At 43.4% G+C, this 144,179-nt stretch overlaps 1 protein-coding gene across 2 annotated transcripts; it reads right to left on the minus strand.

The window, feature by feature from the left end:
• Positions 1–34,282: 34,282 nt before the first annotated feature.
• PLPP3 (phospholipid phosphatase 3) lies at positions 34,283–117,780 on the minus strand. Of its 2 annotated transcripts, none has more exons than XM_063427643.1 (6): positions 117,428–117,780; positions 84,049–84,206; positions 73,954–74,234; positions 73,303–73,360; positions 53,594–53,770; positions 34,283–36,201 (listed from the first exon to the last, which is right to left on the minus strand). In XM_063427643.1, exons 1-6 carry the CDS (start codon positions 117,567–117,569, stop codon positions 36,079–36,081), a joined length of 939 nt encoding a protein of 312 aa, XP_063283713.1. In that variant the 5' UTR covers positions 117,570–117,780; the 3' UTR covers positions 34,283–36,078. The 2 variants fall into 2 exon arrangements, with proteins under 2 accessions (XP_063283713.1, XP_063283714.1); XM_063427644.1 differs by lacking the exon at positions 84,049–84,206 and adding an exon at positions 84,903–85,057.
• Positions 117,781–144,179: the final 26,399 nt, after the last annotated feature.

A 144,179-nucleotide genomic window follows, 5' to 3' on the forward strand; every position in this document is an offset into this window, starting at 1 on the left:
GGCACTGAGGCTAGTGGTGTTGTGCAGAGAGGCACTGAGGCTAGTGGTGTTGTGCAGAGAGGCACTGAGGCTAGTGGTGTTGTGCAGAGAGGCACTGAGGCTAGTGGTGTTGTGCAGAGAGGCACTGAGGCTAGTGGTGTTGTGCAGAGAGGCACTGAGGCTAGTGGTGTTGTGCAGAGAAGCACTGAGGCTAGTGGTGTTGTGCAGAGAGGAACTGAGGCTAGTGGTGTTGTGCAGAGAGGCACTGAGGCTAGAGGTGTTGTGGAGAGAGGCACTGAGGCTAGAGGTGTTGTGGAGAGAGGCACTGAGGCTAGAGGTGTTGTGGAGAGAGGCACTGAGGCTAGTGCTGTTGTGGAGAGAGGCACTGAGGCTAGTGGTGTTGTGAAGAGAGGCAGTGATGCTAGTGGTGTTGTGCAGAGAGGCACTGAGGCTAGTGGTGTTGTGCAGAGAGGCATTGAGGCCAGTGGTGTTGTGCAGAGAGGCTTGAAGACTATGATGAGGCCTAATAGAAAGCAGTTGTTGTTGGGGGATTCCATCTTAAGAGGTGTGGAGATGGACAATGGTGGTCTTGTGAGGTGTCTTCCCGGAGCTACTGCTCACAGAGACAGGAGACGTATCTGTAATATTGTTAAGCAAGCAAAGCAGGTAGGGGAATTGGATGTACTTGTCCATTTAGGGACAAATGACTTGGCTTGCAATGAGGTTTCAGAGGTTAAGGAAGTTTTTAGTGTTTTTGCCAATGATATACGGCAGGTTGCTTCCACACTGTCATTCTCTGAAGTTCTGCCTGTGCATAACTCTCAGAACGACAGGCAGATGCGTATTAGGGACTTTAACTTGTGGCTTGGTGAATGGTGTCGGGAGCAAGGATTTGGCTTTATTGCTCATGGTAGCTCTGTTTGGAATGGAAATAAACTGTACAAAAAAGATGGTTTGCATCTTTCTCAAAAGGGAACAAATGTTCTTAGTGAGCAGTTCAGAGGTTTTGCTAAGATGTATTTAAACTAGGAGGGGGGGCAAAAGGGTGATAAAACATCAATCCAATTGTCCCCCAAAACAAGGACAGAAGGTGCCTGTAGCAAGTGTGTTAAAAAATGACAAGCTTAGAGTCATGTCTACAAATGCTCGCAGTTTAGGGAATAAGATCCATGAACTTGTGGCAATAATGGCAACTGATAGTGTAGATTTAGTCGCTGTTACTGAGACATGGTATAATGAAAAAAATGACTGGGACATAGTAATACCAGGGTACTCTTTATATAGGAAAAGACAGGGAAGGCAAGAAAGGGGAGGGGTGGCCCTGTATGTGAAGGATAGCATAAAATCTAGCCTAATAAAGGTTAGTGAGACGAACATAGAGTCCATTTGGGTTACGTTAGAATTTGGTAATCACACAGTAGTTCGTGTAGGTGTGATTTATAGGCCCCCAGGACAAATTGAAGAGTTAGATAATCTACTAGTTGAAGAAATAGCTAAAATGACAATGAAGGGGGAAGTTATCATCATGGGTGACTTTAATCTTCCTGATGTGAATTGGAAAACAAAAATAGCTACTTGTGCCAGAAGCACACATATTCTAAACTCCCTACTGGGATTGTCTCTAAAACAAGTCGTTGAGGAGCCAACTCGTAAAGAGGCCATACTAGATTTAGTGTTAACAAATGGAGATTTGGTATCAGATATTACTGTAGGTGAAAGTTTAGGATCCAGTGATCATCAGTCAGTGTGGTTTAATATAAGAACAGTGACTGAGTCACACCACACAAAAACAAAAGTTTTAGACTTTAGAAAAACAGACTTTTCTAAAATTAGAATATGTGTAAAGGAGTCATTATCAGACTGGAGCAACTTAAATGGAGTCCAAAATAAATGGGATTATTTAAAAGCTGCACTACTGAAGCCAACAGAAAATTGCATTAGGCTTGTCAGTAAAAGCAAAAAATTCAAGAAACCACTGTGGTACTCCGCAGATGTGGCCAAAATAGTAAAAAACAAAAAGTTAGCATTTAGTAATTATAAAAAAACCCAGAGTGAGGAAGACAGAATGACCTATAAGATTAGGCAGAAAGAGGCTAAGCAAGTTATAAGAGCTTCCAAATCACACACAGAATAGAAAATAGCACAGTCAGTAAAAAAGGGGGACAAAACTTTTTTTAGATACATAAATGAGAAAAGAAAAGTAAAACAAGGATTAGTTAGATTAAAAACAAAAGAAGGAAGGTATGTAGATGAGGATGAAGGTCTAGCTGACTGCCTCAATGAATATTTTTGTTCGGTATTTACAGCTGAAAATGAAGGAAAGGGACCTCTGTTTAAAAAAAGGATAAATGAGTCATTTATTACACGTGAGTTTACAGAGGAAGAGGTTCTATTTCAACTGTCAAAAGTAAAGACAAATAAGTCATTGGGACCTGATGGAATACACCCAAAGCTATTAAAAGAGCTTAGTGGTGTACTAGCAAAACCATTAACAGATTTATTTAACCAATCATTGTTAACAGGAGTAGTCCCAGAAGATTGGAAGTTAGCGAATGTTGTGCCCATTCACAAGAAAGGTAATAAGGAGGAGTCGGGCAACTATAGGCCAGTAAGCCTTACTTCAGTAGTGGGGAAAGTGATGGAAACCATGTTAAAGGATAGGATTGTTGAACATCTAAAAACACATGGATTTCAAGATCAGAGACAACATGGGTTTACTTCAAGGAGATCATGCCAAACTAATCTTATTGATTTTTTTGATTGGGTAACTAAAATTATAGATCAGGGTGGTGCAGTAGACATTGCTTACCTAGATTTCAGTAAGGCTTTTGACACTGTTGCACATAGAAGGCTTATCAATAAACTGCAATCTTTGAGTTTGGATTCCAATATTGTTGAATGGGTAAGGCAGTGGCTGAGTGACAGGCAACAGAGGGTTGTAGTCAATGGAGTATATTCGAAGCTTGGGCTTGTCACCAGTGGGGTACCTCAGGGATCTGTACTTGGACCCATTCTCTTTAATATTTTTATTAGTGGTATTGCAGAAGGTCTTGATGGTAAGGTGTGTCTTTTTGCGGATGATACTAAGATATGTAACAGGGTTGATGTTCCAGGAGGGATAAGCCAAATGGCAAATGATTTAGGTAAACTAGAAAAATGGTCAGAGTTGTGGCAACTGACATTTAATGTGGATAAGTGCAAGATAATGCATCTTGGACGTAAAAACCCAAGGGCAGAGTACAGAATATTTGATAGAGTCCTAACCTCAACATCTGAGGAAAGGGATTTAGGGGTGATTATTTCTGAGGACTTAAAGGTAGGCAGACAATGTAATAGAGCAGCAGGAAATGCTAGCAGAATGCTTGGTTGTATAGGGAGAGGTATTAGCAGTAGAAAGAGGGAAGTGCTCATGCCATTGTACAGAACACTGGTGAGACCTCACTTGGAGTATTGTACGCAGTACTGGAGACCCTATCTTCAGAAGGATATTGATACCTTAGAGAGAATTCAAAGAAGGGCTACTAAACTGGTTCATGGATTGCAGGATAAAACTTACCAGGAAAGGTTAAAGGATCTTAACATGTATAGCTTGGAGGAAAGACGAGACAGGGGGGATATGATAGAAACATTTAAATACATAAAGGGAATCAACACAGTAAAGGAGGAGACTATATTTAAAAGAATAAAAACTACCACAACAAGAGGACATAGTCTTAAATTAGAGGGACAAAGGTTTAAAAATAATATCAGGAAGTATTACTTTACTGAGAGGGAAGTGGATGCATGGAATAGCCTCCCAGCTGAAGTGGTAGAGGTTAACACAGTAAAGGAGTTTAAGCATGCGTGGGATAGGCATAAGGCTATCCTAACTATAAGATAATGCCAGGGACTAATGAAAGTATTTAGAAAACTGGGCAGACTAGATGGGCCGAATGGTTCTTATCTGCCGTCACATTCTATGTTTCTATGTTTCTATGTGTGTATCACTCAGTGCTGTCCTATGATATACAGTGTGTATCACTCAGTGCTGTCCTATGATATACAGTGTGTGTCACTCAGTGCTGTCCTATGATATACAGTGTGTCACTCAGTGCTGTCCTATGATATACAGTGTGTATCACTCAGTGCTGTCCTATGATATACAGTGTGTATCACTCAGTGCTGTCCTATGATATACAGTGTGTGTCACTCAGTGCTGTCCTATGATATACAGTGTGTATCACTCAGTGCTGTCCTATGATATACAGTGTGTCACTCAGTGCTGTCCTATGATATACAGTGTGTATCACTCAGTGCTGTCCTATGATATACAGTGTGTGTCACTCAGTGCTGTCCTATGATATACAGTGTGTATCACTCAGTGCTGCCCTATGATATACAGTGTGTGTCACTCAGTGCTGTCCTATGATATACAGTGTGTCACTCAGTGCTGTCCTATGATATACAGTGTGTATCACTCAGTGCTGTCCTATGATATACAGTGTGTGTCACTCAGTGCTGTCCTATGATATACAGTGTGTATCACTCAGTGCTGTCCTATGATATACAGTGTGTCACTCAGTGCTGTCCTATGATATACAGTGTGTATCACTCAGTGCTGTCCTATGATATACAGTGTGTATCACTCAGTGCTGTCCTATGATATACAGTGTGTATCACTCAGTGCTGTCCTATGATATACAGTGTGTGTCACTCAGTGCTGTCCTATGATATACAGTGTGTATCACTCAGTGCTGCCCTATGATATACAGTGTGTATCACTCAGTGCTGCCCTATGATATACAGTGTGTATCACTCAGTGCTATCCTATGATATACAGTGTGTATCACTCAGTGCTGTCCTATGATATACAGTGTGTATCACTCAGTGCTGCCCTATGATATACAGTGTGTATCACTCAGTGCTGTCCTATGATATACAGTGTGTATCACTCAGTGCTGTCCTATGATATACAGTGTGTGTCACTCAGTGCTGTCCTATGATATACAGTGTGTATCACTCAGTGCTGTCCTATGATATACAGTGTGTATCACTCAGTGCTGTCCTATGATATACAGTGTGTATCACTCAGTGCTGTCCTATGATATACAGTGTGTATCACTCAGTGCTGTCCTATGATATACAGTGTGTGTCACTCAGTGCTGTCCTATGATATACAGTGTGTATCACTCAGTGCTGCCCTATGATATACAGTGTGTATCACTCAGTGCTGTCCTATGATATACAGTGTGTCACTCAGTGCTGTCCTATGATATACAGTGTGTATCACTCAGTGCTGTCCTATGATATACAGTGTGTATCACTCAGTGCTGTCCTATGATATACAGTGTGTATCACTCAGTGCTGTCCTATGATATACAGTGTGTGTCACTCAGTGCTGTCCTATGATATACAGTGTGTATCACTCAGTGCTGCCCTATGATATACAGTGTGTATCACTCAGTGCTGCCCTATGATATACAGTGTGTATCACTCAGTGCTATCCTATGATATACAGTGTGTATCACTCAGTGCTGTCCTATGATATACAGTGTGTATCACTCAGTGCTGCCCTATGATATACAGTGTGTATCACTCAGTGCTGCCCTATGATATACAGTGTGTATCACTCAGTGCTGTCCTATGATATACAGTGTGTGTCACTCAGTGCTGTCCTATGATATACAGTGTGTCACTCAGTGCTGTCCTATGATATACAGTGTGTATCACTCAGTGCTGTCCTATGATATACAGTGTATCACTCAGTGCTGTCCTATGATATACAGTGTGTCACTCAGTGCTGCCCTATGATATACAGTGTGTATCACTCAGTGCTGTCCTATGATATACAGTGTGTCACTCAGTGCTGTCCTATGATATACAGTGTGTATCACTCAGTGCTGTCCTATGATGTACAGTGTGTCACTCAGTGCTATCCTATGATATACAGCGTGTATCACTCAGTGCTGTCCTATGATATAAGGTAAAACAGAATATATCTAGACCTATAGAAAAATAAAAGAAAGCGCTCATAGGGGATTAACGTTAGACCATAAGTGTCCCCTTGGATTTATGTCACACTTACAGAATATCTGTATTTTTCAAGCTCATCAAATTGGTGGATCTCCCCAGATTCCTCGAAATTAGGATAGTAGATTAAGCATGCAAAAGATAAAAAATATCATAGTGCAACACTGTTTGAAAAGTAAAATCACAGCTTTTAATGGTTACACTTACAACATAGTAGTAGTAAAAAGGCTCATCAAAATGATTCTGTTTTCTTCCATCAATGTGGGGCCAAAACGTCCTTATAAAGAGGTCAGGCAGGCAAAACAGATATACAGTTATAAAATAATAAAATGCCAATCAAATAAAAAGTCTCAAGTCTCTACGCGTTTCGTCTGGGTCACCAGACTTCCTCAGGAGTAGTGCTTCAATCCCTCTGGGGGCTTCAACTTCCTTATATAGGTCTCCCCGCCGGTATTTCAATCCAATTTTCGAAAAACCGATCAGCTGTGTGTCGGTTTGTTCATTCGCTCCATATATGGAGTTCCGGATCCTGCTTGTGGAACGCACGTGCGTTCCATAGACCCGGAAGCATCCACTTCCTCCTCATCTGAGCGGACGTGCGTCACTGGAACGCACGTGCGTTCCACTTCATCCGGTTTACATATCGGCATCAGAAGGTCCCCATAATGCAAACAGAAAAGAATAAAATGGAATTGAGTAAAATAGAATTACATCATATTAATGTTAGTGTACAATCATTGTAGATAAGTTTGTTTCGTTCTTTGTATATACAGTGTTATTTCTAGCCCATATCTGATTTGGTCTAAGACATAATAGAATCAGGGTTTTGTATTCCCACAGTTAATATTGGTCTATCAGGACCTGAATGCTATCCATTAGTATGTTAAAATCTCCTGCTCTATAACATTACTGAGCAATTCATACTATATATAGGGTTGTGTGTTTTAATCACACTTCTCTTATTTACATACTAAAAGTATATAATGTTGTTTAAATGTATAAGAAAAACAAGCTTATTACGGGGGCAACAGAAAAAAGGGGGGGAGGTTTGTGCAAGAGGTGATGGTGGCAAAGGGAGAGATTCTGGAGTCACTGGTCAAAAATATGCATATTAAATATATATATTTAGAATAAAATATACAAAATAAATAAATAAATAAATAAAAAATATAAATACAAATCAAGATAAAAATAAAATAAAAATAAAAATAAAAATAAAAAATAAAAATAAAAAATAAAAATAAAAATAAAAATAAAAATAAATAAAAATAAAAATAAAAATAAAAATAAAAATAAAAATAAAAATAAAAATAAAAATAAAAATAAAAATAAAAATAAAAATAAAAATAAAAATAAAAATAAAAAATAAATAAAGATAAAAATAAAAATAAAAATAAAAATAAAAATAAAAATAAAAATAAAAATAAAAATAAAAATAAAAATAAAAAAGTTAAAGTATATGGATAGAATTAATAAAAATTGATGTTATAGAAAAAATTATTATAGAAAAAATTATAAATTATATATTATAAAAAACAAATCAAATCAAAATCATTTTGGATTAAATGTGGATTTTGATTTGATTTGTTTTTTATAATATATAATTTATAATTTTTTCTATAATAATTTTTTCTATAACATCAATTTTTATTAATTCTATCCATATACTTTAACTTTTTTATTTTTATTTTTATTTTTATTTTTATTTTTATTTTTATTTTTATTTTTATTTTTATTTTTATTTTTATTTTTATCTTTATTTATTTTTTATTTTTATTTTTATTTTTATTTTTATTTTTATTTTTATTTTTATTTTTATTTTTATTTTTATTTTTATTTTTATTTTTATTTATTTTTATTTTTATTTTTATTTTTATTTTTTATTTTTATTTTTTATTTTTATTTTTATTTTTATTTTTATTTTATTTTTATCTTGATTTGTATTTATATTTTTTATTTATTTATTTATTTATTTTGTATATTTTATTCTAAATATATATATTTAATATGCATATTTTTGACCAGTGACTCCAGAATCTCTCCCTTTGCCACCATCACCTCTTGCACAAACCTCCCCCCCTTTTTTCTGTTGCCCCCGTAATAAGCTTGTTTTTCTTATACATTTAAACAACATTATATACTTTTAGTATGTAAATAAGAGAAGTGTGATTAAAACACACAACCCTATATATAGTATGAATTGCTCAGTAATGTTATAGAGCAGGAGATTTTAACATACTAATGGATAGCATTCAGGTCCTGATAGACCAATATTAACTGTGGGAATACAAAACCCTGATTCTATTATGTCTTAGACCAAATCAGATATGGGCTAGAAATAACACTGTATATACAAAGAACGAAACAAACTTATCTACAATGATTGTACACTAACATTAATATGATGTAATTCTATTTTACTCAATTCCATTTTATTCTTTTCTGTTTGCATTATGGGGACCTTCTGATGCCGATATGTAAACCGGATGAAGTGGAACGCACGTGCGTTCCAGTGACGCACGTCCGCTCAGATGAGGAGGAAGTGGATGCTTCCGGGTCTATGGAACGCACGTGCGTTCCACAAGCAGGATCCGGAACTCCATATATGGAGCGAATGAACAAACCGACACACAGCTGATCGGTTTTTCGAAAATTGGATTGAAATACCGGCGGGGAGACCTATATAAGGAAGTTGAAGCCCCCAGAGGGATTGAAGCACTACTCCTGAGGAAGTCTGGTGACCCAGACGAAACGCGTAGAGACTTGAGACTTTTTATTTGATTGGCATTTTATTATTTTATAACTGTATATCTGTTTTGCCTGCCTGACCTCTTTATAAGGACGTTTTGGCCCCACATTGATGGAAGAAAACAGAATCATTTTGATGAGCCTTTTTACTACTACTATGTTGTAAGTGTAACCATTAAAAGCTGTGATTTTACTTTTCAAACAGTGCTGCACTATGATATTTTTTATCTTTTGCATGCTTAATCTACTATCCTAATTTCGAGGAATCTGGGGAGATCCACCAATTTGATGAGCTTGAAAAATACAGATATTCTGTAAGTGTGATATAAATCCAAGGGGACACTTATGGTCTAACGTTAATCCCCTATGAGCGCTTTCTTTTATTTTTCTATAGGTCTAGATATATTCTGTTTTACCTTATATGTACTGTGAGGATTGAGAGGAATCCTTTTGTTATATCTGACCATAAAGGGAAGTAACTATTCTTTTTATTCTTATTTTACACTGCACCTGGGTGGTCTTATTTTGTATTTGTGTATTATATCTATCCTATGATATACAGTGTGTATCACTCAGTGCTGTCCTATGATATACAGTGTGTATCACTCAGTGCTGTCCTATGATATACAGTGTGTATCGCTCAGTGCTGTCCTATGATATACAGTGTGTATCACTCAGTGCTGTCCTATGATATACAGTGTGTATCACTCAGTGCTGTCCTATGATATACAGTGTGTATCACTCAGTGCTGTCCTATGATATACAGTGTGTATCACTCAGTGCTGTCCTATGATATACAGCGTATCACTCAGTGCTGTCCTATGATATACAGTGTGTATCACTCAGTGCTGTCCTATGATATACAGTGTGTATCACTCAGTGCTGTCCTATGATATACAGTGTGTATCACTCAGTGCTGTCCTATGATATACAGTGTGTATCACTCAGTGCTGTCCTATGATATACAGTGTGTCACTCAGTGCTGTCCTATGATATACAGCGTGTATCACTCAGTGCTGTCCTATGATATACAGTGTGTGTCACTCAGTGCTGTCCTATGATATACAGTGTGTATCACTCAGTGCTGTCCTATGATATACAGTGTGTATCGCTCAGTGCTGTCCTATGATATACAGTGTGTATCACTCAGTGCTGTCCTATGATATACAGTGTGTATCACTCAGTGCTGTCCTATGATATACAGTGTGTATCGCTCAGTGCTGTCCTATGATATACAGTGTGTATCACTCAGTGCTATCCTATGATATACAGTGTGTATCACTCAGTGCTGTCCTATGATATACAGTGTGTGTCACTCAGTGCTGCCCTATGATATACAGTGTGTATCACTCAGTGCTGTCCTATGATATACAGTGTGTATCGCTCAGTGCTGTCCTATGATATACAGTGTGTATCACTCAGTGCTGTCCTATGATATACAGTGTGTATCGCTCAGTGCTGTCCTATGATATACAGTGTGTATCACTCAGTGCTGTCCTATGATATACAGTGTGTATCACTCAGTGCTGTCCTATGATATACAGTGTGTATCGCTCAGTGCTGTCCTATGATATACAGTGTGTCACTCAGTGCTGTCCTATGATATACAGTGTGTGTCACTCAGTGCTGTCCTATGATATACAGTGTGTGTCACTCAGTGCTGTCCTATGATATACAGTGTGTGTCACTCAGTGCTGTCCTATGATATACAGTGTGTATCACTCAGTGCTGTCCTATGATATACAGTGTATCACTCAGTGCTGTCCTATGATATACAGTGTGTATCACTCAGTGCTGCCCTATGATATACAGCGTGTATCGCTCAGTGCTGTCCTATGATATACAGTGTGTATCACTCAGTACTGTCCTATGATATACAGTGTGTATCACTCAATGCTGCCCTATGATATACAGCGTGTATCGCTCAGTGCTGTCCTATGATATACAGTGTGTATCACTCAGTGCTGTCCTATGATATACAGTGTGTATCACTCAGTGCTGTCCTATGATATACAGTGTGTATCGCTCAGTGCTGTCCTATGATATACAGTGTGTATCACTCAGTGCTGCCCTATGATATACAGTGTGTATCACTCAGTGCTGTCCTATGATATACAGTGTGTATCACTCAGTGCTGTCCTATGATATACAGTGTGTATCGCTCAGTGCTGTCCTATGATATACAGTGTGTATCACTCAGTGCTATCCTATGATATACAGTGTGTGTCACTCAGTGCTGTCCTATGATATACAGTGTGTATCGCTCAGTGCTGTCCTATGATATACAGTGTGTGTCACTCAGTGCTGTCCTATGATATACAGTGTGTATCACTCAGTGCTGTCCTACGATATACAGTGTGTATCACTCAGTGCTGTCCTATGATATACAGTGTGTGTCACTCAGTGCTGTCCTATGATATACAGTGTGTATCACTCAGTGCTGTCCTATGATATACAGTGTGTATCACTCAGTGCTGTCCTATGATATACAGTGTGTGTCACTCAGTGCTGTCCTATGATATACAGTGTGTATCACTCAGTGCTGTCCTATGATATACAGTGTGTGTCACTCAGTGCTGTCCTATGATATACAGTGTGTATCGCTCAGTGCTGTCCTATGATATACAGCGTGTATCACTTAGTGCTGTCCTATGATATACAATGTGTATCACTCAGTGCTGTCCTATGATATACAGTGTGTATCGCTCAGTGCTGTCCTATGATATACAGTGTGTATCACTCAGTGCTGTCCTATGATATACAGTGTGTATCACTCAGTGCTGTCCTATGATATACAGTGTGTATCGCTCAGTGCTGTCCTATGATATACAGTGTGTATCACTCAGTGCTGTCCTATGATATACAGTGTGTATCACTCAGTGCTGTCCTATGATATACAGTGTGTATTACTGAGCGCTGTCCTATGATATACAGTGTGTATCACTCAGTGCTGTCCTATGATATACAGTGTGTCACTCAGTGCTGTCCTATGATATACAGTGTGTATCACTCAGTGCTGTCCTATGATATACAGTGTATCACTCAGTGCTGCCCTATGATATACAGTGTGTCACTCAGTGCTGTCCTATGATATACAGTGTGTATCACTCAGTGCTGTCCTATGATATACAGTGTGTATCACTCAGTGCTGTCCTATGATATACAGTGTGTATTACTGAGCGCTGTCCTATGATATACAGTGTGTATCACTCAGTGCTGCCCTATGATATACAGTGTGTATCACTCAGTGCTGTCCTATGATATACAGTGTGTATCACTCAGTGCTGCCCTATGATATACAGTGTGTCACTCAGTGCTGTCCTATGATATACAGTGTGTATCACTCAGTGCTGTCCTATGATATACAGTGTGTATCACTCAGTGCTGTCCTATGATATACAGTGTGTATCACTCAGTGCTGTCCTATGATATACAGTGTGTATCGCTCAGTACTGTCCTATGATATACAGTGTGTATCACTCAGTGCTGTCCTATGATATACAGTGTGTATCACTCAGTGCTGCCCTATGATATACAGTGTGTATCACTCAGTGCTGTCCTATGATATACAGTGTGTATCACTCAGTGCTGCCCTATGATATACAGTGTGTATCACTCAGTGCTGTCCTATGATATACAGTGTGTATCGCTCAGTGCTGTCCTATGATATACAGTGTGTATCGCTCAGTGCTGTCCTATGATATACAGTGTGTGTCACTCAGTGCTGTCCTATGATATACAGTGTGTATCACTCAGTGCTGTCCTATGATATACAGTGTGTATCACTCAGTGCTGTCCTATGATATACAGTGTGTATCACTCAGTGCTGTCCTATGATATACAGTGTGTATCACTCAGTGCTGCCCTATGATATACAGTGTGTATCACTCAGTGCTGTCCTATGATATACAGTGTGTATCACTCAGTGCTGTCCTATGATATACAGTGTGTATCGCTCAGTGCTGTCCTATGATATACAGTGTGTATCACTCAGTGCTGTCCTATGATATACAGTGTGTATCACTCAGTGCTGTCCTATGATATACAGTGTGTATCACTCAGTGCTGTCCTATAATATACAGTGTGTATCACTCAGTGCTGTCCTATAATATACAGTGTGTATCACTCAGTGCTGCCCTATGATATACAGTGTGTATCGCTCAGTGCTGTCCTATGATATACAGCGTGTATCGCTCGGTGCTGTCCTATGATATATGTAACGGAATGCAGTATATTAGTCCACGATATCCGTTGGTATCTTCAGGAATTCCACAGTCAGAGTAGAAAGCAAGGCAATATCCCCAATCCTCCCAATAACCGGACGAAACACAGTTTGGGAGTCAACTAACTCGGTTTATTCACAAGCAGCGTATTTATGCAGTTCCCCATGCAAGGGGTTTCCATACAGATATTCCAGGGGATTTCTCCCAACATGCATTGTGACTTTCCCAACAGGCATCGCTGCACGAGAAGGATACTCCCACTAAAATGGACGATTAAGTGGATTATCCCCTCGTGCAGCAAAACCGACAATTGACATTAAAATACATAATTCCCGTATGTAGCGGAATGCAGTAAGCCTGTCCTGCAAAATGCCTGTGTGACTGTGTTCGTATAATTTTTCCCTATGTTGAAATTGCTGTTCGCCTGTTTATTATGTGAATTATATGTTATTCGGTAGTTTCCATCCGTACTATATACTTATGGAAACTACCGAACGGAGGGGCCACCCCGGAGAGAAGTGTGCCAGCAATTAAGGTTCACATTCTTTCCAAACCGCAAGTTAACCGGCTCATTAACATTGTATCTGGGTGGCCGCCATTCGGCATGCGTACACGTGGCGGCGGCCATCTTACGCATGAAAATCCCAGCGGTGTTTGGTCGTCGAGTGTCTGGAACTCAAATCGGACCCTCAGACAATCAAACACCGCTGAGACCTCCAGAGCTCCGTAACTGCCGAACGGAGAGACATAACGAATCCCCATTCGGTAGTAATAAAGTACCGAATGAGGGAATCACTATCTAGGTGAATGCAAATGTGGATGGCAATTGTAAATGTCTATTTTAACTACCGAACGGAGACCGACCGCAGGGCCCATTCTCATGGAACCCTTTTCGGATACCAACCCGTGTGCGGTCGGTCAAACTTCACTTGCCTGTAACTGCCGAACCCCTGGTCCGATCTGGGTGAATTTTGGATATTATATTCACCCAGATCAGGGCTACCCAGCGGTACCCTGATATTAAAGATATATGATGGTTTAGGGGTACATCCAAGTTTGGGGTAAACTACTGTACAACTTAAGGGGATTATGACTCACTCTGAGGGGAGGAGATGTGTGGGAGGTAACAAGAATGGTATTGGTTACTGTCCTAATTACTGTAGTTCCCTCCCTTGCATGGGAGCAGGCTTTATAAGAAACCTTGGAATAAACGATTGTCAGTTCTACTCCTGAAACTGTGTGTCGTCCAGTTATTGGGAGTGCTGTGGGGATACTGCTGTACCGTTTTACCTGCTGGAAACTCTGCTGTGGATTTACTAATGACTTGTTCCTGAGCCTTCCTTGGATCTAAAGTGGAGAATAGCTGCGAGAAAACAGCTCTCCGCTACATTGGTTGGCAGCGGTGGGATCCAGACTCACAGAGGAACAAGGATTAATGGAGATTGACCTTTCTACGCTAAAAAGAACCACCTTGAAAGACCTTCTGGAAGCAAAAGGTGTCTCTGCCAGCAGCAAATCCAAAGCAACGCTTATCACCGAAGTAATGGCAGAATACAGAGCAGAGGAGGTCCAGGCCACGGAACAAAGACCTGAAACAGAACAGGAGGAGTTCCAAAGGCAATTACAATACAGACTGGCCTTCTATGGGGAAAACCCACCCACAGAGATCATCTCTAAAACCATGACAGAGGTGCAGGAATTTGTAAAGAGAAACAGGAGACCACAAACACCAGAAAGAGGCACCGCAGGAGCTATAACACAAGAGGGTAAGCCCAAAATTCCCTACCAAGCTTTTAAAACGTATGTGGAAGCAGAGGAGGATATAGATGCCTTCCTACAGGACTTTGAGAGACTATGTACACTGCATAACATACCAAGGGAAGAATGGGTACCCATATTAGCGGGACGGCTGTCAGGAAGGGCAGCGGAAGCCTACCGCACTGTACCAGATGTGGAAATTAGGAACTATAACCGGGTGAAAGAGATTATCTTGGCCCGGTATGCAATAACACCAGAGGCATACCGGAGACGTTTCAGGGAATTGAAAAAGGTGGACAAAGATTCACATGCGGAGTGGGCTTGCCGACTAGAAAGGGCAGCCCTTGGGTGGATGCAGTCGAGTAAAGCGAGGTCCATGGAGGACTTATTACAAATGCTGCTGTTGGAGCAGTTTTATGAGGGGATATCCTCAGAACTGCAGGAATGGGTGAGGGACCGTAACCCCACCACCCTCACCGAGGCTGCCAAAAAGGCAGATGACTTTATGGATGCTCGCAGACAAACCAAGACAGTGGGTAACAAACCGGCCATGCGGCCACTGGGGGTAAATTCATTTTCTCCTAACCCTCAACCCCCACCAAGATCCCTTCCTCCACCAGCACCAGCAGCAGCGCAGCCGAGATACCGCACACCTGCTTCTGTGCAATGCCACCGATGCCAGAGGTGGGGACATTACCAACGAGATTGTCCGCAGTCCAGGGAACGCAACACCTGGATCCGACCAGGGCCCCCACCACCACCACCGAGAGCAGCAGCACATCATTACCAGGATGAGGTACCACTTCCCTACAGCTCTGCCGTTCCAGTCACGACTGTGGAACAGTGGGAAGTGCTGCATGAGGCCAACCCCTTACAGGCACAGGCGGATAACCGCCAGCACCATAGGCAAACCGTATATCTGGAAGGGAAGCCTATGCAGGGGCTCAGAGACTCAGGAGCCACCATCACCCTGGTGCAAAGCCATTTGGTTCCAGATAAGGCCAAACTTAATAAGACTGTGGCTGTCAGGGTTGCAGGGGGAGCCGTGTATCGGCTAGACACAGCCAGGGTACATTTGCATTGGGGTGCGGGGTACGGGAATGTGGAAGTGGGACTAATGCCGCAATTACCTGCTGAGGTGGTCCTGGGGAATGACCTGGGCAAACTCACCTCCGCATTTGAAGCACAACCTACTGAAGAAGCACACCCAGTAGTCACCAGGCAACAGGCCCGCACCCAACAAAACAACGCACTGCCGGAGGTCCAGGTAAGAGATTCCTCCCCTTCCTTAGACTGTATCCCTTGGGCCCCTCCTGACGAGTTTGTAGCCGAGGTAGTCACTGACCCCACCTTACAGGTATACCGAGACAAGGTCACCTCTATCCAACCGGGGGCGGAGGGGGAAAGATTTGTATGGGACCGACAGTTATTATACCGGGAATCAAGTAAACAGATAGATGGGTCAGACCCCATTACCACAAGACAGCTGGTGGTACCTCAGAGGTACCGAACCGAATTACTCCGGATAGCGCACGATATTCCGCTATCCGGACATTTGGGGGTCAGCCGTACCAGATATCGATTGACCCAGAGTTTCTTTTGGCCAGGGATTAGCCAGGAGGTACGCAGGTACTGTAGTACCTGCGACACGTGCCAGAGGGTGGGAAAGAGGGGGGATAAGCATAAGGCGAAGCTGCACCCCCTACCCATAATTGAGGAACCCTTTCATAGGGTTGCCGTAGATATTGTAGGTCCCTTCCGGAAACCCAGCCCCTCGGGCAAACGATACATCCTGACTGTAGTGGACTATGCCACGCGCTACCCCGAGGCGGTAGCTTTAACTAATATACATGCAGAGACGGTGGCTGAGGCGCTGATGCAGGTTTTCTCCCGGATGGGGCTACCCAGGGAGATCATCTCGGATCAGGGCACTCAGTTCACGGCAGAGGTTACCCAACAACTCTGGAAGTTCTGTAAAATTAAGCCTATAATTAGTGCTCCGTACCACCCCCAGACTAATGGGCTCTGCGAACGGTTCAATGGCACCTTAAAGCAGATGCTCCGAACCTTCGCAGAGACTCACCGAGACTGGGAAAAATTCCTGCCGCACTTACTGTTTGCTTACAGGGAAGTGCCGCAGGAATCTACAGGATTTTCCCCTTTTGAGCTGCTATTCGGGAGGAGAGTAAGGGGACCCCTAGACTTGATTAGAGAACACTGGGAAGGAGACCGTAGCGTGGACGGTACCCCTATTGTACCATATGTGTTGGCCCTTCGAGATCGCCTGGAAGCACTCACCAAGACGGTAAAGGAAAACCTACAGGCAGCTCAGACGCGGCAGCGCACCTGGTACGATAGAGGCGCCAGGGACCGCAGCTTTCAGGTCGGACAGAAAGTTTTAATTTTAAAACCTGTTCGACACGATAAGCTACAGGCCGCCTGGCAAGGCCCTTATAGAGTGGTAGAACAACGATGTGACACCACGTATATAATTGGCCACTGCGCAGGGAATGGGGGGCGACGCATGATCCATGTGAACATGCTGAAACCTTACCAGGAACGTTCAGAGGAGGTGACAGCGATCTGCGCCCCCACCTCTGAAGAGAGCGACAGCCTACCCCTCCCCGATCTGTTAGAAGACGGACAGCTGGCTGGGGATTTAGGAGCAGTTGTATTGGGGGATCGGTTGAGCCCACAGGAGCGTATCGAGGTACAACAGCTACTGCAGGAAAAGCAGGAAACCTTTTCTAATGTACCTGGATACACCCCTCTGGCTACCCACCGAGTAGACACCCCAGGTCAACTCCCCATGCGCCAGACCCCGTACCGCATCCCTGAAGCGGTCCGGGAGAATATGCGCAAAGAAATTGAGGAGATGATACAATTAGGAGTGATTGAGCCCTCAGATAGTCCCTGGGCATCTCCAGTGGTCCTCGTACCAAAGCGGGACGGCACGACCCGCTTTTGCGTGGACTACAGGAGACTGAATGAGAAGACCGTATCCGACGCATACCCGATGCCTAGGATCGATGAGTTACTAGACCGGATGGCCAGGGGGCAATACCTTACCACGATTGATTTGTGCAAAGGGTATTGGCAGATTCCCCTGGCCCCGGACGCCATCCCCAAGTCCGCCTTTGTCACCCCATTCGGCCTGTACCAATTTAAGGTCATGCCGTTTGGGATGAAAAACGCGCCGGCTACCTTCCAGCGGATGGTGGACCGTCTCCTAGATGGGTTCCAAGACTATACCTGCGCATATCTCGATGATATTGCCATATTTAGCGATACCTGGCAGGAACACTTGGCCCATATAGGAGCGGTCCTAGACAGGATCAGGGAGGCGGGTTTGACCCTAAAACCAGCTAAATGTAGTATCGGGATGGCCGAGGTACAGTACCTGGGCCACCGAGTGGGCTGTGGTAAGCAGAAGCCGGAACCCGCCAAAGTAGAGGCAGTATCCCAGTGGCCTACCCCGACAACTAAAACCCAGGTGTTAGCCTTTTTAGGGACAGCAGGGTATTATCGGAAGTTTGTCCCCAATTATAGTGCCCTGGCCAAACCCCTCACTGACCTGACCCGTAAAAACCTTCCCCGTCAAGTAACCTGGACCCCGGAGTGTGAGCAGGCATTCCAAAACTTGAAAGACGCACTTGTTAATGCCCCTGTCTTGGCCGCTCCCAATCCAACTAAACGTTTTCTTGTTCACACAGACGCTTCTATGTTTGGATTGGGGGCAGTATTAAGCCAAGTCGGGGCCGATGGCGGAGAACATCCCGTGGCTTACATCAGTCGCAAACTTTTACCCCGGGAAGTAAGCTACGCCGCCATCGAGAAGGAATGCCTGGCTGTGGTGTGGGCCTTGAAGAAATTGCAACCCTATTTGTATGGACAGGCTTTTTCGCTGCTCACGGATCACAACCCGTTAGTCTGGCTGAACCGGGTGGCTGGGGACAATGCCAGGCTGCTGCGCTGGAGTTTGGCGCTACAGCCTTTTGACTTTAACATTCAATACCGCCCGGGTAAGCAAAACGGAAACGCCGACGGGTTGTCGCGACAAACTGATCTGGAGAAATGATCCGTGAGCACCCCGGTCATCCCCAAGCCGATCCGTGTGGGATCAGACTGTGTATGCCGGCTTGTGGGCAAGGGGGAGCAGTGTAGCGGAATGCAGTAAGCCTGTCCTGCAAAATGCCTGTGTGACTGTGTTCGTATAATTTTTCCCTATGTTGAAATTGCTGTTCGCCTGTTTATTATGTGAATTATATGTTATTCGGTAGTTTCCATCCGTACTATATACTTATGGAAACTACCGAACGGAGGGGCCACCCCGGAGAGAAGTGTGCCAGCAATTAAGGTTCACATTCTTTCCAAACCGCAAGTTAACCGGCTCATTAACATTGTATCTGGGTGGCCGCCATTCGGCATGCGTACACGTGGCGGCGGCCATCTTACGCATGAAAATCCCAGCGGTGTTTGGTCGTCGAGTGTCTGGAACTCAAATCGGACCCTCAGACAATCAAACACCGCTGAGACCTCCAGAGCTCCGTAACTGCCGAACGGAGAGACATAACGAATCCCCATTCGGTAGTAATAAAGTACCGAATGAGGGAATCACTATCTAGGTGAATGCAAATGTGGATGGCAATTGTAAATGTCTATTTTAACTACCGAACGGAGACCGACCGCAGGGCCCATTCTCATGGAACCCTTTTCGGATACCAACCCGTGTGCGGTCGGTCAAACTTCACTTGCCTGTAACTGCCGAACCCCTGGTCCGATCTGGGTGAATTTTGGATATTATATTCACCCAGATCAGGGCTACCCAGCGGTACCCTGATATTAAAGATATATGATGGTTTAGGGGTACATCCAAGTTTGGGGTAAACTACTGTACAACTTAAGGGGATTATGACTCACTCTGAGGGGAGGAGATGTGTGGGAGGTAACAAGAATGGTATTGGTTACTGTCCTAATTACTGTAGTTCCCTCCCTTGCATGGGAGCAGGCTTTATAAGAAACCTTGGAATAAACGATTGTCAGTTCTACTCCTGAAACTGTGTGTCGTCCAGTTATTGGGAGTGCTGTGGGGATACTGCTGTACCGTTTTACCTGCTGGAAACTCTGCTGTGGATTTACTAATGACTTGTTCCTGAGCCTTCCTTGGATCTAAAGTGGAGAATAGCTGCGAGAAAACAGCTCTCCGCTACACCGTAATATTCGGTACTTTAGAATAACCGAACGTTCGGTAGATAGCTGGGGTCGGGGCGCACACTTTGTGAGAATACCGCTCCGATCCCAGCTGAATTGACCGAACGCCGCACATAATACATTTAAACATCAAGGTGAGTTTAAAAGTACCGAATAAGTACGGGACACATAATGTACCGAACGCGGTACTCCCGAACGCTCTGGAAGTCCAGCGGTGTTCGGATCACTGAGTAGCCGTTTTCAGTTCCAGGCTCTCGACGACCGAACACCGCTGCAGAGACAAAGGATCCAAGATGGCCGACCGCCGCATGGTCGGTAGTGGATCGACGGCCACCTAGGAGAGCCCTTAATTACCGATTGCAACAATGTTGCAATCGGTTAATTGGTGCCACACGACTTGTGAATGTGTGGTCTACCTGGGGAGTCCACCTTCGTACGGCGAATGGCCAGGATAGCCGTGTTTCGTCGTACGAATGCTTTGTATGCTGGCGGCATACGGCTGCCAGCATGCGAACGGTCACAGTACAATACACATACAGTCAACGGGACACGTTATACATTCAGCCTACGGACAACCTGCAATGAATATAGTTCAGAAGTGGCTAGGTTTGCCACAATGCTCCCCCAGAACCAAGCCGGCATACACAGTCTGATCCCAACGGATCGGCTTGGGGATGTCCGGGAGAGTACTCACAGATCACTTCTCGAGTTCAGTCTGTCTGGATAACCCGTCAGCGTTACCGTTTTGTTTTCCTGGCCGGTAATGGATAGTAAAGTCAAAGGGCTGCAGCGCCAAGCTCCAGCGCAGCAGCCTGGCATTGTCTCCAGACACACGGTTTAGCCACACTAACGGGTTGTGATCTGTGAGTAAGGAAAAAGGTTGTCCGTACAGATATGGCTGCAACTTTTTAAGGGCCCACACCACGGCCAGGCATTCTTTCTCGATGGCGGCGTAGCTCACTTCTCGGGGTAGTAGCTTGCGGCTTAGATAGGCTACGGGGTGTTCTCCGCCATCGGCTCCCACTTGGCTCAGTACTGCCCCCAATCCAAACATGGAAGCGTCTGTGTGAACAAGAAATCTTTTAGTTGGATCAGGAGCAGTTAACACAGGAGCATTAGTGAGAGCAGTCTTGAGTTGTTGGAATGCCTGCTCACACTCTGGGGCCCAGACAACCAGTCGGGGAAGGTTCTTTTTGGTCAGGTCCGTTAGGGGTTTGGCCAGGGTGCTATAGTCGGGGACAAACTTCCTGTAATAGCCTGCCGTCCCTAAGAACGCCAGCACCTGGGTCTTAGTCCTGGGGGTAGGCCACTTTGCTACGGCCTCAATCTTGGCTGGCTCAGGCCTCTGCTGCCCACATCCTACACGGTGGCCCAGATACTGTACCTCGGCCATACCTATGTGGCACTTGCTAGGTTTTAGGGTTAACCCAGCCTCCCCAATGCGATCTAGGATCGCCCCGATGTGGTGTAGGTGGTCTTCCCAGGTCTGGCTAAAGATGGCTATATCATCTAGATAGGCACAGGCATACTCCTGAAAACCGTCCAGTAGCCGATCTACCATCCGCTGAAAGGTAGCCGGAGCGTTTTTCATCCCGAAAGGCATGACCTTGAATTGGTACAGGCCAAACGGGGTGACAAACGCCGACTTGGGGATGGCGTCATCGGCTAGAGGAATCTGCCAGTACCCCTTACACAAATCAATGGTAGTGAGGTACTGGCCCCGTGCCATCTTATCTAACAGCTCGTCTATCCGGGGCATCGGGTAGGCATCAGACACCGTTTTGTCATTTAGCCTCCGGTAGTCGACACAGAATCGGGTGGTGCCATCCTTTTTAGGTACCAGGACTACCGGCGATGCCCAGGGGCTATCGGAGGGTTCGATAACCCCTAGCTGCAGCATTTCGTCTAGTTCGGCTTTCATATGGGTACGGACTGATTCCGGAACCCTATATGGAGCCTGGCGCATCGGTAGCTGTCCTGGGGTCTCTACTCGGTGGGTGGCTAACGGAGTGTACCCAGGTAAATTGGAGAAGGTAGTCCCTTTGGCTACAATCAGCGCCTGTACCTGGGCACGCTCCTGGGGGCTTAGCCGCTCCCCCAGCTGGACTCCCCGGGAAGGCTCTATCTGTTCCTCGGGTTCTAGTAGGTCAGGTAAGGGTAGGTTCTCCTGATCCTCTAAGGAGGAGGCACAGATTGCCGTCACATCCTCGATCCTCTCATGGTAGGGTTTGAGCATGTTCACGTGGAGCATGCGTCTCTTCCCTACCCCTGAGCAGGGGCCGATCACATAGGTAGTGTCGCATCGCTGCTCCACTACCTGGTATGGGCCTTGCCAGATGGCCTGCAGCTTATCGGTGCGGACGGGCTTTAAGATCAAGACCTTCTGTCCCACCTGAAAGCTGCGGTCCCTGGCTCCTCTATCGTACCAGCGTCGCTGGCGTTGCTGGGCCGCCTGGAGGTTGGTGTGTACAGCCTGGGTTAGCGCCTCCAGACGGTCCCTGAACTCCAGGACGTATGATATGATAGGGGTTTCGTTAGTGGGACTCTCCCCCTCCCAGTGTTCCCTAATCAAATTCAAGGGTCCCCGCACCCTCCTCCCAAATAGTAGCTCAAACGGGGAGAATCCTGTTGACTCCTGGGGAACCTCTCTATAAGCAAAGAGTAAGTGAGGCAGAAACCTCTCCCAGTCTTTGTGGGTCTCCCCGAACGTCCGAAGCATCTGCTTCAGCGTCCCGTTGAACCGCTCACATAGCCCATTGGACTGGGGGTGGTAGGCGGAATTAACTATTGGCTTAATGCCACACACCTTCCACAGATGTTGGGTAACTTCGGCCGTAAATTGGGTACCTCGGTCTGAGATGATCTCTTGGGGAAACCCTACTCGGGAAAATACCTTCATTAAGGCTTCCGCTACGGTCTCAGCGTGGATATTAGAGAGAGCTACAGCTTCGGGGTACCTGGTGGCGTAGTCCACTATAGTTAGGATATATCTTTTGCCAGAGGGACTGGGTTTTGGCAAGGGCCCTACGATATCCACCGCTACTCGGCTGAAGGGTTCTGCAATGATGGGTAGGGGACATAGCCTGGCCTTGTGGCGATCCCCTCGTTTACCTACACGCTGGCAGACGTCGCAGGAGGTGCAATACTGGCGCACATCCTGAGAGATCCCGGGCCAGAAGAAGGCATGGGTCAAACGGTATCGGGTACGGGTCATCCCTAGGTGTCCTGACAAGGGAATGTCATGCGCAATTCTCAGCAGCTCCTGTCTATATTTCTGGGGTACCACTAGCTGTTTATTAGTTAAGGTGACAGACCCCCCCACATCTTTTGCCGTGACACGGTATAGTAACTCTTTCTCCCAGATGAACCGCTCCCCCTCTAGCCCTGCTTGGTCTGTTTGTGCCCGGTCCCTATATACTTGGAGGGTGGGATCGGTCTGGACTTCGGTCGCAAAAGTCGTCGGGGTATCCCAGGACATGGGGGTCAGTTGGGGAACAGGGTCTCTTACCTGAGCCTCAGAGTGTATCGTGTAGCCGTGGTGCGAGCCTGTTGTCGGGTGGTTACGGGGTGTGCCTCCTGGTACGGAGCCTGGGGAATAAAAGCGGAAGTCATTTGGCCCAAGTCATTCCCCAGCACAACATCTGCAGGTAAATTCTGCATCAGCCCCACTTCCACAGTTCCCTCTCCCACACCCCAATCCAAATGAACCTTGGCAGTGGGTAGCCGGTATACTGCTCCCCCTGCCACCCGTACTGCCACTGAGCCGCCAGTGTGGGTTGCGCCTGGGACCAAATGTGGTGCAACCAAATATACAGTGTGTATCACTCAGTGCTGTCCTATGAAATACAGTGTGTATCACTCAGTGCTGTCCTATAATATACAGTGTGTATCACTCAGTGCTGTCCTATAATATACAGTGTGTATCACTCAGTGCTGCCCTATGATATACAGTGTGTATCGCTCAGTGCTGTCCTATGATATACAGTGTGTATCACTCAGTGCTGCCCTATGATATACAGTGTGTATCACTCAGTGCTGTCCTATGATATACAGTGTGTATCGCTCAGTGCTGTCCTATGATATACAGTGTGTATCACTCAGTGCTGTCCTATGATATACAGTGTGTATCACTCAGTGCTGTCATATGATATACAGTGTGTATCGCTCAGTGCTGTCCTATGATATACAGTGTGTATCACTCAGTGCTATCCTATGATATTGTAGCGGAATGCAGTAAGCCTGTCCTGCAAAATGCCTGTGTGACTGTGTCCGTATAATTTTTCCCTATGTTAAAATTGCTGTTCGTCTGTTTATTATGTGAATTATATGTTATTCGGTAGTTTCCATCCGTACTATATACTTATGGAAACTACCGAACGGAGGGGCCACCCCGGAGAGAAGTGTGCCAGCAATTAAGGCTCACATTCTTCCCCAAACCACAAGTTAACCGGCATTAACATTGTATCTGGGTGGCCGCCATTCGGCATGCGTACACGTGGCGGCGGCCATCTTACGCATGAAAATCCCAGCGGTGTTTGGTCGTCGAGTGCCTGGAACTCAAATCGGACACTCAGACAACCAAACACCGCTGAGACCTCCAGAGCTCCGTAACTGCCGAACGGAGAGACATAACGAATCCCCATTCGGTAGTAATAAAGTACCGAATGAGGGAATCACTATCTAGGTGAATGTAAATGTGGATGGCAATTGTAAATGTCTATTTTAACTACCGAACGGAGACCGACCGCAGGGCCCATTCTCATGGAACCCTTTTCGGATACCAACTCGTGTGCGGTCGGTCAAACTTCACTTGCCGGTAACTGCCGAACCCCTGGTCCGATCTGGGTGAATTTTGGATATTATATTCACCCAGATCAGGGCTACCCAGCGGTACCCTGATATTAAAGCTATATGATATTTTAGAGGTACATCCAAGTTTGGGGTAAACTACTGTACAACTTAAGGGGATTATGACTCCCTCTGAGGGGAGGAGATGTGTGGGAGGTAACAAGAATGTTATTGGTTACTATCATAATTGCTGTAGTTCCCTCCCTTGCATGGGAGCAGGCTTTATAAGAAACCCTGGAATAAACGATTGCTAGTTCTACTCCTGAAACTGTGTGTCGTCCAGTTATTGGGAGTGCTGTGGGGATATTGCTGTACCGTTTTACCTGCTGGAAACTCTGCTGTGGATTTACTAATGACTTGTTCCTGAGCCTTCCTTGGATCTAAAGTGGAGAATAGCTGCGAGAAATCAGCCCTCCGCTACATTGGTTGGCAGCGCTGGGATCCAGACTCACAGAGGAACAAGGATTAATGGAGATTGACCTTTCTACGCTAAAAAGAACCACCTTGAAAGATCTTCTGGAAGCAAAAGGTGTTTCTGCCAGCAGCAAATCCAAAGCAACGCTCATCACCGAAGTAATGGCAGAATACAGAGCAGAGGAGGTCCAGGCCACGGAACAAAGACCTGAAACAGAACAGGAGGAGTTCCAAAGGCAATTACAATACAGACTGGCCTTCTATGGGGAAAACCCACCCACAGAGATCATCTCTAAAACCATGACAGAGGTGCAGGAATTTGTAAAGAGAAACAGGAGACCACAAACACCAGAAAGAGGTACCGCAGGAGCTATAGCACAAGAGGGTAAGCCCAAAATTCCCTACCAAGCGTTTAAAACGTATGTGGAAGCAGAGGAGGATATAGATGCCTTCCTACAGGACTTTGAGAGACTATGTACACTGCATAACATACCAAGGGAAGAGTGGGTACCCATATTAGCGGGACGGCTGTCAGGAAGGGCAGCGGAAGCCTACCGCACTGTACCAGATGTGGAAATTAGGAACTATAACCGGGTGAAAGAGATTATCTTGGCCCGGTATGCAATAACAGCAGAGGCATACCGGAGACGTTTCAGGGAACTGAAAAAGGTGGACAAAGATTCACATGCGGAGTGGGCTTGCCGACTAGAAAGGGCAGCCCTTGGGTGGATGCAGTCGAGTAAAGCGAGGTCCATGGAGGACTTATTACAAATGATGCTGTTGGAGCAGTTTTATGAGGGGATATCCTCAGAACTGCAGGAATGGGTGAGGGACCGTAACCCCACCACCCTCACCGAGGCTGCCAAAAAGGCAGATGACTTTATGGATGCTCGCAGACAAACCAAGACAGTGGGTAACAAACCGGCCATGCGGCCACTGGGGGTAAATTCATTTTCTCCTAACCCTCAACCCCCACCAAGATCCCTTCCTCCACCAGCACCAGCCGCAGCACAGCCGAGATACCGCACACCTGCTTCTGTGCAATGCCACCGATGCCAGAGGTGGGGACATTACCAACGAGATTGTCCGCAGTCCAGGGAACGCAACACCTGGATCCGACCAGGGCCCCCACCACCACCACCGAGAGCAGCAGCACATCATTACCAGGACGAGGTACCACTTCCCTACAGCTCTGCCGTTCCAGTCACGACTGTGGAACAGTGGGAAGTGCTGCATGAGGCTAACCCCTTGCAGGCACAGGCGGATAACCGCCAGCACCATAGGCAAACCGTATATCTGGAAGGGAAGCCTATGCAGGGGCTCAGAGACTCAGGAGCCACCATCACCCTGGTGCAAAGCCATTTGGTTCCAGATAAGGCTAAACTGAATAAGACTGTGGCTGTCAGGGTTGCAGGGGGAGCCGTGTATCGGCTAGACACAGCCAGGGTACATTTGCATTGGGGTGCGGGGTACGGGAATGTGGAAGTGGGACTAATGCCGCAATTACCTGCTGAGGTGGTCCTGGGGAATGACCTGGGCAAACTCACCTCCGCATTTGAACCACAACCTACTGAAGAAGCACACCCAGTAGTCACCAGGCAACAGGCCCGCACCCAACAAAACAACGCACTGCCGGAGGTCCAGGTAAGAGATTCCTCCCCTTCCCTAGACTGTATCCCTTGGGCCCCTCCTGACGAGTTTGTAGCCGAGGTAGTCACTGACCCCACCTTACAGGTATACCGAGACAAGGTCACCTCTATCCAACCGGGGGCGGAGGGGGAAAGATTTGTATGGGACCGACAGTTATTATACCGGGAATCAAGTAAACAAATAGACGGGTCAGACCCCATTACCACAAGACAGCTGGTGGTACCTCAGAGGTACCGAACCGAATTACTCCGGATAGCGCACGATATTCCGCTATCCGGACATTTGGGGGTCAGCCGTACCAGATATCGATTGACCCAGAGTTTCTTTTGGCCAGGGATTAGCCAGGAGGTACGCAGGTACTGTAATACCTGCGACACGTGCCAGAGGGTGGGAAAGAGGGGGGATAAGCATAAGGCGAAGCTGCACCCCCTACCCATAATTGAGGAACCCTTTCATAGGGTTGCCGTAGATATTGTAGGTCCCTTCCGAAAACCCAGCCCCTCGGGCAAACGATACATCCTGACTGTAGTAGACTATGCCACGCGCTACCCCGAGGCGGTAGCTTTAACTAATATACATGCAGAGACGGTGGCTGAGGCGCTGATGCAGGTTTTCTCCCGGATGGGGCTACCCAGGGAGATCATCTCGGATCAGGGCACTCAGTTCACGGCAGAGGTTACCCAACAACTCTGGAAGTTCTGTAAAATTAAGCCTATAATTAGTGCTCCGTACCACCCCCAGACTAATGGGCTCTGCGAACGATTCAATGGCACCTTAAAACAGATGCTACGAACCTTCGCAGAGACTCACCGAGACTGGGAAAAATTCCTGCCGCACTTACTGTTTGCTTACAGGGAAGTGCCGCAGGAATCTACAGGATTTTCCCCTTTTGAGCTGCTATTCGGGAGGAGAGTAAGGGGACCCCTAGACTTGATTAGAGAGCACTGGGAGGGAGACCGTAGCGTGGACGGTACCCCTATTGTACCATATGTGTTGGCCCTCCGAGATCGCCTGGAAGCACTCACCAAGACGGTAAAGGAAAACCTACAGGCAGCTCAGACGCGGCAGCGCACCTGGTACGATAGAGGCGCCAGGGACCGCAGCTTTCAGGTCGGACAGAAAGTTTTAATTTTAAAACCTGTTCGACACGATAAGCTACAGGCCGCCTGGCAAGGTCCTTATAGAGTGGTAGAACAACGATGTGACACCACGTATATAATTGGCCACTGCGCAGGGAATGGGGGGCGACGCATGATCCATGTGAACATGCTGAAACCTTACCAGGAACGTTCAGAGGAGGTGACAGCGATCTGCGCCCCCACCTCTGAAGAGAGCGACAGCCTACCCCTCCCCGATCTGTTAGAAGACGGACAGCTGGCTGGGGATTTAGGAGCAGTTGTATTGGGGGATCGGTTGAGCCCACAGGAGCGTATCGAGGTACAACAGCTGCTGCAGGAAAAGCAGGAAACCTTTTCTAATGTACCTGGATACACCCCTCTGGCTACCCACCGAGTAGACACCCCAGGTCAACTCCCCATGCGCCAGACCCCGTACCGCATCCCTGAAGCGGTCCGGGAGAATATGCGCAAAGAAATTGAGGAGATGATACAGTTAGGAGTGATTGAGCCCTCAGATAGTCCCTGGGCATCTCCAGTGGTCCTCGTACCAAAGCGGGACGGCACGACCCGCTTTTGCGTGGACTACAGGAGACTGAATGAGAAGACCGTATCCGACGCATACCCGATGCCTAGGATCGATGAGTTACTAGACCGGATGGCCAGGGGGCAATACCTTACCACGATTGATCTGTGCAAAGGGTATTGGCAGATTCCCCTGGCCCCGGACGCCATCCCCAAGTCCGCCTTTGTCACCCCATTCGGCCTGTACCAATTTAAGGTCATGCCGTTTGGGATGAAAAACGCGCCAGCTACCTTCCAGCGGATGGTGGACCGTCTCCTAGATGGGTTCCAAGACTATACCTGCGCATATCTCGATGATATTGCCATATTTAGCGATACCTGGCAGGAACACTTGGCCCATATAGGAGCGGTCCTAGACAGGATCAGGGAGGCTGGTTTGACCCTAAAGCCAGCTAAATGTAGTATCGGGATGGCCGAGGTACAGTACCTGGGCCACCGAGTGGGCTGTGGTAAGCAGAAGCCGGAACCCGCCAAAGTAGAGGCGGTATCCCAGTGGCCTACCCCGACGACCAAAACCCAGGTGTTAGCCTTCTTAGGGACAGCAGGGTATTATCGGAAGTTTGTCCCCAATTATAGTGCCCTGGCCAAACCCCTCACTGACCTGACCCGTAAAAACCTTCCCCGCCAAGTAACCTGGACCCCGGAGTGTGAGCAGGCATTCCAAAACTTGAAAGATGCACTTGTTAATGCCCCTGTCTTGGCCGCTCCCAATCCAACTAAACGTTTTCTTGTCCACACAGACGCTTCTATGTTTGGATTGGGGGCAGTATTAAGCCAAGTCGGGGCCGATGGCGGAGAACATCCCGTGGCTTACATCAGTCGCAAACTTTTACCCCGGGAAGTAAGCTACGCCGCCATCGAGAAGGAATGCCTGGCTGTGGTGTGGGCCTTGAAGAAATTGCAACCCTATTTGTATGGACAGGCTTTTTCGCTGCTCACGGATCACAACCCGTTAGTCTGGCTGAACCGGGTGGCTGGGGACAATGCCAGGCTGCTGCGCTGGAGTTTGGCGCTACAGCCTTTTGACTTTCACATTCAATACCGCCCGGGTAAGCAAAATGGAAACGCCGACGGGTTGTCGCGACAAACTGATCTGGAGAAATGATCCGTGAGCACCCCGGTCATCCCCAAGCCGATCCGTGTGGGATCAGACTGTGTATGCCGGCTTGTGGGCAAGGGGGAGCAGTGTAGCGGAATGCAGTAAGCCTGTCCTGCAAAATGCCTGTGTGACTGTGTCCGTATAATTTTTCCCTATGTTAAAATTGCTGTTCGTCTGTTTATTATGTGAATTATATGTTATTCGGTAGTTTCCATCCGTACTATATACTTATGGAAACTACCGAACGGAGGGGCCACCCCGGAGAGAAGTGTGCCAGCAATTAAGGCTCACATTCTTCCCCAAACCACAAGTTAACCGGCATTAACATTGTATCTGGGTGGCCGCCATTCGGCATGCGTACACGTGGCGGCGGCCATCTTACGCATGAAAATCCCAGCGGTGTTTGGTCGTCGAGTGCCTGGAACTCAAATCGGACACTCAGACAACCAAACACCGCTGAGACCTCCAGAGCTCCGTAACTGCCGAACGGAGAGACATAACGAATCCCCATTCGGTAGTAATAAAGTACCGAATGAGGGAATCACTATCTAGGTGAATGTAAATGTGGATGGCAATTGTAAATGTCTATTTTAACTACCGAACGGAGACCGACCGCAGGGCCCATTCTCATGGAACCCTTTTCGGATACCAACTCGTGTGCGGTCGGTCAAACTTCACTTGCCGGTAACTGCCGAACCCCTGGTCCGATCTGGGTGAATTTTGGATATTATATTCACCCAGATCAGGGCTACCCAGCGGTACCCTGATATTAAAGCTATATGATATTTTAGAGGTACATCCAAGTTTGGGGTAAACTACTGTACAACTTAAGGGGATTATGACTCCCTCTGAGGGGAGGAGATGTGTGGGAGGTAACAAGAATGTTATTGGTTACTATCATAATTGCTGTAGTTCCCTCCCTTGCATGGGAGCAGGCTTTATAAGAAACCCTGGAATAAACGATTGCTAGTTCTACTCCTGAAACTGTGTGTCGTCCAGTTATTGGGAGTGCTGTGGGGATATTGCTGTACCGTTTTACCTGCTGGAAACTCTGCTGTGGATTTACTAATGACTTGTTCCTGAGCCTTCCTTGGATCTAAAGTGGAGAATAGCTGCGAGAAATCAGCCCTCCGCTACAGATATACAGTGTGTATCACTCAGTGCTGCCCTATGATATCCAGCGTGTATCACTCAGTGCTGTCCTATGATATACAGTGTGTCACTCAGTGCTGTCCTATGATATACAGTGTGTATCACTCAGTGCTGTCCTATGATATACAGTGTGTATCACTCAGTGCTATCCTATGATATACAATGTGTATCACTCAGTGCTGCCCTATGATATACAGTGTGTATCACTCAGTGCTGTCCTATGATATACAGTGTGTATCACTCAGTGCTGTCCTATGATATACAGTGTGTGTCACTCAGTGCTATCCTATGATATACACTGTGTATCGCTCAGTGCTGTCCTATGATATACAGTGTGTATCGCTCAGTGCTGCCCTATGATATACAGTGTGTATCACTCAGTGCTGCCCTATGATATACAGTGTGTATCACTCAGTGCTGTCCTATGATATACAGTGTGTATCACTCAGTGCTGTCCTATGATATACAGTGTGTATCACTCAGTGCTGTCCTATGATATACAGTGTGTATCACTCAGTGCTGTCCTATGATATACAGTGTGTATCACTCAGTGCTGTCCTATGATATACAGTGTGTATCACTCAGTGCTGTCCTATGATATACAGCGTGTATCACTCAGTGCTGTCCTATGATATACAGTGTGTATCACTCAGTGCTGTCCTATGATATACAGCGTGTGTCACTCAGTGCTGTCCTATGATATACAGTGTATCACTTAGTGCTGTCCTATGATATACAGCGTGTATCACTCAGTGCTGCCCTATGATATACAGTGTATCACTCAGTGCTGTCCTATGATATACAGTGTGTATCACTCAGTGCTGTCCTATGATATACAGTGTGTCACTCAGTGCTGTCCTATGATATACAGTGTGTATCACTCAGTGCTGCCCTATGATATACAGTGTGTGTCACTCAGTGCTGTCCTATGATATACAGTGTATCACTCAGTGCTGTCCTATGATATACAGTGTGTCACTCAGTGCTGTCCTATGATATACAGTGTGTATCACTCAGTGCTGCCCTATGATATACAGTGTGTGTCACTCAGTGCTGTCCTATGATATACAGTGTGTCACTCAGTGCTGTCCTATGATATACAGTGTATCACTCAGTGCTGTCCTATGATATACAGTGTGTATCGCTCAGTGCTGTCCTATGATATACAGTGTGTATCACTCAGTGCTGCCCTATGATATACAGTGTATCACTCAGTGCTGTCCTATGATATACAGTGTATCACTCAGTGCTGTCCTATGATATACAGTGTGTCACTCAGTGCTGTCCTATGATATACAGTGTGTATCACTCAGTGCTGCCCTATGATATACAGTGTGTGTCACTCAGTGCTGTCCTATGATATACAGTGTGTCACTCAGTGCTGTCCTATGATATACAGTGTGTATCACTCAGTGCTGTCCTATGATATACAGTGTGTATCACTCAGTGCTGTCCTATGATATACAGTGTGTGTCACTCAGTGCTGTCCTATGATATACAGTGTGTCACTCAGTGCTGTCCTATGATATACAGTGTATCACTCAGTGCTGTCCTATGATATACAGTGTGTATCGCTCAGTGCTGTCCTATGATATACAGTGTGTATCACTCAGTGATGTCCTATGATATACAGTGTATCACTCAGTGCTGTCCTATGATATACAGTGTGTATCACTCAGTGCTGCCCTATGATATACAGTGTGTATCACTCAGTGCTGTCCTATGATATACAGTGTGTGTCACTCAGTGCTGTCCTATGATATACAGTGTGTCACTCAGTGCTGTCCTATGATATACAGTGTATCACTCAGTGCTGTCCTATGATATACAGTGTGTATCGCTCAGTGCTGTCCTATGATATACAGTGTGTATCACTCAGTGATGTCCTATGATATACAGTGTGTATCGCTCAGTGCTGTCCTATGATATACAGTGTGTATCACTCAGTGCTGTCCTATGATATACAGTGTGTATCACTCAGTGCTGTCCTATGATATACAGTGTGTATCGCTCAGTGCTGTCCTATGATATACAGTGTGTATCACTCAGTGATGTCCTATGATATACAGTGTATCACTCAGTGCTGTCCTATGATATACAGTGTGTATCACTCAGTGCTGCCCTATGATATACAGTGTGTATCACTCAGTGCTGTCCTATGATATACAGTGTGTATCACTCAGTGCTGTCCTATGATATACAGTGTGTGTCACTCAGTGCTGTCCTATGATATACAGTGTGTCACTCAGTGCTGTCCTATGATATACAGTGTATCACTCAGTGCTGTCCTATGATATACAGTGTGTATCACTCAGTGCTGCCCTATGATATACAGTGTGTGTCACTCAGTGCTGTCCTATGATATACAGTGTGTCACTCAGTGCTGTCCTATGATATACAGTGTATCACTCAGTGCTGTCCTATGATATACAGTGTGTATCACTCAGTGCTGCCCTATGATATACAGTGTGTATCACTCAGTGCTGTCCTATGATATACAGTGTGTGTCACTCAGTGCTGTCCTATGATATACAGTGTGTCACTCAGTGCTGTCCTATGATATACAGTGTATCACTCAGTGCTGTCCTATGATATACAGTGTGTATCGCTCAGTGCTGTCCTATGATATACAGTGTGTATCACTCAGTGATGTCCTATGATATACAGTGTGTATCACTCAGTGCTGTCCTATGATATACAGTGTGTATCACTCAGTGCTGCCCTATGATATACAGTGTGTATCACTCAGTGCTGTCCTATGATATACAGTGTGTGTCACTCAGTGCTGTCCTATGATATACAGTGTGTCACTCAGTGCTGTCCTATGATATACAGTGTGTGTCACTCAGTGATGTCCTATGATATACAGTGTATCACTCAGTGCTGTCCTATGATATACAGTGTGTCACTCAGTGCTGTCCTATGATATACAGTGTGCATCACTCAGTGCTGTCCTATGATATACAGTGTGTATCACTCAGTGCTGTCCTATGATATACAGTGTGTATCACTCAGTGCTGTCCTATGATATACAGCGTGTATCACTCAGTGCTGCCCTATGATATACAGTGTATCACTCAGTGCTGTCCTATGATATACAGTGTGTATCACTCAGTGCTGTCCTATGATATACAGTGTGTATCGCTCAGTGCTGTCCTATGATATACAGTGTGTATCACTCAGTGCTGTCCTATGATATACAGTGTGTGTCACTCAGTGCTGTCCTATGATATACAGTGTGTATCACTCAGTGCTGTCCTATGATATACAGTGTGTATCACTCAGTGCTGTCCTATGATATACAGTGTGTATCACTCAGTGCTATCCTATGATATACAGTGTGTATCACTCAGTGCTGTCCTATGATATACAGTGTGTGTCACTCAGTGCTGTCCTATGATATACAGTGTGTATCACTTGGGGTCTTGCTGTCTAATGAGAAATCCGTCCCTAAGAGTGTATAAATGACACAAAACATTTTAATAGAATAATTAAAAGTTATCAGCTTTTATTTAAAAAGCATCTTTTTACAGCCATTTCTGCAAAAACAACTTTAAGTTTGTGTCCTACAAAAGGTATTCAATTTTTTTTTTACAAAATTAAACATTACAAAAATACAGAGAATTTATTTTTCTTTATACAGTTGCCGTTAGCTGCAGTTTTAATAGTGAAACGACTACCACAGATCTACAATAGTTTAGTTGACTAGACTAACATGAAACGGCTGCTTTTTATTCTTTATTTTTTTTATAAAGCAGCCGGATACACAGGTCGACACGCTTAGTGGATATATCTAAAATTGTTTTCAGAAATAATATACAAAGTTAATTTTTAATGTTTTATACAATATTTATATAATATATATATTTATATATAAAAATCATAGCTTGCTATAGTTGAAATGACAGGACGGATCCTCTTGTAGTAAGGATGTGCAAATGATCATTTTCACGGTTATTGTAATCCCTTTAGATTAAGCCCTTTTAAAGGTTTGATTATAAGATAATCCTTCCCTTGTGTTCGTTAGAAACCTGATATCGGTTCTATTTACTATTTGAAATGATGAGACGTTTTGAAAGAAATTCAACCTGTAGAAGAATCGACAGACTCCAAAGGGTCGGGTCTGTGAATTGTGATGTCCTGCCCCGCAGCACATCGGCAAACTAGTGAATAAGGCTTCATTGGGTGTCAAACCCAAGGTCAAATCGGATCAATAATTTGTCCCATTGAAGGAATCCCTCAGGTTTTTGAAGGAAGAATTCAACGAAGCCATGACTGATTAAAAGGGACGGTAAGGCCAATGGAAAGTGCTCTATTGTATTACAAGATGTTGTGCTATGATATACAGTGCCAGCATCAATGTGTGTCTATAAACATATACCTAACCCTCTGTAGTGGTGATCAGACCCACATGTTAGCGAGCAAATCAGTCGTGTCCCATTAAAGCCCATTCAAAAGACCACAACGGAAGTCTGTGAAGTGCATGAACGTCTTTCATGAAAATCTTACTGGAAGTTTGTCTACTGTAAAGGCACTTAAATATGTACACTCCAGACATCAGTCTGATACCTGCCTGAAGATATCATGTGTGGCTTTACTGTCCCTTTAAGCTTCTAAAAGCCTTCCTTAGTTAATTAGGGGGTTTCTACATCGATTAAGATGTATAGGAAGCGAGTTGCCTACACGATCCGAGATATCTGAATGAGGTGTACACGTGATCGGTTACATCCAAAAATAAGTGTTTTTTTCTTTTTAAAATCTTCGTTTGTATGAAATTCACAAAAACATAGCTTAGATCTTGTCGTCATTCTGAGTCACATGGACGACCCCAAACTACATCAAATAAGAGGTGATTTCATGGGGCCTGAACCCCAACCCTATTCAGTGCTATTCCGATCTAAATGGATAGTGCGGTGGTTAATTCGTGGTTTAGCTTTGCTGTAAGCCACACATCCGGCTCCCTTATCATAAAAACCTTTATTGTTTATAAATATATCAGCGTGTTCACTAGAACATGAACGTTCGTTAGCCAATCACACATCCTGAATTCCAACTCCTCCGTTCTCATTGGCTGCCTGGCTCTCAGCTTTCATTGGGTGATAAGTCCAGACAACGTTGCAATCTGTAAGGCCTCATGACAGACATGTTTTATTTTTGTTTTGTTTTTTTTTTTTTTTTTTTTGGTTGGGTAAAATGTTTTTCCCTACATTCTACTGTCTGATGAGATTTGAAAGCAGCAGGTAGTTGTATTCACGGTCAGAAGTAATTCTGCAGTTGGTTGGAGACTTTACACAATATTGTGATGACTGTTTCTGTCGATCATGTCCACAGGAGCGAGGACATCCCGTCTAACCGAGGGAGGTGGGCAACTCTTCTTTGGCGTCTTAAAGAGATCCGATACGTAGAAAACCTGCAGAGTAAAAGCAAGACACCTTCAGTCATGGAAACGATACTCCACATATACAAATCAATATGTATAATAATTTACACTATAAAGCCAATAACGCCGCTAAATCTAATTTCTGTCCTCTTTTATACAAACCAGGAGAATGATTATTTCACATATTTAGCAAAGGAAAAAGATGAATTTAAAGAATTCTGTATGTTATGACATTTAAATTATAAAGATATTGGGGCAGTTGCCATAGCAATAAATGTTCCAGTCTGGTGACTGCTCATTGAGCCACATTGGAATCAGTCACTATTCTAGCCGAGCACACAATATATGTATATATTTAATGACCCGTAGGTTGACACCAATGGAAGGAAGAGATATTTGACCATCATTTCCTGAATCCTCAATAGCGGAAACTGCCTGCAGGATGTGAAAAAGCCAACATTTAACATATCTGGATAGAAATATAGCTACAACGTCCACCTCGTTTCCTTAATCTGGGCTCTCCCGGCTCAGGATTCAGACAGAGTACTTTCTAACGGTGTCAGCTGGGGACACCATTACCCAAAATAAAAACTGCTTTATTGGCAATTAACCACCCAGAGAAGGTGATCTGCTGTGAGTTTTGGGCAGTCTGGGAGGATCCTGTGTGTAAATTACAATCTCCAAATAAACAGTGCCTTAGTGTAAACGCTGTGTGCTTTTCCCCCATTATTGCTTTGCAGAGAAGGCACACAGCAGTAGCGCAGGTCAGGCAGTAATCGTGTTTCAGAGGAGAGTGGATTGTTCAGTGTTTTCATGTAAATTTCCTGGGTCTCAGAACGACAGGCTTCAGGTTGCTAAGAATCGCTGGCTGGGCCAGGTATGCGCTTACACAAACACTGGCAGGAAAACTGAAACTTAACCCCAGCAGACAGACGGCTGTGCCTGAACCCTGACACACAACAAAGGGCAGGGACCGGGTAATGCTCCTCGTTTGGGTTCATTTCCTGCAGAAAGCGTTCCCCACCCTTAGTATAAACGCAGTGGATACAGGATAGGAATGGAACCTTTCCGATTGTGATCAGACATTCTGGGCCTTTACATCGTGCTTCAAAGAGGGACAACACTCAGATAGGTGTAGGCGCTCAGCTGGGGTTTAATGTGGGAACACCTGACACGTTCATCACAGCGCAGTACCTGAAATCAAGGCGTCCACCACCTCAATATGTTCCTCTATTTTGGACTATATTTTTTTATTCAATTATTAACTTAGATCAAGTCATTAATTAAAAAGGACACAAAGTCTCTTATTTCGGTTACTTTAATAGATTTTGCAGTTCTTATCTGAAGATCTGTGTGCTCAGATGAAGTGCCAAGACACCCCCCTAGAGGGACCCCCACTAAAAGCACCCTGAACATTACCCTAAACGCGCTGCCAACCACTGCCCTTACTGAATGCACATCATTTGTATCGAACATCTTAATTCTTGCCATAAAAAGCAATTCTGATATCGTAATTATTTGCAATGCTTTCCACCCAACACCCAATCGCTGAGAATAACGGGTCCTTCGCACTGCTATTAGCGGACGCAGAGAAGGATTAATGTGGATATTTTCAGACTTTTAATAGATAATAAGCTTTCTGAGCCTTATCCACAGCAGACAGTAGTCATTAGAGGTTTACATTTATCATATCCTGTTAGCAATGTCACATTAACTCAATGTCACCCTCACATCATTATCAGGCGAATGAATGAGCCATTTAGATGGGTCAGATCTTGCGTGTCCTTTTATCTGAATTGTTTTTAATAAGTCTGAGTTGGCATTTAACCACTTCCAGTGACGGCATCGAGCGGGCGGCTAGGCAGCCATTCTAAATAACAATTAGGCTGTGTCTCTCCCAATAAAGGTCAGGGGTAATGTATTAGCCCTCTGTGTGCCTATAGAGCACCCCACGGACATGGAGAAGATCCTGGAGAAAGCTGGGCTCAGATAAAGCTTTCAGAGATTGTCTGTAATTTGTGTGACCTGGCCAGCGGCAGTCATTACAGAATATAGCCTTAAAAGGTGCAATATTTTACAATTGGCCCGGCTGTGGAGAGATCCCTACGGTTACACTGCTGGGTCTAGTGGCATGCAAAATAAATCCAATATAATAACATAGTACTATATTATTTATATATATTAATATAGCGGAGACAGTGCCCACCCCCTTTATTTAAATGTTTTAATTATTAGCAGATTACAGTTCTGTCCATTTATTTCACTTAGTAGAAACTTTAGATGTAAATTGGTTTATTAATGACTCCGTACTGGCTCAGGATTCGCTAGGAATTTGAATTAATTTGAATTCTAATGCACTTCAACTTTTACAAAAAGTCTATTGAAAAATCTAGTAATATTTAAACCTATCAGCCCTCAGAACGTATTCTAAACAGAACGACATGGTGACAGGACAACGACCCATTACATTTAAAAATTGTCCAATTCAGTCAATTCACTGATGTCACTTGACTTATGTCGACTCCCAGTCCTCGGACACCCGCTGGTAAAAATCGATGGAGGCAGTCAGAATAGATAGAAGTCACTTAGAGACAGCATGGTGAATTGTTAGAGAGGTTTGCCTTATTGTAGCCAGTGAGCGGACACGTTAATGGCCATGGCAGTGGGACTACCACCAACTGTTATGTAAATGTGCAGAGGGATGTGGGATGGTGCGCAGGTAACTTTTTATTTCTATTGTTTTTATATTTGGGCTGATGAATACTACAGACGTTGCTGCCGCCCAGGAGTGGTGTGAGTTATTCTAATATTATTGTTACAGTCTGGCTACAGTAGGTCAGAGTAGATTACAGTAAGTCACATTAGGTTACAGTGAGTCACAGTAAGTCACAGTACTGTCCCTGTTAAGATGATACGCACACTTAAGGCGGGAGCCGGTAGAAGGTTTGAGATATAAACACACTGTCGTCGTATCTCGATTTGGAAGGATGACAATAAACGTTCGTTTAGGAGTTTGTCGCCAGCTGTTTCCTAAACTCGACTCGGCATGTGGGGGGAAGGGAGAACTATTAAACTATAGAGACAGGACACTGCACCCAGATAGGTTTACAGAAATGTATCAGAAAACGGGCCATTCTCCTGTCTGTCTGTCTATATAGATCGATGTATATCTGTCTTTCTGTCTAGCTATATAGATCGATATTAAACATCCACCTACGTATAGCACTAAGGACCATGGGCTCTCTAACTCAGGTATAGTATAACACATATTAAACATCCACCTACGTATAGCACTAAGGACCATGGGCTCTCTAACTCAGGTATAGTATAACACATATTAAACATCCACCTACGTATAGCACTAAGGATCATGGGCTCTCTAACTCAGGTATAGTATAACACATATTAAACATCCACCTACGTATAGCACTAAGGGTCATGGGCTCTCTAACTCAGGTATAGTATAACATATATTAAACATCCACCTACGTATAGCACTAAGGACCATGGGCTCTCTAACTCAGGTATAGTATAACATATATTAAACATCCACCTACGTATAGCACTAAGGACCATGGGCTGTCTAACTCAGGTATAGTATAACACATATTAAACATCCACCTACGTATAGCACTAAGGACCATGGGCTCTCTAACTCAGGTATAGTATAACATATATTAAACATCCACCTACGTATAGCACTAAGGACCATGGGCTCTCTAACTCAGGTATAGTATAACACATATTAAACATCCACCTACGTATAGCACTAAGGATCATGGGCTCTCTAACTCAGGTATAGTATAACATATATTAAACATCCACCTACGTATAGCACTAAGGACCATGGGCTCTCTAACTCAGGTATAGTATAACATATATTAAACATCCACCTACGTATAGCACTAAGGACCATGGGCTGTCTAACTCAGGTATAGTATAACACATATTAAACATCCACCTACGTATAGCACTAAGGACCATGGGCTCTCTAACTCAGGTATAGTATAACACATATTAAACATCCACCTACGTATAGCACTAAGGACCATGGGCTCTCTAACTCGGGTATAGTATAACATATATTAAACATCCACCTACGTATAGCACTAAGGACCATGGGCTCTCTAACTCAGGTATAGTATAACACATATTAAACATCCACCTACGTATAGCACTAAGGATCATGGGCTCTCTAACTCAGGTATAGTATAACACATATTAAACATCCACCTACGTATAGCACTAAGGACCATGGGCTCTCTAACTCAGGTATAGTATAACACATATTAAACATCCACCTACGTATAGCACTAAGGATCATGGGCTCTCTAACTCAGGTATAGTATAACATATATTAAACATCCACCTACGTATAACACTAAGGACCATGGGCTCTCTAACTCAGGTATAGTATAACACATATTAAACATCCACCTACGTATAACACTAAGGACCATGGGATCTCTAACTCAGGTATAGTATAACACATATTAAACATCCACCTACGTATAGCACTAAGGACCATGGGCTCTCTAACTCAGGTATAGTATAACACATATTAAACATCCACCTACGTATAGCACTAAGGACCATGGGCTCTCTAACTCAGGTATAGTATAACATATATTAAACATCCACCTACGTATAGCACTAAGGACCATGGGATCTCTAACTCAGGTATAGTATAACACATATTAAACATCCACCTACGTATAGCACTAAGGATCATGGGCTCTCTAACTCAGGTATAGTATAACACATATTAAACATCCACCTACGTATAGCACTAAGGACCATGGGCTCTCTAACTCAGGTATAGTATAACACATATTAAACATCCACCTACGTATAGCACTAAGGACCATGGGCTCTCTAACTCAGGTATAGTATAACACATATTAAACATCCACCTACGTATAGCACTAAGGATCATGGGCTCTCTAACTCAGGTATAGTATAACACATATTAAACATCCACCTACGTATAGCACTAAGGGTCATGGGCTCTCTAACTCAGGTATAGTATAACACATATTAAACATCCACCTACGTATAGCACTAAGGATCATGGGCTCTCTAACTCAGGTATAGTATAACACATATTAAACATCCACCTACGTATAGCACTAAGGACCATGGGCTCTCTAACTCAGGTATAGTATAACACATATTAAACATCCACCTACGTATAGCACTAAGGGTCATGGGCTCTCTAACTCAGGTATAGTATAACATATATTAAACATCCACCTACGTATAGCACTAAGGGTCATGGGCTCTCTAACTCAGGTATAGTATAACACATATTAAACATCCACCTACGTATAGCACTAAGGACCATGGGCTCTCTAACTCAGGTATAGTATAACACATATTAAACATCCACCTACGTATAGCACTAAGGATCATGGGCTCTCTAACTCAGGTATAGTATAACATATATTAAACATCCACCTACGTATAGCACTAAGGACCATGGGCTCTCTAACTCGGGTATAGTATAACACATATTAAACATCCACCTACGTATAGCACTAAGGACCATGGGCTCTCTAACTCAGGTATAGTATAACACATATTAAACATCCACCTACGTATAGCACTAAGGATCATGGGCTCTCTAACTCAGGTATAGTATAACACATATTAAACATCCACCTACGTATAGCACTAAGGACCATGGGCTCTCTAACTCAGGTATAGTATAACACATATTAAACATCCACCTACGTATAGCACTAAGGATCATGGGCTCTCTAACTCAGGTATAGTATAACACATATTAAACATCCACCTACGTATAGCACTAAGGACCATGGGCTCTCTAACTCAGGTATAGTATAACACATATTAAACATCCACCTACGTATAGCACTAAGGATCATGGGCTCTCTAACTCAGGTATAGTATAACATATATTAAACATCCACCTACGTATAACACTAAGGACCATGGGCTCTCTAACTCAGGTATAGTATAACACATATTAAACATCCACCTACGTATAACACTAAGGACCATGGGATCTCTAACTCAGGTATAGTATAACACATATTAAACATCCACCTACGTATAGCACTAAGGACCATGGGCTCTCTAACTCAGGTATAGTATAACACATATTAAACATCCACCTACGTATAGCACTAAGGACCATGGGCTCTCTAACTCAGGTATAGTATAACACATATTAAACATCCACCTACGTATAACACTAAGGACCATGGGATCTCTAACTCAGGTATAGTATAACATATATTAAACATCCACCTACGTATAGCACTAAGGGTCATGGGCTCTCTAACTCAGGTATAGTATAACACATATTAAACATCCACCTACGTATAGCACTAAGGACCATGGGCTCTCTAACTCAGGTATAGTATAACACATATTAAACATTCACCTACGTATAGCACTAAGGACCATGGGCTCTCTAACTCAGGTATAGTATAACACATATTAAACATCCACCTACGTATAGCACTAAGGACTATGGGCTCTCTAACTCAGGTATAGTATAACACATATTAAACATCCACCTACGTATAACACTAAGGACCATGGGCTCTCTAACTCAGGTATAGTATAACACATATTAAACATCCACCTACGTATAGCACTAAGGATCATGGGCTCTCTAACTCAGATATAGTATAACACATATTAAACATCCACCTACGTATAGCACTAAGGACCATGGGCTCTCTAACTCAGGTATAGTATAACACATATTAAACATCCACCTACGTATAGCACTAAGGGTCATGGGCTCTCTAACTCAGGTATAGTATAACACATATTAAACATCCACCTACGTATAGCACTAAGGATCATGGGCTCTCTAACTCAGGTATAGTATAACACATATTAAACATCCACCTACGTATAGCACTAAGGACCATGGGCTCTCTAACTCAGGTATAGTATAACACATATTAAACATCCACCTACGTATAGCACTAAGGATCATGGGCTCTCTAACTCAGGTATAGTATAACATATATTAAACATCCACCTACGTATAGCACTAAGGACCATGGGCTCTCTAACTCGGGTATAGTATAACACATATTAAACATCCACCTACGTATAGCACTAAGGACCATGGGCTCTCTAACTCAGGTATAGTATAACACATATTAAACATCCACCTACGTATAGCACTAAGGACCATGGGCTCTCTAACTCAGGTATAGTATAACACATATTAAACATCCACCTACGTATAGCACTAAGGACCATGGGCTCTCTAACTCAGGTATAGTATAATATATATTAAACATCCACCTACGTATAGCACTAAGGGTCATGGGCTCTCTAACTCAGGTATAGTATAACATATATTAAACATCCACCTACGTATAGCACTAAGGGTCATGGGCTCTCTAACTCAGGTATAGTATAACACATATTAAACATCCACCTACGTATAGCACTAAGGATCATGGGCTCTCTAACTCAGGTATAGTATAACACATATTAAACATCCACCTACGTATAGCACTAAGGATCATGGGCTCTCTAACTCAGGTATAGTATAACACATATTAAACATCCACCTACGTATAGCACTAAGGACCATGGGCTCTCTAACTCAGGTATAGTATAACATATATTAAACATCCACCTACGTATAGCACTAAGGATCATGGGCTCTCTAACTCAGGTATAGTATAACACATATTAAACATCCACCTACGTATAGCACTAAGGACCATGGGCTCTCTAACTCAGGTATAGTATAACACATATTAAACATCCACCTACGTATAGCACTAAGGGTCATGGGCTCTCTAACTCAGGTATAGTATAACACATATTAAACATCCACCTACGTATAGCACTAAGGACCATGGGCTCTCTAACTCAGGTATAGTATAACATATATTAAACATCCACCTACGTATAGCACTAAGGACCATGGGCTCTCTAACTCAGGTATAGTATAACACATATTAAACATCCACCTACGTATAGCACTAAGGATCATGGGCTCTCTAACTCAGGTATAGTATAACACATATTAAACATCCACCTACGTATAGCACTAAGGACCATGGGCTCTCTAACTCAGGTATAGTATAACACATATTAAACATCCACCTACGTATAGCACTAAGGACCATGGGCTCTCTAACTCAGGTATAGTATAACACATATTAAACATCCACCTACGTATAGCACTAAGGATCATGGGCTCTCTAACTCAGGTATAGTATAACACATATTAAACATCCACCTACGTATAGCACTAAGGGTCATGGGCTCTCTAACTCAGGTATAGTATAACACATATTAAACATCCACCTACGTATAGCACTAAGGATCATGGGCTCTCTAACTCAGGTATAGTATAACACATATTAAACATCCACCTACGTATAGCACTAAGGACCATGGGCTCTCTAACTCAGGTATAGTATAACACATATTAAACATCCACCTACGTATAGCACTAAGGGTCATGGGCTCTCTAACTCAGGTATAGTATAACATATATTAAACATCCACCTACGTATAGCACTAAGGGTCATGGGCTCTCTAACTCAGGTATAGTATAACACATATTAAACATCCACCTACGTATAGCACTAAGGACCATGGGCTCTCTAACTCAGGTATAGTATAACACATATTAAACATCCACCTACGTATAGCACTAAGGATCATGGGCTCTCTAACTCAGGTATAGTATAACATATATTAAACATCCACCTACGTATAGCACTAAGGACCATGGGCTCTCTAACTCGGGTATAGTATAACACATATTAAACATCCACCTACGTATAGCACTAAGGACCATGGGCTCTCTAACTCAGGTATAGTATAACACATATTAAACATCCACCTACGTATAGCACTAAGGATCATGGGCTCTCTAACTCAGGTATAGTATAACACATATTAAACATCCACCTACGTATAGCACTAAGGACCATGGGCTCTCTAACTCAGGTATAGTATAACACATATTAAACATCCACCTACGTATAGCACTAAGGACCATGGGCTCTCTAACTCAGGTATAGTATAACACATATTAAACATCCACCTACGTATAGCACTAAGGGTCATGGGCTCTCTAACTCAGGTATAGTATAACATATATTAAACATCCACCTACGTATAGCACTAAGGACCATGGGCTCTCTAACTCAGGTATAGTATAACATATATTAAACATCCACCTACGTATAGCACTAAGGACCATGGGCTGTCTAACTCAGGTATAGTATAACACATATTAAACATCCACCTACGTATAGCACTAAGGACCATGGGCTCTCTAACTCAGGTATAGTATAACATATATTAAACATCCACCTACGTATAGCACTAAGGACCATGGGCTCTCTAACTCAGGTATAGTATAACACATATTAAACATCCACCTACGTATAGCACTAAGGATCATGGGCTCTCTAACTCAGGTATAGTATAACATATATTAAACATCCACCTACGTATAGCACTAAGGACCATGGGCTCTCTAACTCAGGTATAGTATAACATATATTAAACATCCACCTACGTATAGCACTAAGGACCATGGGCTGTCTAACTCAGGTATAGTATAACACATATTAAACATCCACCTACGTATAGCACTAAGGACCATGGGCTCTCTAACTCAGGTATAGTATAACACATATTAAACATCCACCTACGTATAGCACTAAGGACCATGGGCTCTCTAACTCGGGTATAGTATAACATATATTAAACATCCACCTACGTATAGCACTAAGGACCATGGGCTCTCTAACTCAGGTATAGTATAACACATATTAAACATCCACCTACGTATAGCACTAAGGATCATGGGCTCTCTAACTCAGGTATAGTATAACACATATTAAACATCCACCTACGTATAGCACTAAGGACCATGGGCTCTCTAACTCAGGTATAGTATAACACATATTAAACATCCACCTACGTATAGCACTAAGGATCATGGGCTCTCTAACTCAGGTATAGTATAACATATATTAAACATCCACCTACGTATAACACTAAGGACCATGGGCTCTCTAACTCAGGTATAGTATAACACATATTAAACATCCACCTACGTATAACACTAAGGACCATGGGATCTCTAACTCAGGTATAGTATAACACATATTAAACATCCACCTACGTATAGCACTAAGGACCATGGGCTCTCTAACTCAGGTATAGTATAACACATATTAAACATCCACCTACGTATAGCACTAAGGACCATGGGCTCTCTAACTCAGGTATAGTATAACACATATTAAACATCCACCTACGTATAACACTAAGGACCATGGGATCTCTAACTCAGGTATAGTATAACATATATTAAACATCCACCTACGTATAGCACTAAGGGTCATGGGCTCTCTAACTCAGGTATAGTATAACACATATTAAACATCCACCTACGTATAGCACTAAGGACCATGGGCTCTCTAACTCAGGTATAGTATAACACATATTAAACATTCACCTACGTATAGCACTAAGGACCATGGGCTCTCTAACTCAGGTATAGTATAACACATATTAAACATCCACCTACGTATAGCACTAAGGACTATGGGCTCTCTAACTCAGGTATAGTATAACACATATTAAACATCCACCTACGTATAACACTAAGGACCATGGGCTCTCTAACTCAGGTATAGTATAACACATATTAAACATCCACCTACGTATAGCACTAAGGATCATGGGCTCTCTAACTCAGATATAGTATAACACATATTAAACATCCACCTACGTATAGCACTAAGGACCATGGGCTCTCTAACTCAGGTATAGTATAACACATATTAAACATCCACCTACGTATAGCACTAAGGGTCATGGGCTCTCTAACTCAGGTATAGTATAACACATATTAAACATCCACCTACGTATAGCACTAAGGATCATGGGCTCTCTAACTCAGGTATAGTATAACACATATTAAACATCCACCTACGTATAGCACTAAGGACCATGGGCTCTCTAACTCAGGTATAGTATAACACATATTAAACATCCACCTACGTATAGCACTAAGGATCATGGGCTCTCTAACTCAGGTATAGTATAACATATATTAAACATCCACCTACGTATAGCACTAAGGACCATGGGCTCTCTAACTCGGGTATAGTATAACACATATTAAACATCCACCTACGTATAGCACTAAGGACCATGGGCTCTCTAACTCAGGTATAGTATAACACATATTAAACATCCACCTACGTATAGCACTAAGGACCATGGGCTCTCTAACTCAGGTATAGTATAACACATATTAAACATCCACCTACGTATAGCACTAAGGACCATGGGCTCTCTAACTCAGGTATAGTATAATATATATTAAACATCCACCTACGTATAGCACTAAGGGTCATGGGCTCTCTAACTCAGGTATAGTATAACATATATTAAACATCCACCTACGTATAGCACTAAGGGTCATGGGCTCTCTAACTCAGGTATAGTATAACACATATTAAACATCCACCTACGTATAGCACTAAGGATCATGGGCTCTCTAACTCAGGTATAGTATAACACATATTAAACATCCACCTACGTATAGCACTAAGGATCATGGGCTCTCTAACTCAGGTATAGTATAACACATATTAAACATCCACCTACGTATAGCACTAAGGACCATGGGCTCTCTAACTCAGGTATAGTATAACACATATTAAACATCCACCTACGTATAGCACTAAGGACCATGGGCTCTCTAACTCAGGTATAGTATAACACATATTAAACATCCACCTACGTATAGCACTAAGGGTCATGGGCTCTCTAACTCAGGTATAGTATAACATATATTAAACATCCACCTACGTATAGCACTAAGGACCATGGGCTCTCTAACTCAGGTATAGTATAACATATATTAAACATCCACCTACGTATAGCACTAAGGACCATGGGCTGTCTAACTCAGGTATAGTATAACACATATTAAACATCCACCTACGTATAGCACTAAGGACCATGGGCTCTCTAACTCAGGTATAGTATAACATATATTAAACATCCACCTACGTATAGCACTAAGGACCATGGGCTCTCTAACTCAGGTATAGTATAACACATATTAAACATCCACCTACGTATAGCACTAAGGATCATGGGCTCTCTAACTCAGGTATAGTATAACATATATTAAACATCCACCTACGTATAGCACTAAGGACCATGGGCTCTCTAACTCAGGTATAGTACAACATATATTAAACATCCACCTACGTATAGCACTAAGGACCATGGGCTGTCTAACTCAGGTATAGTATAACACATATTAAACATCCACCTACGTATAGCACTAAGGACCATGGGCTCTCTAACTCAGGTATAGTATAACACATATTAAACATCCACCTACGTATAGCACTAAGGACCATGGGCTCTCTAACTCGGGTATAGTATAACATATATTAAACATCCACCTACGTATAGCACTAAGGACCATGGGCTCTCTAACTCAGGTATAGTATAACACATATTAAACATCCACCTACGTATAGCACTAAGGATCATGGGCTCTCTAACTCAGGTATAGTATAACACATATTAAACATCCACCTACGTATAGCACTAAGGACCATGGGCTCTCTAACTCAGGTATAGTATAACACATATTAAACATCCACCTACGTATAGCACTAAGGATCATGGGCTCTCTAACTCAGGTATAGTATAACATATATTAAACATCCACCTACGTATAACACTAAGGACCATGGGCTCTCTAACTCAGGTATAGTATAACACATATTAAACATCCACCTACGTATAACACTAAGGACCATGGGATCTCTAACTCAGGTATAGTATAACACATATTAAACATCCACCTACGTATAGCACTAAGGACCATGGGCTCTCTAACTCAGGTATAGTATAACACATATTAAACATCCACCTACGTATAGCACTAAGGACCATGGGCTCTCTAACTCAGGTATAGTATAACACATATTAAACATCCACCTACGTATAACACTAAGGACCATGGGATCTCTAACTCAGGTATAGTATAACATATATTAAACATCCACCTACGTATAGCACTAAGGGTCATGGGCTCTCTAACTCAGGTATAGTATAACACATATTAAACATCCACCTACGTATAGCACTAAGGACCATGGGCTCTCTAACTCAGGTATAGTATAACACATATTAAACATTCACCTACGTATAGCACTAAGGACCATGGGCTCTCTAACTCAGGTATAGTATAACACATATTAAACATCCACCTACGTATAGCACTAAGGACTATGGGCTCTCTAACTCAGGTATAGTATAACACATATTAAACATCCACCTACGTATAACACTAAGGACCATGGGCTCTCTAACTCAGGTATAGTATAACACATATTAAACATCCACCTACGTATAGCACTAAGGATCATGGGCTCTCTAACTCAGATATAGTATAACACATATTAAACATCCACCTACGTATAGCACTAAGGACCATGGGCTCTCTAACTCAGGTATAGTATAACACATATTAAACATCCACCTACGTATAGCACTAAGGGTCATGGGCTCTCTAACTCAGGTATAGTATAACACATATTAAACATCCACCTACGTATAGCACTAAGGATCATGGGCTCTCTAACTCAGGTATAGTATAACACATATTAAACATCCACCTACGTATAGCACTAAGGACCATGGGCTCTCTAACTCAGGTATAGTATAACACATATTAAACATCCACCTACGTATAGCACTAAGGATCATGGGCTCTCTAACTCAGGTATAGTATAACATATATTAAACATCCACCTACGTATAGCACTAAGGACCATGGGCTCTCTAACTCGGGTATAGTATAACACATATTAAACATCCACCTACGTATAGCACTAAGGACCATGGGCTCTCTAACTCAGGTATAGTATAACACATATTAAACATCCACCTACGTATAGCACTAAGGACCATGGGCTCTCTAACTCAGGTATAGTATAACACATATTAAACATCCACCTACGTATAGCACTAAGGACCATGGGCTCTCTAACTCAGGTATAGTATAATATATATTAAACATCCACCTACGTATAGCACTAACGGTCATGGGCTCTCTAACTCAGGTATAGTATAACATATATTAAACATCCACCTACGTATAGAACTAAGGGTCATGGGCTCTCTAACTCAGGTATAGTATAACACATATTAAACATCCACCTACGTATAGCACTAAGGATCATGGGCTCTCTAACTCAGGTATAGTATAACACATATTAAACATCCACCTACGTATAGCACTAAGGATCATGGGCTCTCTAACTCAGGTATAGTATAACACATATTAAACATCCACCTACGTATAGCACTAAGGACCATGGGCTCTCTAACTCAGGTATAGTATAACATATATTAAACATCCACCTACGTATAGCACTAAGGATCATGGGCTCTCTAACTCAGGTATAGTATAACACATATTAAACATCCACCTACGTATAGCACTAAGGACCATGGGCTCTCTAACTCAGGTATAGTATAACACATATTAAACATCCACCTACGTATAGCACTAAGGGTCATGGGCTCTCTAACTCAGGTATAGTATAACACATATTAAACATCCACCTACGTATAGCACTAAGGACCATGGGCTCTCTAACTCAGGTATAGTATAACATATATTAAACATCCACCTACGTATAGCACTAAGGACCATGGGCTCTCTAACTCAGGTATAGTATAACACATATTAAACATCCACCTACGTATAGCACTAAGGATCATGGGCTCTCTAACTCAGGTATAGTATAACACATATTAAACATCCACCTACGTATAGCACTAAGGACCATGGGCTCTCTAACTCAGGTATAGTATAACACATATTAAACATCCACCTACGTATAGCACTAAGGACCATGGGCTCTCTAACTCAGGTATAGTATAACACATATTAAACATCCACCTACGTATAGCACTAAGGATCATGGGCTCTCTAACTCAGGTATAGTATAACACATATTAAACATCCACCTACGTATAGCACTAAGGGTCATGGGCTCTCTAACTCAGGTATAGTATAACACATATTAAACATCCACCTACGTATAGCACTAAGGATCATGGGCTCTCTAACTCAGGTATAGTATAACACATATTAAACATCCACCTACGTATAGCACTAAGGACCATGGGCTCTCTAACTCAGGTATAGTATAACACATATTAAACATCCACCTACGTATAGCACTAAGGGTCATGGGCTCTCTAACTCAGGTATAGTATAACATATATTAAACATCCACCTACGTATAGCACTAAGGGTCATGGGCTCTCTAACTCAGGTATAGTATAACACATATTAAACATCCACCTACGTATAGCACTAAGGACCATGGGCTCTCTAACTCAGGTATAGTATAACACATATTAAACATCCACCTACGTATAGCACTAAGGATCATGGGCTCTCTAACTCAGGTATAGTATAACATATATTAAACATCCACCTACGTATAGCACTAAGGACCATGGGCTCTCTAACTCGGGTATAGTATAACACATATTAAACATCCACCTACGTATAGCACTAAGGACCATGGGCTCTCTAACTCAGGTATAGTATAACACATATTAAACATCCACCTACGTATAGCACTAAGGATCATGGGCTCTCTAACTCAGGTATAGTATAACACATATTAAACATCCACCTACGTATAGCACTAAGGACCATGGGCTCTCTAACTCAGGTATAGTATAACACATATTAAACATCCACCTACGTATAGCACTAAGGACCATGGGCTCTCTAACTCAGGTATAGTATAACACATATTAAACATCCACCTACGTATAGCACTAAGGACCATGGGCTCTCTAACTCAGGTATAGTATAACACATATTAAACATCCACCTACGTATAACACTAAGGACCATGGGCTCTCTAACTCAGGTATAGTATAACACATATTAAACATCCACCTACGTATAGCACTAAGGACCATGGTCTCTCTAACTCAGGTATAGTATAACATATATTAAACATCCACCTACGTATAGCACTAAGGACCATGGGCTCTCTAACTCAGGTATAGTATAACACATATTAAACATCCACCTACGTATAGCACTAAGGACCATGGGCTCTCTAACTCAGGTATAGTATAACACATATTAAACATCCACCTACGTATAGCACTAAGGACCATGGTCTCTCTAACTCAGGTATAGTATAACATATATTAAACATCCACCTACGTATAGCACTAAGGACCATGGGCTCTCTAACTCAGGTATAGTATAACACATATTAAACATCCACCTACGTATAGCACTAAGGACCATGGGCTCTCTAACTCAGGTATAGTATAACACATATTAAACATCCACCTACGTATAGCACTAAGGGTCATGGGCTCTCTAACTCAGGTATAGTATAACACATATTAAACATCCACCTACGTATAACACTAAGGACCATGGGCTCTCTAACTCAGGTATAGTATAACACATATTAAACATCCACCTACGTATAGCACTAAGGGTCATGGGCTCTCTAACTCAGGTATAGTATAACACATATGAAACATCCACCTACGTATAGCACTAAGGATCATGGGCTCTCTAACTCAGGTATAGTATAACATATATTAAACATCCACCTACGTATAACACTAAGGACCATGGGCTGTCTAACTCAGGTATAGTATAACACATATTAAACATCCACCTACGTATAGCACTAAGGATCATGGGCTCTCTAACTCAGGTATAGTATAACACATATTAAACATCCACCTACGTATAGCACTAAGGGTCATGGGCTCTCTAACTCAGGTATAGTATAACACATATTAAACATCCACCTACGTATAGCACTAAGGATCATGGGCTCTCTAACTCAGGTATAGTATAACACATATTAAACATCCACCTACGTATAGCACTAAGGACCATGGGCTCTCTAACTCAGGTATAGTATAACACATATTAAACATCCACCTACGTATAGCACTAAGGATCATGGGCTCTCTAACTCAGGTATAGTATAACATATATTAAACATCCACCTACGTATAGCACTAAGGACCATGGGCTCTCTAACTCGGGTATAGTATAACACATATTAAACATCCACCTACGTATAGCACTAAGGACCATGGGCTCTCTAACTCAGGGATAGTATAACATATATTAAACATCCACCTACGTATAGCACTAAGGACCATGGGCTCTCTAACTCAGGTATAGTATAACACATATTAAACATCCACCTACGTATAGCACTAAGGACCATGGGCTCTCTAACTCAGGTATAGTATAACACATATTAAACATCCACCTACGTATAGCACTAAGGACCATGGGCTCTCTAACTCAGGGTGCGTGTAACCTTTCCATACTTACTATGCAATAAGCCACCACGGCACCTTGCACAAATCCAGCCAGTACGTCGGAGGGATGGTGCTTGTGATCGGAAACACGGGACAGTCCAGTGTAGAATGACATCATGAGCAGAGTGAACTGTAAGAGGGGACGCAAGAGGCGGGCTCCTCTCCACGTGAACCTTGCCTGTAAGTAAAACTGTGAAGGAAAATGAAAGGTGTGTTAGAGAGAGTGCTGTCAGCTCCCGGATACATCGTCACAACGTGGACGAGATTCACACTGCATCAACGGCAACTTCTGGACAGGAAAGGAACGCTCCAATTAGAATGAATATTTATATATTATTTATCGGAGGGTTCCTATTTGTTTCCTATTTGAAGCTAAAGGAAGCAGGCTGAAGGGTCAGTGTTAGGACCCGCTTAGGGGGGTCTGCCTTGACGTTGGCAGGCGGGCATTCCCTCCAATGGCCATTGGAGCAACTAAATGACCTCCATTTGTCTAAATATACATAGGGATTAAGGAGAGAGCGCAGGTAACGTTTTTCTTTTCTTGGGTTCCTATTTGTGTTTAGATTCCTGCCCGCCAACCCCATATCGACATTGACAGTGAATCACTTCCAGGTCAGAGGTCAGACATAGGAAACCTTCAATGTAAACCCTTCTGTCCATCTGATACCTGGAAGGTAATACAAAGATGGTTTATAAAAGTGATGATTTTATAAAATAAGCTAAAGGGGCCATTAGGTTAACCAATAAAGCACTTCAGCAAGCCGTGTTCCTTTAATAGATTCCTATTAGGAGCGACAGCGCTTTGTTTGGGCCCCAATCCCTCTTTTATCAGTTAACGTCTCTTGGAGCTCCATATTGTTAGTGTGTCGGAGTGTATAACAGAGCTCCACAATCTACTTGTTTATTGAAACAATATAATAATCTCAGGAATACAATGTGCATTTCTGAACCTATATTACTAAAAAAAAAAACTACTTAGCCCCCCTGACCCTCTAAACAGCCGTAAAACTCACTTTATTTCAAGTGCACCCGACCCACTTCGAAAAAGTGATGATCTCAGTCAATTACATACTTTCCCATAGAAAATCATCGAATTGCCTGAGACTGTGAATTCTAATGAATCAGCCAAGGAATCAATACATCTCTATGAGGAGATTCAGTGTCTGCATGCAGAGGGTGGAGGCACTGAATGTCAGTCACACTGTGCAGCACTGCCCCAGGAAGCACTTCTAGCAGCCATCTGAGGAGTGGCCAGTGGAGGTATCACTAGGCTGCAATGTAAACACTGAATGTCAGTCACACTGTGCAGCACTGCCCCAGGAAGCACCTCTAGCAGCCATCTGAGGAGTGGCCAGTGAAGTTATCACTAGGCTGTAATATAAACACTGCATTTTCTCTGTGTGACTAGGGCTACATAAATAAAAACAAAAGTGATTAAACTCCTAAATTACAGAGAATTCAGCAGTGAAACTTCTGGGGCATGATCTATACACCAAAATGGCTTCATTAAGTTAACGTTGTTTTGGTGACTATAGTATCTCTTTAAGAATAACAACGTCAGAGAGAAATGGCTTATATCATAATACATTGTTTTTAAAAATTAAATCATATCAATAAATAGTTATTTTGCGTGTTTATTAATGTCCACATTAAAGGGATGTCGCTACCAAAGATGGAGCGCAGATTTTACTTTGTAGCTTTGGAGTGTTGGAGAACAACTGACTTGAATATGTTCAAATCAAATAACCATTAAGATCTGCTGTGAAAAGACCCAGAACGTTACCGTGCAATCACCAATGGATACAGGGACCCTAAAGCTGTAGCTACAAAGACACTGGGGTTTATTCACCAAATAGGTTTTATTTGGGACATTGTTTAGGCCGATGCTAAGAGAGACCCAGGTTATTGTGGTTGTTCTCAAATTAACCTCCAGCCCTCCCTTCCTGTAGGGTCCTGTGGGAAGCGAGGTAAGCAGGACGACAGGAGGGGCAGTAAAACAGAAAGCAGGCTGGCGGGGAGGAGTGGGGCAGAGACTGACCTCCCTTCCTGAGTACAAGGAAGGAAGTTTAAGGCCAGGTCTGGCCGCTCGCCGCTCCAGGTTGCAGCTATATTTTTAAATTGTTTTATATAGACCAGGAAACGTGCACAATATGCAGAAGCTGGCAGGAAAAGGATTCTCTCGGCCACTTACAGCCGTATATAATAAAATATTCCATTGTTCCCCCCCCCCACACGCCACTGTATTCGAATGATTGACGAGGAATAAGAAATGGATGAAAGTCTACGTAAAGTGGTCTTTTCAGTGATCAACATACCTAATAAGGCAATAAGGCCACATAAAGGAATATTATTACGGTAGCTCTCTGTACAGCGTATAGGGGGCTGTAATATGATTGGAGAAGTTATCTTGGCTCTGCACCCTTTTCACACTCTGAACTTAGCACAGCGAGGTGGTGTATGTCACATACCCAGCACATGGTACTGTCACTCTCTCTGTCAGTGCACATGCAGAGACACACAACTGCACACGCTTACCCACACAGAGACACACAACTGCACACGCTTACCCACACAGAGACACACAACTGCACACGCTTACCCACACAGAGACACACAACTGCACACGCTTACACACAAATGCACACGTACACACGCTTACACACAAATGCACACGTACACACAGAGACACAAAGACGCACACACACACACGACAGACATACAGACAGACAGTTCATTCCCTGCACTTCTCTTTTTTCTCGCTGAGACAGTCTCCTCTATGGGAAGCACTGCCGTCTGTTTTAAACTACAGCTAGGACGCTGGAACGAAAGGATTCATGAATAGCATTTTCTTTTTAATTCAACTCCTTTACACAATAAGACAGAGCAGGTCTTCAGTTAACCCCTAAAGCACTCCAACTTGACAGACAGTTTTATGGGAACGGACATTTCTTTTAATCCTAATCTGCGTTTTAGGTTCAAGGGATGAGAAATAGAAGCCCCTATTAATACGAATTTTATACAGGTGTATTTTATTTATCACGCATTGAGACTGGAAAAGATTAGGAGATTAAATCTAAGGCAAAGAAAGGTTTTTTTTACAGTAAGTGCAATAAGGATATGGAATTATCTGCCTGAAGAGGTGGTTTTATCAGAGTCCATACAGATGTTTAAACTGCAATTGGATAAACATAACATACAGGGATATCATTTCTAATTAGTGGGGTAATAGCTGCTTGGTCCAAGGAGACATCTGACTGCTATTTTGGGGTCAAGAAGGAATTGTTTCCTAGTTTGTTGCAAAATTGGAAGCGCTTCAGACTGGGTGTTTTGCTTTCTTTTGGATCAACAGCAAAAACAAATGTGAGGAAGGCTGAACTTGATGGACGCAAGTCTCTTCAGCTATGTAACTATGTAACTATGGAAAATCGCTTTATTTAAATCAGTAGACACAATTTTACTGTAGAATCGTATCTACACCGTGTATTGTAACAATAAAAACGGTTTCTCCAGATAGAATGTCCCGTTTAAACATCGTCATGCAGGAAAGTCTATAAAAGGACTTATTCAGCTTTTCAATGAAATAGTGATTTCATTCGCTGGCAGCGAATACATTTCGAAATAATGTATATTTTACTGACTGACATCCAGTCAATTCTACAAAAACAAACCGTTTCATTCTAAATGTGGGGAATTCACTGTGAATTGAGTATCATTGATTATATTGGTTACAATATTATCAATTATATAAATTAGAAGACTCACTACAAAACCAATCATATAACCCTCTGACGGCCAGGGGGAAGTAAAGAAGGGTGGCAGCCATCCCATATGGGTTTGAAACAGTTAATTGCATTCTATGATGGACTGAGTTTTCGTTATTAATGAGATAAGATAATTTTATTATGTCTGGTTTCAATGACCACTTGGTTTCCCCAGGATTCACCTCTGACCTGGAAGGGATGTCGTCATCGCTAACTCAAAGGCCATCTGGGTTTGTGCAAGTTATAGAAAACGTAAAGTGACTCAAATACGTCAGAGACAACTACCGAGAACTCCCATCACTGTAAGGATCAAACACAGCAACTACCAAACACAATCTGTAATGTAAGCAAGAAACAAGGCGACTACCAAGAACTACCGTCACTGTAAGGATCAAACACAGCAACTACCAAACACAATCTGTAATGTAAGCAAGAAACAAGGCGACTACCAAGAACTACCGTCACTGTAAGGATCAAACACAGCAACTACCAAACACAATCTGTAATGTAAGCAACAAGGCAACTACCAAGAACTACCGTCACTGTAAGGATCAAACACAGCAACTACCAAACACAATCTGTAATGTAAGCAACAAACAAGGCGACTACCAAGAACTACCGTCACTGTAAGGATCAAACACAGCAACTACCAAACACAATCTGTAATGTAAGCAACAAGGCAACTACCAAGAACTACCGTCACTGTAAGGATCAAACACAGCAACTACCAAACACAATCTGTAATGTAAGCAACAAGGCAACTACCAAGAACTACCGTCACTGTAAGGATCAAACACAGCAACTACCAAACACAATCTGTAATGTAAGCAACAAGGCAACTACCAAGAACTACCGTCACTGTAAGGATCAAACACAGCAACTACCAAACACAATCTGTAATGTAAGCAACAAGGCAACTACCAAGAACTACCGTCACTGTAAGGATCAAACACAGCAACTACCAAACACAATCTGTAATGTAACAAACAAGGCAACTACCAAGAACTACCGTCACTGTAAGGATCAAACACAGCAACTACCAAACACAATCTGTAATGTAAGCAACAAACAAGGCGACTACCAAGAACTACCGTCACTGTAAGGATCAAACACAGCAACTACCAAACACAATCTGTAATGTAAGCAAGAAACAAGGCAACTACCAAGAACTACCGTCACTGTAAGGATCAAACACAGCAACTACCAAACACAATCTGTAATGTAAGCAACAAGGCAACTACCAAGAACTACCGTCACTGTAAGGATCAAACACAGCAACTACCAAACACAATCTGTAATGTAAGCAACAAGGCAACTACCAAGAACTACCGTCACTGTAAGGATCAAACACAGCAACTACCAAACACAATCTGTAATGTAAGCAACAAGGCAACTACCAAGAACTACCGTCACTGTAAGGATCAAACACAGCAACTACCAAACACAATCTGTAATGTAAGCAACAAGGCAACTACCAAGAACTACCGTCACTGTAAGGATCAAACACAGCAACTACCAAACACAATCTGTAATGTAAGCAACAAGGCAACTACCAAGAACTACCGTCACTGTAAGGATCAAACACAGCAACTACCAAACACAATCTGTAATGTAAGCAACAAACAAGGCAACTACCAAGAACTACCGTCACTGTAAGGATCAAACACAGCAACTACCAAACACAATCTGTAATGTAAGCAACAAGGCAACTACCAAGAACTACCGTCACTGTAAGGATCAAACACAGCAACTACCAAACACAATCTGTAATGTAAGCAACAAGGCAACTACCAAGAACTACCGTCACTGTAAGGATCAAACACAGCAACTACCAAACACAATCTGTAATGTAAGCAGCAAGGCAACTACCAAGAACTACCGCCACTGTAAGGATCAAACACAGCAACTACCAAACACAATCTGTAATGTAAGCAACAAGGCAACTACCAAGAACTACCGTCACTGTAAGGATCAAACACAGCAACTACCAAACACAATCTGTAATGTAAGCAACAAGGCAACTACCAAGAACTACCGTCACTGTAAGGATCAAACACAGCAACTACCAAACACAATCTGTAATGTAAGCAAGAAACAAGGCAACTACCAAGAACTACCGTCACTGTAAGGATCAAACACAGCAACTACCAAACACAATCTGTAATGTAAGCAACAAGGCAACTACCAAGAACTACCGCCACTGTAAGGATCAAACACAGCAACTACCAAACACAATCTGTAATGTAAGCAACAAGGCAACTACCAAGAACTACCGTCACTGTAAGGATCAAACACAGCAACTACCAAACACAATCTGTAATGTAAGCAACAAGGCAACTACCAAGAACTACCGTCACTGTAAGGATCAAACACAGCAACTACCAAACACAATCTGTAATGTAAGCAACAAGGCAACTACCAAGAACTACCGTCACTGTAAGGATCAAACACAGCAACTACCAAACACAATCTGTAATGTAAGCAACAAACAAGGCGACTACCAAGAACTACCGTCACTGTAAGGATCAAACACAGCAACTACCAAACACAATCTGTAATGTAAGCAACAAGGCAACTACCAAGAACTACCGTCACTGTAAGGATCAAACACAGCAACTACCAAACACAATCTGTAATGTAAGCAACAAGGCAACTACCAAGAACTACCGTCACTGTAAGGATCAAACACAGCAACTACCAAACACAATCTGTAATGTAAGCAACAAACAAGGCAACTACCAAGAACTACCGTCACTGTAAGGATCAAACACAGCAACTACCAAACACAATCTGTAATGTAAGCAACAAACAAGACAACTACCAAGAACTACCGTCACTGTAAGGATCAAACACAGCAACTACCAAACACAATCTGTAATGTAAGAAACAAGGCAACTACCAAGAACTACCGTCACTGTAAGGATCAAACACAGCAACTACCAAACACAATCTGTAATGTAAGCAAGAAACACGGCAACTACCAAGAACTACCGTCACTGTAAGGATCAAACACAGCAACTACCAAACACAATCTGTAATGTAAGCAACAAGGCAACTACCAAGAACTACCATCACTGTAAGGATCAAACACAGCAACTACCAAACACAATCTGTAATGTAAGCAACAAGGCAACTACCAAGAACTACCGTCACTGTAAGGATCAAACACAGCAACTACCAAACACAATCTGTAATGTAAGCAACAAGGCAACTACCAAGAACTACCGTCACTGTAAGGATCAAACACAGGAACTACCAAACACAATCTGTAATGTAAGCAACAAACAAGGCAACTACCAAGAACTATCGTCACTGTAAGGATCAAACACAGCAACTACCAAACACAATCTGTAATGTAAGCAAAAAACAAGGCAACTACCAAGAACTACCGTCACTGTAAGGATCAAACACAGCAACTACCAAACACAATCTGTAATGTAAGCAAGAAACACGGCAACTACCAAGAACTACCGTCACTGTAAGGATCAAACACAGCAACTACCAAACACAATCTGTAATGTAAGCAAAAAACAAGGCGACTACCAAGAACTACCGTCACTGTAAGGATCAAACACAGGAACTACCAAACACAATCTGTAATGTAAGCAACAAGGCAACTACCAAGAACTACCGTCACTGTAAGGATCAAACACAGCAACTACCAAACACAATCTGTAATGTAGGCAAGAAACAAGGCAACTACCAAGAACTACCGTCACTGTAAGGATCAAACACAGCAACTACCAAACACAATCTGTAATGTAAGCAACAAGGCAACTACCAAGAACTACCGTCACTGTAAGGATCAAACACAGCAACTACCAAACACAATCTGTAATGTAAGCAAGAAACAAGGCAACTACCAAGAACTACCGTCACTGTAAGGATCAAACACAGCAACTACCAAACACAATCTGTAATGTAAGCAAGAAACAAGGCAACTACCAAGAACTACCGTCACTGTAAGGATCAAACACAGCAACTACCAAACACAATCTGTAATGTAAGCAACAAGGCAACTACCAAGAACTACCGTCACTGTAAGGATCAAACACAGCAACTACCAAACACAATCTGTAATGTAAGCAAGAAACAAGGCAACTACCAAGAACTACCGTCACTGTAAGGATCAAACACAGCAACTACCAAACACAATCTGTAATGTAAGCAACAAGGCAACTACCAAGAACTACCGTCACTGTAAGGATCAAACACAGCAACTACCAAACACAATCTGTAATGTAAGCAAGAAACACGGCAACTACCAAGAACTACCGTCACTGTAAGGATCAAACACAGCAACTACCAAACACAATCTGTAATGTAAGCAACAAACAAGGCAACTACCAAGAACTACCGTCACTGTAAGGATCAAACACAGCAACTACCAAACACAATCTGTAATGTAAGCAACAAGGCAACTACCAAGAACTACCGTCACTGTAAGGATCAAACACAGCAACTACCAAACACAATCTGTAATGTAAGCAACAAGGCAACTACCAAGAACTACCGTCACTGTAAGGATCAAACACAGCAACTACCAAACACAATCTGTAATGTAAGCAACAAGGCAACTACCAAGAACTACCGTCACTGTAAGGATCAAACACAGCAACTACCAAACACAATCTGTAATATAAGCAACAAGGCAACTACCAAGAACTACCGTCACTGTAAGGATCAAACACAGCAACTACCAAACACAATCTGTAATGTAAGCAACAAGGCAACTACCAAGAACTACCGTCACTGTAAGGATCAAACACAGCAACTACCAAACACAATCTGTAATGTAAGCAACAAGGCAACTACCAAGAACTACCGTCACTGTAAGGATCAAACACAGCAACTACCAAACACAATCTGTAATGTAAGAAACAAGGCAACTACCAAGAACTACCGTCACTGTAAGGATCAAACACAGCAACTACCAAACACAATCTGTAATGTAAGCAACAAACAAGGCGACTACCAAGAACTACCGTCACTGTAAGGATCAAACACAGCAACTACCAAACACAATCTGTAATGTAAGCAAGAAACAAGGCAACTACCAAGAACTACCGTCACTGTAAGGATCAAACACAGCAACTACCAAACACAATCTGTAATGTAAGCAACAAGGCAACTACCAAGAACTACCGTCACTGTAAGGATCAAACACAGCAACTACCAAACACAATCTGTAATGTAAGCAAGAAACAAGGCAACTACCAAGAACTACCGTCACTGTAAGGATCAAACACAGCAACTACCAAACACAATCTGTAATGTAAGCAAGAAACAAGGCAACTACCAAGAACTACCGTCACTGTAAGGATCAAACACAGCAACTACCAAACACAATCTGTAATGTAAGCAACAAGGCAACTACCAAGAACTACCGTCACTGTAAGGATCAAACACAGCAACTACCAAACACAATCTGTAATGTAAGCAACAAGGCAACTACCAAGAACTACCATCACTGTAAGGATCAAACACAGGAACTACCAAACACAATCTGTGATGTAAGCAAGAAACACGGCAACTACCAAGAACTACCGTCACTGTAAGGATCAAACACAGCAACTACCAAACACAATCTGTAATGTAAGCAACAAGGCAACTACCAAGAACTACCGTCACTGTAAGGATCAAACACAGCAACTACCAAACACAATCTGTAATGTAAGCAACAAACAAGGCAACTACCGAGAACTACCGTCACTGTAAGGATCAAACACAGCAACTACCAAACACAATCTGTAATGTAAGCAACAAACAAGGCGACTACCAAGAACTACCGTCACTGTAAGGATCAAACACAGCAACTACCAAACACAATCTGTAATGTAAGCAAGAAACAAGGCAACTACCAAGAACTACCGTCACTGTAAGGATCAAACACAGCAACTACCAAACACAATCTGTAATGTAAGCAACAAACAAGGTGACTACCAAGAACTTCCGTCACTGTAAGGATCAAACACAGCAACTACCAAACACAATCTGTAATGTAAGCAACAAGGCAACTACCAAGAACTACCGTCACTGTAAGGATCAAACACAGCAACTACCAAACACAATCTGTAATGTAAGCAACAAACAAGGTGACTACCAAGAACTTCCGTCACTGTAAGGATCAAACACAGCAACTACCAAACACAATCTGTAATGTAAGCAAAAAACAAGGCAACTACCAAGAACTACCGTCACTGTAAGGATCAAACACAGCAACTACCAAACACAATCTGTAATGTAAGCAAGAAACACGGCAACTACCAAGAACTACCGTCACTGTAAGGATCAAACACAGCAACTACCAAACACAATCTGTAATGTAAGCAAGAAACAAGGCGACTACCAAGAACTACCGTCACTGTAAGGATCAAACACAGCAACTACCAAACACAATCTGTAATGTAAGCAAAAAACAAGGCAACTACCAAGAACTACCGTCACTGTAAGGATCAAACACAGCAACTACCAAACACAATCTGTAATGTAAGCAAGAAACACGGCAACTACCAAGAACTACCGTCACTGTAAGGATCAAACACAGCAACTACCAAACACAATCTGTAATGTAAGCAACAAGGCAACTACCAAGAACTACCATCACTGTAAGGATCAAACACAGCAACTACCAAACACAATCTGTAATGTAAGCAACAAGGCAACTACCAAGAACTACCGTCACTGTAAGGATCAAACACAGCAACTACCAAACACAATCTGTAATGTAAGCAAGAAACAAGGCAACTACCAAGAACTACCGTCACTGTAAGGATCAAACACAGCAACTACCAAACACAATCTGTAATGTAAGCAACAAGGCAACTACCAAGAACTACCGTCACTGTAAGGATCAAACACAGCAACTACCAAACACAATCTGTAATGTAAGCAAGAAACACGGCAACTACCAAGAACTACCGTCACTGTAAGGATCAAACACAGCAACTACCAAACACAATCTGTAATGTAAGCAACAAACAAGGCAACTACCAAGAACTACCGTCACTGTAAGGATCAAACACAGCAACTACCAAACACAATCTGTAATGTAAGCAACAAGGCAACTACCAAGAACTACCGTCACTGTAAGGATCAAACACAGCAACTACCAAACACAATCTGTAATGTAAGCAACAAGGCAACTACCAAGAACTACCGTCACTGTAAGGATCAAACACAGCAACTACCAAACACAATCTGTAATGTAAGCAACAAGGCAACTACCAAGAACTACCGTCACTGTAAGGATCAAACACAGCAACTACCAAACACAATCTGTAATATAAGCAACAAGGCAACTACCAAGAACTACCGTCACTGTAAGGATCAAACACAGCAACTACCAAACACAATCTGTAATGTAAGCAACAAACAAGGCGACTACCAAGAACTACCGTCACTGTAAGGATCAAACACAGCAACTACCAAACACAATCTGTAATGTAAGCAAGAAACAAGGCAACTACCAAGAACTACCGTCACTGTAAGGATCAAACACAGCAACTACCAAACACAATCTGTAATGTAAGCAACAAGGCAACTACCAAGAACTACCGTCACTGTAAGGATCAAACACAGCAACTACCAAACACAATCTGTAATGTAAGCAACAAGGCAACTACCAAGAACTACCGTCACTGTAAGGATCAAACACAGCAACTACCAAACACAATCTGTAATGTAAGCAGCAAGGCAACTACCAAGAACTACCGTCACTGTAAGGATCAAACACAGGAACTACCAAACACAATCTGTAATGTAAGCAACAAGGCAACTACCAAGAACTACCGTCACTGTAAGGATCAAACACAGCAACTACCAAACACAATCTGTAATGTAAGCAACAAGGCAACTACCAAGAACTACCGTCACTGTAAGGATCAAACACAGGAACTACCAAACACAATCTGTAATGTAAGCAACAAGGCAACTACCAAGAACTACCGTCACTGTAAGGATCAAACACAGCAACTACCAAACACAATCTGTAATGTAAGGATCAACCACTAAGTCAAACCTCCTATAATATTGCAAAGCGCTGCAGTATTTGTTGGCACTATATAAATGCCAATAATAATAAACCAAGATTGCTTTAATATGTTTGATGAAAAATGACAGTGACCCTTTGCATTATACAAACTATACAAACATATCTGAGTATGCACATGAAATAAGCAATGATTGTTTCATCCAACAGCCCCCAAGAGCTGTGTTCACATCAGCAATCTGGATCAATGTTTACTTACTACCAGGGTCTACTGGATGCCTGAATTATCAGCTAACTGTCAACTGTCTCACAGATACAACACAAAACAATGGGCACAGATCGCAATCAGAGTATGTGGCCTCCTGTAATCTGATAGTAACAGTATCCACTCAGACCTTTTATCCCATTCCCAGATACAGATAAATGGAATGAAACCATTGATCTGCTGGGAGATTGGTCTACAAGATACAGAGAGCCTGAGCAGAAACTGTGAGCGGCCAGAGGATTGGAAGAGGCATAATGAGGATGGGAGAGCAAATTCCACAGAGAATGTTGATATCCATCTTGACCTGTATCTAGGAGAATGTTCAGGAGAAGAATTCAGAGAGGAATGCCGTGAGAAAGACGCTTGTTATGGTCTTGTTCACCGAGAGTCATTTTAAATGTTTAAAAACTTCTCAACACAACAAGTTCACTTGTTTGTAGGACAGTCTGCCAAACCACGGGTTATCCAACATGCACAACTCATTCCAGCAATATTCAGTGTCCTGTCTGCAGTAAGATATTTAATCTTATCCTAGTCTGGGTAAACCTAACACGTCTCTATCTCACTGAACTCACCAAAAGAATAGAATTCCTGTAAAGGGTGGTCTCCTGACTAATAATGTTTCATGGAAAATAGACTGAACTTAATAATTAGTAATACGCTTTCCAAATGATTCGAAACTGTCAGAAAAACTTTAAAAGTAACTTATCTACAAAAATTCCAAAAGCCTTCAACGTCGCCTTCTATAGATAAAGCTTTTAGAACGTATTACAGAATCATTTGGAAACATTATTAAAGGGAGGCCAATCAGGAATCAATAGATTTACAGGAAAATTCCCCATTCCACGTGCCCCGTTCTACTCACAGGAATCTTTCATTTTCTTGGGGGCTAATAAAAGGGCCTTGTCACTTAATGTTTACGTGCACGACGGTGAGGTAAATCAGTTGGTCTGAAATAACGTGCGCATATTGTTCACTAGTTTGTTCAAAGCACGTTAACCAGACCAAGCAACATCCGTCCCAGTCGGATAGCGATATGGGGGCGCTGAGGGAACGGGGGAAATGAAACACTTGCAATGTGTCAGAACAATAATGCAGGTCAGCGGATGATGTGGGATGTTAATATAGCATTTTCAGCATTTATTGGGAATGGCGGGTGACTTGATTTGCTACAGTCTGTGTATATGGAAAATAAAGTCTGGACTAGCTACCAAGCAAAGCTCCCTGAGTACAAGGACCAGTCAGTCACAGGCTACAAGATACAATGAAATGAAGGCCAGGGCCGAATTATTACCGTATCTCCGCTCTGCGCTGCGGATTGCCATTGTAGATTCATGGCTGGGTGGCGGGAGCGGTTTTCTCCCAGTGAATTGTGGTGAACAATGAACAAACCTGAGATTATAGAATGTCTCCTAGCTTGGCTATTTCAATGAACATTTTGCAACTCGTTTGACCAGTCTCTGCTTACTTAACTGGCCCCAAAATCTACAAAGCGGTGAATGATTTGAGCTCCTCGGATACATTGCAAAACTTGCCATGTGTCATATGATTAATAAAAGTCAATAGACGTATTTCTGGTGAGGTCGTAAAGATGGCCGTCAGATAAGGCCGTGTTCCTGGTATTCATCAGTCAGGGGTGTGGGGGAAGGGCTGTTTGTTACTGGATTTACTTTGGGAGGAATTTAATCTAGAATACTCCTGGATGGAGAGAAGAGGTAAACGGCCGACATGCTAAAGACCTGCTTTCTATCACATTTCTCTTTTTCCACTTTCTGTTCCATTATAGAAAAGGAGCAGCACTGAGTATACTGTCTACACTGATTAATGACTGTGCAGCCAGCTACGAGGAGCCGAAAACAGAGCACAATCTCCAGAGAACTTGCTTCAAACTCAGCTATTTTGGTTTAATTTGTTTTTCCATCCCCCGTGACCTGCTGTTTAGTAATAAGGCCGTGCCGTCTCTCAGATTATTACATTCAACTAAAAAAAAACACAAATTGTTATTGGGCGTCACACAACAGAACGATAACGGCTTATCTGTCGATTAATCGGCAATTTGTTAATCATTCCAACGCTCCAGACAGATCAATATATTAATAATCACACTCATTCCCTTCTTCCTCACTGAATTAAACGCAGCCAATTCAGTTACGTTATCAATGTGGATGATTTTTTACCATTTCATGAACTGAAGAGGCAGCTGGTCGTTTCCCTCTTTGTAAACACAGTATTCACGCAACAAACGGAATTCCTCTACATTACCACCTCTGCCTGAAAGACGTTCCATGCCTACACCTCCCTACTTGGGATTCTGGGTGATGGGAGTCAAACGTCCTATACTATTGTAAAGCGCTACGGTATTTGTTGGCACTATATAAATTCTGCCTACAATTACCATCACTTGCCCACGCCTCGCACAGATTGCTCCAGATTAACGGATTTTATATTAAATATATATTTATATTTCGCACTCATTTGACATCCAGCTGGAATTTGATTGGCTGAGAGCACCAACCTATCAGAATGCAGCCTGCAGAGGGGATAGAGTGTTTTTCTCACGCCTGTCTCCCTGCAGCATCTATCTATCTATAACTTTATTCTAACCGCTATACATTATATTACAACCTTATTATGTCATATATTAAAACTTAATGCTAACGGTATTACTGGCGTTCTGTAAACTAGATCACAACTTCTTATACTGAAGCTATGTAGGAACACAACTCTCATCATTCTTAGCCAGCCCCAGGTTGTGTGGCCTGCACAGGGATTTGCCATGGGGCAATACGATAGCTTGTCCTCTGTTCTGATAATGTGGGGTAATGACGCTTAGAAAAACACTTAGTTTACATGTGAAATAAATAAATGGAGCCCTCCTGGCAGCTTAGCTTGCACTGAAAGCGTCGCACATAATAATCACTTGTAGACTCGCTGAAGGTAGATTGCGCTACCAGTGAGCAGCGACACCTCGGCCCAGCGTCCGCGGCAGGTAATATTTCAGAAAACACTGGGTTTATTTCATGGCAATTCAGCTCACAGAGCAGCGACCACGTGTCCCCTGCAGGTTTCCAGAACCAAAGCTAAACAAATACTGTGAGTTTCCAGAAAGCCATCACCATAACTCAGTCCCACAGCTGGAATTGCACATGAGACGATTGCCTTCAGCACACGCCGAACTGGGACTGGTGCTATATACCCCCCCTCACTCCCACTCACGTTAAATCAAAGCAGCCCCGGCCACATCCATGAGATTGGAGCAAAGGATGGGAACGAGACGAAAATATGTCATACTCATATTGTACCCTGCTGGGAGAGTCAATGCTATGGAGCTCTGTGATATACTCATATTGTACACTACTGGGAGAGTCAATGCTATGGAGCTCTGTGATATACTCATATTGTATACTGCTGGGAGAGTCAATGCTATGGAGCTCTGTGATATACTCATATTGTATACTGCTGGGAGAGTCAATGCTATGGAGCTCTGTGATATACTCATATTGTACACTACTGGGAGAGTCAATGCTATGGAGCTCTGTGATATACTCATATTGCACACTGCTGGGAGAGTCAATGCTATGGAGCTCTGTGATATACTCATATTGTACACTACTGGGAGAGTCAATGCTATGGAGCTCTGTGATATACTCATATTGCACACTGCTGGGAGAGTCAATGCTATGGAGCTCTGTGATATACTCACATTGTTCACTACTGGGAGAGTCAATGCTATGGAGCTCTGTGATATACTCATATTGTATACTACTGGGAGAGTCAATGCTATGGAGCTCTGTGATATACTCATATTGTACACTGCTGGGAGAGTCAATGCTATGGAGCTCTGTGATGTACTCATATTGTACACTGCTGGGAGAGTCAATGCTATGGAGCTCTGTGATATACTCATATTGTACACTACTGGGAGAGTCAATGCTATGGAGCTCTGTGATATACTCATATTGTACACTGCTGGGAGAGTCAATGCTATGGAGCTCTGTGATATACTCATAGTGTATACTGCTGGGAGAGTCAATGCTATGGAGCTCTGTGATATACTCATATTGTACACTACTGGGAGAGTCAATGCTATGGAGCTCTGTGATATACTCATATTGTACACTGCTGGGAGAGTCAATGCTATGGAGCTCTGTGATATACTCATATTGTACACTGCTGGGAGAGTCAATGCTATGGAGCTCTGTGATGTACTCATATTGTACACTGCTGGGAGAGTCAATGCTATGGAGCTCTGTGATATACTCATATTGTACACTGCTGGGAGAGTCAATGCTATGGAGCTCTGTGATATACTCATATTGCACACTGCTGGGAGAGTCAATGCTATGGAGCTCTGTGATATACTCACATTGTTCACTACTGGGAGAGTCAATGCTATGGAGCTCTGTGATATACTCATATTGTATACTACTGGGAGAGTCAATGCTATGGAGCTCTGTGATATACTCATATTGTACACTGCTGGGAGAGTCAATGCTATGGAGCTCTGTGATATACTCATATTGTACACTACTGGGAGAGTCAATGCTATGGAGCTCTGTGATATACTCATATTGTACACTGCTGGGAGAGTCAATGCTATGGAGCTCTGTGATGTACTCATATTGTACACTGCTGGGAGAGTCAATGCTATGGAGCTCTGTGATATACTCATATTGTACACTGCTGGGAGAGTCAATGCTATGGAGCTCTGTGATATACTCATATTGTACCCTGCTGGGAGAGTCAATGCTATGGAGCTCTGTGATATACTCATATTGTACCCTGCTGGGAGAGTCAATGCTATGGAGCTCTGTGATAATCATATTGTACCCTGCTGGGAGAGTCAATGCTATGGAGCTCTGTGATATACTCATATTGTATACTGCTGGGAGAGTCAATGCTATGGAGCTCTGTGATATACTCATATTGCACACTGCTGGGAGAGTCAATGCTATGGAGCTCTGTGATATACTCACATTGTTCACTACTGGGAGAGTCAATGCTATGGAGCTCTGTGATATACTCATATTGTATACTACTGGGAGAGTCAATGCTATGGAGCTCTGTGATATACTCATATTGTACACTACTGGGAGAGTCAATGCTATGGAGCTCTGTGATATACTCATATTGTACCCTGCTGGGAGAGTCAATGCTATGGAGCTCTGTGATATACTCATATTGTATACTGCTGGGAGAGTCAATGCTATGGAGCTCTGTGATATACTCATATTGTATACTGCTGGGAGAGTCAATGCTATGGAGCTCTGTGATATACTCATATTGTACACTACTGGGAGAGTCAATGCTATGGAGCTCTGTGATATACTCATATTGTATACTGCTGGGAGAGTCAATGCTATGGAGCTCTGTGATATACTCACATTGTTCACTACTGGGAGAGTCAATGCTATGGAGCTCTGTGATATACTCATATTGTATACTGCTGGGAGAGTCAATGCTATGGAGCTCTGTGATATACTCATATTGTACACTGCTGGGAGAGTCAATGCTATGGAGCTCTGTGATACTCATATTGTACCCTGCTGGGAGAGTCAATGCTATGGAGCTCTGTGATATACTCATATTGTACACTGCTGGGAGAGTCAATGCTATGGAGCTCTGTGATATACTCATATTGTACACTACTGGGAGAGTCAATGCTATGGAGCTCTGTGATATACTCATATTGTATACTGCTGGGAGAGTCAATGCTATGGAGCTCTGTGATATACTCATATTGTACACTACTGGGAGAGTCAATGCTATGGAGCTCTGTGATATACTCATATTGTACACTGCTGGGAGAGTCAATGCTATGGAGCTCTGTGATATACTCATATTGTACACTGCTGGGAGAGTCAATGCTATGGAGCTCTGTGATATACTCATATTGTATACTGCTGGGAGAGTCAATGCTATGGAGCTCTGTGATATACTCATATTGTACACTACTGGGAGAGTCAATGCTATGGAGCTCTGTGATATACTCATATTGTATACTGCTGGGAGAGTCAATGCTATGGAGCTCTGTGATATACTCATATTGTATACTGCTGGGAGAGTCAATGCTATGGAGCTCTGTGATATACTCATATTGTACACTGCTGGGAGAGTCAATGCTATGGAGCTCTGTGATACTCATATTGTACACTGCTGGGAGAGTCAATGCTATGGAGCTCTGTGATATACTCACATTGTTCACTACTGGGAGAGTCAATGCTATGGAGCTCTGTGATATACTCATATTGTACACTACTGGGAGAGTCAATGCTATGGAGCTCTGTGATGTACTCATATTGTACACTGCTGGGAGAGTCAATGCTATGGAGCTCTGTGATATACTCATATTGTACACTGCTGGGAGAGTCAATGCTATGAAGCTCTGTGATATACTCACATTGTTCACTACTGGGAGAGTCAATGCTATGGAGCTCTGTGATATACTCATATTGTACACTACTGGGAGAGTCAATGCTATGGAGCTCTGTGATATACTCATATTGTTCACTATTGGGAGAGTCAATGCGATGGAGCTCTGTGATATACTCATATTGTACACTGCTGGGAGAGTCAATGCTATGGAGCTCTGTGATATACTCATATTGTACACTGCTGGGAGAGTCAATGCTATGGAGCTCTGTGATATACTCATATTGTTCACTGCTGGGAGAGTCAATGCTATGGAGCTCTGTGATGTACTCATATTGTACACTGCTGGGAGAGTCAATGCTATGGAGCTCTGTGATATACTCATATTGTACACTGCTGGGAGAGTCAATGCTATGGAGCTCTGTGATATACTCATATTGTACACTACTGGGAGAGTCAATGCTATGGAGCTCTGTGATATACTCATATTGTTCACTATTGGGAGAGTCAATGCGATGGAGCTCTGTGATATACTCATATTGTACACTACTGGGAGAGTCAATGCTATGGAGCTCTGTGATATACTCATATTGTTCACTACTGGGAGAGTCAATGCTATGGAGCTCTGTGATATACTCATATTGTACACTGCTGGGAGAGTCAATGCTATGGAGCTCTGTGATATACTCATATTGTACACTGCTGGGAGAGTCAATGCTATGGAGCTCTGTGATATACTCATATTGTACACTACTGGGAGAGTCAATGCTATGGTGCTCTGTGAAACACACACACATTACTGGGAGTTTTATTTATGTGGAGCTCTGTGAAACACACACACTGCACATTACTGGGAGTTTTATTGATGTGGAGCTCTGTGAAACACACACACTGCATATTACTGGGAGTTTTATTGATGTGGAGCTCTGTGAAACACACACTGCATATTACTGGGAGTTTTATTTATGTGGAGCTCTGTGAAACACACACACTGCATATTACTGGGAGTTTTATTGATGTGGAGCTCTGTGAAACACATGCACTGTGCATTACTGGGAGTTTTATTGCAGGGAGCTCTGTGATTACAATGAATATGCTAAACTCCTGAAACGCTATCATGATCTGCAATCAATATAAGGATTGAGGAGACTCCCAGGAATGGTGTATGTTGTATGGTGTGTATGTTGGCAAAATGTGATTTATAACAGGCCAGTTAATTCCAAGTATTAACATTTACACACTGTGTAATAAGGCACGATGTATTTCCAGACATTGAATAATATTAGAATACATTCTATTAATAAAATACATTTAATGCAGAGGAGGAAACTTACCACCAGATACAGCATTGTGTACATCGAGAAGGAAGCGTGTCCCGAAAAGAAAGATTTCCTGTTAGAGATAAAAAAAGGTCGATGAGCCATTGTGGACTTCGAATCCTACCAATGGGATTTTACGAGGGCTGAATCACCAGTTTATCAAGCTCCCTGTACATCGAACTCTGCCCTGCCCAGAAAGCTGTGTGCCTGGAGATTTATTGATCTCTCGGGATCATGGAAAGATTGAAGCAATAAGATGATAATAATATAAATATATATATAGGTTTTAACAAATTGCTCTTTGTAGCAGCTCCAACAAAGAGTGGATTTGCTTTACATTTGTCATTTAGAGCAGATTTGTCACATTTAACCTCTCACTGAGTGATCCAATGTTTGCTTCCCTTAATAACTGTATCTGGACAGATAAACATTAACAGGACACATCACACACTACATCGGCAGTAGGTACACTGAACTTTAATCACTTATCTTACGTTGTCTGTAACTGCTATCTGTGTCTGCTAATTTATTTGCTGTTGTGAAGTGAAAGCAGACCTACCTCTAGTATACCTTTATACAGAAAGTTCAGTGACTGCATGCTACATAGAATAATAGATAATAAGAACCATTCGGTCCATCTAGTCTGCCGATCGGCTGCGTATTTACCTGGCTTCCCTGACTTTGCTCTCTGAGCCTCTGCATTCATAATCCACGATGTAGTGCAAGGAGCAGTTGGTCGTATTATAGACAGGATCGCAGACCGCCAGGAAATGAGGACGCAGGCGACCGATAGACACCTTGGCAATATCCGTGAAGGACTGGCTTATAGCACAGCCGAATATAAAGCATCCAGCTTGCTTATACAGAGCTGCCACGTACGGGTTCTGAATAAAAGAATGGGACCTCTCCTTTAAGTAATGAATCCGAAAAAATTCTCCAACAATTATCTGCGGACACAATAATAAAAAAAAAAAGACATTTATTTAAGAAGTTAAAACAAAATAAAACATCATAGTTTGTCACCCAGAGTCAGTCAGGACGACGCACACACACGAGTTATGATCCTAAAGTTTATATTACAAAAGCCACACTCTTTACAAATTAGAGAATTGTCAATAATTAAAATTAAATTAATTTTTTTACTAATTTGTGTAATCCTAAATAGCAGAATTTGAAAATTCTCGAGGTCAGTTCCAGTCCCAGTTGAGCTATTTTGGCTTCAGAGAGTTATAGTGAGTTATAGTTTGGGGGAGATTAATGGCGTGTAATTCAGGGCGTCTGGGATAGATTAGTTCCCACTGATGACATTATCCTACTTTTATTAAGCTAGAAATGCTCTGTAAACAAACCACAACATGTTAATCTTGCTATGTCCGCCACAATCACTAGAATGGCCTAGAATTCTGCGCCTGCAGATTATCGCAGCATACAACCTGTAACAAATTCATGTTTATTGAAAATTCTCATTCACCCGTGAAGTGAAATCACTCCCAACCTGTCCTATTCAGACAGCTAATACAATAAACCTTCCACACCCTTTCAACTAAGATATCAGCGCACGGAGAAGGGAGCGCGAATGGGATGGCCGTACAAATAATGGAGTAGGGGCTGGCACAGACGCTTTTTAAAGCCCTTCATCCATTAAGGCCTATTGACACATGAATGAAAAAAACCGCAGAACTCTAGTCACCCCTCGCTTTCCCACGAGGCCATTTTCATTTGGCAGCGTGGCCTAATTTTTAAACAAGCGGCCTCCGTGAATAACTAATACTCGTTTGAAGAGCAGGGATGATGTGACTAAGCCTTGTATTCCTCTGATTCTGTTATATAACCGGCCGCCCAGTGCAGGACCAAGCCGCAGCCAGCAAAGCTTTATCTTAATAGTGGCTCCCGCTAACGAGCAGCCAGTTGGTGGATCCTGATGGCACCCAGTCATTAGATTAGATATTACGCTTTCATTTAGTGTTACTGTTTGACCATGTCTTCCTCATAACATCCGAACAACGACAAACACGAAGAAGCAATCTGTAGAATGAACTGCTTCAGTGCTGGAGGACACAAAGGGAACGCTAATTCACAATTAAAAACGGAATTGTTTTCTGATTCTTGTAAAGCAAAATAGTATAAAGAAGGAGGTAACTGACAACTAAACCGACTCACTCAGCTGCTCACAGTACGGACAGAGCATCAGAATACAGATAATAAAATAATCCTGCTTCTAAGTGTGAATTATAGGTCTCTATCGCCGACTCACTCAGCTGCTCACAGTACGGACACAGCATCAGAATACAGATAATAAAATAATCCTGCTTCTAAGTGTGAATTATAGGTCTCTATCGCCGACTCACTCCGCTGCTCACAGTACGGACACAGCATCAGAATACACATAATAAAATAATCCTGCTTCTAAGTGTGAATTATAGGTCTCTATCGCCGACTCACTCAGCTGCTCACAGTACGGACACAGCATCAGAATACAGATAATAAAATAATCCTGCTTCTAAGTGTGAATTATAGGTCTCTATCGACGACTCACTCCGCTGCTCACAGTACGGACACAGCATCAGAATACAGATAATAAAATAATCCTGCTTCTAAGTGTGAATTATAGGTCTCTATCGCCGACTCACTCCGCTGCTCACAGTACGGACACAGCATCAGAATACACATAATAAAATAATCCTGCTTCTAAGTGTGAATTATAGGTCTCTATCGCCGACTCACTCCGCTGCTCATAGTACGGACACAGCATCAGAATACACATAATAAAATAATCCTGCTTCTAAGTGTGAATTATAGGTCTCTATCGCCGACTCACTCAGCTGCTCACAGTACGGACACAGCATCAGAATACACATAATAAAATAATCTTGCTTCTAAGTGTGAATTATAGGTCTCTATCGCCGACTCACTCCGCTGCTCACAGTACGGACACAGCATCAGAATACAGATAATAAAATAATCCTGCTTCTAAGTGTGAATTATAGGTCTCTATCGCCGACTCACTCCGCTGCTCACAGTACGGACACAGCATCAGAATACAGATAATAAAATAATCCTGCTTCTAAGTGTGAATTATAGGTCTCTATCGACGACTCACTCCGCTGCTCACAGTACGGACACAGCATCAGAATACAGATAATAAAATAATCCTGCTTCTAAGTGTGAATTATAGGTCTCTATCGCCGACTCACTCCGCTGCTCATAGTACGGACACAGCATCAGAATACACATAATAAAATAATCCTGCTTCTAAGTGTGAATTATAGGTCTCTATCGCCGACTCACTCAGCTGCTCACAGTACGGACACAGCATCAGAATACACATAATAAAATAATCCTGCTTCTAAGTGTGAATTATAGGTCTCTATCGCCGACTCACTCCGCTGCTCACAGTACGGACACAGCATCAGAATACAGATAATAAAATAATCCTGCTTCTAAGTGTGAATTATAGGTCTCTATCGCCGACTCACTCCGCTGCTCACAGTACGGACACAGCATCAGAATACAGATAATAAAATAATCCTGCTTCTAAGTGTGAATTATAGGTCTCTATCGACGACTCACTCCGCTGCTCACAGTACGGACACAGCATCAGAATACAGATAATAAAATAATCCTGCTTCTAAGTGTGAATTATAGGTCTCTATCGCCGACTCACTCCGCTGCTCACAGTACGGACACAGCATCAGAATACACATAATAAAATAATCCTGCTTCTAAGTGTGAATTATAGGTCTCTATCGCCGACTCACTCCGCTGCTCACAGTATGGACACAGCATCAGAATACACATAATAAAATAATCCTGCTTCTAAGTGTGAATTATAGGTCTCTATCGCCGACTCACTCCGCTGCTCACAGTACGGACACAGCATCAGAATACAGATAATAAAATAATCCTGCTTCTAAGTGTGAATTATAGGTCTCTATCGCCGACTCACTCCGCTGCTCACAGTACGGACACAGCATCAGAATACAGATAATAAAATAATCCTGCTTCTAAGTGTGAATTATAGGTCTCTATCGACGACTCACTCCGCTGCTCACAGTACGGACACAGCATCAGAATACACATAATAAAATAATCCTGCTTCTAAGTGTGAATTATAGGTCTCTATCGCCGACTCACTCCGCTGCTCACAGTACGGACACAGCATCAGAATACACATAATAAAATAATCCTACTTCTAAGTGTGAATTATAGGTCTCTATCGCCAGGTACGACCCTGCCATCACCTTCCATCAAACACACGTCTCCTTTAATAAACAGGAAATTATAAGAAACATTCAGCAAAACTCTCAGAGAACAAAGAGGGCGACTTTGCAATGCACACAAGGTTCTTTTCAATAAGAGGAGGAACGTGAGTGTCCCTTTAAGCATGCTGCAATTATGTGTATTTAGGAATTCCCAAGGCATGTTAAATAATTGCGGCTGAGCCTGTTATTGTTAGCTCTCTATCCAGGATGGGACGATTTGAAAGGTTAACAATACATTTTCACATTATGGATGTCTTCACTTGAAAAAGCAAAGCCCGGGGATCTAATCTCCTCATAAAGCAAAGTTATTTAATCCCGGCCTTGGACAAAGAAATGAAAGGGGACGCTCGCTGCCTTCTAACATATTAAATATTATCTATGTGTGACACAAATATATTATTATTTAGACATCATTCTGTTATCACAAATTATTAGGATATAACGCTGTAGTAACAACCCCTGGATGTTGGGCTAAGGTAACATCCCAGGACGTACTTGGAAACCAGAGTAATCTGAATGTACCTTTCCTGGTTAAATACTTTGTTATTATTATTATTATTATATAACTGTTAGATATTATCTACCTTCTACGTATTGTGCTATTATACAACTGTTACATATTACCTAAACATTGGATATTATCTGGGTGTTATTTTGATATCATGCTGATACACAATGATTAAATATTATCTAGATATCACACTGCCATCCGATATTATCTAGATATCACGCTGTCATTGGATATTATCTAGATACCACGCTGTTATCACATAGTATCTAGATACCGCACTGTTATGATATATTATCTAGATATTACGCTGTTATCAGATATTATCTAGCTCTCACGCTGTTATTTGGATACCACGCTGTTATCAGATAGTATCTAGATACCACGTTGTTATCAGATATTATCTAGATACCACGCTGTTATCAGATATTATCTAGATACCACGCTGTTATCAGATAGTATCTAGATACCACGCTGTTATCAGATAGTATCTAGATACCACGTTGTTATCAGATATTATCTAGATACCACGCTGTTATCAGATATTATCTAGATACCATGCTGTTATCAGATATTATCTAGATATCATGCTGTTATCAGATATTATCTAGATACCATACTGTTATCAGATATTATCTAGATACCACGCTGTTATCAGATAGTATCTAGATACCACGCTGTTATCAGATATTATCTAGATACCACGCTGTTATCAGATATTATCTAGATACCACGCTGTTATCAGATATTATCTAGATACCATGCTGTTATCAGATATTATCTAGATATCATGCTGTTATCAGATATTATCTAGATACCATACTGTTATCAGATATTATCTAGATACCACGCTGTTATCAGATAGTATCTAGATACCACGCTGTTATCAGATATTATCTAGATACCACGCTGTTATCAGATATTATCTAGATACCACACTGTTATCAGATATTATCTAGATACCACGCTGTTATCAGATATTATCTAGATACCATGCTGTTATCAGATATTATCTAGATACCATACTGTTATCAGATATTATCTAGATACCACGCTGTTATCAGATATTATCTAGATACCACGCTGTTATCAGATATTATCTAGATACCACACTGTTATCAGATATTATCTAGATACCACGCTGTTATCAGATATTATCTAGATATCACGCTGTTATCAGATATTATCTAGATACCACACTGTTATCAGATATTATCTAGATACCACGCTGTTATCAGATATTATCTAGATACCACGCTGTTATCAGATATTATCTAGATACCACACTGTTATCAGATATTAGCTAGATACCACGCTGTTAGCAGATATTATCTAGATACCACGCTGTTAGCAGATATTATCTAGATACCACGCTGTTAGCAGATATTATCTAGCTCTCATACGGTTATCAGATATTATCTATATACCACACTGTTATCAGATATTATCTAGATATCACGCTGTTATCAGATATTATCTAGATACCACACTGTTATCAGATATTATCTAGATACCACGCTGTTAGCAGATATTATCTAGATACCACGCTGTTAGCAGATATTATCTAGATACCACGCTGTTAGCAGATATTATCTAGATACCACGCTGTTAGCAGATATTATCTAGATACCACGCTGTTAGCAGATATTATCTATATACCACACTGTTATCAGATATTATCTAGATACCACACTGTTATCAGATATTATCTAGATACCACGCTGTTAGCAGATATTATCTAGATACCACGCTGTTAGCAGATATTATCTAGATACCACACTGTTATCAGATATTATCTAGATACCACACTGTTATCAGATATTATCTAGATACCACGCTGTTAGCAGATATTATCTAGATACCACGCTGCTAGCAGATATTATCTAGCTCTCATACGGTTATCAGATATTATCTATATACCACGCTGTTAGCAGATATTATCTAGATACCACACTGTTATCAGATATCATCTAGATACCACACTGTTATCAGATAGTATCTAGATACCACCCTGTTATCAGATATTATCTAGATACCACACTGTTATCAGATATTATCTAGATACCATGCTGTTATCAGATAGTATCTAGATACCACACTGTTATCAGATATTATCTAGATACCATGCTGTTATCAGATATTATCTAGATACCATGCTGTTATCAGATAGTATCTAGATACCACACTGTTAGCAGATATTATCTAGATAACATGTTGTTATCAGATATTATCTAGAGACCACCCTGTTATCAGATATTATCTAGATACCACGCTGTTATCAGATATTATCTAGATACCACACTGTTAGCAAATATTATCTAGATACCACGCTGTTATCAAATATTATCTAGATACCATGCTGTTATCAGATATTATCTAGATACCATACTGTTATCAGATATTATCTAGATACCATGCTGTTATCAGATATTATCTAGATACCATGATGTTATCAGATATTATCTAGATACCACGCTGTTATCAGATATTATCTAGATATTACGCTGTTATCAGATAGTATCTAGCTCTCACGCTGTTATATAGATACCACACTGTTATCAGATATTATCTAGATACCATGCTGTTAGCAGATAGTATCTAGATACCACACTGTTATCAGATATTATCTAGATACCACCCTGTTATCAGATATTATCTATATACCACACTGTTAGCTGATAGTATCTAGATACCACACTGTTAGCTGATATTATCTAGATACCACGCTGTTATCAGATATTATCTAGATACCACGCTGTTATCAGATATTATCTAGATACCACACTGTTATCAGATAGTATCTAGATACCACCCTGTTATCAGATATTATCTATATACCACACTGTTAGCTGATAGTATCTAGATACCACACTGTTAGCTGATATTATCTAGATACCACGCTGTTATCAGATATTATCTAGATACCACGCTGTTATCAGATATTATCTAGATACCACACTGTTAGCAGATATTAGCTAGATACCACGCTGTTAGCAGATATTATCTAGATACCATGCTGTTAGCAGATATTATCTAGATACCACGCTGTTAGCAGATATTATCTAGATACCACGCTGTTAGCAGATATTATCTAGATACCATGCTGTTAGCAGATATTATTAAAGACATTGCATACATAGAAAATAAGAACAAGCAATGCTAATACCCGAATCTGAGTATCGACACAAGTATTGATAAGGCATCTGCGTTATCACCAGCTGTATTTACCTTGAAAATGTCTGACTTGGGTTAATATTTATCACAGAATCTGATAATTCTATGTTTTATAGAGGAAATTAATGACCAAATTATTAAGTCATTCACGTATCTCTACGCTTTGGGGTCATAACAAGGAGAATGGTTCATTAACGGTTGTTTAAATGTAACGCCGTTAGTATATCCTCCATCACAATTTGCCCTTGGCAGTCGCCACTAAATTATTAGTAATATTCCGTTATCTTTAGGAACAAAACAGATTTCACTTAAACGAGTTTAAACACAAATCCTTCTAAATCGATGTGAGTAAAATAAAAGCATTTGAACAGAAATCATTCTAATTTGTTTTTTGATCACAGAGTTACCGTTTAATATTTTCGACTGACCCCGAGATGTTTTAAAACTACGGCTTCCATGATGCGTTGTCCTTTTAACTATTGAAAACCTGCAAGGCTTGGCCGAACGCTCTGCGCAAACTGTCATGTTTGCTTGTGTTTATATTACGGCCCTCCTAGAAGATGAAATCGAGGGATCTCATCACTTACCTCGAAATTCCATGATCTATTTTACCATCACATTTGTCCATGTATTGCAATGTCCCTTTTTTAAATTCTATGTACAAAGGCTGAGTCACCGAGACATCGAGCATCTTCAGTCACTTGGTATATTTACTATTTATAAGAGTTTCATTTCAGAAACAAATTCAATAATCATTCAATGCACATCAATACAATTGTGTTTAGTAAATAAGGGGGGAATTGTAGATAAATGACCAGGAAACAGGAAATATTATTTCCAATCGGAATTCCCAAGGCAGCTATTTTTCCATTTGGCTGTTGCTCCCCCGATTCCCTGGTCATTGTCTCCAACGCCCCACCTAGCTCTGCATTCATACCGCAGGTAAATATGGCAACAAACAGCACAGAGAGAAAACCCCAAAGCCACAACGATCCCAACACCAGCGCAGAGAGTAGAGTGAATCAATAAAAATTACACATATAGGGCTTATTCACTAAACAGCTTCAGGCAGAGGTGCGCTGACAGGTAAAGCCAAGTGGATATTTTTTGGAAACTCGGCTAATTTTGTATAATTCATTCAGTTTAGCATAAATCACCGATTAGTGAATAAACCCCCAAAATAGTTCTAAATATTAAGACCAAAAAGAAAGAAATGTGTGTGTTCAGTATATTAGATATACACTATGTGTGTCCTTAGTATATTAGATATGCACTATGTGTGTCCTTAGTATATTAGATATACACTATGTGTGTCCTTAGTATATTAGATATACACTATGTGTGTCCTTAGTATATTAGATATACACTATGCGTGTGTTCAGTATATTAGATATACACTATGTGTGTCCTTAGTATATTAGATATGCACTATGTGTGTCCTTAGTATATTAGATATACACTATGTGTGTCCTTAGTATATTAGATATACACTATGTGTGTCCTTAGTATATTAGATATACACTATGCGTGTGTTCAGTATATTAGATATACACTATGTGTGTCCTTAGTATATTAGATATACACTATGTGTGTCCTTAGTATATTAGATATACACTATGTGTGTCCTTAGTATATTAGATATACACTATGTGTGTTCAGTATATTAGATATGCACTATGTGTGTCCTTAGTATATTAGATATACACTATGTGTGTCCTTAGTATATTAGATATGCACTATGTGTGTCCTTAGTATATTAGATATGCACTATGTGTGTCCTTAGTATATTAGATATACACTATGTGTGTCCTTAGTATATTAGATATACACTATGTGTGTCCTTAGTATATTAGATATACACTATGTGTGTCCTTAGTATATTAGATATACACTATGTGTGTCCTTAGAATATTAGATATACACTATGTGTGTCCTTAGAATATTAGATATACACTATGTGTGTCCTTAGTATATTAGATATACACTATGTGTGTCCTTAGTATATTAGATATACACTATGTGTGTCCTTAGTATATTAGATATACACTATGTGTGTGTTCAGTATATTAGATATACACTATGTGTGTCCTTAGTATATTAGATATACACTATGTGTGTGTTCAGTATATTAGATATACACGATGTGTGTCCCTAGTATATTAGATATACACTATGTGTGTCCTTAGTATATTAGATATACACTATGTGTGTCCTTAGTATATTAGATATACACTATATGAGGCCATATCAGCACAAAATGCTGTAATATTGTCAAATCGTGCTGTCACTAAAGACATTTTATTGGGTTCTTAATTTGGAATTTCTATCCCTGTTTTGCTCGGCAATGGCTACATTTTGTGCATCAGCAGGAACCCAATGCTTAGAATGTAACATCATGCCGGGACGGGGGAGACTGTAATGATGGGCATGGCATGAAAGGTTCTACTAATCCCGGCCTTAGCGGCATTGCGCCCTCCTTCTTTATTGAAATGGCAGGATGTATGGGGTGGGGAGCAGGGGGGTTACTGAAAGAATGAAATACAAGTATTGTCAAATTATTGCTAAATTCTGATTTACTATAAATTAAACATCAACTAGGGCAGAATCTGTTTAATGGTTGAAAAACTTTTGAGCAGTCGGATATCCGCAGCCAATAATCCCTAGAATGAAATAAATCTGCTCATGGAAAAGAAATGCCCAATTCTAGCACTTACTGAGCCGGCTCAGCGTCTTTGTGTGTTTGTGTGTGAAAGAGGTGCTTTAGAGAGAAAGAATGCAAGACACGGATTTTACTTGATTGACAGTTTGCAAACTTACAGCAAGGATTGAGATAAGAATACCAGCCGCAGAAAGGACAGTGTCACTAATAGTTTCAGATGGTTTGTAGGGGTACATGATGCTTTCGTCTTCACAGTAAAAGCCCCGATGGTAAGGCTCGATTCGGTTAGTTTCAATTATCAGGAAAGGGAGGCCGGCTAGCAGAGAGCAGAGAAGACAAGAACAACATCCGTAAATCTACAACATAATCATAGCAATAAAATGCAATATCATGGACCTCGTGGACAATGCAACGCTTCTTGGGTGAAATAGGCTTTGGAGCTTTGAACATGACGGCAAACTAGAGGCAAGAGCTGATTTGAAGGTCCGCACCCTGAACTTTGCCAACCTTGTATTAATTTTCAAGATGTGTCAATATGGGAAGAAAGGCAACGTCCGCAGGAGACAGAAGATGTTATTAACGTTGAATAACCATGGCTGACGTTTGACAGATGTAACAGCTTCCGATACAATATGATTTGAATACTCCGACATGTCAGCTTAGGGGGAGTTTAATAGGGTTTCCCCAGGGGTGGTGGGACTTAAGGCGTTGGCCTTTCCACCATTTCAAACATTTTGAAAACACGAATGGCAGCATAGTGTTTGGGTGTTTTCTATGTTTAATATTATTATTAGATCTGCAGTCTATTTTAGTCCAATAATTCAAATGGTAAATGGAAAGTTAGGGACGGTTGGCCGTTAATTTGCCAGAACTCACAATGCAGAAGTGCGGGCAATTTGAAAATATTTATTTATCCACCTTGCGATTTCTCATGACTCTCATTAAGCAGCCAATTCCTCCGGAAGGTTGCATGGCCACAGAGATCCGTGCGTATTGCACACATATCACTTACAGAGACAATTGCCACCAACACCCCCAATGTAAGTAGCAGAGGCACAGATACAGTGCTTTTCTTTATCTCATATCTGATACTCTCATCGTTGCAGTAAAAGCCCCGCTGGTAGGGCATGACAGTAGACGTGTTCAGCACCACTGCTGGGAGAGAAACTGTGAGGATAAATATGAAACATCACAATTACAAAGGGCTCAGGTTTCCAAACATCCCTCTTAATAACTGGCTCAGTGACATGTTCGATCTTCCAGGGCCACCGGAGTGACAAATAGCATGCCTTGCTCAGCGCTCTGGCACTGAAAAACCCAACATGGGCTCCTACAGGGGACATGGAGAACACACTCATCCTGATGGGAAGAGCTAGAAGCCAGCATTTATTCTCTTTTCTTGCCACCATTAGTGAGAAACCTCTTTGCAGTCGGTGTCAGCTAGCTCCACCCATGAGGAACAGAATATTTTTCTAAGTATAAAAACAGGGAACCGGGAGAAGAGCATTGTAGCAAAAAGAAATGCATGAGAAAACAGACAGATGGAAAACATGTCGCTTTTGAAAGACACGAGGGCTATTATTTAAGTCATAATAAGCATGAAAGTGACAGGGCACATGCAATGGAGGGGTAAAAGGAAAAAACAGAAAGGAAAAACATGGGGACTACCATGAAAAAACAACAACAAATACAGTTATTAGATTAAATTAGTAAATACTTTTATATTTTGCAGGACATTTAGAAGAGATGCACAGAAAACGTAACCACGATGGCTGCCCTACCTAGCTGTCACATTACTCCTCTGATACACGAATAGCAAAGGAAACGAAGTGAAGATGGAATCAATAATTATATTTATTAGAAATACAGGACTTGGATAAATTATTATTACGATTGGCATTTACATAGCACCAACATATTCCGCAGCACTGTACAATATTATAAGAGGGGGAACAATTGCAATAAATAAGACAATTACAAAATGTTACAGGAGGTATTGTTTGATGAGGACCGCTCTCAAACAGAGCTTACAATCTAGAGGAGGTGGATATAAAGACACAATTGGACAAGCATTGAGAAATAGCAGTAAAACTGAGGCATCTCATTGCACTCGCTAAACATTGATAAATGAATCCCGTAAAATAGAGCATTTCTATAAATTAATTAAACAAATGAAACAATATCAGCTACATTTCTTAACAAGCCCTGCAGCAAAGTTTCAATATGATAATCTAGCCAAGCTCTGGGACAGGGAGCTGACGTAGGCTATTGATAGGACACTGATCTTCTGCAAATGGTTTTGGCATGACGATCTGTAAAACATATGTTACAGTGCTCAATAAAACTCACTGGAATGTTAACCACTTCTTCTCTGCAAGGATCAGGACAGTCGCAGTTCAATCTGTTATTTTAATTTTAAATCCATCCAATTCCTAGAGAGGTTGACAGCTCAGCAGGCTCCTATTCCGAAGGACGTTAAGTATTTTCAGATGTTATTGTAAAGTGCTGAATTCTTGAAGAGGCCAAAAGTTGAAGAGTAAAAAACCCCAATGCTATATCAGGGATTGGATTCCATAACAACAAGGGCGAACGTTATACCATTAAAAAAAAACCTCAATACTGGGTCTACATAGCTAAAAAGTAATAATTCACGAGATCTCCGAGGATGGCCTCAACTGACCTTAAGTAACGTTTTATAAAGTGAATATTTACAGAGATTTATATAAACCTCCAGCTACCAGCGTCTAAAAATGGAAAAAACGTACTTCATGTCAGTCCTGAACGGACTTCCACCTTGATAGAGGTTCTATATGCTCATTTAATGCCCCACCATTGTTAAACTGCCCATAGTCTAATAGTCAATCTGTGAATAATCAGTATTTAGACCCCTTGTATAAAACAGAATCCAATAGAGAACACAAGTTAAACTTCCCCATCACACAAACCACAATATCTTTGGCCAAAGACCATCTCCACATAGTGTCTCCTACAGAAGGAATAAGGTAATGATTGCCAACCTTAAATCTCGTAACATGGTATAATACTATGAATGCTACCAATTGATCAGTTGAATTAATGGGAGTTATTTAAAATGACTCTTTAAGCTGAAAGGGAAATTGAATTGTTCTAACGAGATCTCGCTGAAGACCTCATTTGAAATATCTGAATTGGTCATTATTATTTTTCGCCTCATTCGGGATTTCCAGATGTTGGAAAATTGAAAAGTTAAACTAGAAGGAACTTGGAGAGCTTAGTAGGATCCTCCGAACCTCGTACATTCAGCTCACAGTATTACGTCATTAATTACATGTTAGTTAGCGATACGCAGTATTACGTCATTAATTACATGTTAGTTAGCGATACGCAGTATTACGTCATTAATTACATGTTAGTTAGCGATACGCAGTATTACGTCATTAATTACATGTTAGTTAGCGATACGCAGTATTACGTCATTAATTACATGTTAGTTAGCGATACTCAGTATTACGTCATTAATTGCATGTTAGTTAGCGATACACAGTATTACGTCATTAATTGCATGTTAGTTAGCGATACACAGTATCACATAATTAATTATTAGTTAGCGATAAGCAGTATGATGTCATTAATTGTATGTTAGTTAGCGATACGCAGTATTACGTCATTAATTGTATGTTAGTTAGCGATACACAGTATTACATCATTAATTACATGTTAGTTAGCGATACGCAGTATTACGTCATTAATTACATGTTAGTTAGCGATACACAGTATTACGTCATTAATTGCATGTTAGTTAGCGATACACAGTATCACATAATTAATTATTAGTTAGCGATAAGCAGTATGATGTCATTAATTGTATGTTAGTTAGCGATACGCAGTATTACGTCATTAATTGTATGTTAGTTAGCGATACTCAGTATTACGTCATTAATTGCACGTTAGTTAGCGATACGCAGTATTACGTCATTAATTGCATGTTAGTTAGCGATACACAGTATCACATAATTAATTAATATTAGTTAGCGATACACAGTATGATGTCATTAATTGTATGTTAGTTAGCGATACGCAGTATTACGTAATTAATTGTATGTTAGTTAGCGATACTCAGTATTACGTCATTAATTGCATGTTAGTTAGCGATACACAGTATGATGTCATTAATTGCATGTTAGTTAGCGATACACAGTATGATGTCATTAATTGCATGTTAGTTAGCGATGCACAGTATCACATAATTAATTAATATTGGTTAGCGATACACAGTATGATGTCATTAATTGTATGTTAGTTAGCGATACGCAGTATGATGTCATTAATTGTATGTTAGTTAGCGATACACAGTATTACGTAATTAATTGCACGTTAGTTAGCGATACACAGTATTACGGCATTAATTGCATGTTAGTTAGCGATACACAGTATGACATCATTAATTACAAATTAGTTAGCGATACGCAGTACTACGTCATTAATTACGTTAGTTAGCGATACAAAGTATGACATCATTAATTACATATTAGTTAGCGATACTCAGTATGATGTCATTAATTAATATTAGTTAGCGATACACGGTATGATGTCATTAATTGCATGTTAGTTAGCGATACGCAGTATTACGTCATTAATTGCATGTTAGTTAGCGATACTCAGTATTACGTCATTAATTACATATTAGTTAGCGATACTCAGTATTACGTCATTAATTACATATTAGTTAGCGATACTCAGTATTACGTCATTAATTACATATTAGTTAGCGATACTCAGTATTACGTCATTAATTGCATGTTAGCGATACACAGCGGAGGGGTTATGGCATGTTAGCGATACGCAGCGGAGGGGTTATGGCATGTCAAACTGCCACGGCAACAGAACCTTTCAACCAGTGCTTTGTGCTTGGAACACCTGACTAAAGGCTGGAATTAACGAGGAACACAAAAAATATGAATGGAGCAAAATTTAACAATAAAAACAATAGTGTGTCTTGGCAGAGTACGATCAGGTAATACCGGCACGTGCCCAGTGCTATATTTACTTATGGCAAGTTTCTGGGAAACACCTTTAAACCTCAATTTTAACAAATCAAAATAAACGATTTTTATAATATTCAGCAGTTAACAAAAAACTCTAATGAAAAATATCTCACTGGAGTATTTTGCAAAAATAAAAAAATACAAAACAATAAAAAAACCTTAAAACAAATGCTAAATAAACAAAGTGAGTCCCTGTTCAGGAGGTCGATGCTGGCAAATATCACATGGCGTTATTTATTATTACATATCACATGGCGTTATTTATTATTACATATCACATAGAAAGTACTAAACTGGATGGAAATATCCTTCAGGTGACCAGACGTCTTGACAGTGTAAATAAAGGAAAGAGTTAACTGTGCTCCCGGCTGCGGGGTTTTGCTGGCCCCGTGGGAGGGGGGTTGGAAATATCTCTTTAATATTTGCAGTGCCGTATTTTGGGACAGAGCCCAATATATGTGAGAGATGCCAGCGAGCTCGGGGACGGCCTGCACATTATACCAGCCTCACGGCTCACACTGTAAATATTACGCTTTCATGCATGCGACAGGGGGGCTACCGGTCTTGGGGCACATGCAAACCTTGTTTGGTTTGTAATATATGCTCAGATTATTGAAACTGGCACGCTTCCCGAGTCGCTGGTGCTGTGGGCGATTTTTCTCAGCCTTGCAATCTTTGATTCTCTGCGAACAAATTATGTCTGTGTACACACCTATATATAAAGTGATTTCACTAAAGTGCTTTATGTACATTTACCACCCTGGCTGTGTTATGAAAATGAATATCTTCTTATATTTTATGAGAACAGAGCGTCTTACTGTAATCCACATAAAAAAAAGGATTATTTTTAGATGTTTAAAAAGTATTACAGCTGACTATTCCCCCTCTCTACATAACCAGGATACCCCTCCCTGTGCCTTTATCTGATCCCAGAAATCCCTGCAGTGTGGCAAAGCATTGAAGGATACACTCAGAGAGGCACATTTATCCTTTAATTAATCAGCAGGACAGCGCATTCACACCCATTTCTCCCATCACATCGTGACTAGGAGAGCTGTATGTTTAACTATAAAGGGGGTTCTGGGAGATTACAGCTGGCCTGATTACTTTGCCTGATTGTCTTCACTTCCTGCTAGGAGAGGACGATAAAGGCTGGAGCTAAGGCACACGGCGATGTGTAAATTCCTGTAATCACAACGACACTGACATGATCCATAGAATTTTAATATTACAGGTCACCGGCCCATACATTGTGTACAGATATTATATATGTCCATGCTGGAGAATGTAATCACCTGATCACGCATTTCTAGCAGGGAAATAATCAAACTATTATTCATGTCCCCTTGCATTCTGTAGATTCTATCCACACCCACGATCTGTATTGCTGAATTCTACTTTATTTAGAAGCTGATGAAATCTGATCTGAACCCCAGAGCCACATGTGAGTCTGCACAGCTTCAGCTCCACATCCCATAATCTGCATATTGCATGTCCAGTCCCATAAACCAAGTAACAATGTGGCAATAAACTCTGGTATCCACAGGACAACCAAAGGGGCATGTTATAACTGACGGGAAATCTGTCTTTCAAACTCCAAATACCAGCGATTACACTATCACTCTACAATCTAATGCGTGCTGTAACAAACCTGGAATAAAACAACATTTAAAATACTACGGTGTAATATTCTGAGAAATGTCACATTGATTCCGGGAGATAATCAGCTAATAACATCCTCAATAATTATCCCATAGTAAAATACAGGAGGCTACTTTCATTTGATTCATTTTTTCATACATTGGCTATAATCGCCATTAAAATCAATGCTGTCCGTTACCCTGCTTTGTTATTTTACTAATACCATAGAATCGATTTGTACATGATTTAACCCGAAGATCTAAGTACATATAACCTGATCTAGTTTACAATCCAAAGGTCTCAAAAGCTTGTGATTGTTAAAGAAGGCATATCCTTAGTGTGTCTCCTCCATAGGACTGCGAAACGAAAGAAAGGCTAGATCTTCTAAACATAAGGAACTTAGTAGATAAATTCATTCTCTTAGTTGTGTCAAACCAGTAGTACATAACGTATATAATGTGTACAGTGTTACCCAGACTGTGCATCGACGCAACACATGACAGTTCTGTGCCTTGTAAAAGGCAATAACCATTAGTGCAGATTTTACGCAGGCCGGCTGTTAGCGTAATATCCGATTTATGTGATTCCAAGAGTTGCAAAGAGCCAGACAACATATCTTAAGGCAACAACGAGAGCGTTCCGTGGCCAAGTCTGTCAATGTTTGTATTGTAAATGGAAAATCCTTCTTTAGCACCGGCGGCTGCCACCTGCGTAAATAGCGTCAGGATGTATCCGTGTAACTAAATACAAACCCGGCAAGATTAACTGGGGGAAAGGAAAATATTCTGCATCCTACGAAAACGAGTCACAAAAAGAGAATATTAAAAAAAAACTAAATAAATGCATCAGACAATACGAGATAAACCAGATAGCCGAGTAGCATGTCCCACTGTATCACAGGCGTTAAAGTGAAAAAATACAAATGATGGGCTATCAGAGCATCGAACGTACAAAGTAACTCCGCAAACAGGGAGGAACATACTGCCGGGGTTCTATATCTGTAAAAATTACCAGCAGGTGAAAAGACAGTTCGAAAGATGCCGGGTCTATGTACTAAACACTGGATTGCTGACTTCAGAAACAAATTTAATAGAAAAACACATCTCCATTTCTATACTATACTGGAGATTCTCTCCAATTCTGATATTTTTAAAGTAAATTACAGTCATCAAAAATAGATTTTTGGTAAATATTGCCCATTCTTTTGCACGGTTAAGGAAAGGTTGAAATCTCCAGTAACGGAATGGGACGCTTTGTCCAGACACGTAAAGTGACAGTAACGGAATGGGACGCTTTGTCCAGACACGTAAAGTGACAGTAAGGGAATGGGACGCTTTGTCCAGACACGTAAAGTGACAGTAAGGGAATGGGACGCTTTGTCCAGACACGTAAAGTGACAGTAAGGGAATGGGACGCTGTGTCCAGACACATAAAGTGACAGTAACGGAATGGGACGCTGTGTCCAGACACATAAAGTGACAGTAACGGAATGGGACGCTGTGTCCAGACACATAAAGTGACAGTAACGGAATGGGATGTTGTGTCCAGACACGTAAAGTGACAGTAACGGAATGGGACGCAGTGTCCAGACACGTAAAGTGACAGTAACGGAATGGGACGCTGTGTCCAGACACATAAAGTGACAGTAACGGAATGGGACGCTGTGTCCAGACACATAAAGTGACAGTAACGGAATGGGACGCTGTCTCCAGACACGTAAAGTGACAGAAACGGAATGGGACGCAGTGTCCAGACACGTAAAGTGACAGTAACGGAATGGGACGCTGTGTCCAGACACATAAAGTGACAGTAACGGAATGGGACGCTGTGTCCAGACACATAAAGTGACAGTAACGGAATGGGACGCTGTCTCCAGACACGTAAAGTGACAGAAACGGAATGGGACGTTGTGTCCAGACACGTAAAGTGACAGTAACGGAATGGGACGCTGTGTCCAGACACATAAAGTGACAGTAACGGAATGGGACGCTGTCTCCAGACACGTAAAGTGACAGAAACGGAATGGGACGCTGTGTCCAGACACATAAAGTGACAGTAACGGAATGGGACGCTGTGTCCAGACACATAAAGTGACAGTAAGGGAATGGGACGCTGTGTCCAGACACATAAAGTGACAGTAAGGGAATGGGACGCTGTGTCCAGACACGTAAAGTGACAGAAACGGAATGGGACGTTGTGTCCAGACACGTAAAGTGACAGTAAGGGAATGGGACGTTGTGTCCAGACACATAAAGTGACAGTAAGGGAATGGGACGCTGTGTCCAGACACGTAAAGTGACAGAAACGGAATGGGACGTTGTGTCCAGACACGTAAAGTGACAGTAACGGAATGGGACGCTGTGTCCAGACACGTAAAGTGACAGTAACGGAATGGGATGTTGTGTCCAGACACGTAAAGTGACAGTAACGGAATGGGACGCTGTGTCCAGACACGTAAAGTGACAGTAACGGAATGGGACGCAGTGTCCAGACACGTAAAGTGACAGTAACGGAATGGGACGCTGTGTCCAGACACATAAAGTGACAGTAACGGAATGGGACGCTGTGTCCAGACACGTAAAGTGACAGTAACGGAATGGGACGCTGTGTCCAGACACATAAAGTGACAGTAAGGGAATGGGACGCTGTGTCCAGACACGTAAAGTGACAGTAACGGAATGGGACGTTGTGTCCAGACACATAAAGTGACAGTAACGGAATGGGACGCTTTGTCCAGACACATAAAGTGACAGTAACGGAATGGGACGTTGTGTCCAGACACATAAAGTGACAGTAACGGAATGGGATGCTGTGTCCAGACACGTAAAGTGACAGTAACGGAATGGGACGCTGTATCCAGACACATAAAGTGACAGTAACGGAATGGGACGCTGTGTCCAGACACGTAAAGTGACAGTAACGGAATGGGACGCTGTGTCCAGACATGTAAAGTGACAGTAACGGAATGGGACGTTGTGTCCAGACACGTAAAGTGACAGTAACGGAATGGGACGCTGTGTCCAGACACATAAAGTGACAGTAACGGAATGGGGCGCTGTGTCCAGACACATAAAGTGACAGTAACGGAATGGGACGCTGTGTCCAGACACGTAAAGTGACAGTAACGGAATGGGACGCTCTGTCCAGGGAGCTTTGTCACAAGAATAGTATTTATTGAAGCACTTGGTAATTGGGCTTATATTTGCTCAGTCACCTGGCCTCAACAGGAAAACACTTTAGTCCTGTGGTACACAGGTTTTAATGGATCATATGATCACAGGGAGATCTCATCTGTTCCCACGGGAGAGATTTCACATCTTTGGTGGTTCTGCTGCTGATCCCCATTCAACGTATTCCAACTCTCAGAAAGACAAAGGCTCGACTGTGAAGGCCCATTGTCAGTGTCCCACATGCTAATGACCTGTGATGGTTAAAGAACTCCCAGCACCGTGCAGGTTAACCCTGACTACTCAGAGTACGGACGTAAGTCACCGTGTACAGAATACAATGCGCTAGTGTTTCATGGCAGGAATAGTGAGGGCTAATTCCAATGTCCTCTTTCAGAATTCGAGTAACAATGTCCGTTCTGCACAATGTGAATAGCATTCTTGAAAGACAGGCTTCAACAAGCTGAACGGGAAAAGAAACCTCTTTTGGATTCATTGTGACCAAGTGTCAACAACGAGTCTTCTGTTCTTCGACTTGGATCCAAACAGCAGAGTCCATTATTTCACTAATCCACGCACAGCACTCATCTTACTAGTTAGCGAACCTCTCAGTGCTGAAAAAGGAACGTGAGCGATTGTTAAAATCCTTATTTTTTAATAATTACACCCAAGCAGGACTTGCTTTGAAGTGTAGTAGACATGATTATATGATTGGGCTGAAAATGATCATTCTGGAAGTTAAACATATGTTTCAGTTTGGCCTCATCTGGTAGATTTTTACAAAACCTGGAAATGTTTATTTTATGCCAAGGATGTCCACCTGTTTCTATATTGTAAACTAGTATTAGAACTGTGACAATCACATGTTAGAAAGACTACAATTCAGATTATTTCTGACCTCCTGCCCTGTGGTTTTTGGGTTGGCAACAAGCACAGGATTGGCAGAAAGGGGGCCAACCCTGCACATGAAGAAAAGGGCAGATGCCAAGAATGTTCTAGCTCCTTTGTAATCAGTCTTGAAAAGCCTTCATCAATCAGACAGCGAACTCTTTGCTAAGTTTTCTGTACGAGATCCTGGGAGAGTTTAACGTTTGACACATGGCGTGCCTTGAGCTGGGGGCAGTGGGCTCATAATTACCGGCGACCTGGTGCCAAAAAGAAAAAAAATATATAACATAATGCTTGGAAAGCAGAGTAACGAGTATCATTATACAGATTACAGGAGAAAGAGAATCGGGGTAATACTATACAGTAACTCTTTGCATTCTGAATCGAGAGAGGAGAATGCATTGCTAGGATCCAGCATTTACATTCAAACAAAGGGACATTTTAACATCCTTGTTATTCGTGATACATAGAAACCCAGCTCACTGCCTATAATTAACAAACAATACAAATCATTATTGCTAACAGTACTAGGTATCTGTCCTGCATCTTCTCTCCGATCCTCCGAAAACATTGTTTTATAAAACCGGGAAGCGGCTGAGCTTTATCAGCCAATCCCTGGCTACCTGTTCAATCCTACCCGGCACAGTGTAATGGAAGCACAGTAATTGCTGGATGACCAAATGACAACATTCCTTTTGGGACTGAAAGGACAATAGGGAATCACACCATCCCCCATGGTAATGAAATAGCTAACCACCCTCTAGACCTGGCACCATCTAATCATTATGGGGCCCACAGAAAATGGCCTGGTATGTTCATTGTAAGCTCCGGCCTCCGATAACAGTGTGCTGACAGACTGCACCGCTGGGAAAATGGCAACTGTCCCCGAATGGCTGTCATAATACGACAGCATTTGGCCATAATGATACAGTAGCAGTGACAGTATAACCACGGCCTGACGCAGCCAGCCACGAGGAGCCAGACATAGTAAACAGCAGCTCACGTGGGAACGTGAGATACACAAAGTCAGGGCTGAATGATACGAACCCACGCTCCCTGCCAAGGGGTCACATGTAAAAAGTTCCCATCGAGAGGCTAGGGATTCAATAAATCATTCTGTCTGAATACTAATAAGGTTTTAGTTATTCGCCATATCATACAGAATTAGACACTTTGTGAGTTATCACTAATACTCAGCCTTAATAAACCGTGTAGCTGTTATTAACAATTTATAGAACTCAATTGTAATTTATAACAAGAACAATGTATGTTATTTACACAGACTGATTTCTAAACACATTTATTGTAGTTTAAAGACACATTACTGGGAGTATTATTGCTGTGGAGCTCTGTTATACACTCAGACACATTACTGGGAGTATTATTGCTGTGGAGCTCTGTTATACACTCAGACACATTACTGGGAGTATTATTGCTGTGGAGCTCTGTTATACACTCAGACACATTACTGGGAGTATTATTGCTGTGGAGCTCTGTTATACACTCAGACACATTACTGGGAGTATTATTGCTGTGGAGCTCTGTTATACACTCAGACACATTACTGGGAGTGTTATTGCTGTGGAGCTCTGTTATACACTCAGACACATTACTGGGAGTATTATTGCTGTGGAGCTCTGTTATACACGCAGACACATTACTGGGAGTGTTATTGCTGTGGAGCTCTGTTATACACTCAGACACATTACTGGGAGTATTATTGCTGTGGAGCTCTGTTATACACTCAGACACATTACTGGGAGTATTATTACTGTGGAGCTCTGTCATACACTCAGACACATTACTGGGAGTATTATTGCTGTATAGCTCTGTTATACACCCAGACACATTACTGGGAGTATTATTGCTGTGGAGCTCTGTTATACACTCCGACACATTACTGGGAGTATTATTGCTGTGGAGCTCTGTTATACACTCCGACACATTACTGGGAGTATTATTGCTGTGGAGCTCTGAAATACACTCCGCCACATTACTGGGAGTATTATTGCTGTGGAGCTCTGTTATACACGCAGACACATTACTGGGAGTGTTATTGCTGTGGAGCTCTGTTATACACTCAGACACATTACTGGGAGTATTATTGCTGTGGAGCTCTGTTATACACTCAGACACATTACTGGGAGTATTATTACTGTGGAGCTCTGTCATACACTCAGACACATTACTGGGAGTATTATTACTGTGGAGCTCTGTTATACACTCAGACACATTACTGGGAGTATTATTGCTGTATAGCTCTGTTATACACCCAGACACATTACTGGGAGTATTATTGCTGTGGAGCTCTGTTATACACTCCGACACATTACTGGGAGTATTATTGCTGTGGAGCTCTGTTATACACTCCGCCACATTACTGGGAGTATTATTGCTGTGGAGCTCTGTTATACACTCAGACACATTACTGGGAGTATTATTGCTGTGGAGCTCTGTTATACACTCAGACACATTACTGGGAGTATTATTGCTGTGGCGCTCTGTTATACACTCAGACACATTACTGGGAGTATTATTGCTGTGGAGCTCTGTTATACACTCAGACACATTACTGGAAGTATTATTGCTGTGGGGCTCTGTTATACGCTCAGCCACATTACTGGGAGTATTATTGCTGTGGGGCTCTGTTATACACTCAGACACATTACTGGGAGTATTATTGCTGTGGGGCTCTGTTATACGCTCAGACACATTACTGGGAGTATTATTGCTGTGGGGCTCTGTTATACACTCAGACACATTACTTGGAGTATTATTGCTGTGGGGCTCTGTTATACACTCACACACATTACTGAGAGTATTATTGCTGTGGAGCTCTGTTATACACTCAGACACATTACTGAGAGTATTATTGCTGTGGAGCTCTGTTATACACACAGACACATTACTGGGAGTATCAATGCTGTGGAGCTCTGTTATACACTCAGACACATTACTGGGAGTATTATTGCTGTGGAGCTCTGTTATACACTCAGACACATTACTGGGAGTATTATTGCTGTGGAGCTCTGTTATACACTCAGACACATTACTGGGAGTATTATTGCTGTGGAGCTCTGTTATACTCTCAGACACATTACTGGGAGTTTATTATTGTGGAGCTCTGTTATACATCTAGACACATTACTGGGAGTATTATTGCTGTGGAGCTCTGTTATACACTCAGACACATTACTGGGAGTATTATTGCTGTGGAGCTCTGGTATACACTCAGACACATTACTGGGAGTATTATTGCTGTGGGGCTCTGTTATACACTCACACACATTACTGAGAGTATTATTGCTGTGGAGCTCTGTTATACACTCAGACACATTACTGAGAGTATTATTGCTGTGGAGCTCTGTTATACACTCAGACACATTACTGAGAGTATTATTGCTGTGGAGCTCTGTTATACACTCAGCCACATTACTGGGAGTATTATTGCTGTGGAGCTCTGTTATACACTCAGACACATTACTGGGAGTATTATTGCTGTGGAGCTCTGGTATACACTCAGACACATTACTGGGAGTATTATTGCTGTGGGGCTCTGTTATACACTCAGACGCATTACTGGGAGTATGATTACTATGGAGCTCTGTTATACACTCAGACACATTACTGGGAGTATTATTGCTGGGGAGCTCTGTCATACACTCAGACACATTACTGGGAGTATTATTGCTGTGGAGCTCTGTTATACACCCAGACACATTACTGGGAGTATTATTCCTGTGGAGCTCTGGTATACACTCAGACACATTACTGGGAGTATTATTGCTGTGGGGCTCTGTTATACACACAGACACATTACTGGGAGTATCAATGCTGTGGAGCTCTGTTATACACTCAGACACATTACTGGGAGTATTATTGCTGTGGAGCTCTGTTATACACTCAGACACATTACTGGGAGTATTATTACTGTGGGGCTCTGTTATACACTCAGACACATTACTGGGAGTATTATTGCTGTGGAGCTCTGTTATACTCTCAGACACATTACTGGGAGTTTATTATTGTGGAGCTCTGTTATAAACTCAGACACATTACTGGGAGTATTATTGATGTGGAGCTCTGTTATACACTCAGACACATTACTGGGAGTATTATTGCTGTGGAGCTCTGTTATACACTCAGACACATTACTGGGAGTATTATTGCTGTGGAGCTCTGTTATACACTCAGTCACATTACTGGGAGTGTTATTGCTGTGGAGCTCTGTTATACACTCAGACACATTACTGGGAGTATTATTGCTGTGGAGCTCTGTTATACACTCAGACACATTACTGGGAGTATTATTGCTGTGGAGCTCTGGTATACACTCAGACACATTACTGGGAGTATTATTGCTGTGGAGCTCTGGTATACTCTCAGACACACCAACAAGATGGAGCTCCTACCATTATCATTACATTGGAGAGGTCCTGTGTAAGGACTGATGGATGGGTGAGCTGTGGACGGAGAGATTCTATATCCATTTTGCTATTCTTCTTCCCCTGGATTATTGATTCGGGAGCAGGAAGAAAGGCCATTTTACATTTTATTGTCCTGCCTTAATTCAACTTAGAACTGTGAGTGCAATATACCTCTGATTTTATTATGGTGTGTTATTGTATTACACTTCTTTTGGTCCTTTCATTATAGATAGAGTGTACATTTCTATGTGGGCCATTTGTTATAGATTGTCATGTGGAATCTGGTATGAGACCACCGGGGAGTGGATTACAGTAGTCAAGGCAGGAGATAATTATGGTGTGGATAAGACGTTGTGTTGTATGGGCGTTAAGAAGGAGCTGATATGAGCTTTTAAGATGAAAATGGTAGATTTAGAGATTGACTTGCTGAGTGGAGTGAAAGAGAGGTCAGAGTCAAAGAAGACGCCATGGCAGCGGGCCCGTGGGTAGAGTTGGCTCTCGAGCCTCTCTGCCCGGCTGAAAAGGTTCATTGTTTATACCATTGAGCTTCTCAAACTCCTGATGTATCCTGAAGTTGAACCCTAAACGTCTTCTCATGGTGAAAACTCTCAGCAACACAGAGCTTTCGCCAACATGTTAGTGGTCCGTAACAAGCCAAGAAACCTTAGAACACATTTAGGACCAGCATTTATGGGAAGGAAATAGAGAATTTCAAAGCAAAAAATGACTACAACAAAAAAGGATTAGTGAAATGAAAGAAAATACTTTAATTATTCACCAAGGTATATAAATCAATATCAGTGACTGATGAACTAAGATAGATCTAGTGAGCGCTGACATTAAACATAACCTTGGATTATTTATCTGAAAATTAAGAAAAATGAAAATGAGTAAAGTTGTGTTTTCGTTTAATTCACAGCAAAAATCTGAGATCAACTCTCGTTCCATGTGACTACACTCCACGTGTCGTTAATTACGGCACTGCACAATTTTGACGCAAATTCTTCACTGAGTCATTAGTAACATGCATTTGGACTGGCTGAGGGAACAGGTTAAAGTGCTTACAATTCAGCAATGATTGGCTGAATGGCTCCTTGCCACATTGTATCACTATACTGCTGCTCGATGATGTAGGGTTATCGCCACAGTTTGCAATAAATTGCCTCCTGACAAAAAAAGGGCTATCGCTGTGAAGAGGACTTTCTAAATGTACCCGTCCCTTAAAGGTAACAAGTTCCAGTCGCCAGGTATTCACCATTCAGTTTAACACTATTGGTGAACTTTCACACATTACAAGAGTCTGAGAACACACATTGTGACCCTACATCATGCACAGATAACACTGGCTGTAACGTGGAGTCCGGGTCTGGCTGATTTCTATGACATTTTCTGGCTCCTGAGGACTTGGACACTTCAACAACATCAGAAAGATTGATGGTTTGAATAAACAGCGTACACTAAAAGAACACCATGATATTTCCATTATTGTTTTTCTAACTCCCTAAACAATAACTCTGCACATTTCTGATGTGGGTCGTCCCACCAACCCCCTCAAAGCATTCTGCGTTGGTTAATGGACTGTTTGTTCACCTTTTCGTTCGGACGTATTCTATCAAGTATGTATTTGTCAAACTTCTTGGCCAGACTTGTAAGCAGAAAAGAAAGCATCATAGTCCTTTCCTTTATCTGAGAAAGTGCATTCAGCCCAGCGCGCAGAGAGCTGGCTTCCAGGATAATGATGCTTCCATTCACTTTCTCTGCGTGTGAACAGAGCTTTAGACAATGAGCCCCCAAGCAAACTGAACCGGTTGCACAATACCCAGCTCTTTTAATCTGGAATCACTTCTCCTATCGTCGCCAGAATAAATATTGCCTCCAGAATAAAACCAAAATTCAAATTTAGAAAAACTCGACATAAATCTGATCACAAAAAACTATTCGTAAGAACTGAGAAACGAGACGGTTATAAACGTCCAGACCATAATTTGAGGCACATTCCTTGAATTGTGGGAATTTCGAAAGCCAGAACAGTTCATTTACATGACAAAGCTTCATTGAATTTAGTGAATAATATTTGAATTCTGATTCCAGGAAGGTCTCCGCGTTGTTAGATGGGATGGAGGTTTTAACTGTTTAAACCGTATAAGATAAATTTGAATTTAATTGCTAGGCACGGTGGTTTTTGGATGCAGGATTTTATTTTCGGAGTGCATGTTGTTTGTGCGATGCTAACGACGGCCGTGCTGAATGATGTGTGTTAAGAAATGCTCAGTGTAAGTTCTTGGCTCGTTTCTATGGAGATTCCACTGAAACAATAAGTATTGTAATCACTTTTGAAAAGGATCTGTGGGAAAAAACTAACTGGCATTGGCCGCTGCCGAACGCGTTGGCTTTCAGCGAGGGAATTCAATGGCCAGAGAAATGCAAAGTACAATGTCGTATTCACTTTTCAATGATACTGAATTAGATCAGACAGTTGAAAGGGACTATTGTTCTAGTTATATGTCTGAGCTTCTTTTCCATCTTTGTTTATTTTCTAATCAAATGACTGACATAAGCAAAGACGGCAAGTTCCTAAATTATTATCTGGGAGATCTCTGGAGAGTGAACACAGAGCGAGCCCCGGTACAGCATCTAATGAAAAGGGAGATTTTAGGACGTGCATTTGATGTTGTTAATGACTAGCCCAGTTCTGGGTACAAACTGTTTAGCTGGCGAGGGATGATGTCGGTGAAGGGCACTTTTTAAGCCCAACCATGCCAAAACTACATATTTTCATCTAGAAGGTTAAAAATCACATCAGTTGCAAACATTTAGGGTACGTATGTGCGTTTCACCTTATACCCAACGCAGGGTGCGTATCACCTTATACCCAACGCAGGGTGCGTATCACCTTATACCCAACGCAGGGTCCGTATCACCTTATACCCAACGCAGGGTGCGTATCACCTTATACCCAACGCAGGGTGCGTATCACCTTATACCCAACGCAGGGTGCGTATCACCTTATACCCAACGCAGGGTCCGTATCACCTTATACCCAACGCAGGGTGCGTATCACCTTATACCCAACGCAGGGTGCGTATCACCTTATACCCAACGCAGGGTGCGTATCACCTTATACCCAACGCAGGGTGCGTATCACCTTATACCCAACGCAGGGTGCGTATCACCTTATACCCAACGCAGGGTCCGTATCACCTTATACCAAACGCAGGGTCCGTATCACCTTATACCCAACGCAGGGTGCGTATCACCTTATACCCAACGCAGGGTGCGTATCACCTTATACCCAACGCAGGGTCCATATCACCTTATACCCAACGCAGGGTGCGTATCACCATACCCAACGCAGAGTGCATATCAACATACACAACGCAGGTTCCGTATCACCATACCTAACGCAGACTGCATTTTACCATACACAACACAGGTTCCGTATCACCATACCCAACGCAGGTTCCGTATCACCATACCAAACGCAGGGTCCGTATCACCATACCAAACGCAGGGTCCGTATCACCTTATATCCAACGCAGGGTCCGTATCACCTTATACCCAACGCAGGGTCCGTATCACCTTATAGCCAATGCATGGCCTGAAACGGTATATCTAACACAATGTCCGTATCACTTTATACCCAACGCAGGGTCCATATCACCTTATACCCAATGCAGGGTCCGTATCACCATACCCAACGCAGGGTGCGTACCACCTTATACCCAACGCAGGGTCCGTATCACCATACCCAACGCAGGGTCCGTATCACCTTATACCCAACGCAGGGTCCGTATCACCATACCCAACGCAGGGTCCGTATCACCATACCCAACGCAGGGTCCGTATCACCATACCCAACGCAGGGTCCGTATCACCTTATACCCAACGCAGGGTCCGTATCACCTTATACCCAACGCAGGGTCCGTATCACCATACCCAACGCAGGGTCCGTATCACCATACCCAACGCAGGGTCCGTATCACCTTATACCCAACGCAGGGTGCGTATCACCTTATATCCAGCATATAGGTATCCACCCCAGGGTTAAACCCATCCACAACAGGGTTATACCACCCCATTGAGTTTCTGTGATCTGAACTCTAACCCTTAATAATCCCCTAGGACAAACATTTCAATTCAGCTCAGCCTACGACTGGCTTATTGTGGATTCCTCATTAATTAACCCGAATGGTGCTGGGCCGTGCAAGGTGCAGAAATGACATTTATTGACCACCCTTTCCTGGCACCACACACCCCTACGGCAGTGGTGGCTCACTCTTCATGGACTACACTCCCATGATTCTCAGCATGAGGCTGGCTGCGCTTGGCCAGGCTCAGCATTATAATAAATGAGAATAAATGACAGAAATTTGTGTTTTCCTGCCAGCTGTTATAACAAAACCCCTCAGATACTTTGCGTGGTAGATCCGCTGCCTGGATCTCCGCCAGCGAAGCCCACTGGATAATAATTCTATCATTTACCGGCTGGACGCAGGAAACAAGCGAAGGCACAGAAAGGTGACGCAATATTTTGGTTTTCATTTCGTGAAGATCTGAACGTTGAGAACTGCAACATTAACTCATTGCAGATTCACTAAAACGGAAAGTGGAAGGATATTTATCTTCCTTAAAAATAAACAAATAAAAACTTCTGCACTGCTGATAAGAAACACAGTGCTCTTTATATCTGCAGCATTTTAAAGGATTTTGTGATGAACATACAGCCAATAGGTCGTTGCTTCTGGTCTCCTGGATCAGGACGTAAACCTAAGGTCCCAGGCCATTTTAGTGGCTCGCGGTTTCAGGGGTTATACTCTGCTCCTAACAGTTATTTGAAAAAATTAATTTCCAGCAGCTCCCCAGTAACTGCCACCAGTACATGGTTACACTAATGTTCTCCATCCCACCGCTTAATGGACACACCTAGAACACTGGGAATTATCCCGACAGTGGGAAAAGGCCAAATACCCTGACACTGGGAAAAGGCCAAATACTCCGACACTGAGTAAAATCCAAATACCCCGACACTGGAAAAAGGCCAAATACTCCGAAATTGAGGAAAAGGCCAAATACTCCGACACTGAGTAAAATCTAAATACCCCGACACTGGGAAAAGGCCAAATACTCCGACATTGAGGAAAGTCCAAATACCCCGACACTGGGAAAAGGTCAAATACTCCGACATTGAGGAAAAGGCCAAATACTCCAACACTGAGGAAAAGGCCAAATACTCCAACACTGAGGAAAAGGCCAAATACTCCAACACTGAGGAAAAGGCCAAATACTCTGATATTGAGGAAAGTCAAAATACCCCGACACTGGGAAACGGCCAAATACTCCGACACTGGGAAAAGGTCAAATACTCCGACATTGAGGAAAGTCCAAATACCCCGATATTGAGGAAAAGGCCAAATACTCCGACACTGAGGAAAATCCAAATACCCCGACACTGGGAAAAGGTCAAATACTCCGACATTGAGGAAAGTCCAAATACCCCGATATTGAGGAAAAGGCCAAATACTCCGACACTGAGGAAAATCCAAATACCCCGACACTGGGAAAAGGGCAAATACTCCGACACTGAGGAAAATCCAAATACCCCGACACTGGGAAAAGGCCAAATACTCTGACATTGAGGAAAGTCCAAATACCCCGATATTGAGGAAAAATCCAAATACCCCGACACTGGGAAAAGTCCAAATACTCCGACATTGAGGAAAATCCAAATACCCCGACACTGGGAAAATGCCAAATACTCCGACATTGAGGAAAAGGTCAAATACTCCAACACTGAGGAAAAGGCCAAGTATTCCAACACTGAGGAAAAGGCCAAATACTCCAACACTGAGGAAAAGGCCAAGTACTCCAACACTGGGAAAAGGCCAAATACTCTGATATTGAGGAAAGTCCAAATACCCCGACACTGGGAAAAGGCCAAATACTCCAACACTGAGGAAAATCCAAATACCCCGACACTGGGAAAAGGCCAAATACTCCGACATTGAGGAAAAGGCAAAATACTCAAACACTGGGAAAAGGTCAAATACTCAGACACTGGGAAAAGGTCAAATACTCCGACATTGAGGAAAGTCCAAATACCCCGATATTGAGGAAAAGGCCAAATACTCCGACACTGAGGAAAATCCAAATACCCCGACACTGGGAAAAGGCCAAATACTCCGACATTGAGGAAAGGCCAAATACCCCGATATTGAGGACAAATCCAAATACCCCGACACTGGGAAAAGGCCAAATACCGCAAAGTGGAAAACTACCCTAACACTGGGAAAGGTCCAAATATCCGTAAGCTGGGAAATTACCCTGACACTAGAAAAAAGTCCAAATTCCCTGACTCTAGAAAAGGTCTAATGAAGGGTTTTATAATCATTTGCTACCATTTGTCACCGGGCTAACTGTACAACTGAAGAATGCCATTTTTATTAAAAAAATGAAAACGTCAATATATTTATTTTTTAATTATATATATTTCCTTCTTTAGTTTAGATTACCGCCCTCCCTTGTTTTTTTGTGTAGAACTTCCCTTTATTCGAGACTGCTCCTGTGATGTCATCATTTCTCCTCCAGCGAAGTCATCAACCCTAATGACAATCGTCCAATCAGATGCTTCTCACAGATGCGTGCGCAGCAATCGCTGCACTTGGTCAGTACAGTGCTTGCCAATGAGAATCCATGAATCTGATCCTTCTCTCAGAGAAACATTGACACATACAGAATCCAGAGTCAAAACCCCCTGCATGCGGACACTGGATGATGACTTGATTTATGTCAGAAGCCCGTTGAGGCCACGTTCTCTGAGAACCGGCACCATTTTCATTGCCCCAAAATCATTTCACCAAGAAAAAGAAATGTTGTAATACCTGCCCAGTTCCTTGAAAAACTCAGGGCTCAGTAAAGGTCGACCCAGACCTAAATGTGGGCAGCGTAGCTACGAAGGTAGGTTGTTCAGTTAATGGGTGCATTGATTAGGGACAGTCATTGTCCTTATTACTGGCAGTTACTGTACATTCACCCATCCAGCAGCTTAATATATAACAAACCTCAATCCCTGACCCCTCTCGCTGCCAGGACTCACACTTCACATCCTTCACGTGGATCATTTTATTTTGCCATGTTTTTATAATGACTTTAAAAGCTGTGCCAGTAGTTGTGCTGGTATAACGAGCGTTCTCACAGGGAAAAGCAAAATGGAGGAAGTATGAAGAAAGAGAAACTAACGGACAGAAATGATCTGCAGGTTCACAAATGATTCCTGAATTCTTGGTTTTCTTATTCAATTCCTCAAAATGTAAAGGATTATGGGACAAGTCTGGTATAAACTCTGCTTTAACACAATCACGTATAGCATTACAACGATGACATTGTAATAAAAGCTCACACAATGAATTGGGGCCCATCCTGGCACAGTGAGAGGGCCCCTCGTTGCCTGACCCATGCAGGGTAGGAGGGCTCCGTTAGGCACCCATGGTTGAGCAATTCCCTGAGTTTCCTGGAAAGGGTTAGAATTTCCTCTCATTACTGAAATAAAATATCTTTCACTCACTGCACTAAACCAGGAAACAGAAATATTTTCTGTAAATATTATAAAGAGGGTGGGCTAAATTAGTCCAATATGCTCGCACACATTGGTGAAATACTTGGCATTTTCTTACCTCCCTAAATGTCATGGTAAAAATCTAAGAAAAATGTTTTGTTTGAGAGCAGACTTGCCATCGTAAGCAGAATAATATATTGTATTTTTAAATGCAGGATATTTGATAGATGTCATAGCTCAGGCATAACAGACTGTATTTAAATCCTATCACACTCAGCCAGGGGGTGATGGGGTGCAAGGCACAAAACAAACATATTATATCTCTCAGCTCTCTACCCACGATCACAAACATAAAGTTTGGCCTGTGTAATGGGTAATGTCAACAAGATACAGACCAGCCATGCTGTGCCATGGACAGATTTAAAGGGACACTATAGGCACCCAGACCACTTCACCTCAATGTCCGTATCGTTTTAACCCTGCAATATAATGTTTACACTGCAGAGATTAAATGCCTGCAGTGGCTCTCACACTGACAGTCACTAAAGAGCACCTCCTCCGAAATAGCAGAGTAATTCTCATAGAGACATCTGATTGGCGCAGAGTTGTAGTTTGCCATGCATGCGCACTAGGCATAGGATTGGCTGAGTTAATCAAGATTGATGATCTCAGCCAAAGAGGTGGGGCGACTGTGGAGAGGGCAGCGTGGGTTAGAAGATATGTAAAGTAACTATTTCATCTTTGCATGGGGGGCGGGGGGTTGGGAGTGGGGCGGCAGTAACCTAAATGGTGACTTGTATTCCTAACACGACAGTGTTCTTTTAATTGGCAGTTTTATAAAACAAATAAATGGTAAGGTGAATGCACAATATGAGATCCAAGCTCAATCGTCCCCATTTCCCTTCAATACATTAACTTCATTAGATGTTAAAACTGAAATCTTTAAATCTCTGAAATTCTCAGCTTTGGTAATAAACTCACAGAGAAGGCATATCCTGGTCTGCTCTCTGAGCCGGAATTAATTTGATAATGAACCGCTTTATGGCCAAATTAATAAAAGCGATAACAAATCTCCATCTAAGACAGGTTTTAGTTAATAACGCATGTGGTCGTAAATAAAGATGTGAAATATGCCGTCTGTGTTTATAGTCATTTCCCTACACCCTGCTGCAACGGTAAGAGGGGCCGCGCCGCGTTATGGGGTTCAATGCCGAGAGCTAAAATTAACAGACACCTTCTGTCCCAGGGCGAGGGATTCAGCCATCATGAAGCTCTAGGATCAATAATTAAAAGCTCCTCTCCCCCTAGGAAAGTAAACAGACCCTGGGTAACAGGCAGAGGTGGCCGGCTAGGAATTACTGCTGCATGGTCAGTCACATGGGAGGCGAGAGTCAATGATTTATTTCAAGATAACCCATCAACTGAATGAACACAACTACTGCTAGCTAAAAATCACAACACACTACCACAGCAGCAATGTCACCGGGAATCCTTCGGACTGCTCTCCAAACCTCCCGTGATGTAATGCACAGTAATGTGCAGTGTGTGTGAGTGTGTCACAGAGCTCCACAGCAATACAACTCACAGTAATGTACAGTGTATCACAGAGCTCCACAGCAATAAGATTCTTAGTAATGTACAGTGTGAGTGTATCACAGAGCTCCACAACAATACAACTCACAGTAATGTGCAGTGTGTGTGAGTGTGTCACAGAGCTCCACAGTAATGTGCAGTGTGTGTGAGTGTGTCACAGAGCTCCACAGTAATGTGCAGTGTGTGTGAGTGTGTCACAGAGCTCCACAGTAATGTGCAGTGTGTGTGAGTGTGTCACAGAGCTCCACAGTAATGTGCAGTGTGTGTGAGTGTGTCACAGAGCTCCACAGCAATACAACTCACAGTAATGTACAGTGTATCAGAGAGCTCCACAGCAATAAGATTCTTAGTAATGTACAGTGTGAGTGTATCACAGAGCTCCACAACAATACAACTCACAGTAATGTGCAGTGTGTGTGAGTGTGTCACAGAGCTCCACAGTAATGTGCAGTGTGTGTGAGTGTGTCACAGAGCTCCACAGTAATGTGCAGTGTGTGTGAGTGTGTCACAGAGCTCCACAGTAATGTGCAGTGTGTGTGAGTGTGTCACAGAGCTCCACAGTAATGTGCAGTGTGTGTGAGTGTGTCACAGAGCTCCACAGCAATACAACTCACAGTAATGTACAGTGTATCAGAGAGCTCCACAGCAATAAGATTCTTAGTAATGTACAGTGTGAGTGTATCACAGAGCTCCACAACAATACAACTCACAGTAATGTGCAGTGTGTGTGTGAGTGTGTCGCAGAGCTCCACAGCAATAAAACCCACAGTAATGTGCAGTGTGTGTATGAGGGTATCACAGAGCTCCACAGCAATAAAACTCTTAGTGATGTACAGTGTGTGAGAGTGTATCACAGAGCTCCACAACAATACAACTCACAGTAATGTACAGTGTGTATGAGTGTATAACAGAGCTCCACAGCAATAAAACCCACACTTATGAGAAGTGTATGTGTGTGTCACAGAGATCCACGGCATTAAAACTTACAGTAAGTGTGTATGAGTGTGCCAAAAAGCTCCACATCAATAAAACTCAAAGTAATGTACAGTGTGTATCAGAGAGCTCCACAGGCATAAAACCCTTATATTGTATGGTTTATATGTGTATGTCAGCATTCCACAGCAAATAGAGACTCACCATATAGTGCTTCAGTTCCCTGGTCAATTACATTTCCCAATTAAATTAATAGATCTGTGCATCATTGATGCTTGAATTCTCTCTCTGCCCAATCGACTCAGCTCCCTTTCTATGTCTGATCTTGGCTCTGTGATGAAAGCACCTTCGTCACTAGGATTTGGAGAGGCCTGCTTGCCAGCCTCTTGCCCTGTGACCATGGCCCCTTGGATATATTGCCCTTTAAAAACACTATTTGGGCATATTGGATTTTAAAGGCACTGTTTCTGCCCCTTGAACTTTTAACTGGAACAGATTCAAACATGTGCACGGTGGGACACTATAGTGATCCTTTAATTGTATCACAGGCTTAGGGGAGGGCTTGTGTGCTGTATGTGGGAGTGTTGGACATTGTTGTATTGTTCTGATTGGTTTGTGTCCTTTGTGTGCCTGTGCTCCATCAGGTCAAAGGGGTGTGCCTCTGGCCTGAGGAATTGTATAAATTGTGAGTGCTGGCTTGCATTAACCCCTTAAGGACACATGACGTGTGTGACACGTCATGATTCCCTTTTATTCCAGAAGTTTGGTCCTTAAGGGGTTAAAGAGTACCTGTTCTACCCTTCATGAAGTCTTGGCTCATGTTTGGGGGATTGGAGAACCACACTCTGGGGATTGCTATAATCACTATACTCCCCAGAGTATAATCACTAGCTCTTGTAAGAGCTGTTCCTGTTCCTCTCTGGACTAAGGAGAGGTCCACCCACTGTAAGCTGGTCCAGGGTGGGTGGAGGATGGCAAAACCCAAACCAAGCTGCAGCGGTTTGTGGGGGTTGCAGTGGTTATGGTGTCGAGTGTGGTGCTGAAGGTCCTTGGCGAGCACTAGGAGCATCGTTTGACGGAGGCACCCAGTCGGGGTGGAAGGTGGTCCGTCACTAGCTCTTTTTCTATGTCTGATCTTGACTCAGCTCTCTTTCTATGCCTAGTCTTGACTCAGCTCTCTTCCTATGCCTTGTCTTGACTCAGCTCTCGTTCTGTGCAGGGTCTTGACCCAGCTCTCGTTCTGTGCAGGGTCTTGACCCAGCTCTCGTTCTGTGCAGGGTCTTGACCCAGCTCTCGTTCTGTGCAGGGTCTTGACCCAGCTCTCGTTCTGTGCAGGGTCTTGACCCAGCTCTCGTTCTGTGCAGGGTCTTGACCCAGCTCTCGTTCTGTGCAGGGTCTTGATCTATGCCTGGACTTGACTCAGCTCTCTTTCTGGTGGCTCCTGGCAGGGCACTAAGATGAGTGAGTCAATGCGTGTGTAATTCTGCCCTCTCTGTGCTTTGTGCCCAGTACAACTGTGAGTTTAGAAAATTCAGTATACACAGAACAGCCAGAACATGATCTGAGAGGGAACAAATCCCAAGGTCAGTATAAATAAATAATGTTCAGTTAGAACATTCTTCCTGATATAATGCAACATATCTCACAACTAAAAGTAATAACCACATTCAGTAAAATTCACTTACCCAGGATTTAGCAATGAACGAGTTTAAAATGACATTAAACAACCGATACAGAGCTCAGGCCAGAGATTATATAAACAACTTGTGACGGACTGCCTGGTACCCCGACTGGGTGCCTCCGCCAATCACTGCTTCATAGTAGCCTGTAGTACTATAAGCACCGCACTGGACACCATAAGCACCATAGCCTCTTAGCTGCCATAGTTTGTCTGGGGTCTCCACCCACCCTAAATCCAAGCCCAGGATCCAGCTTCCAGTGGGTGGACCTCTCCTCCTATAGCAGGTATAGCGGTGTAGCTCTTACAAGAGCTAGTGATTATAGCCAGTATAGCAATCCCAAGCAGGTATAGCTGGTATAGCTGTTCCCTACAATCACGAGACGAGGCTGCGTGTTGATGGTGAAGTGAACTGACTTTAACGGGACCACACTTGGCCTTTTATGATAATCCCCATGCAAGGAGTACTCCCACCTGGACCTGATGGAAGACTACAGTACAAAGTTAAAGACCAATGACAAAGTTTGTTCAAGTACAGGACACTCCCATACATAATCATACAATCCCTCCCCTCTGCCTGGGAGATAATTGAGTTAGGAACTGTACCAAAAAAAAACCATACAATTAAAACATACAAAACCCCCCTCAAAAGTTACATCCCCTGATAGCCCCGATCTGGGTGAACAACATATCCAAAAATCACCCAGGTCGGTTCTGGAATTTCCGGGAAGCCGTAGTTTTGCCCAAAACAGTTTCATAGAATCGCGGACCAACCGAGAACCTCAAAGTCTTCCTGCCAAAAACAGTTTCATAGAATCGCGGCTAAGTGCCACTGGGGGTCCGACCGGGAACCGCAAAAAGTTCCAGGGCATTCGCGGCTAAGTCCCCCTAAAGTCTATTTGCAGTTTTGGTCCATGCGAACGGCCGCTCGTGAGCTAGCGTTCGGTTCTATGGAAATTGCTGAACCAAGGGAAATAAAATATGGGTCTTTACAGTCGCTGACCTGGCCCTTAGTCTTTTGGCAGGAGGTTGGCAAGCAGGCTCCTCCGAAAGCCCGTGGCGAGGTTCTGTTCGCCACACAGCTCACCTGTGAAACTATGCTGTTAGCCAATGGGCACAGCCCTCTCTGCACTATGAACAGCTAAGGACCATAAAATACGTTTTTGGTTGGCTGAGAGTACTTGGAATTGTAGCACAAAGTAACTGGCAACACCAGTAAGTCTGTGCAATTCATGACTTGCGAGCACGAGCCTACATCTAGTACCCTGGTAACACATCCAGCAACAATAGGCGGGAATACTATTCAATACATTGTAATGGTGTGTCTTTATACTGGTCACACATTGATACAATGTCTTCATACTGGTCACACATCGATACAACGTCTCCATACTGGTCACACATCGATACAATGTATCCATACTGGTCACACATCGATACAATGTATTCATACTGGTCACTCATCGATACAATGTCTCCATACTGGTCACACATCGATACAATGTCTCCATATGGGTCACACATCGATACAATGTCTCCATACTGGTCACACGTCGATACAATGTCTTCATACTGGTCACACATCGATACAATGTCTCCATACTGGTCACACACCGATACAATGTCTCCATACTGGTCACACATTGATACAATGTCTCCATACTGGTCACATGTCGATACAATGTCTTCATACTGGTCACACGTCGATACAATGTCTCCATACTGGTCACACACCGATACAATGTCTCCATACTGGTCACACACCGATACAATGTCTTCATACTGGTCACACACCGATACAATGTCTTCATACTGGTCACATATCGATACAATGTCTCCATACTGGTCACACATTGATACAATGTCTTCATACTGGTCACACATCGATACAATGTCTTCATACTGGTCACACATCGATACAATGTCTCCATACTGGTCACACATCGATACAATGTCTTCATACTGGTCACACATTGATACAATGTATTCACGCTGGTCACACGTCGATACAATGTCTCCATACTGGTCACACGTCGATACAATGTCTCCATACTGGTCACACATCGATACAATGTCGCCATACTGGTCACACATCGATACAATGTCTCCATACTGGTCACAATTCGATACAATGTATTCATACTGGTCACACATCGATACAATGTCTTCATACTGGTCACACATCGATACAATGTCTTCATACTGGTCACACATCGATACAATGTCTTCATACTGGTCACACATCGATACAATGTCTTCATACTGGTCACACATCGATACAATGTCTTCATACTGGTCACACATCGATACAATGTCTCCATACTGGTCACACATCGATACAATGTCTCCATACTGGTCACACATCGATACAATGTCTCCATACTGGTCACACATCGATACAATATATTCATACTGGTCCACACCGATACAACGTCTTCTATTGGTTGCACATCTATGCAATGTCTTTATATTGTTTACACACTGATACAATGTCTTTATTTGGGTCACACACCGATACCATGTCTTCATGCTGATCACATTGATACAATGTCTTTATATTGTTCACACACTGATACAATGTTTTTTGGTCACATGTCTCAAGTTGATTCTATATATTCATTGCATGGAAATGTTTATCTGCCCACACTTCTCGGCAGGGGATGGTTATATATTCCTTTGAACCCCAAAAGAAGCAGAAGTTGAATCTTCTCACTTGCTGGATCTGAGACAATAAATGCATATACCAAGGGGACACTTATTATGGTTAGAAATCCCAAATATTGGCAAACTTCCTTTATCTCCATTACATCACAAAACAGAAAGCAGATGTTACTAATCCCAACATTTCTGCTCTCTGCCTTAGAACCCAAGCGGATAGTTCTCCCCAGCAAAATTAGACACCAGAGTCAGGTAGCCCCCTTCTGGATTATGGAAAATGAATGAGGACAATAATTGTCGTCTCATAGCTACCTTCCATTTAGACAATGAGATGGATCATTTTGTTGCCAGGAATAGCTCTGGTTTATAGGGCATTGAAGCTGCAGACATAATTTCTGGGCGATTCCTGGGGAAATTTACTTGTCCAATGTCCATTCAGAGTCCACTGTCCAAATACCACCTTTACAGAAACAATGTACAACAGTGCCACCATACAATGGAGTGGCAATAACATGTATTGCACCCATAATTACACACACTGCACAGTGTCCCTTATACAGGAACATGGCCATTAATTCTATGTACAAACAATAGTGATAGCAAATATACAAAAGATCTCTGTAATATGATACAATGTGACCTTTAGAACCTGATGGAACAACAAGTTAAAGGACAATTCTAATATCCCTGTACCCAAACTCTATACAGGTTTTAACCATAGAAAACATATAATTTACAAATTGATTTTTTTCAATCTCAGATTGTTTGTAGAAAAAATGGTCTGAGAGGGCAGAGCTCCTTTTCCTGGGACTCCTGTCAGAGTTACAGAGCTCCTTCCACTGGGACTCCTGCCAGAGTTACAGAGCTCCTTCCACTGGGACTCCTGCCAGAGCTACAGAGCTCCTTTCACTGGGACTCCCGCCAGAGCGGCTGAGCTCCTTTTCCTGGGACTCCTGCCAGAGCTGCAGAGCTCCTTCCATTGGCACTAACATCAGAGCTGCAGAGCTCCTTCCATTGACACTACCGTCAGAGCTTCAGAGCTCCTTCCATTGGGACTCAGTACCAAGCTCCACACCGAGCTATATAGCATGTTATATAGAACATATCAAATCTAGAGCATACACTACTATATAGCATATTATACTTTATAAGGAACTTAAAATGTATAGCTTGGAGGAAAGACGAGACAGGGGGGATATGATAGAAACATTTAAATACATAAAGGGAATCAACACAGTAAAGGAGGAGACTATATTTAAAAGAAGAAAAACTACCACAACTAGAGGACATAGTCTTAAATTAGAGGGACAAAGGTTTAAAAATAATATCAGGAAGTATTACTTTACTGAGAGGGTAGTTGATGCAAGGAATAGCCTTCAAGCTGAAGTGGTAGAGGTTAACACAGTAAAGGAGTTTAAGCATGCGTGGGATAGGCATAAGGCTATCCTAACTATAAGATAAGGCCAGGGACTAATGAAAGTATTTAGAAAACTGGGCAGACTAGATGGGCCGAATGGTTCTTATCTGCCGTCTATGTTTCTATAATATAATACATAATGTATATAACAACTATATAGCATATTATATAGAACATATATATTCTATAGCATGTACTACTATATAAAATATTGTAATATATAGTATATTATATACAGTATATAACAACTATATAGAAAATTATATAGAGCATATCAAATCTACAGCATGTACAACTATATAGCATATTATATAGAACATATATAATTTATAGCATATACTACTATATGACAATTTATAGAACATAAAAAATCTATAGCATACACTACTAAATTGCTTATTATACAGAACATAAAAATCTATAGCATAAACTACTAAATTGCTTATTATATAGAACATATCAAATCTATAGCATGTACTACTATATAACATATTGTACTATATAATATATTACATAGAGTATATAACATATATAGCATATTGTACTATATAACACATAGTACATCTATAGCACTATATAACATAACATATATAACACAACGTGCTTTATAGAATGTCATATACATATATATATATATATATATATATAGCATACAGCACTATGTAGCATATAACACGTATAACATACAGTACTTTAAAGAATCTCTTAGTACGAATTGTGGGAGATGTATTAAACACCCATTGTTACACATTGTAACAAGCATTGTATACACATTCGCTGCACCACCTATTTACAATTATAATAATAATAATAATAACAAAGAGATAGGAGCTCAGTCCCTTGAAAACAGACTACAGCCCCCCCACTGCTCTCTCTGAGAAACAGGGCTGGACACAGTGAGGGCAGCCAGGGATTATATAGCATAGCCAGCTAGCCAGCCAAGGAGCTAGCCACAAATGGGACTGTCAATATCAGAGGAGTAATGCTCTATACTGAGAAACAGGGCTGGACACAGTGAGGGCAGCCAGGGATTACCTATATAGCATAGCCAGCTAGCCAAGGCGCTAGCCACAAATGGGACTGTCAATATCAGAGGAGTAATGCTCTATACTGAGAAACAGGGCTGGACACAGTGAGGGCAGCCAGGGATTATATAGCATAGCCAGCTAGCCAAGGCGCTAGCCACAAATGGGACTGTCAATATCAGAGGAGTAATGCTCTCTCTGAGAAACAGGGCTGGACACAGTGAGGGCAGCCAGGGATTACCTATATAGCATAGCCAGCTAGCCAAGGCGCTAGCTACAAATGGGACTGTCAATATCAGAGGAGTAATGCTCTCTCTGAGAAACAGGGCTGGACACAGTGAGGGCAGCCAGGGATTATATAGCATAGCCAGCTAGCCAAGGAGCTAGCCACAAATGGGACTGTCAATATCAGAGGAGTAATGCTCTATACTGAGAAACAGGGCTGGACACAGTGAGGGCAGCCAGGGATTATATAGCATAGCCAGCTAGCCAAGGCGCTAGCCACAAATGAGGGCTGGACACAGTGAGGGCAGCCAAGGATTATATAGCATAGCCAGCTAGCCAAGGAGCTAGCCACAAATGGGACTGTCAATATCAGAGGAGTAATGCTCTATACTGAGAAACAGGGCTGGACACAGTGAGGGCAGCCAGGGATTATATAGCATAGCCAGCTAGCCAAGGAGCTAGCCACAAATGGGACTGTCAATATCAGAGGAGTAATGCTCTATACTGAGAAACAGGGCTGGACACAGTGAGGGCAGCCAGGGATTATATAGCATAGCCAGCTAGCCAAGGAGCTAGCCACAAATGGGACTGTCAATATCAGAGGAGTAATGCTCTATACTGAGAAACAGGGCTGGACACAGTGAGGGCAGCCAGGGATTATATAGCATAGCCAGCTAGCCAAGGAGCTAGCCACAAATGGGACTGTCAATATCAGAGGAGTAATGCTCTATACTGAGAAACAGGGCTGGACACAGTGAGGGCAGCCAGGGATTACCTATATAGCATAGCCAGCTAGCCAAGGAGCTAGCCACAAATGGGACTGTCAATATCAGAGGAGTAATGCTCTATACTGAGAAACAGGGCTGGACACAGTGAGGGCAGCCAGGGATTATATAGCATAGCCAGCTAGCCAAGGAGCTAGCCACAAATGGGACTGTCAATATCAGAGGAGTAATGCTCTATACTGAGAAAATCATGTCTTATACAGAGAGAGAGAGAGAGTGACACTTTATACAGAGATAGTAAGGGTTTATACAGAGATAGTAAGGGTTTATACTGAGAGAGTGACACTTTATACAGAGAGTGACACTTTATACAGAGAGTGACGCTTTATACAGAGATAGTAAGGGTTTATACAGAGAGTGACGCTTTATACAGAGATCGTAAGGGTTTATACAGTGATAGTAAGGGTTTATACAGAGAGAGTGACACTTTATACAGAGAGTAACATTTTATAGAGAGATAATGTTTTATAAAGTGACAGCCAGGTGTACCCCTACAATGCAGTAATGATAAAGAGTTTACTCACCTACAACCAGACAGAACACATCCAGGCAGACCAGCAGGACCTTCCTCCCATTCCCGGGGCCATTATTGTTGTTTAACGGGGTGCTCCCCCCATTCCTGCTCTCTGGGGGGGCTATGGCTTTGTCATACTTGTAGTTCTGCATGCTGGAGACAATTTTCTTTAAATCCAGGCTGCTCCCTCTGAGTGCCACTCACGCTGACAGCAACGCACTGAGTGCCACTCACACTGACAATAACTTACTGAATGCCACTCACACGGACAGCAACTTACTGAGTGCCACTCACACTGACAGCAGCTCACTGGCAGCAACGCACTGAGTGCCACTCACACTGACAGCAGCTCACTGGCAGCAACGCACAACTCACAGAGTGCAACTGATAAAGTGACAACTCAGACTTTGTCCCCAGGAACTGGCAGCTGCTCCCAAGTAGAAAGCAAAGTCCTTCAGAGCAACTGCCAGTTACACTCAAACTCACCAGCAGCACTCTCTCACACTCACCAGCAGGCAGCACTCAGTGTCACTCTGTAGCCGCACTCAGTGTCACTCTGTAGCCGCACTCAGTGTCACTCTGTAGCTGCACTCAGTGTCACTATGTAGCCGCACTGTGTCACTACGTTGCAGTTCCTGTAATCCTGGGATTGTATTAGTTTCAGCCAGTTTCTTTGTCCTGGGAGTTTTCAGATGTAAAGCAGTGAGAGTTTGCAGACTGTGTCTCTCCCTGTGTCTCTCTCTCCAGTCTCTCTCTCCCCCTGTGTTTCTCTCTCTGTTTTACAGACTGATCTCCAGCCCCCTGGAGTAGGACTGCCTGCCTTTGGCTCAGATGGGATTCAATGCACAGCCCACTTCCTGAAACTGACTGATACATATGATAATTAACTCCACATTTGTTTCCAGAAAAGAAAAAAAAGGGGAAAAAAAAAAAATCAGGAAAAGCTCAGCCTGGCCGAATGATGGAGACCCTGCATGCAGAGAAAGCGGCAGCTCAGGGGGGGCACAGTGTATACAGAATGAGGGGGGCACAGTGTATGCAGAATGAGGGGGGCACAGTGTATACAGAATGAGGGGGGCACAGTGTATACAGAATGAGGGGGCACAGTGTATATAGAGAGCGGCAGCTCAGGGGGGGCACAGTGTATGCAGAATGAGGGGGGCACAGTGCATCCAGAATGAGAGGGGGCACAGTGTATACAGAATGATTGGGGCACAGTGCATACAGAATGAGGGGGGCACAGTGCATACAGAATGAGGGGGCACAGTGTATACATAATGAGGGGGGCACAGTGTATACAGAATGAGGGGGCACAGTGCATCCAGAATGAGGGGGAACAGTGTATACAGAATGAGTGGGGCACAGTGTATGCAGAATGAGGGGGGCACAGTGCATCCAGAATGAGAGGGGGCACAGTGTATACAGAATGATGGGGGCACAGTGCATACAGAATGAGGGGGGCACAGTGCATACAGAATGAGGGGGGCACAGTGTATACAGAATGAGGGGGGCACAGTGTATACAGAATGAGGGGGGCACAGTGCATCCAGAATGATGGGGGCACAGTGTATACAGAATGATGGGGGCACAGTGCATCCAGAATGAGGGGGAACAGTGTATACAGAATGAGTGGGGCACAGTGTATACAGAATGAGGGGGGCACAGTGTATACAGAATGAGGGGGGCACAGTGTATACAGAATGAGGGGGGCACAGTGCATCCAGAATGATGGGGGCACAGTGTATACAGAATGATGGGGGCACAGTGCATACAGAATGAGGGGGGCACAGTGTATACAGAATGATGGGGGCACAGTGCATACAGAATGAGGGGGGCACAGTGCATACAGAATGAGGGGGCACAGTGTATACAGAATGATGGGGGCACAGTGCATACAGAATGAGGGGGGCACAGTGCATACAGAATGAGGGGGCACAGTGTATACAGAATGAGGGGGCACATTGTATGCAGAATGATGGAGGCTGAGCACACAGAATGATGGGGGCACAGTGCATACAGAATGAGGGGGGCACAGTGTATACAGAATGATGGGGGCACAGTGCATACAGAATGAGGGGGGCACAGTGTATGCAGAATGAGGGGGCACAGTGTATGCAGAATGAGGGGGCACAGTGTATGCAGAATGAGGGGGGCACAGTGCATACAGAATGATGGGGGCACAGTGCATACAGAATGAGGGGGGCACAGTGCATACAGAATGAGGGGGCACAGTGTATACATAATGAGGGGGGCACAGTGTATACAGAATGAGGGGGCACAGTGCATCCAGAATGAGGGGGCACAGTGTATACAGAATGAGTGGGGCACAGTGTATACAGAATGAGGGGGGCACAGTGTATACAGAATGAGGGGGGCACAGTGTATACAGAATGAGGGGGGCACAGTGCATCCAGAATGATGGGGGCACAGTGTATACAGAATGATGGGGGCACAGTGCATACAGAATGAGGGGGGCACAGTGCATACAGAATGAGGGGGCACAGTGTATACAGAATGATGGGGGCACAGTGCATACAGAATGAGGGGGGCACAGTGCATACAGAATGAGGGGGCACAGTGTATACAGAATGAGGGGGCACATTGTATGCAGAATGATGGAGGCTGAGCACACAGAATGATGGGGGCACAGTGCATACAGAATGAGGGGGGCACAGTGTATACAGAATGATGGGGGCACAGTGCATACAGAATGAGGGGGGCACAGTGTATGCAGAATGAGGGGGCACAGTGTATGCAGAATGAGGGGGCACAGTGTATGCAGAATGAGGGGGGCACAGTGCATACAGAATGAGGGGGTACAGTGCATACAGAATGAGGGGGGCACAGTGTATGCAAAAATCGGGGGGGGGGGGGGGGTCACAGTGTATGCAGAATGAGGGGGGCACAGTGCATCCAGAATGAGGGGGGAGCAGTGCATCCAGAATGAGGGGGGCACAGTGCATCCAGAATGAGGGGGGCACAGTGTACCCAGAATGAGGGGAGCACAGTGCATCCAGAATGAGGGGGGCACAGTGCATCCAGAATGAGGGGGGCACAGTGCATCCAGAATGATGGGGGCACAGTGCATACAGAATGAGGGGGGCACAGTGCATCCATAATGAGGGGGGCACAGTGCATCCAGAATGAGGGGGCACAGTGCATCCAGAATGAGGGGGGCACAGTGTATACAGAATGAGGGGGCACAGTGCATCCAGAATGAGGGGGGCACAGTGCATCCAGAATGAGGGGGGCACAGTGTATACAGAATGAGGGGGGCACAGTGTATACAGAATGAGGGGGCACAGTGCATCCAGAATGAGGGGGGCACAGTGCATACAGAATGATGGGGGCACAGTGCATCCAGAATGAGGGGGCACAGTGCATCCAGAATGAGGGGGCACAGTGCATCCAGAATGAGGGGGCACAGTGCATCCAGAATGAGGGGGGCACAGTGTATACAGAATGAGGGGGGTCAGTGCATCCAGAATGAGGGGGGCACAGTGCATCCAGAATGAGGGGGGCACAGTGCATCCAGAATGAGGGGGGCACAGTGCATCCAGAATGAGGGGGGCACAGTGCATCCAGAATGAGGGGGGCACAGTGTATACAGAATGAGGGGGGTCAGTGCATACAGAATGAGGGGGCTCAGTACATGCAGAATGAGGGGGCTCAGTACATGCAGAATGAGGGGGACTCAGTGCATATAAAATGAGGGGGTTCAGTACATGCAGAATGAGGGGGACTCAGTGCATATAAAATGAGGGGGCTCAGTGCATGCAGAATGAGGGGGCTCAGTACATGCATGATAAGGGGGGCTTAGTGCTTATAGAATAAGGGGGAGGCCAGTGCATATATAATGAGAGAGGTTCAGTGCATGCAGACTGAGGGGCACACAGTGCATATAGATTAGAATGAAGGGGGCTCAATGCATATAAAATGAGGGGGCTCAGTGCATGCAGAATGAAGGGGGCACAGTGCATGAAGAATGAAAGGGGGCTCAATGTATGCAGAATTAGGGGGACTCAGTACATATAAAATGAGGGGGCTCAGTGCATGCAGACTGAAGGAGGCTCAGCTCGCACACAGATTAAAGGAGGCTCAGCTTGCACACAGATTGAAGGAGGCTCAGCATGCACACAGATTAAAGGAGGCTCAGCTCGCACACAGATTGAAGGAGGCTCAGCATGCACACAGATTGAAGGAGGCTCAGCTCGCACACAGATTGAAGGAGGCTCAGCATGCACACAGATTAAAGGAGGCTCAGCTCGCACACAGATTAAAGGAGGCTCAGCTAGCACACAGATTAAAGGAGGCTCAGCATGCACACAGATTGAAGGAGGCTCAGCTCGCACACAGATTAAAGGAGGCTCAGCTCGCACACAGATTAAAGGAGGCTCAGCTAGCACACAGATTAAAGGAGGCTCAGCATGCACACAGATTGAAGGAGGCTCAGCTCGCACACAGATTAAAGGAGGCTCAGCATGCACACAGATTGAAGGAGGCTCAGCTCGCACACAGATTAAAGGAGGCTCAGCTCGCACACAGATTGAAGGAGGCTCAGCATGCACACAGATTAAAGGAGGCTCAGCTCGCACACAGATTGAAGGAGGCTCAGCATGCACACAGATTGAAGGAGGCTCAGCTCGCACACAGATTAAAGGAGGCTCAGCTCGCACACAGATTGAAGGAGGCTCAGCATGCACACAGATTGAAGGAGGCTCAGCTCGCACACAGATTAAAGGAGGCTCAGCATGCACACAGATTAAAGGAGGCTCAGCTCGCACACAGATTAAAGGAGGCTCATCTCGCACACAGATTAAAGGAGGCTCAGCTCGCACACAGATTGAAGGAGGCTCAGCATGCACACAGATTGAAGGAGGCTCAGCTCGCACACAGATTAAAGGAGGCTCAGCATGCACACAGATTAAAGGAGGCTCAGCTCGCACACAGATTAAAGGAGGCTCAGCATGCACACAGATTAAAGGAGGCTCAGCATGCACACAGATTAAAGGAGGCTCAGCTCGCACACAGATTAAAGGAGGCTCAGCTCGCACACAGATTGAAGGAGGCTCAGCATGCACACAGATTAAAGGAGGCTCAGCATGCACACAGATTGAAGGAGGCTCAGCATGCACACAGATTAAAGGAGGCTCAGCTCGCACACAGATTAAAGGAGGCTCAGCATGCACACAGATTAAAGGAGGCTCAGCTCGCACACAGATTAAAGGAGGCTCAGCTCGCACACAGATTAAAGGAGGCTCAGCTCGCACACAGATTGAAGGAGGCTCAGCATGCACACAGATTGAAGGAGGCTCAGCTCGCACACAGATTAAAGGAGGCTCAGCTCGCACACAGATTAAAGGAGGCTCAGCATGCACACAGATTAAAGGAGGCTCAGCATGCACACAGATTGAAGGAGGCTCAGCATGCACACAGATTAAAGGAGGCTCAGCATGCACACAGATTGAAGGAGGCTCAGCTCGCACACAGATTAAAGGAGGCTCAGCATGCACATGAGCAGCTCAGCATATGCAAAATGGAGGAGGTTCTGCATTTAAACAGAGTAATGTAGGCTCAACGAGTATAAAGAATGCAGGCTCCATGTGCACACAGGATGATAGAGGCTCAACACATGCAAGATAATAGGGGTTCTGTGTTCACATAGAATAAAAGAGGCTGAGCACATGTAGAATGGTATAGGCTGGGCACACAGAATGGTTAAGGCTGGGCACACAGAATGGTATAGGCTGGGCACACAGAATGAAGAAGGCTGAGCACACAGAATGGTGGAGGCTGAGCACACAGAATGGTGGAGGCTGGGCACACAGAATGGTGGAGGCTGGGCACACAGAATGAAGAAGGCTGAGCACACATAATGGTGGAGGCTGGGCACACAGAATGGTGGAGGCTGAGCACACAGAATGAAGAAGGCTGAGCACACAGAATGATGGAGGCTGAGCACACAGAATGGTGGAGGCTGGGCACACAGAATGGTGGAGGCTGGGCACACAGAATGAAGAAGGCTGAGCACACAGAATGGTGGAGGCTGAGCACACAGAATGGTGGAGGCTGGGCACACAGAATGGTGGAGGCTGAGCACACAGAATGGTGGAGGCTGAGCACATAGAATGGTGGAGGCCGAGCACATAGAATGGTGGAGGATGGGCACACAGAATGGTGGAGGCTGAGCACACAGAATGGTGGAGGCTGAGCACACAGAATGGTGGAGGCTGAGCACATAGAATGGTGGAGGCCGAGCACATAGAATGGTGGAGGCTGGGCACACAGAATGGTGGAGGCTAAGCACACAGAATGGTGGAGGCTGGGCAATGGTATGGGCTGAGCACATGGTGGAGGCTGAGCACACAGAATGGTGGAGGCTGGGCACACAGAATGGTGGAGGCTGGGCACACAGAATGGTGGAGGCTGGGCACACAGAATGGTGGAGGCTGAGCACACAGAATGGTGGAGGCTGAGCACACGGAATGGTGGAGGCTGGGCACAGAGAATGGTGGAGGCTGGGCACACAGAATGGTGGAGGCTGAGCACACGGAATGGTGGAGGCTGAGCACAGAGAATGGTGGAGGCTGGGCACACAGAATGGTGGAGGCTGAGCACACAGAATGGTGGAGGCTGAGCACACAGAATGGTGGAGGCTGAGCACATAGAATGGTGGAGGCTGAGCACACAGAATGGTGGAGGCCGAGCACACAGAATGGTGGAGGCTGGGCACACAGAATGGTGGAGGCTGTATATCTGTATATATGTATATCTCTATGGGACGTTGGCGGATTATGGGTATTGGTGGATTGAGATGTATATCTCTATGGGACGTTGGTGGATTATGGGTATTGGTGGATTGAGATGTATATCTCTATGGGACGTTGGTGGATTATGGGTATTGGTGGATTGAGATCTATATGTCCATGGGACGTTGGTGGATTATTGGTATTGGTAGATTGAGATCTATATGTCCATGGGACGTTGGTGGATTATGGGTATTGGTGGATTGAGATCTATATGTCCATGGGACGTTGGTGGATTATGGGTATTGGTGGATTGAGATCTATATGTCCATGGGACGTTGGTGGATTATGGGTATTGGTGGATTGAGATCTATATGTCCATGGGACGTTGGTGGATTATGGGTATTGGTGGATTGAGATCTATATGTCCATGGGACGTTGGTGGATTATGGGTATTGGTGGATTGAGATCTTTATGTCCATGGGACGTTGGTGGATTATGGGTATTGGTGGATTGAGATCTATATGTCCATGGGACGTTGGTGGATTATGGGTATTGGTGGATTGAGATCTATATGTCCATGGGACGTTGGTGGATTATGGGTATTGGTGGATTGAGATCTATATGTACATGGGACGTTCATTGATGTACCTGAGGGGGAGATATCATTTGCTTTGCACTATGCTTTCTCGTTCTGGACTCTGCAGTTTGAGAGGGGAGTTTGGTTTTGTATCCTTTAATCAATGTATTGCTGGCACATTATAAAAGTCTGTTGGCCAGGCGTGTACAGAACAATACCATATTGTTATTTCAGTGAGTTAATATACATTAGAAATCTGAAAGGACCCTGTAACTGTTTTGCTCCAGGGCTCTCTTAGCCTGGACACGCCCTAAGTCACAGAGCTCCTTGCTAACCGCCTTAAAGCAGCCATTGTGTTGGGGGCTATCAGGACAGAGCAACAAACACCTGGCTGCTTATATACGTTTACCGGGGTCTCTGGAAATGCCAACCGTAATAATACGACTTTCATTCACATTAAACTATGTATTATAGGGTAGGGGAAGATGGCAGCTCCCATGTTATTGAGCTGTGTGTTCCAAGATTCACATCATGGCGACTGCAGGAGCAGCGCAGAAATTACTCAAAGGTAATGATCCCATCTAATATTTTATATAATTCCCAATCAGTCCTCACTGTCACTCACTTTCTCCCATACTCACTCACTGTCACTCACTTTCTCCCATACTCACTCTTGGTCACTCACTTTATCCCATATTCACTCTCGGTCACTCACTTTTACCCACTCACTTTCTCCCATACTCACTCACTGTCACTCACTTTCTCCCATACTCACTCTTGCTCACTCACTTTATCCCATACTCACTCTGTCACTCACTTTTCCCCATATTCACTCTCTCTGTCACTCACTTTCCCCCATACTCACTCACTCGGTCACTCACTTTCACCCACACTCTCTCTGTCATTCACTTTCTCCAATACTCACTCTCTCGGTCACTCACTTTCTCCCATGAGATTTGATGAGAGAGATATTTTGAGGGTGTGTTGGGCAGAAATACGGCTCTTTGTGAGGTTCAGGTAAATAACTTACAGTAACATAGTGACACAGCGAGCCTTTCACAATTCTCCCCCAGCTTCCGTTGTCAAGGAATACATAAGTTTAAAGCCTGAAGACGATGTGAAGAGCTGTCTAGACAGAGATACAAGCTGTGCCTCCAAGTTGTGTGATAAAGATCACTTGTATCTCTCCGTCTTTCCCTGCAGGAGCAAAGTCACCTCCAGTGATCAGTCCATTGAAACAGGATCGTCCCAGGAGTGAGAACTTCACTAGATTCGTGTTATAACCACGGCCTGACCCAGGCCCATCAGGTTGCCCCCACCAGGCCACTCAGCGAGGGTACCATTGTCATAACAAGATGCCCAATTCAGTGTGTACTAACAGATCTGGAGAATCGAGGGAATGGCAAAACCAAAATAGCAAAACTCTCAGTTTAGTGAGTAAACCGTGATTGTCTTTACTGTAACAATAATAGGAAATAGTAGGGGGGTGAGGGGGGTCCTCTAATTTCTAATCGATACGATTCTGTAAGAAAAGGGTCTCCTTACACCCAGATCAAACAAAGAGTCATTTTCAGCCCAAAGTGACTGGATTCCTGGCATTCTGAGATGAAAAGTTAACGTGAAGGAACATGCCACTAATGTCAGCCGGATCCTACAACAGACACAATATGAAGAACAATATAACGATTAATGTGCTCGCAGTGAACAGGCGAATCTGCTACAATATCAGTTTAAAGACCCACTGGCTGAACGTGCTCATTATATTCTGAGAGACAGAATTAACTAATCACTGTGAATTACATGTTTATGTTAAATCATTTAGCACCAACGAGAAATTGGTTAATTACTACAAACGAGGATTTCAGGTTCTGAGTCTTTAATTACACTGCCACCCATTACAGGGATCCCTTCACTAAATAGCTAAACATGAGAGCAATTCACTAAACAGTAAATGTAAGCCTACTCTACCAAGTCTGTAATTCCATCCTATATTTGACAATGCAGTTCTAGTTTGGTGAATATATCCGACTACAACAACAAAATGACAAACATGATTATCCATGACCTTTACCTTCTTTGACCATCTATGATCCATACCTTCTCTGATTATCTATGACCCATTCCTTCTCTGTTCATCTCTGATCCATACCTTCTCTGATTATCTATGACCCATTCCTTCTCTGTTCATCTCTGATCCATAACTTTCCTGATTATCCATGACCCATACTTTCTCTGACCATCTCTGACCGACATCTTCTCTGATTATCTCCGACCATCTCAGACCTACACCTTCCCTGACCCATACCGACTGTCTATATACCTCTATGACCCATGAACCTTTTTGGACAGACTCTCTGTAGCCACAACATCTCTAACATATTCTCTAGATTGTTCCTGATTTGGTTTGGACATCTGGGTGAACTGTTGTTTAGCTGTTTGTGTACAGAATCTCTTCTTTCAGATCTGGAAATAAACATGCTTCATATAGGTACAGGAACATAACATGCTGGATGCCATCAAATTAACCAATCGAAAAGCGTGTCATTAAATACAGCATTCTCTCAGATTCTATGTATTCTCTTTCTATTGATATATTAATGTGGAATCTGGTTCTATGCCCAGTGTATGAGATTAAACTCTCCGGTACAGAGCTGGACGGCTCAGGTTACACTTCTATTTATACCTGCTGCTACTACAACAGGAAAACACCAAAAACGGATACTCCGTCTCCCACATACGCACTCACACATACACATCCCCAAATGTAAACTCTTCAATACATATACACAAACACATTAACAGCCACATATGTATACTAATACAAACACACTCATACATACTCAATAACAGAGCCATATATACAGTAACACACTCATACATACTCAATAACAGAGCCATATATACAGTAACACACTCATACATACACAATAACAGAGCCATATATACACACTAACACACTCATACATACACAATAACAGAGCAATATATACAGTAACACACTCATACATACACAATAACAGAGCCATATATACAGTAACACACTCATACATACACAATAACAGAGCCATATATACACACTAACACACTCATACATACACAATAACAGAGCCATATATACACACTAACACACTCATACATACACAATAACAGAGCCATATATACACACTAACACACTCATACATACACAATAACAGAGCCATATATACAGTAACACACTCATACATACACAATAACTGAGCCATATATACACACTAACACACTCATACATACACAATAACAGAGCCATATATACAGTAACACACTCATACATACACAATAACAGAGCCATATATACACACTAACACACTCATACATACACAATAACAGAGCCATATATACACACTAACACACTCATACATACACAATAACAGAGCCATATATACAGTAACACACTCATACATACACAATAACAGAGCCATATATACAGTAACACACTCATACATACACAATAACAGAGCCATATATACACACTAACACACTCATACATACACAATAACAGAGCCATATATACAGTAACACACTCATACATACACAATAACAGAGCCATATATACACACTAACACACTCATACATACACAATAACAGAGCCATATATACAGTAACACACTCATACATACACAATAACAGAGCCATTTATACAGTAACACACTCATACATACACAATAACAGAGCCATATATACACACTAACACACTCATACATACACAATAACAGAGCTATATATACAGTAACACACTCATACATACACAATAACACTATCACATATACACACACTGAAACAAAAACATGCAACAAAAAAAGATATAAGGAGCAGGGTGCAGTGGCTCTCTCTCTTTTAGAAAGGGGGGGGGGGGGAGTGTAGTACGGCATCAGACCTCCTATCTAGAGGACGGTCGCCTAAACTGTGCTCTCCAACAAGGGATAACCCTCAATAACTTGGCACAAAGAGCAGAAAAATATATAATCCCAGTCTGGTCTACTACACCATAGAGACCGCGCTGGGAGAGAGCACAGAAAATAGTTGGAAAATATATATATATATAGACAAATCTAACTTTATTACATCTAAGATTAACAAGGGGAAAGCCCAGGGGGTATATAACAATTATAGCTCTAGGGAAGAAGGCGAATTAGATACCTAGTATATAGTCCGATTCTACTCCTGGACAGAGAGGGGTCCAGGTCACCGTATCAGAGGCTAATGAGAATAAAGCATTGCTCTATATATCACACATAGGTACAACGTGTCCAACATCAGAGATCTGAAAATGTCCATGCTAAACTCTGTCCCTTGTTACCTCGGCACCGAACGCAGCTAGTGCCTACCTGAAACAACAAGCCCTGGAGCCATATTGAGAAAACAAAGTGTATAGAAAGTGAAAAATAAACTAAACGCCCAATGCGCGTTTCGACGTGCTCACACGCCATCGTCAGGGGAAACCCCATTGGGTTTCCCCATTTTAATCTTAGATGTCATAAAGTTAGATTTGTCTTTAATATATATATTTATTATTTATGTATTTTTCCTATTTTCTGTGCTCACTCCCAGCGCTGTCTCTATGGTGTAGTAGACCAGACTGGGATTATATTTTTTTCTGTTCTTTGAGCTAAAAAAAAAACCCAAATATTTACACAGTAACACAAACATATCTACACAATAACACAAGCACATTCAAATATACACACTAATACAATCACATTCATATACAGATTAATTATAATTATTATTATTTTATTATTTATATAGTGCCATCAGACTCCGTAGCGCTATACAATGGGTATTAATGCGCACAGTCACAGATGCACACAGATACAATCACACTCATACAGATTAATGCGCACATTCACAGATACAATCACAGTCATATACGGCTTATTTACTAAACTGAAGCTTCTAGTGAGCCGACATTTGACTAGAGGCATAAAAAGCCAAGTAATCAGTTTAGTGAATAACCCCCACTGGTGTCGCAGCCTTGAGTAGGACCTGGGCACAGTGAGAGGGGCTGTTTCCTATAGTGTGCTACAGCAGGATTAACCAACAGATTCATGTGAAGAATAAGTCTGCCCTCTAGAGGTCATAACAGGGTACAGATTCTAACCCTGGACTCCAGTGACATAATGGGATGAAAATCCTATATTTGTATAAATAACTGTTAACACAGGAATAACCTGGGATAAACTCACAGTTTGCACATTGTGTCTTACGTCATGGTGGATACGACGTCCTCGAGCAGACGCAAGAAATGCAATTTTCATAGTATCCGGATCTGGGTTCTAGAGGACGAGAGATAGGTGTCTTATTTATTGTTCCCTGGAGGGCATTATATTTGCAAATTGATATAAAACGTATTGCACAGGGATGGTGTTTGTGGCATGAACGAGAGAACAATAGCAGCACTCATAGACAATAGACTGAGTTCATTAAATGCGGGTTTCGCTGAATACAATGAGAGACAGATAAGGAACACACAGGCTTTAACTGAGTTTCAGTGTAATTACAATGAGCATCTTCAACCAGCATCACACAGAGAATCCATTCACTGACATGTCTCTAATACCACCTGAGTACAATGAGCATCTTCAACCAGCATCACACAGAGAATCCATTCACTGACACGTCTCTAATACCACCTGAGTGGCAGCAACGGCTGCTGGTAGAGAATCGCTTCACTGACACATCTCTAACACCACCTGAGTACAATGTGCATCTTCAACCAGCATCACACAGAGAATTACCAGATTTTACTAATTACATGACGTAAAGTCATGATTTTATTAAGGACATGGAGGCGAGTATTAGGCTTTATCTCTTTCTTTATTCCTCAGCAGCAAAGAAAGGATATTGATATTTTTAATATAGCAATAACAAAAAAAACACAAATACCCCTAAGGGTTAACCATGTAACATTCCACATCTCTTAACCAATAGGATCAGTCCTTGTACTATGTCCCCTCATGTGACCTAATCTACTCCCTCTTTCTGACTGGTGCCGAAGCTGAACACATCAACAGGGAAACTTTTCTCAAACTTGGATAATCTCCGGTAGAGGGTTCCGGTGAGTCTTCCGATAAAATTAGGAGATAGCGGATGATCCTGGTTGTTTCATCACAGTGTTAAGCTGTAGGAGACAGAGAGAGATATGGTAAAATATGTTCGAATATCGTTGTCATGCATATAAGCGATATCAATTTTTTAAAAACAGCATTCATATCTTAAACATTCCATTAGATTGTCAATTTGAATTATAATTATTCTTATATATAACTTTGAATCTGAACAGCCAACCACTCCAACCTGTTTATGAGCAATTGGGTGGGAAATTACATGTATTGCTTACCTTTCATTGGGCGGGCTAATACTCGCCTCCGTGTCCTTAATAAAATCATGACTTTACGTCATGTAATTAGTAAAATCTGGTAATTTTATTAAGGGACACGGAGGCTCATATTAGGCTAGTTTAAAGCTGTGAGATGACCATAGACGAGATATGTTCTGTTGGACGAAAGTAATATTCCTTGAACGTCGATTCTCTGGACCAATCAGCTGTGCGGAGGAGATCTTCCAGTCTACAACCAATGGAGAATGCTTTTGAGGCCATAGCGCCTCTAGTAGAGTGTGCTCCGTAAACTGATGTGTCTATGTTAGCAGCTGACATTATCCCTTTCACCCATCGTGCCAGAGTTCCTGTGGATACTGGATGATGAGGTTTCCTCACTGCCAAGAACAGGTCTGGTGTTGTTGGGTTCCGGAATGACTGGGTCCGCAGTTCGTATTCCCACAGGCATGCCACCGGGCAGAGGTTAGCGTTGTGAGGAAAAGAGGGCTAGAAGACTGAAGGGATTTTCGACTTCATACGTCTGGTGATATTAAACAGAACACCATGTGGGGTGAAGGATCGTGCACCGATATCCAGGGCCCGCACGTCTGATACTCTCTTGCAGGAAATGAAGCACAGGAGCATCGCTAATTTTGCGGACACTTGTTTGAGTGTCAGGTCTGAGTTTGGAGGCCAGTCTTGCAACAGACGAAGGACCATATTCACATCCCATTATGCCGTGTAGCGGGGTTGTGGTGGACGTGCAAATTTCATGCCTCGTAGGAGGCGACAAATCAATAAATGTTTCCCGGCCGGGGAACCTTCCCAACCGTTGTGTCCAGCTGAAATCGCCGACCTGTACACGTTTATGGTGCAGTATGCCAAACCTTGTTCGTAAAGGGTAGTCAGGAAACCCAGCACCTGATTTACAGGAGCACGTATGGGATCCACGTGTTGTTCCACGCACCAACTATACCATGTGTTCCAGGCATGAGTATAGGCTCGTCTTGTCCCTGGGGCCCAAGCTCCTGCCAATAAGTCCAAAGTTGCTTGTGAAACGTTCGGCATGGTCCCGGGTCCCCTGAAAGGAGCCATGTTAGGAGTCTGAGATGGCCTTGCACTAGAAGTGGGTGAGAGTTCCCATCGGGGTCTGACAATAGTTCCGTGCCTCCCGGGATCAATCTGGGAAGGTCGATCGACATTTCCATGAGTGAAGGGAACCATGGCTGTGCCGTCCAGAATGGCGTTATTAATACCAACGATGTTCGGGAGCGCTGTAGGTGTAGGAGAGTTCGCGCTATGAGTGAGAAAGGAGGAAAGGCGTATAGCCTGTTGTTCGGCCAATTTTGTAGGAAGGCATCCACTGCCGTGGCGTCTGGGTCCGGTCTCCAGCTGAAGAATGAGGGAAGTTGAGCATTCAGCCGGGAGGCAAAAAGGTCGATGTGCATAGGTTCCCAGAGTTGGTGGAGCCTCTGGAATATTGTGCGATTCAGTCTCCAGGTGCTGTTGTCTCTTAGGTGTCTGGAGTTCCAATCCGCTACGGTGTTTGAGAGACCTGGGAGGTATTCCGCCTGTACTGATATGTTGCGACTCAGGCAGAAATACCAAAATTATTTCGCCAGATTTGTGAGTGTTGCGGATCTCGTGCCACCCAGGTGGTTGATGTATCGAACGGCTGAGATATTGTCCATGCGCAGAAGTATGGAGCAATTGGTTGTGTGTCCGAGGAGACTCCGGAGGGCAAATGACCCGGCTAGAAGTTCCAAACCGTTGATGTGGAGTTCTTTTTCTTCTGAAGACCATTTTCCGCCTGTAGAGGTAGGACCACAACGAGCTCCCCATCCCAGTCTGCTCGCGTCGGATTCTATGACGAGATCCGGGGTTGTTCCGAAGATTGCCTTGCCATTCCATGCTTCCATGTGTTGAAGCCACCATGCCAGTTCCTCTTTTGCCGCGCAGTCTAGAGGTATATAATCGGAATAAGATTGACCCAAGCGTAGGTGGGTGGTTTTGAGTTGTTGCAGGGATCTGTAATGGAGTGGTCCTGGGAAGATCGCTTGTATAGAGGCGGCTAACAGGCCAATTATCCTGGCTAGTTGTCGGAGGGTTAAGACTGGTCGTGTCAACGTCCTCCGGATATCCTTCTTGATAAGTTTTACCTTCTTGGTAGGTAGACTGAGTGTTCCTTGAATTGCGTCTATATCGAAGCCCAGGAACTCGATCGAGTGGGAAGGTTGCAGGATCGATTTGTCCCAATTGATTAGGAAACCCAGATTTTGCAAAAGGATAGATGTTGGGTCAGGAGTAGGGTGTCCTGGGCCATGATCAGCATGTCGTCGAGGTATATGATGAGCCGTACACCTCTGCTGCGAAGGAGAGCGACCACCGGCTTCAGCAGCTTGGTGAAGCACCATGGGGCTGAAGACAGGCCGAAAGGGAGGCAGCGGAAACGCAACATAGTCTGTTCCCATTGGAATTGAAGTAGGTGGTGACATTCCTCGGCAATCGGTATCGTGAGGTATGCATCTTGGAGGTCCAATTTTACCATCCAGTCTCCCAGTCTTAGCAAGTCCCGTAGGCAGTGTATCCCTTCCATCTTGAAGTGATGGTATGTGACAAAGGCGTTGAGAGGCCGTAGGTTTATTACTGGTCTCGTGCCCCCACCTTTCTTGGGTACTAGGAAGATGTTGCTTAGGAACCCGGGGGCGGTAAGCAAGACTTTGTATATCGCACCTTTCTCCTCTAGTGTGCAAATCTCTTTTGACACCAGATGTTTGTCTCGTGGGGAAAAAACAATCCGATGTGGCAATGAGAGTTGAATTGGTTGTTGTGTGAATTCGATGTTGTGACAGACCCCTTTTTGAGTAACCAAGAACCCTCTCAGAGAATGGCCTTTTTGTTTTACTTGGATTATTGTGGGCTTCGGATATCTCTGGATCTGTACGGTATACGCAGCCACGTGGGGAGAACAATGGGTCGCGGCCATTTTGACCGCACGAACTAATGCCCGAACACTCCCGAACTTTGCACACGACGATTCTCCACCTTGTCGGTGACCTACATCCATGCTGTTCGACAGATCCAGAGTACCGAACTAGAGACATCGGATCCACAAGAGAGTTTTCGTTTATGTTATGTGGTTCCAGAGTAAATGGTGCGAACGTGTATCTAGCGAACGGCCCAACCGATCTGGGGGATTTTCACGTATAAGGTTCCCCTAGATCTCCGTTCCCTAATACACGTAGCACATTGTATTTTCGCTATATATTGTGTGTGTTATTAAACGTTGTAATAACCGTGAAATATTCTGCCCGGTACAGTGGGAGGGATTCCCACTGTAAATGTATTATCTCCTCCGGATACGGGGAGGAGTTGTTGTACGGCATAAAAGCCCGAGCTGCAGAATAAAGATTATTCCTACTTTTGACCCTCAACACAGAGTCTCGAGGGGATGGTTATTATGCGGATTCGTATTCTCTTGGAACGTGTTTTGTTATAACTGACTTCGTCTTGGGGGGAAAAGAACACCTTCTCAGCGGCGTAAACCCCTACTACTCCGGGGTGCCGCTACAATTGGTGGCAGCGGCGGGATCGTTCTTTCACCCCAGAAGGACAGCTACCGAGAGCAATCAGGATGGAAGCCTACTACGGAAGGTTGAAACGATCTACCCTAAAAGACTTTTTGGAGAGCCGTGGTCGTTCGGCTAGCAACAAAAAGAAAAGAGACATTTTGGCAGAATTGGTCGCATTGGACTTAGCTGAACAGAATGGCGAACTGGGTGTCGAACTAAACCCAGAACCGGAGATCGCATTGGTCCGAACCCCGGAAGACGAACGATTCGACCACGAGGTGAGGGTAAGGCTGGCTCACTACGGACCGAACCCCTCACCTAGGATCGTGACCCAAGTAATTGCAGCGGTCGATGCCAACCAGCGCCAGACTCCAGCCAGCGCCAGTCCAATTGCTGGGACTTTTCAAACTCCCGAGGAAAAGAGGAAAGTACACTTTGCCGCTTTTAAAAATTTTGTGGAAACGGAGGGGGAGATTGACCAATACTTAGCGGATTTTGAGCGTCAATGTGCCCTACATAAAGTACCCTCCGAGGAGTGGGTTAAAATTTTGTCTGGCAAGTTATCCGGACGAGCCAGTGATGCTTTCCGGGCGATTCCTGACCATGAAGTGGGAAATTATCGCTTGGTCAAGGAAGCCCTATTGTCCCGGTATGCGGTAACCCCCGAAGCATATCGGAGACGCTTCCGGGAATCCCGAAAGCAAACCGGTGACTCCTACACCGAGTGGGCCTGCCGATTACAACGCACGGCTGGCCACTGGATGGATGGATGCCAAACTACCACCGCGGAGGAGGTGTTACAATTGTTTTTGTTGGAGCATTTTTTTTAAAAAGTGGACAAGGAGATCCGAGAGTGGATTCGGGATAGGAGACCCCTTACCCTACCCGAAGCCGCCCAGTTGGCCGACGAGTATGCAGACGCCCGCAAACCCGACCTCTCGGTCCAAAAGACAGCTCCCCGAGTAGAAAGCCGCCCCGTCGGCCCTACTCCAACCACCCCCGCTAATCAACCTAGCTACAACACTTCCTCCCGCTTCGCCCAGTCCAGCACCACGGACCGCCGGCGGTGCCATAGGTGCCAGCAGGTGGGCCACCTGAGAGACAAATGCCCACTAGATCCAGCTCGACAAGCTTCTTGGAGAAAGCCCGCTGAAGGGAACACCCGGCCCTTTACCTCAGGGGCCCATTGCATTGAAGCCCGGCCCATGGGGGAAGAGCAATGGGAAATTTTGCACGAGGCCAACCCCCTATATGCAGCTGCCGTAGACAACCGCCAACATCACCGACAAACATTTCGAGTAAATGGACAAGTTGTCAGTGGATTAAGAGACACTGGGGCCACACTAACATTGATCCAACACGACCTGATCCCAGAAAAAGAACATACTGGACAAACTGTGGCCGTTAGAGTGGCCGGGGGCGCTGTGCATCGTCTCCCCACGGCCCGAGTGCATTTGGATTGGGGGGTGGGAGCTGGCCAAGTAAATGTGGGCCTGATGAAGGGGCTACCAGCTGAAGTCCTCTTGGGAAATGATTTGGCCCCTCTGTTGTCCGCTTTTGCCCCTCAAGGCCCTGCTGGAGCCTGCCCTGTCACCACCCGTGCTCAGACTCGTGCCATTGGAATCGGTCCGCCGGTCGCGGAGACCCAGGTAAGAACTAACCCTCCGACTGTGACATTAGGGCAGACCACCTTAGACTGGGATACCCCTGAGGCCTTTGGGAGGGAGACCCGGGAAGACGTCACCCTACGAAAGTATAGGGATAAGGCTGACAAAAAGGAACCAGGGACAGATGGGGAAAGCTACGAGTGGGTGGGGGATAGACTGTATAGGATCCCTCAGGAACCCGCAGCAGGCAGAAACCCCGTCCCGCAGAAGCAACTAGTGCTACCTAAAAAGTACAGGCAAGAAATCATGAGGATCGCCCACGATGTACCCTTAGCTGGCCATTTAGGAGTACGTCGCACGGCCCATAGAATTACCCAGAACTTCTTCTGGCCAGGGTTCAACCGGGACGTGCGACAATACTGCAGAACCTGTGACACTTGCCAACGGGTGGGTAAGAGGGGGGATCACCCGAAGGCTAAATTAATGTTGATGCCGATCATAGGGTCGACATTGTAGGCCCCCTAGCTCGACCTAGTCCATCCGGTAAGAAGTACATTCTTACTGTGGTGGACTATGGGACCCGGTACCCAGAGGCATTAGCCCTGTCAAATATTGAAGCTGAGACGGTAGCCGATGCGTTGGTTAAGATATTCACTCGGGTGGGGTTCCCTAAGGAAATCCTATCCGATCAGGGAACCCAGTTTACTGCCTTACTCACACAACAGCTATGGAAAGTATGCCACATTAAACCCCTGCTCAGCTCCCCGTATCACCCCCAGACCAACGGTCTCTGTGAGCGCTTTAATGGGACCCTCAAACAAATGTTGAGGACCTTTACGGACGGTTGCAGAGACTGGGAGAGATTCCTACCCCACCTGTTATTTGCTTATAGGGAGGTACCCCAAGAATCTACGGGTTTTTCCCCCTTTGAGTTATTGTATGGGAGGAGGGTGCGAGGCCCCCTCGATCTCATTCGAGACCACTGGGAGGGGGAAACCGAACAGGCAGGGACACCTATTGGCCATATGTCCTGGAACTTCGGGACCGCATGGAGCAACTCTCTCTATTGGTAAGGGAGAACCTCCAGGCGGCCCAGGGGCGACAGAAGCGATGGTACGATAGGGGTGCCCGGCAACGCCTCTTCCAGATAGGGCAGAAGGTATTGGTGCTAAAACCGGTAAAGGACAACAAACTGCAGGCTGCGTGGCAGGGTCCTTACAAGGTTCTAGCCCAACTCTGTGATACCACCTACCTTATTGCCAGCTGTGCAGATGAAAGGATCCAACGCTCCTTTCATGTGAACATGTTGAAAGAGTACCAAGAGCGACAGGAAGATGTTAACGCTGTTTGTGCCCCAGCTACTGATGACCCCGAAAATTTACCCCTACCTGACCTGCTGGAAAAGGAGACTCACCCCGACCCAGTTAGCCTAGTGAAGCTGGGAGAACGACTGAACCCTACGGAGCTAGAGCAGGCTAGACAGCTCCTATGGGAGAAGCAGAGTACCTTCTCCCAGGAGCCAGGATACACAACCCTGGCCATACACAAAGTAGAGACCCCAGGGCAGGCCCCCCTCCGACAACCCCCGTACCGTATTCCGGAAGCCGTCCGGGACGGAATGCTGAAGGAAATACGGGAAATGACACAGCTGGGGGTCATTGAGCCATCCGACAGCCCCTGGGCCTCTCCCGTAGTCTTAGTCCCCAAGAAAGACGGAACCACTCGGTTCTGCGTCGACTACAGGCGGCTAAATGAAAAGACTACCACTGACGCTTACCCCATGCCTCGGGTAGACGAATTATTAGATCGCATAGCCAGGGGTAACTATAGGGCAGAAGGTATTGGTGCTAAAACCGGTAAAGGACAACAAACTGCAGGCTGCGTGGCAGGGTCCTTACAAGGTTCTAGCCCAACTCTGTGACACCACCTATCTTATTGCCAGCTGTGCGGATGAAAGGATCCAGCGATCCTTTCATGTGAACATGCTAAAGGAATACCAGGAAAGACAGGAGGATATTCACGCTGTTTGTGCCCCAGCTACGGATGACCCCGAAAGTTTACCCCTACCTGACCTGCTAGAAGGGGAGACTCACCCCGACCCCATTAGCCTAGTGAAGCTGGGAGATCGATTGAACCCTACTGAGCTGGAGCAAGCTAGACAGCTCCTATGGGAGAAACAGAACACCTTCTCCCAGGAACCAGGATACACCACACTGGCCATACACAAGGTAGAAACCCCAGGGCAGGCCCCCCTCCGACAACCCCCTTACCGTATTCCGGAAGCCGTCCGGGACGGGATGCTAAAGGAAATACGGGAAATGACCCAGCTGGGGGTCATTGAGCCATCAGACAGTCCCTGGGCCTCTCCCGTAGTCCTAGTCCCCAAGAAAGACGGAACCACTAGGTTCTGCGTAGACTACAGGCGACTTAATGAAAAGACTACCACGGACGCTTACCCGATGCCTCGGGTAGACGAACTATTAGATCGCATAGCCAGGGGTAACTATCTCTCTACCATAGACCTCTGCAAAGGTTATTGGCAGATCCCCCTGGCCGAGGATGCCGTCCCCAAGTCGGCATTTGTCACCCCGTTTGGCTTATACCAATTCAAGGTTATGCCATTCGGGATGAAAAATGCCCCGGCTACGTTCCAGCGAATGGTGGATCGGCTCCTCGATGGATTCCAGGAATTTGCGTGTGCATACCTGGATGACATTGCGATCTACAGTGAGTCTTGGGAAGAACATTTGGTCCACATAGGGGTAGTCCTAGATAAGATTCGGGCCGCGAGCCTGACGCTAAAACCAGAGAAGTGCCATTTAGGAATGGCCGAGGTACAATACCTGGGTCACCGAGTAGGGTGTGGAAACCAGAGGCCGGAGCCTGCCAAGGTTGAAGCAGTGGCTAACTGGCCCACACCTAATACTAAGACCCAGGTATTGGCCTTCCTAGGGACGGCCGGGTATTATAGGCGTTTTGTCCCTGATTATAGTACGATAGCCAAGCCCTTGACTGACCAGACCAAGAAGAATTTACCTAGGCAGGTCCTGTGGTCTCCCGCTTGCGAAGCCGCATTCCAATCCCTCAAACATGCACTTGTTAATGCTCTTGTCTTGGCTGCCCCAGTACCTAACAAACGTTTCCTTGTCCATACAGACGCTTCCATGTATGGACTGGGGGCTGTGCTGAGCCAAGTCGGGGAAGATGGAAAAGAGCATCCGGTCGCATACCTCAGCAGAAAGTTGTTACCGAGGGAAGTGAGTTATGCGGCCGTAGAGAAAGAGTGCCTGGCCCTGGTATGGGCATTGAAAAAACTAACCCCTTATCTCTATGGACAAGAATTCTCTCTGGTAACCGACCACAATCCATTGGTATGGCTTAACCGGGTCGCAGGAGACAATGGCCGATTGCTAAGATGGAGCTTGGCCCTGCAAACGTACAATTTCACCATCAGCTACCGACCCGGTAAGCTAAATGGCAACGCCGATGGGCTGTCTCGGCAACTTGACAATTCTCCGGACAAGTGAATTCCGGTCATCCCTAAGTTAATCCGAAAGGATCAAGCCAGGTCTGCCGGAGTGTACCACTAGGAGGGAGCCGTGTGACAGACCCCTTTTTGAGAAACCAAGAACCCTCTCAGAGAATGGCCTTTTTGTTTTACTTGGATTATTGTGGGCTTCGGATATCTCTGGATCTGTACGGTATATGCAGCCACGTGGGGAGAACAATGGGTCGCGGCCATTTTGACCGCACAAACTAATGCCCGAACACTCCCGAACTTTGCACACGACGATTCTCCACCTTGTCGGTGACCTACATCCATGCTGTTCGACAGATCCAGAGTACCGAACTAGAGACATCGGATCCACGAGAGAGTTTTCGTTTATGTTATGTGGTTCCAGAGTAAATGGTGCGAACGTGTATCTAGCGAACGGCCCAACCGATCTGGGGGATTTTCACGTATAAGGTTCCCCTAGATCTCCGTTCCCTAATACACGTAGCACATTGTATTTTCGTTATATATTGTGTGTGTTATTAAACGTTGTAATAACCGTGAAATATTCTGCCCGGTACAGTGGGAGGGATTCCCACTGTAAATGTATTATCTCCTCCGGATACGGGGAGGAGTTGTTGTACGGCATAAAAGCCCGAGCTGCAGAATAAAGATTATTCCTACTTTTGACCCTCAACACAGAGTCTCGTCTCGTGCTTGGAGGGGATGGTTATTATGCGGATTCGTATTCTCTTGGAACGTGTTTTGTTATAACTGACTTCGTCTTGGGGGGAAAAGAACACCTTCTCAGCGGCGTAAACCCCTACTACTCCGGGGTGCCGCTACAGATGTGATAGCCGAGAATGGTCTCTAGGACCCAGGCATCTGAGGTTAGGTTGCGCCAGGCATCTTGAAAATGATACAATCTGCCCCCCACATGTGATAAGGAATGGGTGTGTAAAGGGAAGTGACTCACCATAAGGCCGACGGCCATAGGAGGATCCCCTGGTTCCACGTGGGTGCCATGACCTGCCCCTGGTCGGGAAGAACGGTGACTGTGTCCTTGGTTCGGGCGGGTGGAATCGTGTTGTGGCGGAGCCTCGATAGCCCCGGAACGGAGTCCGGGAGGGGCGGCCGGACAGACGGCCCCGCTGTCTGCCGGCCCTACCAAAAACCTTTTGCGAGAACACTCGCTTCATATTATGTTGTGCCTTATCCAGTGCCGTAAACGTGCTGACATAATTGCCCAGGGTTTTAACAAAGTCGTCACCGAATAAGAGACCTTTTGCCTGTGTGCCAGGCTCGGAGATTGCCAGGTGTACTAGTTTTGGCTCAATCTTCATTAATATGGCTTTACGCCGTTCTGTGGCCAACGCAGTGTTGGCATTTCCAATCAGGCATATGCCTCTCTGAATCCATCCTCGGATGGCCATTAAGTCTATTGGGGTCCCCCCAGCAAGGGCTGCTTCGACCATGTCGAAGATTTTAGTTATAGGCCCGAGTATGTCCAGGATCTTGTCCTGGCAATGCTTAAGGGAGTAATCCAATCCCTTTTTGGCCCTCCATCCTGACTTACCCAGGAACTGAGCGATCTTGGGATCCACCTCGGGGGTCACGCAGGCCATGTCTGGGACAGTGGGGCGTGGGCATTCCGCCCTCAGTTTGTTCCTTGTGGCCTTGTCGAGGGGTTTCCTCACCCTGGTCGCTATGTAAATAGCCACATGAGTTGTGGGGTACCAGTCCGCTGAGCGCGGATTGTGCAAGGTGTCAGGGTCAAAGAGGGGTTCCCCTTGGGGGTCTAACACGGCGGATTCCTCCGTCTCTTGCTCAGCGTCTAGCGCTTGTGGCGCGGCTTCGCCGCGTTCGGGCGACGAGTCATCTGAGTAGACTGGGTCGATGTTATCGGACCCATCTGATACCTCCTCTGAGTCCGAATCAGAGTCGGACGAATCAGGTAGGGCTTTTGCCCTCTTCCAACTCCGCACCGTTTTTGCCCGGCGGGGGGCTCTTTTCCGTGGGAGCACCACGTCATCAGTCTCAACAGGGCGCAACCTGTCCGTCTTACTGTTTTTGGAGGCAGCACCTGGTAGATGGTGCGATTTGCAAGTAGCCTTGCGGCCGCTAGGGACCACTGGCTTGCTATCAGAGGATATATGGGGTGTAGAGCCCGGGTGTTGGCTGGATGCCCTGATAGCGGAGGAGATAGAGTGGGACAGGGTGTCCGACATCACCCCCATGGCATTATATATGGCCTGTGTCACTGACTTATTCATCGTAGCATCCAGGAGCGCCTGGAACTCCTCTGAGTTTACGTGCTCCTGGGATGCATCCCCAAATCCCCCAGTGGCAGCAGTGTCTGCAGACCGGGCTGCTGTATCACGCTTGCTGGGTTTAGTAGAGGTGTGGGGGGGGGGGGGGGTGACAGTCAGTTTATCAGCAGGGGACTGCATACTGGTCAGGATGTGTCACAATAAGTTTATACAGTAAGGCACTAATAGCAGAACTGTCACCAGTGGACAAATGCACACTGACACCACTGCAGTGGTTTATGTATGCAAAATAATTGGCTGAACACTGTATACAAGTATACAAGCAGCTAGGGCAAGGCACAAGCTATTGAGGCACAAATTCACTAAACGTCACAAATAATATGGTAGCTTACCGAGTGTTCCCTCAGGAATGACTCCTGGGGGACACCGGTAAGCTGCCCAACAAATCCCCTAGCCAATCAGCTCGCGCCCCTCCCTGACAGAGCGGCGCGAGCCGCGGGTGAAAAGAGCGGCAAATTTGCCAACCCCAAGATGGCCGCCGCGATACGCGAGAGCTCACTGCGCATGCGCGGGCGGTCTGAGTGGCGGTCAGAGCAATAGCCGATCGTCTGGCGGCTAAGAGACTCGTTCCGACCCGGGGAGGTGAGGGGGGCGGGAGGGGGGGTGCCTCGGGGTCCTGAGAGCGTCCCCCACTCGGTGGGATAGTGATGGAAAAACGGGTTATAAACAACCCGAAAAGGCAGTGCAGGATGTGGCTTGCCCCAAGGGAGAGGTAAGTACCCTGCACGGAGGACAGATAGAGAAACACAGAAAAATACAAGTAATAGACAAATCACATATTCAAGCAAAAATTAAACAGTAAAAGCACAGTAAATATAACAATTTTTTAGAGCTGAAAAAGTATGTGGTACTTAGCTGAGGCAGCAGCAAAGAAAGAGGGAGTAGATTAGGTCACATGAGGGGACATAGTACAAGGACTGATCCTATTGGTTAATAGATATGGAATGTTACATGGTTAACCCTTAGGGGTATTTGTGTTTTTTTTGTTATTGCTATATTAAAAATATCAATATCCTTTATTTGCTGCTGAGGAATAAAGAAAGAGATAAAGCCGAATATGAGCCTCCGTGTCCTTAATAAAATCCATTCACTGACACGTCTCTAACACCACCTGAGTGGCAGCAACGGCTGCTGGTCGATTGATGGGAGTTGGAGTCTCAAACAATGGCGGCTGGATTTATCTGATTCCAGTATTACTTGTTATATAGTATAATGTTTGTGGCATTCACAATCCTTAAACTATGTGGCGAAACCAACCTCGCCACTGGGCCCTGGAGAAGCCTGTTTGCTAGCCTCCTACCTACTGACTATGGCCCCTGGGTTATTTGGGGCATATTGTACTGTATATTGCTGCTACTGGCCCTTTTAACAGCATCTATGGACATATTGGGACTTTTGGGACTACTGTCCCTTTAAGACTGTGAAGCATATTCGAGTGTACTGCCTGTAATATTATATATGTATTTATAGATGTGTTAAGTGTATCCTGTGTGATTTGTATGCAACATTCATCTGATTGTTCGGTAGAATCACTCCATTCAGTATATTGAGTGAAACTACCGAACAACCAGACCACCCAGGAATGAGTGTGCCTCCAATTACCGTTTGCAACAATGTTGCAAACAGGTAATTGGCAATCAGTGCAGTGTGGTCTTTGTCCTCTGGGTGGCCGCCATTCGGGAAACAAACACGTGGCGGCGGCCATCTTAAACTACCGAACAGCGGTGTTTTGCCGTCGAGTGTCTGGAACTAAAATCGGACACTTGACTAGGCAAACACCGCTGAGACCTCCATACTTCCAGAAATTCGTATGGAAACTGCCGAATGACCCGCCATTCGGTAGAAAGAGCCCCATAAACAAGGGAATTCATTCAAACCCTCTCCAGGCTCTATAACACAGGCAATTCGCCTGTTTTCATTCCCTTGTTTGTGACCGACCGCAGGGCCAAAATGCATGGAACTGTTTTCGGATACTTTACCCATGCGGTCGGTCAAATCTTTGGAACCCCATATCTCCCGAACCATTCATCCGAATTACTTGAATTTTGGATATGTTGTCCCCCTGAATAAGGGCTATCC

This window comes from Pelobates fuscus, chromosome 7 (assembly GCF_036172605.1).
Source record: "Pelobates fuscus isolate aPelFus1 chromosome 7, aPelFus1.pri, whole genome shotgun sequence".
Classification (NCBI taxonomy): Eukaryota; Metazoa; Chordata; class Amphibia; order Anura; family Pelobatidae; genus Pelobates; species Pelobates fuscus.

Excerpts from the sequence above, each read along its gene's own strand:
- PLPP3 (XM_063427643.1), bottom strand. The coding sequence starts at position 117,569 with ATGCAGAACTACAAGTATGACAAAGCCATAGCCCCCCCAGAGAGCAGG. Across the intron at positions 74,235-84,048 it reads TTCTTATCTCAATCCTTGCT|ATAATTGTTGGAGAATTTTT; the intron begins GTAAGTTTGCAA and ends TTGTGTCCGCAG. Across the intron at positions 53,771-73,302 it reads ACACAATGCTGTATCTGGTG|TTTTACTTACAGGCAAGGTT; the intron begins GTAAGTTTCCTC and ends TTTCCTTCACAG.